Here is a 144,179-nt window from a genome sequence, read left to right on the forward strand (position 1 = left end):
ATATTTGTATTCTTGTATGCATTACATTGCTGCCACATGATTGGCTAATAACTGAATGAATGAATATGCAGGTGTACAGGTGTTGCTGGATGGTGTGTGTGTGTGTGTGTGTGTTTGTGTGTGTGTGTGTGTGTGTGTAGTAAGTAATAAAACACATAGCATGAAATATTAAGCGTTTAAACCTGCTAGAAGACATTTTATGTGTGTGTTATTTTGAGTGTGTATACTTAGTATGTTTGTGAGCTTGTGTGCAGCCATTAACATGGCATAAAGCATCACAAACTATAAAAGGAAAGGTTAGAATTTATTGTCAAGAGGAGTGATTAGACACACCACTGTTTGAGCATGTTAAAGTGGAATGACATAAATGGTGAACATAAGAAAGCTTATAACAAATTTTCATTTTAAGGCTGCACATGAAGACAAAAATATATTTAAAATATATATATATATTTTTAAATATATATATATATATATAAAAAAGACCATGCAGTGTGTTAGCTAGTCAACTCACCTGCTAAAGATGCAGATAAAGAAAAAAGCTCCCCTTCACTTCATTTCGTTTTGATCTCTAAAATAAGCAAGATGGGCTACTTCCTGCTACTTTCTATTACAGTTGTTGTCACACTAAAATGTAATGACGCCAATTTGAAATACGTAACACATAACTACAGTAATCTGTGTCTGATTGTTTACAGGCCATTACAGGCCTGATCACAGCTGTAGCATCATAATTATATCATAACAACAATAATACTGGACTTTATGTGGCTTAAAACCAAGAAGAAGATGGCCTTTATTTGTCACATACAGTATACAGTGCATTAGGGCAGTGGGGGCCGCCAGGGAGCACCCGGAGGGCCTCAACAATTTTGTGTGAAAAATAAATTCTCTCTCTCAGACAACCATACACACACACACACACACACACACACACAATCAATTCCTAATGTAATGTAATGTAAAGATGTAAGATGTAATTATTAATATTAAAAAAGGGGGGGGGGTATATTCAGAAGTCTGTATTTTTAATGTGTTTTAAAGACATCTTGCAAAAGGGGGGCCTCGGTCAAATGTTAATGCCATTTGGGGGGCCTTGCCCTGGAAAAGTTTGGGAACCCCCGCATTAGGGTACAGTGAAATTCTTTTCTTTGCACACACAAACATGAATTTTGAGAAAAACTTGAAATATCAAGGAATTTAATGTTTTTATGCATTCTAAGGTGAAACTCTGATTAACGCATATTTGGCTCAGTCAAATTTAGAATGGAAACTTTTGCATATACTGTACAGTGTACAGATCCAAAGCTCAATAGGAAGTGAAAGAAGTGAGGTGTCCTTGGTATTCTCTTGGCCTGCTAAAGATGCAGATGAAGAGAAACATTCCCCTTCACCCCACCTCATTTTGAAGTTTCAAAACCACAGCAGGATACCCAGCAAATAAGGGGATCAAATTCTGTTTGATGCCATGTCTTCTTTCTACAGTGCAATGCCCGATTGTGCATTGTGTGAGGGAGCTGAGGCATCCCCAGTGCCAGCTACAGAAATATAATATCACAACGTACATGAGATCAAGAACAAGTGAAGTGATTCTTTGCAAGTTTGCAATGAAATTTTCTGAAAGATGATAATGATAATAATGATGAAAGATGATGATTGGCCACAGCATGGCCAACAACCGATAAAAGTGTATGTAACAATACCTTAAATATATGAAATAATATATGACATTTATTGTTACATACATCTGTATACTGTATACTACTCTTTAATAAATAAAAAAAAAGCTGTTCCAAATATTAATTTTTTTCTTAAGTATGGTAGCAATTGCATTAAAAGATCCAGCAACAGTAAAGCTGATCAAAATATCACATATTGTACTGTGAATGACAAGTAGCAAGCAAACACACACACACACACACACACACACACACACACACACACACACACACCAAATTATGGTCTTTTTTTACAGATTATTGAATGTTAATCTTTAAACATTTAATCAACACACCATCTCTCTAGATCACATCACAATGCCATGTTTGTGTCTCACAATAAATCCTAATAACAGGTATGAACTTGGATTTTCTTTGTACATTTTCTGTATCTTATATATGTATATGTCTTAATTTTTTTTTTTTTTTTAGTTTATAAAATTCAGAAGTTTCACAGACATCACAGGTCAAATGTCTGATATGAGTTACAAGAGCAGTGTCCCACTTTTCCCGCTGCTACAGACCTATGTATGAGAAAATCTCTAGACTAGCACACAGCCTGAGGCGACAAGATTCTGTCCAGGATCTAGCCTCTAAATTCATTTATTCTGGTTAAAGTATTGGAATTGCTGTTCATTTTTTTTAAATTCTTGTGTTCTGTCCTAGTTTTAGGTTATTAAGGAACCAGATTATACCAGATATTGTGGGAGGTAGTAATGACTGTGCACACGAAAAGTAACATGATAGCTCTAGGGAGCAGAATGGAGGAAATGTTTATTCCACATTGCATCAGAGTAGAAACTTGTAGAAATAATAAACAATGGCCCATAAATTAGCTACAATAATTGCAACTGAAAATGGAAGCAGGAGGGTACTTACTAAAAAGGAGAAATAGTTATTCAGTGGTGACATTATAAGTGACCTTCCTCTTCCATTTCTCTGTAACTCTCATTGCTAACAAACTACATCTTCAATAGTTCTTGACAATTAGGCTGAGTCAGCTTTTAGATGGCAAACTATTGGATAGATTCCATGGAGAAAAGCCAAAATTATTTTAAGTAAAATTATTATGGTAATAGTCATAAAAAATTATAGGATTATTAAAGGAACACTTAAATCTTGCAGTTTGTAGTCTGCTGTTTCAATTATGGCCTGGGAGTGTTCTGTTAATAATGTTTTCTAGATGAAGGATAGATTAAACACATGTGCACACACACACACACACACACACACACACACACACACACGCACAATGATGTGGTAGTTGTTATATTAGACAGTAGGGTGTGCTATTTTGTAACTCTAGGATTTAAAAAAAAAAATCAATCCCCTCTTCCTTTTACTTACCTAGGCTAAAGGTCCTTCATCTTGTAGTTCTGTCCAAACTACAGTCGAATCTGCTTGTAGGCAACTAATTAAGTAAGCCCTTAAACTATCCCTTAAATAAGTAACATGGGTATTTCCTGCTGGTCACAGATGTTGAGAAAATAAAATGTAATGGCACCAGTTTGTAATACTTAACATCTACAACTACAGTCAGTAATCTGTTTCTAAAGTTTGGAGTTAGGAGTTTATTCACTTTTACAGCATTACAGGTCTGGTCCTAGCTAAACCATCATAATGTGAAGAATATTATTGATTTTTTTATGGGTTAAACCCTATAGATATAAATTAAAATACCAAATTTTCTGAAATAAATATTTATATTTTCACACTTCCCATAATAACTTAGACATGCAAATTTAGTGTAATGCTAATGTGTCACCATCCTACACTGCAAAATATTAAATATAAGCAAAGTAAATATACATTGGATATACAGTATCTCACAAAAGTGAGTACACCCCTCACATTTGTGTAAATATTTGATTATATCTTTTCATGTGACAACACTGAAGAAATAACACTTTGATACAATGTAAAGTAGTGATTGTACAGCTTGTATAACAGTGTACATTTGCTGTCCCCTCAAAATAACTCAACACACAGCCATTAATGTCTAAACCACTGGCAACAAAAGTGAGTACACCCCTGAGTGAAAATGTCCAAATTGGGCCCAAAGTGTCGATATTTTGTGTGGCCACCATTATTTTCCAGCATCATGCTCTGCTTCAGTATGTCACAGTACATGTTGGCATTCATCCCTCAATGAACTGTAGCTCCCCAGTGCCGACAGCACTCATGCAGCCCCAGACCATGACACTCCCACCACCATGCCTGACTGTAGGCAAGACACACTTGTCTTTGTACTCCTCACCTGGTTGCCGCCACACACGCTTGACACCATCTGAACCAAATAAGTTTATCTTGGTCTCATCAGACCACAGGACATGGTTCCAGTAATCCATGTCCTTAGTCTGCTTGTCTTCAGCATCCTGTTTGCGGGCTTTCTTGTGCATCAGCTTTAGAAGAGGCTTCCTTCTGGGACGATAGCCATGCAGACCAATCTGATGCAGTGTGCGGCGTATGGTCTGAGCACTGACAGGCTGACCCCCCACCCCTTCAACCTCTGCAGCAATGCTGGCAGCACTCATACGTCTATTTCCCAAAGACAACCTGTGGATATGACGCTGAGCACAGGCACTCAACTTCTTTGGTCAACCATGGTGAGGCCTGTTCTGAGTGGAACCTGTCCTGTTAAACCGCTGTATGGTCTTGGCCACCGTGCTGACGCTCAGTGTCAGGGTCTTGGCAATCTTCTTATAGCCTAGGCCATCTTTATGTAGAGCAACAATTCTTTTTTTCAGATCCTCAGAGTTTTCTTTGCCATGAGGTGCCATGTTGAACTTCCAGTGACCACTATGAGGGAGTGTGAGAGCGATGACACCAAATTTAACACACCTGCTCCCCATTCACACCTGAGACCTTGTAACACTAACAAGTCACATGACAATGGAGAGGGAAAATGGCTAATTGGGCCCAATTTGGACATTTTCACTTAGGGGTGTCCTCACTTTTGTTGCCAGCGGTTTAGACATTAATGGCTGTGTGTTGAGTTATTTTGAGGGGACAGCAAATTTACACTGTTACGCAAGCTATACACTCACTACTTTACATTGTAGCAAAGTGTAATTTCTTCAGTGTTGTCACATGAAAAGTTATAATCAAATATTTACAAAAATGTGAAGGGTGTACTCACTTTTGTGAGATACTATAGGTATACCACTAAGATAAAAAATAAATAAATAAATAATAATAAACAAATATATTATCAAGCATATTTCCAGATATGCTTTTTACTCATTTAAAGCTTGAAATTGTCTTAATTTTGCTCATTTCAAGGGCTTGTCTGGAACGAAGCACAATTATCTGCCAATAGAACAGTTTTAATAGGCATATTGGTCTTATATTTGTTATTTAATGAAAATTTTTCCAAAATATCTTCACTTGCTAAGATATACTCTTTTGTTATGTAATCATGTCAACTGTACATGAATGAGACCCAACCATGGATAATCTGCGAACAATACATTCTGTCTCTGACTATTAGAATATTCCATATTTTTTTTAATTTGCTTTAAACTTTGTCACATTTGTCAGCATCCAAGTTCTGCAGAGTTATTCTATGACAGCCACTAGCCAAATTATATTATTAAGTGATCAACTGTCACATATAATATCACTCTGCCATCCCAAAATATTTAAATGCCTGCCCCTTTGATCTGAAACCTACAGTGCCTCTGAGGTGCACTTTAGTGATTAGAGCCAGCACTTGGGTATGTAGGGCCCTGTGCAAGCTCTTGAGAACTGGGGCCCACCAACATAATTTTAACCCAAACCAGCAAAATCTGTTCTGACACAAAAACATCTGAATAATTAATGAAAATGTAAGAAACACTTTAGTTTTCTATTTTATTAATATCAGTTTCAAAATAATTATGCATAAATCATTTAACAATTAGTTTATACATATTAGGGGAAATTAGAGCACAACAATTGAAGAATTAGTGTACTGTATATTGTGGTGATTTTCAATTAACGATAATACATGCACACTTATACAGTAGTTATCTTTTATCTGTTTATTTTGGGAGTTGACAATTTATTAAGTAATAGGTATCTCTAATACATCCAATACAGCTCGTAATTTAATCTATTATACATGTGGATTATTTCAGTGAGCTTTAAAGTTACAAATAAAATAATTTTATAATATAATAATATATTATTTAGAGAGAAGAAGCAAGCGATATTTCACAAACTGTTCATGTCTAGCTGACAATATAGTTACAGCTTTTTAGAAGACACCAAGCAAATATGAGTGTTGCATTTAGGTCTTATTATGAACTGAGGATTTGTTTTCCAAGTTGAATGCTCTTAAAAGTGTAACTAAGTGCTAATGTGAGCTGCAGCTTAACTTTACACGACAATAGTGAGCTTGAATGCAGCAAGATAAATACCCAGTTAGCAAACAGATACATTTCCATCTTAGCCAACATTTGATTAGCTCAAGAAATGCTTAACTTGCGTGTAAAACTGCAAGCCATCCATCATATTGTCAGTTTCATGCATGATTGAAGTCTAAAGTTCACAGAAATCTACTGCATCCAAATCACACACATGCACGCACACACACACACACACACACACCGCACTTCCAATTATGGTGTTACCTTTGTCTAAAATAATAATCAACAGTCATGATTAATGTAATGGTGCTAATGAAACAAACATAGGAAAAGCAAACATTGTTTCTTCACATTTTCAAGTAAACCTTGTTATAAATGCAGCAGTCTTCAAATCAGATATCCGACTTCATCATGATTTTCAGTGACTTTTTTTTTGTGTGCGGGCATCAGTTCTCTTTATAAAAATGATGCGTGTTGTTGCTCTGTTTTGGCCAGTAGTGCTTACAGAACAAAGGAAGCTTGCCTGTAATACACATATCTACATTTATGTAAGACAAAATATGTTTACTTAACTGGTATTGTGTATTTAATTAGCTATGTATGTGATTAAGCTAATATTGTTTTAACCAGGAAAATTAACCTCAGCTTCCACAAAATAAAATCCAATTAAATAAAAAACTAGATGGAATTGGTGAAAGCTCTACTTTTCTCAATCGTCTTTTCTGTGCCAGTACAATAATACAGTCAGTAAAATGTCCTATGATATACAAAATGTGGGCATAATAATAAAAATTCCACCAATAATGCCAGAGTATTTGAAAGATGCCGGCTGGAGGCTTGAAATCAATGAGCATGTCAGAAGAATGGCCATGTGCAGAGTCATTAGTGATAATGAAGAAAGATTATACTTAGAACCGTATTTTAATTTTTTAAATATATATTTTTTAATTCTTTATTTTTCTGGAAAACTATCAAATCTAAAGACATAAGCTATCAAATCTAAATACCTAGTTCTAGCATTTTAAAGTCTGATTATCCCCAAAAGTGAAAAAGGAGAAAAATGCATTTAAAGATTTTATTCCAATTCCACTAAAAAACATCACCTACCTCTAAATTTATAACCTAATCCATGACCAAAGTGCTGAACACAGTAAGGAAAGTAAAACAGAAAACAGAATAAAAACAAATAATAACAGACAACAGTAAAAATTAGTTTAAAATGCCTGGGAGAAGAGATATGTTTTAAGACTCTTTTTAAAAGTGGTAATGGAAGGTGCAAGGCGGATGTCCAGTGGCAACTGATTCCATGGACGAGGGGCAGCAACTGAAAAAGATCTATCCCCCTTTGTTTTTAACCAGGAACGAGGGACATGCAAAAGACACCTATCAGAAGATCTTAGAAGTCTGTTCGATAAATGTGGTGTAAGAAGAGCCTTGAGATAGGAAGGAGCTTGATCATTAAGAGTTTTAAAAACAAACATCAGAATCTTAAACTGAATCCTAAAATGGACTGGGAGCCAATGGAGCGATGCTAAAATTGGGGTGACACGATCAAATTTCTTTGCCCTAGTCAACAGCCTTGCATTCTGAATCATCTGGAGACGACCAAGAGATGACTGAGGAAGACCCAAGTATAATGAATTACAATAATCTAAGTGCGAAGTGATAAAAGCATAAATAACCTTCTCCAGATCTTGGAAAGATAAAAATGTTTTAAGTTTAGAAATAATCCGTAGTTGATAAAAACTATTTTTAATGACCAAATTTATTTGCTTTGTTAAGCATAATTCTGAGTCCAGAATGATACCAAGGTTCCTAACCTGGGAAGAAATTGAGGGGAAATGGTTACGAAGCTCATTAATGAGAGGGGGCCAAAAACAATTATTTCGGTTTTGTCTTCATTAAGTTGGAGGGAATTATTTCTTAACCATTTTTTTATGTCGTCCAGACAGTCCAACAATGGCTGAATGGAGTCAACAGCTTTCAATGGTATGTACAACTGGGTATCATAAGCATATAAATCAAATGTGACCTAATAATATTCCCCAATGGACACATATATAAGTTAAAAAGAAGTGGGCCAAGCATGGAGCCTTGAGGTACACCACTAATAATAGGAGCAGAAGATGAGGAGAAATTACCCAATGCTACCGAAAAGGACCTGTCCTTAAGATATGAGCTGAACCATTCTGGGTGGTAACCTTGATACCAAACAGATCCTCTAAGCACCAAAGAAGTATGTTATGATCTACAGTATCAAAGGCAGTAAGATCTAGTAGCACCAACACAGTATTTTTTATAGCATCCACTGCCAGTAAAATATCATTGGACACTTTTAGCAAAGCAGACTCTGTGTTATGATAAGCAGTGAAATCAAATTGTAAAGGTTCCAATAGCATAGCTAAATTTAAAAACAGGAGCAGGAGTATTGGCAACTCGAATTGATAATTGAATTTATCATGGTGAATAAAATCTTAGGTCTATGACAGTGTGTAATAATTAAATCAGAGAAATACCTAGACCTAGCTGACTTTGCTGCATTCTGAAACTTAAACAAACAATCTTTAAAAATCTGAAAGGACACAGTTAAATGATCATGCTTCCATCTCCGCTCTGCTTTACGACAAGCCTGTCTGAGAGAAGGAGTATTATCATCCAGCCAGTAATAAGATTTATGCTTTGGTTGATTCAGCTTAAAAGAAGCAATGGAATCTAAAATATCAGAGCAAAATGTGTAAAATAAGGCAATCAAATCATCAACAAGACTCTGCAGCACGCAAGATAGATTTTTCAACAGCATTACCTAGATAACTTTCACTAAACTGAGAGGCAGTGAGTTAATTAATAAAACGTGAGTTATAGCCTGAAGGCCTTGTCACAACGACAGAGCTGGCAGCAGGGACATTAAAAACAAAGGACTTGTGATCAGAGAAGGAATCATTTTCAATATTAACATTATCAGCAGCGATTCCATATGACAATATAAGGTCTAGAGTATGACCAAGGACATGTGTTGTCTGATTTAAATGTCGAATAAGACCAAAGGAATCCAAGATATTACAAAATTCAGTAACCAAAGGTCGACCAGGGCAGCAAACATGCACCTTAAAATCACCCAATAATAACATACGATCATACAATGGAACAATAGAAGTTAAAAAAAAAAAAAAGACAAAAATCACTTAAAAAAGCGTTGTACAGGTTAGGTGGCCTATAGATTAAAGCACAGAATAGCATGGAAGAGGTCACTCTAACACAACACACTGTACCTCAATGAAAAATGAATGAGAAATGAAACTTTGATTGTACTGTAAATGTCAGACACACCAGTCTCTGTCTCATAACCTGAAGTAAAATTCATAATTCGACGTATCCATTTCATTGCGGCATTTAAACACAAGTCTCATCGCTGTCGTTTCACTCAATTAATCTCTGTTCATGCTTACATCAGTGGGGAAATAAATACTGATTAATTCAGTCAGTTCTGTTGATTAAACTTCTTGTGTATCAAGTCATTTCAAAATTTAAAAGGTTGTCCAGTGTTTTCTGTACAGACTGTGTAAGCGTTCTTCTCTGTTTATATTATTTGATGCCGCAGTAGCATCCCAGTCATTTTGACAGCTGGTATCTAATTACAAACTGAATTTCTTAGGCTTAGTTTCTCTGGCATAAAATGGCACAAAACTTGATCAAACTGTGAGAAAGCACACTTGGACATCTTTAGGCAGGCTGATTCTGGTACTTAAACAAGCTTATTTCCCAAAGTGATTTTTGCAGGCAGCAAGCCAAGGCAAGGTTAGATATTAACTTAACTAAAATAATTTACATGTAATTTTGGTAAGATCTAGTTATGTTTTCTTAGTGTCAAACTATATTATTTAGGGGAAAAATACCAACAGTTATATGTTAAATAAATAGTTTCTCACATAATTTCTGAAATTGTGTGAAGACACTACACCAAGTAAATACCTCTGTATACAGAAAACAAATACTGCTAAGTTTAACTGTCTCAGTTTACCTGATGTCCCAATATGCCTTAATTACATATTGTTGATCCCAAAGAAGTGTTTAGCTTTTTTCTTTCAAATGAATGTGACTTTTATAACTCATTGTTTTTCACTTTAAATTGCACCTAGGTGTGAAAGAGTGTTTGAATGTGTGTGCATGTTGCCCGGTGATGGTCTGGCATCCCAGACAGAGTGTATTCTCTCCTCACGCCCAGCTTTCCATCCTGACCCTGACCAGGATAAAGCACTTACTGAAGATGAATGAATAATGAAATTAAATACCTCACACAATAAGTCACATACAGCCCCCTCTGACAGTATTGGAAAGGCAAAGCCACTTATTTTGTTTTTGCTATACACTGAAGACATTTGAGTTTGAGATGAAAAGATGGATCAGAAATTCAGCTTTAATTTCCTGATATTTACAACTAGATATGTTAAACAACTTAGAACACGGCAACTTTGGTGGTGGACCACTCAATTATTTAGGTGAGCAAAAGTACTGGAACCTACAGTCTTAAAGTAAACGAAAATAAATAACACAGTTGCTTCCATATCATTTGCTTGCAATAACTACATCAAGCCAGTGACCCACTGACATCATCAAATTGTTGCATTTTTCCTCTTTTGTGATGCTTTCCCAGGCTTTTACCACAGCTTCTTTCAGTTGGTGTTTGTTTTGGGGGTTTCTCTCTTCAATCTCGTCTTCAGGAGGTGACATGGGTTAATGCTCAATTGGGTTAAGGTCTAGAGATTGACTTGGCCAGTCTAAAACCTTCCACTTTTTGTTCCCCCCAGGATAAAGTCCTTTGTTGTGTTTGCAGTGGGTTTTGTGTCAATGTATAGCAAAAACAAAAGAACTGGGCTTGCAGTTCCAATAATTTCAGAGAGGACTGTATGTGATGCAGCCAACAAAGTGTTCAGTCAGTGCAACTTTTATACCTACATCTCATTTGGACAGAGGATTAGTTTTTAGGTTGAAGATGATACTAAACACTGTGAGACCAAGGGTGACTGGGGGAACAAAAATAGCACTAGAGAAAGAAACATTTAATGGAACATTAACCTGTCAACACCAATTAAAATGCGAGAAGATGATATTAACCAATATATATTTTTTTCCTTTCTGCTTCCCGACACGGTTGTTCTCATGACACGCCCATTACCGGAGGTACAGCTGTAGATACCTAATGCAGCACTGAGAAGGAAACTCAGTTATAAAAGAAGGCAGTGGTGCTCAGTTGCTCTGTTTGATTTCGATAATGCTATCGTATTATGGGTTCATGTTTTGTAGCCTATAGTTATGTTATACACCTATGGGCAATCGTAGAGAACACACTATTGGCGCAGATGAGAATAAAAATTGTTTCCACCTTTTTAATTCCTCCAGCGGCCATTAGGTAGGTTATTTACTTCTATATTTGCTGGTGCTCTTTTGCACAGCACTGACAGTAACAGTCTCTTTACTGTTATTCTCTCTTCTTCATTTATCCTCTGCCTTCTCCGCTTTTCGTCACACTTTCCCCTCACACGCAGAGAGAGAGAGAGAGAGAGAGAGAGAGAGAGAGAGAGACCGCGCGCGCAGCACGCAGTTGGTGGACTCATTGCGGAGGGCAGAGCGCGAGAGAGCGTTATCTCCGTGACACGGAATTAATAGCGTTTTCTAGCTTTACGAAGGTGTGTGCGCGCGTGCACCCTGTGTGTGTGTGTGTGTGCGCGTGTTTCTGGAAATCTGAGGTTTTTGTTGCTGTTATTTTGTATACATAGCGTAATTTCTCCAGCTGAAAGCACGAGCTGAGAGGAATGATGTTCAAAGGCGCTCTCCATGCGGGTTCCGTCCCATACGTGCAGCGGAATACCAAGCAATAACGCATTCTCAGAAATTGATGGAGGAAGAAAAAAACACCCCACACGTTTAGCTGGTACGTATTTTAAACTTGGTTTGATTATTGGTATTCATTATTTAATGTCGGGATAGAATAATGCATGCGCACCATCTTGTCAGTCATGCATTACATATACTGTAGGCTGCTTTTATCAGCCATGCTTAAGTCAATAATCATGCCATGGGCTACTAATCAGGACTTTCCTGTTAACAAACCTGATTAATACTAATACGATCCATACGATATATTGAACTGAATCACTTGGTATTTGTGTCCTTTTGGACAGATGAATACAAGTTCCAGTGTCCACCTTTAGTGCTAATCAATGTTTCCTGAGCATCCTTTAGAAAAGTACAAGGACCAGCATCTCACATTCACACTACATAATGATCAGGGCTGAAGGAACACCTACACAGCTGGACACACATGGACGTTCATAATCAACATAATTCCGCCTCGAAAGAGTTAATTCAGTATTGAGATTTTAAGACACTAATGCCTGCTGTTTGTTATGTTCTCATTATGAACGCATGCATGAAGGAGTGAATTAAAAAGTGTTGTGGAAGCAGGATGCTGATGCTGCATGTGGGTTCAGTGTGGTCATCTGGGTGTTGAACTCCAAATGCCGCCCAATGTGCCCACGTGCACTCTCACTCTCAGCTCGGGTCACAAACCAATAGGGGATGAGAATGCTCGTCACCTCGGAAACTTTTGGATCCTCCATGGATCTGATTGATCAGTGGAGTCGTACTATCATACCTGGGCTCTAATGATCCCTAGCAGCACTGCTAGGATCAGTGGAACTGAGGGATGAGAAAAATAGAAAAAGAGAATAGCCTCAGGAGATATCGCCTACTGTAGGGAGAGCCCGGTGAGGTAAAGAGGAAAGGCATGAAAAGGAGTAAAGAATCACGAAAGGAATAAAGAAAGGAAGGGACAAAAAAAAACAAAACATTTATGCAACCAAGTTTAAAATGTCATATAGGTAATATATGGCAGTACTGATGCTATTAAAATAGTGCACAAGGCACTTTTTGAGATACTGTGGATATCATCAGCATTTTTATGATGCTAACCAAGCCCACTGTTTCATGCAGTAATAACAAGCTGATAAGTGACACTAAAATCAAAATTTGCTTTGAAATATCTTAATTTTCACTTTTTAGATGTTAAATTGAAATACTAAAAGCATAGTTTTTGTAGGTTTGCTGCAATACGGTGCTACTGTTTTTCTGGACATCTAGCAAACATAAATAGTGTGATATCTATCCCTTATTGTGAAAATGGCATTTTGTCCACATCTGTGTGATGCCCATCATATGATATACAACACATAATGGCTGTGGTTGAGTTACTGTTGCTGACCGGTGTGGTTTGCGACCCTTCTTGAAGATGGCCCTGACCCTTGGTTTGCCTAATCTGCTTTAAATCTTCATGCAGAGAAATCAATATTGCTATCACTTTCTTGATGTGTCTGAACTCACCTGACAGAGAGATAGAGGGAGGCCAAAAAGAAGAAAGTGAGCGAAATAGAGAAATAAGGAGAGAAAGAGAGGGTCTTAACAAAAGGGAGGTGCAACAAGGTGAGTGAGATGGAGATATAGAAAATGAAGGAGGACAAAAAGAGAGAGAGAAAGAGAGATCAGATGATGGAAACATGAGTGAAAAGAGATATAGAAAGTGATAGAGAGATAAAGACAGATAGAGATAAAGAGCAGGGATAGATGGTGTTGAAATGTTGAGTTCTATACACATATCTTCTCCCATCATGCAATTTTCAGAAGGGACCAGTTTCCTCATATTCATGTTTATTTATAGTTGCATCTGGAATGCTTGGCTTATCTCATTTTGTAGCTAACAAGTACAGCCAAATTAGAGGTGAGAACATTGGGAAAGAGCAGTATGCAGAATTCTGTTTAAACATGCCAGAACAGTGCTGAACTCTCATCTTCGGAGACTGTTAAATCCTCCGTATCTCATCTCTGCTGCTATATTAGAATGAACATGAGAGCTATATTTATACTTATAATAAAATGTTTGATTATGTGAATTTATGACTTATTAAACTAGATGTCAATTTCATTTTCTCTCAGCACTCATTTTACTCATGTTCTCTCTTTGAATTTTTTTTATTTATTGATTGATTAATTTATTTACATTCTGCTCAAATTTATATATATATATATATATATATATATATATATATATATATATATATATATATATATATATATATATATATATAAATACAGTAGGGACCAAAAGTTTGAGACCACATTGAAAATCTGATATTAAAAAAATATATACTTAAAATTGGAAATAAACAGAAGGTTTTAGAATTGTGAAGCAAAGAACGTAAATGTTCAATATCTTGAGTATTTAATATTCAAGCTTCTACATTATTTCTAGGTCCACTACTAAGAACTATTGATATTTCATATGATAATAACAATTAAGGCCAAATTGTATACAGTTAATATTTACAATTCATTGGCAAAATCAAAGATAGGTCAAGTTATAGCTGTTTGCAAAATCATCTCTCTCTCTCTCTCTCTCTCTCTCTCTCTCTCTGTGTGTGTAATTCCCTTGGTGATGGTTGGAGCTTAAGGGACAAGGCCTGTTTGATGGACTGGGGGAAATAGGGCAGAGTGATGATGGGCTTGTGGAATGGCTCACTGGCCGCTGCCTCCCCTCTCTGTAAGTGCACTTACTCCCCTGGCCCTGCCACTTATCCTCAGGATTCACCCTTACATTTTATCTACACTAATAAGGGCCCCCTGGAATTTCGATCACTCTCCACTCCGCTTTTCTTTCCCTAAGCGTTTGTTAGGTGCTATATATTATATAAAACATATAATCTGATAAGGGGGTTGTATTACACCAGGAATGCATTTTGAATACATACTTACTTTTATATGAAACTCTTGTCATAAACTACTTGTTTTTGGGTGCACTGTGAAGAGATAGATTTACAATGGAGTGCATATTGATTGTCCATTTTATCTGAGGCTCTTGGCAAAGCCAATGCAATCTGTTGTGGCTTTAGACTTTTATCTCAGTTAAGGGTGTAAATAAATAGTCATTTTATAATTTTGCCAGTCAGATGATTATCTGAAAGTCTTTTCAAATCTTTTGTACCTGCTGAGTGTGTATCATGGCATTAAACTGAGATTTGATTAAGGAGACATGTTTCCTATTCTTATTAAGTCATTTGTTTATTTACATTTGCAAAATGTGTGCATGCTTTTTTTGCCCTTTCAAATCCACATGCCTTATACAAAAATAATGCAATTTATGGGTTCGCGAGCCCCAGCGCATTAACCAGTCAGGGGGTCCAAATTACTGTTTTGCCTTGCATTAAACAATTGAATAATTTTTACACATCCATTACAACATAATATGAGATGATTAAGTAATACATTTTTCCCTATTGCTTCCCGACACAGTTATTCTCATGACACACCCATTACCGGAGGGTGCAGCTATACCTAATGCAGTATTGAGAAAGAAACTCCATTAAATGAATGCCAGTGATGCTCAGGTTTCCATTTGGTAATGCTGCCGTATTGTGGGATAATGTTGTATGTTTTGTGTGCTTGCATTGTACACCTTTCCTGAGATTTGATTAAGGGCACATGATTCGTACTTTCATTAAGGCATATCAATTGCAAAATGAATAAAAAATTGAGAGTGGTGCTTTGTGTGCTAGCGTGCACGCCTTACATATAATAAATGAAAATGAAATCAGAAAAAAGGCAAATATCCTTCTGCTACAGAGTTTGATCAGTGAAAAAGACAAATATCCTACAATGAATACTCCCATGGTAAAAATATGCAAAAAAAAAAAAAATCAGTGAATATGTTATTTATTAATATTTTGGAATTTAAAGTATGTGCATTGGAACTGGTTATGCTAAATTCTGTGTGTGTGTGTGTGTGTGTGTGTGTGTGTGTGCTACCTTGCAATGGAATTGCATCCCATACAGAATGTATTCCTGCCTCGCGCCCAGTGTTCAGGATAGGCTTCAGATTGACTGTGAACCACACTAGTATAAAGCGCTTACTGAAGATGAATGAATGCAGGCAGTTCATTAACACTGTTCTGCTAAAAGATTACAAACATGCCCATTCTCACTTTACTGCTTGAGCTACACCACCTTTGACTGATAGACTGGAATTGACAACATTATAGGACACTACTATATATATATATTTTTCTGTGATATACATACTACATCGTTCTGATTATGTTTTCCTATTCTTGCTTGATGTACCCTCCAGTCTGGAGATGCCATGGTCAACGCACATCATGATAGACGAGCAATTACTTAAACGATTTCAGTGCTGCCTCGCTGCATTACACAACAACGTGGCTGACACGAACACAAAAATCCATTCTGAGCACAATATTTCCACTACACACTGTGTAATGGGCTTTTCTTGTACACTTCTAACCATTAAATACCAAGCAATTTATGTACACCTTTTTTTTTTTTTTTTTTAAATTTTGAGGCAAATGAGTTCATATGATATATGAGAGCATTTACACAGACCAATCTGACAAGCCATATATTTCAGCATACAGCATTAAATTGAAGTTGTAAACTGCAAAATATGGAATAGATTCTTGTATCTTTCATCTTTGCCTGATGCCTATAGGTTTGAGTGAATGTTGTAGATAAGCTTTTCTGTTTCTGGCCAGTAATACTCATCCAGAAGCATCTGCTCTATTAACTGCAAAATCAAATGACAAGCATATAAATTCCAGCATCAGATGTTGGCTGAGCTTGAACACATCTTTGTATGATAATGCTTCACTGATATAATGTAGCACATTTATGCTTCAGTGTATTTTAAAAATGAGATGGTGCAGGCAATATACATACCACTTATTATGGCAAATGATTGTTTAATTTTTTTTCTTCATTAGATAAGTGACTGTTGGCCAAGTATGTGCCACAAGTCCTCTGATTTACTCCGGCAAGGTTCATTAGATAAGACTGTTACAGAGGTGAAGCCAGACCGCCTGATTATGTTTGGAAGTGCAATATTGAGCATATCGTTCTGCTTCTCAATGTCCAATAATAGCACACTGTTCGTATGAAGACATGAGAGATTGGTTGTAATTACAGTGCACAGTTTGTGACTTTTTACTCATAAACATTCAGAATGGAACTCTCTAGTTTGCCTTCCTGACAGGTCATTATCAACACTGTCCTTGTTTCAAAATTCACTCTTAGAATTAGGGCTAAAACATTTATCACAAATGAGAAAAATCGGTAACACTTTCTATGAAGCCCATGCTTATAATGAATTATAGTCCCATTTATAACTATTTATAAGCGAGTATTACTGCTCTATAAACACATTTATAAAGAAACATAAAGATCTATACTTTGTTATAATAACAGTTATAGCTATATTTATATTATTGTTATAATTACTTATAAGTGATACACTTGCTTTTTCAGTGCCCATACTCATAATGCATTATACACCAATTTATAAGTATTAATTAGTCCATCTTATGATTCCATTAATGTATTCATAAAAATGCAGCCTGCATTTTTATGCAGCCTGATTAGTAATACAGATCTATTTCTATGTCCAATTAGTGAATTATTTTATATTATTGTGTTGCCTTATAAATACTTATTGTGAGTTATACTACAATTACTAACCTTTATAAATGCATCATTGATGGCTTTAAGTAAAGTGAAAGCATATGATGCAGTTTCCATAATGCAAATGTTAAGAAATCATGAACATGAACTTATTACACAAATAGAACATTTATCCAAATAGTACAAAATTCAAAGCATGAAACTCTTAGCTGCAAAATATGCAATTTCACAAATAAATTTTTTTAACCTTTACTCATTTAACCTTCACTGAAATCAGCACCAGAGCCCTGTTAGCACTGTCACATATGTAATAAAGGCTGTTTCCACCATGGACGTGGGATTGGATTTTATGAGGCAAAAATAACTATTTACAACAAATATGAAAGTGCAAAATATAAACTAGTACATGTTAAACATGAACAAAAGTGCAAAAAAACTGAGTAATAAAAAAAAAAAGAGTCAAGGTCTAGTGCGCATCATTGAGTTTGGCTGTCCTTGACAGCATCCCAACTCAGTGAAACAAAGATGGTCCAATATAGTACACAGGAACACATCACAAGACCTGCATTTCTAAATAGTCTTGCTGTACTTCTTCCTTTGAAGGCAGTACACAGTGTTTTATCCCAGCTGAGGCTTTGTCTCTCTTAGCAGAGGTTGAGGTGTTTACAATTGTCAGTGGATAGCATGGCCTCTTCTCTGCCACCTGTGACACATCACTGACAGCTGCAGCTACACTGGCTCAGACACACTAAACTTATGGCTTCATCACTCCCAAAACCACAATTCTAGACCTTGTGGCTACCATTCTTTCATCGATGGCCAAGTTTTGGTGAGGCTGGTAGTATACCCTGCATGTCAATAAGAGCTGCTTCCTGGTGGGTTTCACATAAAAGAGCCAATCATAGCCAGTGGTGCCTTTTAGCCGGTCATTCTGCATCCATCTTTGATATTGCGCTTGAGGAATCGGAATATTGGTTCAAATCTGTAGAATGCCAGGGCAGAGGTTGGGAATGGATAATGATGTAGGTTATTCTTTCTCCACAAATCTCAAACTCTTGATGGCTTTATTAGGCCACAATAAACGACTAGGCCCTGGAATTTGCATATCTTCAGGCTAGTTACAAGACTCCACAGTGTCTACATACCCTTCTCCTTTTACTCTGCATACAGGTTTGTGTTGTTGCACAGACTGTGGCTTTACCAAAAAAAAAAAAAGTAGAACAGCTCTAGAGAAATGTGCTGCTGCTGGATATCAAGCTGTACCCCAGGACTGTGGGCAGGAGAAAAGTGATATTGTATGGGAGGCACATCATCCTCATTAATATTGTGCCACCTGTCCTGTTCAGGTTGTGTTGTAGGTGCAGGAGAACTGGCCTCCAAATGGCTCAAATGAGTGACACATGAGTGACCCCTTTTCTGTGACTTCTCTGGGGGGGTGGATGGAGCTGTCAGTTTTGCAGTGGAAACTTCCATGTGGGTGTTGGGGGAGAAGGACTCAGAAGGAGTGTGAGGAGGATCAGGAGCATTTTCTTCTTCGCTGTAACAAAATAATCATGAATACAAAGTTCAATAAGTATGCAAAATCACCTATAGTAAATGCTAAATTGGCTTTTATATTTATATAATAACAATAATAATACTATATTTCTAGTTAGTTATCAAAGAACCCATGCTGGTGCATTTGCTGTTGTTTATTGTTATAAAAAATGCAGTGCCATGCTACATGTGGAAAAATTACTGCCATGGTGCATGTGGAAAAATATAGTTTCATTCTACATGCAAAAATGAATTCACATACTACCTGCAAAAAAGACATTTCCACACTACAAGCAACAAATAAAAATAGAAAGCAACATAATTTACGTACGCTTCAAGAACCGTGTCCACTCCATGCTGGAATGCGCCTTGACTCAATCCACACTGTCTTCCTCCAAAAAACGCTCCAATTCCTCACAGAGTCATGGGGCAGTCACACTAGGCTTTAGCGCGCAAACGCATCCGAAAACGGCAGACCGGAACGCAAGCTTGCTACGTGATGAAAGTTCAAATTCGGTGAACTCTGACCTGCATAATCGTATCACGTGAAGATGTGTGGCCAATAGATGATCGCGATATCACTGCGTGACCTTTTTAGTAAAAAAAAAAAAAAAATGGAAGCACTAATTTCAGCAGTATTGCGATAACTTAGCTTTGAAAGATAATAAAAACAACTTAAAAAGAGAGTCTGCCTGGTTTTGACGGATGATGTCATATCCTGTTCCTGCCCGTATTTGCAGCGGTGGGTGACAAAAATACGCATGCTTATCCTAGTGTGAGCGGCTATCATGACACTGCACACACAATGTTACTACTGAACAATAATTTTTTAATAAGATAATGAAAAAACACATTAAAGCAACAAATCATATTAATGAACTGAAACGAGCTGCTCCCGAGGTTTTTGACATGATCACTCCATGGAATGAGTGTGTGGAGAAGCTCTCCTCATTTACTGATAGATGTCCTGCTGCAATCAGCAGTGCCATCAAAGAGACAATCTCCCAGATGAAAATTGATGGAGAATTTTGGCCAACAGCCAGCACCTTCTGAGACACAGAGTGTTAGCCACTTGTTCTTAATGTTCATCTCAGGCATTTCTTGATGTCAGGAATTTGTTTGTTTGTATTTGTATTATAAGTATTTGTTTGACTAGAAAGTTTGACTTGTTAAACGCTCCTCAGCCATATGTATGGAAATGCATCTTCCGATTTGACATTGTACTTCAAAAAATTAATGTTACAATGTTTTGCTAGTAAGTAACATTATTTATTTTTTCATTACATTATTAAAACCATTATTGTTCAGTAGTTACATTTACATAAAGATGTGCATAATAAGCACATCTTCACGATTTCTTAACATTTACATTATGGAAACTGCATCCTATGCTTTCACTTTACTTAAAGCCATCAATGATGCATTTTTAAAGGTTAGTAATTGTATTATAACATAATGTAATAGTATGTATTATAATATAACACAATAAGTACTTATAAGGCAGAACAACACAACTATCAACAACAATATAAAATAATTCACTTATTGGACATAGAAATAAATCTGTATTACTAGTAAGTCATTATAACTACACTATATTAACATTATAAAAATGCAGGCTGCATTTTTATGAATACATTAATGGAACCATAAGACTGACTAATTAATACTTATAAATTGGTGTATAATGCATTATGAGCATGGGCATTGAAAAAGCAAGTGTATCATTTATGATTAATTATACCAATAATATAAATATAGCTATAACTGTTATTATAACGAAGTATAGGTCTTTGTGTGTCTTTATAAATGTGTTTATAAAGCAGTAATACCTGCTTATAAATAATTATCAATGGGGCTATAATTCATTATAAGCACTGGCTTCATAGAAAGTGTCACCGATACTGTATTTCTATTGTTGAATTTCAGATGAAGAAAAGATGGAAGAAAAAGTGTCACAGGTAGCCGTTGTTCTGACAAAGTGTATGAACCAATTAGGATGAGCAAGCCTGTCTGCAGTTCATACTGTCAGAATAAGCTATCCTTGCCAAAATCACAGGGACTCACCATACTCTACCAAATTACTAATCAGTAAATTTCGTATCAACAACATGTGGCTATGTTTACATGCAAAGATTGTTTCCAATCTGAATGAATTCTTTCCGATTGCAGATTCTGAATGAAATATTTACATGTATGCTACAATGGAAACTCTATAGACAATTTCAGTCTGTATACATGTTTAATGTAGTCCAGTAGGCTTATTCTGCTTTCTAATCACCCTGCTTGTGTTTTATAATGAGTTTTAAATTATTTGCTTATCTGCAAAACATCATCTAAGTCTGATTATTAAACATTCCTTGAGAGTGTGTTTGTGACTGCATTAAAGTTCACATATGAAAAAAAAACATTTCAGATTTGCCCAACATTCCAGAAAAAAAGAATGCTCTAGTTGTTAAAAAATAATACAAAGTACACATATTATCATTTGCTGTATTGCTAACATTAAAAGCCGTTATTTGGGACTGACTGCACAAGAAATACAAGATTTTATTAAACCCCCCCCCCCCCCCCTTTTTTTTTTTTTTTACTGTGTGCTGCATCCATAACATCCATTACATAAGTTCTGCATCCTCACTGAATGTCTGGTAAATATTCAACACTGAGCCAACTTTATTGAGGTCAGTTTGCACCCTGCATCTGCCTCAAAATATTAGTTTGATGCCCCCAGATGCCATCAGGTTCATCCAAACTAACAATTCTTTTACACCGATCAGCCATAACATTAAAACCACCTACCTAATATTGTGTAGGTTCTCCTTGTGTTGCCAAAACAGCTCTGACCCATCAAGGCATGGATTCCACAAGCCCTCTGAAGGTGTGCTGTGGTATTTGGCACCGAGACGTTAGCCGCAGATCAGACTGTTTGTCCAGCATCCAGCACATCCCACAGATGCTCGATCTGATAGAAATCTGGGAAATTTTGAGGCAAAGGCAACACCTTGAACTCATTGTCATCTTTCTCAAACAATTCATAAACAATTTTTGCAGTGTGGCATGATGTATTATCCTGCTGAAAGAGACCACTGCCTTTAGGGAATACCATCGCCTAGGAGTGTACTTGGGCTGCAACAATGTTATGGTAGATGGTTTGTGTCAAAGTAACATCCACATGAATGTCAGGGCCCAAAGTTTCCTAGCATCACACAGCCTCTGCCGGCTTGCCTTTTTCCCATAGTGCATCCTGGGGCCATCTTTTCCCCAGGTAAACGATACACACGCATCTAGCCATCCACATGATGCAAAAGAAAATGTGATTCATCAGACCAGGAAACCGTTTTCCATTTCTTTATGGTCCAGTTCTGATGCTCACATGCCTATTGTAGGCTCTTTCTGCGGTTGACAGGGGTCAACATGGGCACGCTGACTGGTCTGCAGCTACTCAGGCCCATACGCAGCAAGCTGCTATGTACTGTGTGCCAGCATGAACTTTTCAGCAATTTGTGCTATAGTAGCTCTTCTGTGGGATCAGACCAGACGGGCTAACCTTCACTACCCACACGCATCAGTGAGCCTTGGGCACTCATGAACCTGTCACCAATCCACCGGTTGTCTTTCCTTGGACCACTTTTGATAGGTACTAACCACTGCATACCGGGAACACCCCACAAGATCTGCTGTTTTGGATTTTTACTCCAACTGTGGTGCATACATAAAATTTTTATTTTTACTAGGTGGATTGTTGAGTGATTATTAGGCTAAATATGTAAATGTAGTTAGCAACAGCAGTTGAACGACTCTGCTAATTCACTTTGCCCTCACTGTTGAGAAAGTACTCCAGTATGAGAGTTAATCCAGTGGAAAAATATGTCTCCAAACCTTAAGACACCAGCCAAATCCTCCCAGAGACAATTACATCAGGAGCTCACAAGGTCTGCAAAGTGTATGCCAAACTATCCACTGACAGCAGATCATGCCTGCTCTTCATCTTTATTCATGAGGTTAGGAGGCACAGCTAGTTGAAGACAAGAGAGGCCTTTGTTTGAATCAGAGCCAAAGAACAGAGTGTGTGCACATGTAGTTATGTGTAAGATGTGACAATTTTAAACACAATGGAACTATTCATCTCATGTCAAGGAAAGGTGTGCTTGTCTGAAAGACTGAATGGAATCAAAAGGTTTAATGTTTTCTCCAGATTATAACACCAGAAATGTGGTCATTATTGGCAAGCAATAACAATGTTCTGTGCCCTTCCTAGTCAGTCTTTATGCTTTAAAAAGACCCAAAAATCTGTGATGCATTCCTAAGGTTGTATGATGTCTTTATTATATCAGCTGTTGGTGCTGTTATAACTCCTCATCCAAAATCAAGTGATGCATCCTGATCTTTTCTTACACTGTAATCACTTTACTGAGCCTAGAAAAGAATATACAGTGGTGCAGAACATCTTTTATCTAGTTAGCCTAGCAAAAATGATTTAATACAAAGATACATACGTCATTTGAGTGAAAGCTCTGCAATATTGCTATGCAACATATACTTGTGCCCAAAATTATAGAAGGTGCATACATTGCATTTTGGACAACAATTTGGACACATTGAATTTTTATTTTTTATTTTTTAATTTTTGCGTGACACTGAGTTGCATATTAATGACATACAGTGTTAACAGCATAGCTAATATAATTTCATATGAATGCCCTTGATAAAAAATAAGCACAAATAAAAGCATAAATAGATTTATTTAGGCTCATATTTCTTTTTTATTTCAGAGTCACTGTAACCAATCACATATATACTGTAATTACAGTTAATATTGGTTGATATTAGTTAGTATTAGTGTATACTGTATATAGTTAATATAGTTATATGCTGTAGTTAATATTGGTGTGTTTTCTGATTTGTTGTTGTGTTTTTCTATTTTGGTGTTGTGTTCTCTGATTTGCTATTACATTTTCAGTTTGTTGATGTGTTTTGCATTCATGGGCCACCGTAATTCCAATGCTAAAGTTGCTCTAAACATAATTCTACCATACAACATTTAGCAATCTAGGGCATGGTGGCCATAATAATGTGTTTATTTATTGAGAGCTTATTATCGAGAGCATTTTTAGCAGCTGTCTTCCGTACGGCAGGATTTGCGATTCCGGCTCAATCTCAGGCTTGGCATGCTTCCAGTCTTTCTTAATGCCTAACATACTTCAGCAGGCTTCCTGGAAGGTCTCTGAGAAAAAAAAAATAGGGTGAAAAGGATACTATAATTAGCATATATTTGTGTACATCTCTGAGAGCCAGTGGAAAAGTGTCTGTATAGAGGCTGACAGTTCCTATTTATATGTGAGGGAAAATAGTTTTTGAGGTTAATGAGTTATTATAGCAATGAGGCAAGCTGATGTTTAATCTTTTTTCAGCTTAACAAGCTGCACATAGTTTAAATTGAGCTGAACTGTACTGGATATGTTTTCTATGAACCAAAGGTTAAATGGTTCCGCTGGAGCATTTTAAAGAACACTTATGAGTAGTTCACAATACAAATGCCATAATTACACATCACTTTCTGAGTCCATCTACTTACACGCTAAAACCTTTTAAATATTTAAAGCACTTATTCAGTGAAAAGAGAGGCTTGTTGATTATTTATCTTGTTGATATTTTTTGTTCCCCATGCCTCCTGGAATAAGCTCCAGGTTCCCGTAACCTAGTAAGGATAAGTGATACAGAAAATGGATGGATGAATGGATGCTTTTAGCCACATTTATTTCTAGATTGAAGGTGATTACTGCAACAAAAGTGTAATCATTAATGTGTCTGTAACCCAAAGTTTAAAAAAAAAAAGCCTGTCACATTTGGCCCAAAATGTCTCATTTTCATTATTTCTTTAATTACTTTTCCCACAGATTATACATCTTGATTTAAGAGGGAAAACTATACCATTCACAAGCAATTGGATGAGATTCATATTTGCCCTTGGCAACTGAAGATGACGTTACTATGGAAATGGATAGTGCTGCTATCAGTCACTGACTGCCTTGCAGGTAAAATGTCTCATGCGTCATTTTATTCCAAACCTCCATTTCTTCTCTTGTTTTCCATATTCATTTTAGATTCAGTGTTCATGTTGTGTCATGTAAGTCTGTTTACTGTAATTGTAGAGAAATCTGAAATACAATCTAAACCTGTCTACTCGTGTTTGAAGATAAACAGGTTCTGTTTGAAGATACATTGAATGGGATTAAGATGTAGTGGTGCCATGACTCAATTTACCTCTACAGTGGAATATGGTTTCAGAAAATATTCTCTTCAGGTATATGTAGCTTTCAGATAAAGCTCTCAAGAACATTCTGAATGAAATGGGGTGGCTAACACGAGTTATCGTGACTTGTCGCATATGTATGGAGTTTTACTGACTTATTTGAGAATTATGCCATAACAAAGCCACATACCCAGGACACATGCATGCTTGCTACCTAAGCTAGAGCACTTAACACTAGTGCAAGATGGGGAGCTTTCTGAATGATCCATTGTTTTTTTATTTTTTATTTTAAGCATTCCCCTTCAGATAATTATTCAGAGGCCTTTTACATTCAGGCTCGCAGGTTTTCACTGGATCTTGAGTCCTATCAATGGTTATGTGCTTGTCAGAGATGATTATCTGGAACCTTTGGATGGAACTGTGTCCATATCTCCTCAGAAAGCACTATCTCTGTACTACCCTCTGCACTCCTGGGACTTCCAGTGAATTTCATTTTCTCTCTTTTATTTATTTATTTTGTATTTTTTGCATCTGAGCTTAATGCTTTAAAGCAAAGGTCAAATTTAATGTGAATTGAATTAAATTTTTATGGTAACCGAGTGCAAACCCCTTCAAACAATACCTGTTCACTTTAGTAGGAAAAAAAATAAGAAAGTGTCAGAAAATTAAATCACTTCAGCCAGGTAGTGCAGAGGCAGACATGACTCACAGATGGGGCTTGACAAGTCTGATGAAAGAAGAGATTTCAGTAACAAAATCCTGTCAGTGCATGTCATGCCTCTGAGCTCTGCTGAAGATGATCTGTGTAGCACTACTTGACATACTAAGCAACTCTTACAGACTTTACATTTATAGTACACAGAATAACTCTTAATTGAAGGACTTTCAACTTAAAATTTGCTAAAGACTATTAACTAACCTTTTCTTTCATTCAGAGCAATCATTTTAGCCGGGCAACATGGTACTGTAATGGAAGGATCTGTCACCTCACAGCTCACAATTCCATCCTGAGTTTGAGTTATCCTAGTTTTTCATTTTCTTCCCTTTGTCTGCGTGAATTTCTTTTAAATTCCTAATTTTGGTGGATTGACTATGCTAAATTGCCCCTTAGGTGTAAATGAGTGTGTGCATAGTCTGGACTGGAGTCCCTTCTCCTGCCCAGTGTTCCCTATGATCTAAATCCATGAATGAATGAATAATTTCACTTTACTTCTCCTTACGCAAGTCCACTATTGAACTGAATTGTAAAGATTTTCATTTGTCTGTAATTTAACTGATAAATTTACAAAACAGCTCAGGTCTTAATGTAGCTGTGTGTTCCTGGGCAGGGATACTGCAGAACTGAGACAAACACATGTGAAGAATAAATCAGTATGGATAAACCACTTTAGGGAAGGTCATTTGTCCAGTGACCCATGTAGTTACTGCTTAATTAAAGAGCCATAATTTACCTAACTAAATAGGCAAAGAGATTTACGCAGGTTTATTTATTTTTATTGTTTGCTTCCAGTTAGGTCAATACCCTTCTGGCACATCTGATATTACATGAAGTTGTTTCTTTAACAACAGCTCTTGCTCTTGTTAATTCTTTGTATTGCGCTATGATTCTTCCCAACTTTTAAGTCATTTCTGGCTTCTGAAAACTGGGACTATATGCACTAAACTATTATCTACAGTGAGAAGAAATAAGTATTCGGACACTTTTTCTTTTTGTTTTTTAATATGCTTCCAGTGCATGTAGCAACTTCACATAATGTCTTTGGACTTTGTACGCATAAATATGAACAAAAAGGTATTTGTTCATGAGCATAAAAATATGTTTAAAATACAAAATTGATAGAAAAAAGTATTCAGACACCAAAATTAGTACTTTATTGCAAAAGCTGTTTGATGCAATTACAGCTTGGAGATGTCCACAGTAAGAAGTAATAAGCTTTTTGCAGCATTATGGTTTAAATTCTGACCCATTTCTCTTGACAAATTGTCTTCAATTCACTAATCTTTCATGAGTCCCTCTGACAAGCTGCAATTTCAAAATCATCCATACATTTTCAAGTCAGGAGACTGGCTAGGCCATGAAAGGCCCTCTTGAATTATTTTGGGTCTATGTTTTGAGTCGTTGTCATGGTGATACATCCATCTTCTCCCCAGATTCAGTTTATTGGTTAATGAGAATAAATTCTCCTCTAATAGGTCCCACTACTTCCCTCAATTTTTGGTTCGTTTGATGATGTGTAATGCCTTGGTACCGTTGACAGAAAATCAGCTTTATATAATGATGCTAAATTGATCTGAATTTGCCAAAGATTTCTATTTTCGACCAGAGTAGTTTGTTCTATCTGACCAGAGTATATTGTTCCAACAGAGTTCTGATTTGTATAAATGCTTTTAGATACATATGTCTGTGCTTCTTTTTTAGCAGCAGAGTTTTGCGTGGGCTGTAGGGATGGAGATGATTGTGGTGCAGTTCATTGTTTATTGTTCTGTGCGTAACTGTTGTTCCTGCTGCTTTCAGGTCAACCTGCAACTCTTTTTAAGTGACTGCTGTAAATTAGTTGCATGATTAGTTGTGTCTCCCTGAACTTTCCATTTGCATATTATCCAACCAATTATAATGAAAGAGATGTTTAAGGACTTTGCTATGGCTCTGTAGCTTTTTTTATTTGAGTGTCATTTAATGTTTTCCCTGGAGAACTTCAGGGAGCTCCTTCACCTTCATCATTATTGCTACTTGCTATGTGAAAGATTCCCAACCAACTACATTATGTCTGTAAATTTGAAGTGGATATATGCATTGTAGGTATATTGAATAACAAAACCAAAGTGTCTGAATACTTATTTCCCCTCACTGTATATAGGTGGAGTAAAAAGCCTCTAACTCAAGTAGATTCAAACTATACAGAACTGCCAGGGAGGTGTGCTGAATGGAGTTTTGAATGAACTGTTTAATAGTAAATTGTAACTTTCTCTATATATAAAAATAATGTATACATAATTTGTGTTATGGACAGATGCCTTTTAGTACTGTATATACTGTACAGTAATCAAAATAACTGTTATTTCTTCCTTAATCAGAGAATAGAGGAATTAATGTATATCCCAATTATAGTAAGTGTGTGCACAACAGCTTTGACTGTATATTTTACAGTAATTTACCGGCAACAGGGTTGCCAATAAAGTACTGTAAAAATTGTGAACATGTTTAGAGTAAAGTACCTTAATATCTTACATAGTATTAAACAAAACATAATCCAATACATTTGCTCATTTCACTGATACTTTTAAAGAAATGTGACATACAATGCAGGATACAACTGTGCTGAAGGTTAAGGGTCTTACTCAAGGATACAACCATGGCAGCTTGGCAGTGCTGGGATTTGAACAGACAACCTTCTGCGCTATAACTCAAAGCCACTGAACCACCATAACTAGCTTAACTAACTTGCACTGAGTCAATGCAATCATTTAGTGAATTAAGTGGTAGAAGTTGTTGACTCAATGTAACTTATTTAAGCTCAAACCTCAGCACCACCAAACTGCCATGGCTGGGTCTGTGATCAAGACCCTTAACCTCAGTTGTATTCTGCATTGTATGTCATGTTTCTTTAAAAGCATCAGCCTAATGAGCAAATGTACTGGATTTTGTATTTTGTACTATGTAAGATATTACAGTATTTCACTATAAATATGTTTACCGATGTTTATTGTAAATCTTTTTCTAGTACTTTTCTGGCAACCCTGAGACACCTCTGTATCACCACACACAAAATAATTTACAGTATTAGTAGTAAAGTCATACTATTAAGGTTGGCGAGTTAGAATTTGATCTCAGCAGAGTTACATAAAAAATGTAGCATAAAACTTACATAAAACTCTTTCAAATATTAAGCAGAGTTTTTGAGGTAAAGCTATCACTGATGCTCTGATTTTTTCTTCTCTTCTCACCAGCTTATGCAGAAGATGCACTGTTTCATGGTCCGAGGTGGAGAACAGAGCCCAGTGACCTGATTCTCCCTATCTACTCTCCAAAGCAGGAGGCTATCCTAGCATGTGAGGCCTCAGGCATTCCTCTTCCACAGTACAGGTAATAGTTTTCTCTAGCACACTGTGCACTGCTTCTGTGATCCTGTCACACTGATGGTATTGGCAAATTGGCAACGCTTTCCATGGGGGGGGGATTGAATGGGAGACTAATAGTGCTGATTGCTATTGATTTTGGAGAGGAAGAGGCAGTTTGTTTGTCTCAACAGAAATACAGTAACCCACTGTATGGACAAGTGCTCATGGCCCAAATTTTGCAAACTCTTCTATGCTGCACTGGATGTCAAGGTCATCATCATCAACCTTGTACACTAAATGGCTGAACCTTGGTACTACACAGGTTACTTAAACCCAGAAACACCCTTAGAGCTAGAGACTTGTTATTTTCCTGGCATGTGCAAACCTCTGCAGGAGCTTCAGATACTAGCAAGCAACAAGCTTGATTTACTAGCATTTCCATGAGAGTAATACTGTACACACTTACATTGCAGTAGGACAGAAAAAAAATGCTTTGGAAACAGAAAGGAATGTAAATGACTAATTTGTGCTCAAGATTTCCAAGATACTGTCCCGCTTAGTCTCTGGACTGATATCTGGACTGAAAATAGCAGCCGGGACTGGCTGCATGGCAGATTGTGTTTCCGAGCTTGGGTCAGCATCATGCAAATCCTCAAGTAAGTGCTTGGGGGATGGGCACAGGAAAGGGACAATAACCTTGCAAGTGATATTTTGTTAAATAGACATATTTGTCTTTATTCATTGGAGAACACAATGCTAGGTCAACAGCAGGGGGTATCATTATATTCGTTGTGTGAGATGAGGAGTGTTAGGAGCTAATCAGTTACACACCCAGCACCACATGAAACAAAGGAAAACAAGTGCAAAAGCTGTCTGCTACTCTTCAAACAGACAGAATTATTTAGATTATGCACTTTAATTAGAAATCCTTTGATTTATTCATGAACTTCTTGTAAACACGGCGACTGAATAGGATGCAGTTGCTTCTGCAAATTCAGCAAAAGGAAGAGACTTTTGCAGACTCAGGAACAAACCTGGTCATGTTGCGCCATAGTCTGCAATGTGAACAATGTTAGCTATTGCATGTACTAAAATTCTAAGATTCTATGGGATAGCAGGCACACTTGCTTTCCCTATCTGCAACATGGTTAAATTGCCTATTGCTGTGTTAGCTTCTCCGCATGTATATAATGGGCATCCAGTGATCTACTGTAATTACTTAGTCCTAATAGAGTGCTAAAACCCAGAAATTAGTTAGCATTTTTGCACTTCCGGTTCCATCGTATCAAAGTCAATGGATTTTTTTGAATGGGTTTTTGGTTAAATGCTTGAAATAAGGTCTGTGGTTAATACAAGCTCACGATATTTTCACGTTTTATTCTGCTACATAAAATACATCAGTAATACATCACTTGTGATTTTGTAAAGCTTTTACATGTCTTGAAAAAGACAGTTGCTAACAAGTGGCTAAATTGAACTACAGAATTTGTCGGGGACATTAAACGTCATAACGCCGAACAGAGAAAGTCATCTGCTACAGCTGTGTTTATATGTGTTCCCTCTATTTTTTTCTTGCTGAGCAAAACTATTTCTATTTGGCAGACATTTCTGCCATTTGAACAGAAATGTCCCTTGAGCTGAACAGAATGTGGCTGCTCTTCCCTGCCTGGTTAGCATTAGCCAGCTAACCTGGGAAGACAATTCTCAGCAGCATTGAGAATTGTGATTGTCAGAGGTGTTGAACAATTAACATGACTTGCTACGCTGACAGCTAATGTAGCTAACTAGCATTATTTGTTGATAGGACTGAATTTGGGTGGCAGCAGGACTGTTTCTGTTTTGGTGTGCATTCCTGTTTGGGCTTTCAAAAAAAAGAAAGAAAGAAAAACACAATGCTGTTATGAGGGTCAAGTGTACCTGTGCCTGGTCTGAACTGGACTGCAATTATATGCCAATTACTGTACTCTAATTAACTAACATTTTTGTGTCACCATTCTGCATGGATTTTATTTTATTTTTACTGAGTGGGAGCATCATAAGAAGTGTGCGAACAGATTAGGTGGAACAGCTACTCTCAAAGGTATATTACATGTAGTAATAAATGTATGACATTTTAACATAGTTTTTTCCCCCTGACATACATGTATGTTTACAGCATTGAGTGGTGTTATAATTGACCCTCAAACTTTTATGCAATGTTGTGCCATTTTGCTCATACAGTGCAGTAGCTTGGGACTCCTTGTTTCAGTGAAATTGTACACTTGGGGGAATGCTGGCTTAGTGTTTAGCACGTTTTCCTCACACCTCCAGGGTTGGAGGTTTGATTCCCACCACCGCCATAGGTGCGTGGATTATGTATGTTCTCCCCGTGCTTCAGGGGTTTCCTTTGGGTACTCTGGTTTCCTCACTCAGTCCAAAGACATGCGCTGTAGGCTGATTTGTCATTTCCAAATTGTCTGTAGTGTCTGAGTGTGGGTGTGTGATTGTGCCCTGTGATGGATTGGCATCCTACCCAAGGTGTCCCCTGCCTTGTGCCCCGAGGATAGGCTCCAGTCTCCCCATGACTCTGTGTAGGATACGTGGTACAGAAAATGGATGGATGGTTGGATGGATGAAATTGTACAGCACTCACTGACGATATGGATAAATATAGATATGTATGATGATCTCTGTATAAAAGTATAATGTCTATAATTTAAATAATTGTTATAAATTAACTAAAAAAAGCAGGAAATGTTACACTAGTGTCAGCTCTTTCCTACTGTAAACCTTGCGGTCTTTAAGTCATGATTCATTTCAGAGTGGAGGGAAAGAGCAAAGGTGAATGTGTCAAGACATGGATTACTCTGAAGTCGGCAATGTAAGTGTTTGATTTAAACGAACGAGTCATACACCTGCATTACCATCCCGGCTCTGACAAAGACACTTCATTCAGCACATACCCAGATGCTCAAATCTAACATCTGGAGTTCTTATAAAGTCTTCTGCAATTAGGTACTGATCGGTTTTTACAAGATCTGCTGTTCTGAACGCCAAAACATCATTCATCTACGTTGAAACTGAACAGCGTGCATCCAACAGGTGAAGTCATCATCAGTCTTGCTAATGTGTGGCAGTATTGATGGAACAGAGGGGGAGCTAATGTTGAGTCAAGGAAATCTCTGATCCAACAGCAGCTAGGGAAAAAATAGAAGAAGAAGCTTATGTGACTTTTCCTTTTAGAGGTTTGAAGCCTTCTCCTATTCCAGTGAAGCTGGCATCAACTCAGAGAATAGCACCATGCCAAAAGGGTTTTTTCCCCCCTCTGTCTCACTTTTCTGCAGAGCTGCGAACATAGTGTTGAGTCAGAGTGGAGCTTTTTGGCGTGACTCACAAATCTAGAAAGACTCTAGAAACTCAATAAACTTGGAACTTAGAGCTGGCTTTGAGACAAAATTGTGATGTATGAGGCCTTCATATAGCACTTTTGGGCAAATTGAATGCATGTTTGTTCAGCATGTTGTAGACATAATTTGAAAAGGATTTGATGTTGCCTGCAGCAGCTGTACATTGGCACCGTAACTGATTCTTAATTGATTATGAGTTGAAAACTGTTCATTTGATCCATTCATGAACAATGAATGGAGGTCTTGCAGGCAGATGGTGTTAGATGGAGATTCTTGGGCTGTAAGGTGAATACTGTGCTTTATGCAGCTTTGAAGGTCAGCCAGAGTTCATTGTGACTAACCCAGGTGCTGCAGAGTCCCTTATCCTCACAATCCTCCTGAGTCAAAGAGGTTTAAAACAGGAGAGCCTTCATGACTGGGCTGCATGGGGCAATAAGCTAATAAAAGCATGAAGATAATAGGAGATGTTTACAAGATAAAATAGAAAAGCATTTTACGGCAACATAATTAAGCTTGTTCTGTTTATGTTTATATTTTATGTTTTATGTTGACTTCAGAGTGTTAACTTCGCCTATTAATTAATATACAATTCCAGCTGTATAGTTAGTCTTAGAACCAGAGAAATTGCATCTGGACCTTTTGTAACTTGAAAGCAGGTTTATGGATAAGTAAATCATTAGAAAGTGGGCTGATCACTCAGTTGTTAAAAATTCAGAAATAACACACAAAGAGTCAGAGGTGTGCTTGTGCCAGTGCTCGTTAGCAGTGCTCTGTCCTTTTTGTTTCCTGCATTTGGTGCTTTCTGGTTTATGTTTGTCTTTAGTTCCTGCCACCAAACATTTTAGTTAAAAGATAATTCTACTTGTATTATACAGCATGTCGGTATTATCTGTGGGATTTATTTATTTATGTATTTATTTATTAATTATAACAGGTTTTGGACGTTGAAATAATGCTGTATGAATATAACAACAGTGATAATGATGATGATCAGCAATGGGCAGTATTTCTGATACACATATCTGAAATACAAACTACTATAGTGTATATATTTCATAAACAGATTCTCATGTGAAAAAAAAAATAGACATAAAAAGACACACCCCAGAGCTGCTCTATAGCTAAATTTTTCCCCCTAACTCCCTATTAAAGACTTATCAAGGCCAGCACCTTCTGAACAGTTCCTGAGCAGCACAACTATGCCTCTAAATCATTGAGGAAGAGATAGCGATGAGAGATATGAGAGATCTGACTCCAGCAGATAGCAAAAACCCACTGTACGGTCCTTCTTTATTTTCCTTTACTAGATGTTTATTGTGCTTAAAAGATTTCAGTTGATCAGATCAGTTCAGATGATCAGTTTTAGCTGCTGTGATCTGGTCATATTAAACACTTTCCTCTGACTCTTCATGGTTTAGTGAAGACCACAGTGTGGTATCTAAAAGATATCTAGACTTAATGTTGGCTACCATCCACCAGGACACTATTATTACCTTAATTAAGGTACCCGAGTGATCTTGTGTGTCCCTTAAATATATTGTTAAATGTTTTCAAACATTTGGCAATTAATGGAGATTCAGTATATTTGGGGTGTTTAGTATTATTGTTTGATATATTTATGCCCATCCATGGTGATGATTGTAATGATGATAATGATGATGATGATGATGATGATGATGATGATGATGGTGATGATGATTGGATGGATTACAATGAGTGTCTCATAATTGTATATCAAAATTATTTGGAAGAGGTTATATCAGCCCGCTCTCGGCACACGTCTCATTACCTGAAGATAAACCAGTGTCTTGTTGGCTCTATCCTCCTGTTATGCAGCATGGAATTTGGCCCATTGGAAAATAAATTTGTCACGGTTTGGATAGGCGCTTTTGTAAGTAAATTACTTGTTCGTCACTTTTGGACATACCAGGCACTCTATTGCCAAATCTCTATCATCTGTGCTCTTTGAGATCGACTAGTGAAATGAATCAGTGAATGCTTGAATGTGTCAAAGAATGAATAGATAAACAAAGCAATGATTGGTCATTTATAAGGGTTAACTATTAAACATTGAAGCATTTAATGTGTGCGTGTGTGTGTATGCTAGGGGTTGCATGAATACAAATGTTTACTATCCATCCATCTATTTTCTGTACAACTTATCCTACACAGGGTCATGACACCCTGGATGGGGTGCCAACCCATTGCAGGGCACAATCGCACACACAGCAACACACCCATTCACACACTATGGACAATTTAGAGATGCCAGTCGGCCTACAATGCATGTCTTTGGACTAGGGGAGGAAACCGGAGTACCCGGAGGAAGCCCCCAAAGCACGAGGATAGCATGCAAACTCCATGCACACAGGGAGGAGGTGGGAATCGAACCCCCAACAAAGGAGGTGCGAGGCAAACATGCTAACAACTAAGCCCCCCAAATTTTTAGTAGTTGACCAGTAATTCAAAAAGGTCGGCTAGTTTTATGATATCAGTATTTTTAGGAAGCAGTTCTACATGTTACAATTTACATTTTCAGCTTCAGTGATGTTTAGGCAACCCTATTAATACTGAAAGTAAATAAATCGATGCAATAAAAGTGCAAAATAATAAATCTGTGAATTATATTAAACTGTTTGGTGATGTACCAGTTCTCAAAATGCGTTCATGTAGATGGGTTGCAGGCTCAGCTGAAAAATCACTGATTAACTGAGCTCATAGCATGGAAACTCCTTATAGCTTAATGATGATAAAATCCTAGCTTAATGATGGATGGAGGATGTGATGTCTACAGTAGCATCTGGGAGCTTTTAATGCCACGTTTAACTCCAGCCTCAGTAACGTCGGAAAATGAGCCCTGATCGGCCTCTTTGAGCTACCACGAGCCGCTGATCTGACTCTAAACTAGCTGAGTGGGCTCTCGCGTGGTCTTTTGCACACCTCTCCACTTCATGCAAAGTGATATCAAAGTGTTAATGATCAAAGAGAATTTTTTTTAATTCCCCAGTGCTGTGACTGCAGAACTGACTTCATGTAGTCCGAAATATTTTCAAACTAACAATGAAAGTTTTTAGTGCTTGTGTGTGTGTGTGTGTGTGTGTGTGTGTGTGTGTGTGTGTGTGTGTGTGCGTGCGTGTATGTTGCAGTGTGGTGCACATGCTCACACTTTAGTGTGCACATTTTTCCTGGTAAAGCTTTTTCAGCCTGCAGAGAAGTCCCAGCCATCCTATCATTTCAATCTGCTTCCTGTCCTCGTCGATTACTTTCAGTGAGCTTTCACTGAACCCTCACCACTCACACACTCACAGAGAACTGCTGCACTTAAGAGAAACGAGCTATTTTCTATTTATATACTAACAGGCAACAGACTATAAAACAGAGTATATAATATTCCACTAGTCATGGTTAAGTGTGCTCATGTCTAGGCCTGAGGCTGAGCACGTTATTACAAAACATTATTTTATTAATGTAGAATAATAAAAAAATATATTTTCTTTCTATTTAAGCATTAAAGAACTTTTTTTTCCGGCATCTGACCTACATGAGGACAATTCTGCAAAATTGTGTAGCTTTGTCTCTATAAGGAGAATGAAAACCACATTCCATGTTTGGCCATTCAGGTGCATTATTAAAAGCAAATGCAAACATCAGTCGAAAACGGATTCCACAGCATGCACTGTGGAAAAATGAAATAATAAGATGAGCTTCAGGATGAGACACAGAGACAGCATTGCTTTTGTTGTCTGTCAGAGCCATCCAGGGACAGTCATAACTGCTTTGTATAATAAAGAAGCTCTGCTTCTGCTTCCTTGCTCATTAGATTTCTATAGCAAAAGAACAATATTGATTTTTCCTCCTTTCATTTATTTTTTTTCCTGCAATCAGCATGTCATACATTCTCAACAGCCCAAGACTAAAATCCAATCTTGTCATTTCTTGTTCTAAAGAAATTAGTTATTAGCACTCAGGATTCTTTTGAGTGAAGTACATTTGTTGTGGTTTAGCATTATCTTTGGCGTACTTGAGGATTTCTCTTCAGTATTTGAGAATTTTTAATGGCCATGACCCATGCATCTAAAGCCATTGATTATTGTCAACTATTATTGAGCTCTGTATAATTACTCAGTTTACCTTCTGGACAAGCAGTGTTTAAAGGAATACCTAATGCCAGAATGGAAGGCCCTCGTCAGTCACTAGAGATTTTCTGACAGCATGGTGCTGCTATCTACAGAGGAACTACATTCACAGCTTCAATCAGGAATTTTTTTTGTTATGCCCACAGCCTGATGCCTGTCAAAATCAATGTCAGTTCGTATCAAATTATTATCCTCTAGACACTGCATGAATTCCAGTGTTTTATTTTCATCTGTGTGATGTTTCTGTAAACGTGTCTGGAGTTCTCAGTAATCTCAAAATCAGTATGTGATTGATCAATTCCAGATAATCATAACTACTTTCATAATTCCTACAATTTCTCAGGTGAAGTAAGTGGTATGTCTTGATCCTTCAACACCCTCTTGAACCTTATTATTTTTTTATCATATTTTTCATGTTAGTTTTAAGGTCTTTTTCTCACCTATAGCACTCAAGCCTCAGATTTGAACAGGTTTCCACAGTACTTTATTAGCAAACCAGACTATTCTAGCATCATATTGGGCAATCTTGTAGGATCGGCAAATGTAGTGTACCCGAAAATCCATGCCCCTGGGTTTTTAGCCAACAGAGCTTGTGCAGCGTTCCTTGCAAGTGTAGCCTTGTGTAGCTTTGCGTGTTTTTTTGACACAGCATGTTCCTATACTCTCTGGAAAGTATTCCTTATCTGGTGGAACATTCTTTGAGGTTTTTCCTTCCAGGATGAAAGAATTATTCACTCATCCTTCAGTGTATTCTAGTCCCAAATAATGTTGCATGGCTAGGCTTTGCTATTGTAGCCCAAAAATCTTTCAGACAGTAGCACTAAGCCACTATCACTATGTAAAACAAGTCAGTTGATATTGGCATATACAGTATGTTTTGATTTCATGCTTAAAGTTTAAACACATAAGGAATAATTAATCAATGTAATAAATGGCGAAGAGGTGTGTTAGATTTCCATGTATCCCAGGAATCTCAGATTATGCCTGTCAGATCTTCCGTCATGCCTTCCAGCCTGTTCTACAGTTACTTCTATTAACTTTTAGTTCTGTGCGGCTATGAGCTAGAAAGTGTGATTTGCCTCAGAGTGTTTCGATTTGGGGAGCCTAAGTGAACACACACGGATGGACACATGCATGCTCAAATAGACATCTGAGTTTATTCATGCAAACTAAGAGTATTTATACACATTGATAAGAAGAAGTGCGTGGACGGTTTCTACTGGTCCAGGTGTCAGACAGATTTAAACATAACACACAGCACATAGTCATAATACAAAATAAGTCCTGTGTCATGTTGACATGGAAATACATAATAATATCATCAAGGATAGCAGTTCATCAGCTTATTTAAAGAGGTAATTAAATGAAAACAAGATAATTAAATGATTACATTCATCATAGGTATTTGATAGCAGTTCATAATATAAGAGAGTACATGATATAAGAGAATTTCCTTTCAAGGTGTGATTCAACTTGTCATGTTACAGAGAAACCACAAAAAGTCTCTGTCCTGAAGACTCACCTGTGGCAGACAAAATTGAAAGGAACACATTTATCTCTAACTGTTCCAATGCACTGACACCGGAGACTCATTCCATAAATGTTAAATAAACTTCTCCTTCCAGAAAGATTCACCATGTAAGTGATTATTAATTTTTATTTGTTAAATAACAGCATGTTTATTATTTGTCTAGTATTGTTAAATTGTTTGAATCTGTGATTTGAATTACAACCAACACTACTATCAAACCAACAATGTTGTGGTATAACAACATTTAAAATATTGAAAACTAATGGAGGCTGAGATGGAAGCAAGTGCAGGTATGGCAGTTTAATCAACAACACGTCCAAAGGATAAGGCAGAAGACAATAATCATGAGCAGGCAGAGGTCAGGCGATCAGGCAAACAGCACAAACAGGGCAAGGCAGATGAAGAGATGAAGTCGTAAACGTGAGCAAAGTCAAAACTCCAGAATAAACAGACACGAAATCAAGGCTTGATAAACAACAGAGATAAATGGCAACTGAGTGTATACTTTGCAAAGAGTGAATGCATAGGAAGTCCTTTTAAACTGTGGTTGTGATAGTGCTGTGAATTAGTGTTCTGGCAATTGCGGTCCCTGGCGGCCATGTTTGTAGGCCGCAGTGCAGGATGGGAAATGTAGTCACTGATTTGCTGTGATATGACGGAACACCCCCACCCCAGGGTGCTAAAATGCACCAAAATGCACTCTCTCCCCCGGTGGTCCTGGCCCTCGGGGCAAAATGTTCACACAGCCCCTCAGGTTCCAATGCAGGCATTGTCCAACAAGTAGAAGGTTCCTCAAGGAGCTTAGGCGCAGACATGAGGCTGGGGCTGGTTCGCCGGGGTCATTAGGCGAGACACAGGTTTGGGAAGTTGTATCGTCAGCTTTAGATTGGGGGCTTGACATGGTGGGCCATCTCGTCGGCCTTTCTTGAGTGTGGAGCGACTTCCTCAGTGGATCACGGAGGTGGAGCGATGTCCTCAGGGGCATAGGAAAGTGGAGCGACGTGGAGTGTTAGATCCCTGGCGTAGCGGCATCCAAGGCAGAGTAGGGAAGCAAAGCCAAGCTCATGGCTGCAATGGGAGGTGGAGAAACTTGGTTGGCCGTGTCGTCAGACTCAGGCGCGAGGAGAGCTTGGTTGGCCGCGTCGTCAGACTCAGGCGCGAGGAGAGCTTGGTTGGCCGTGTTGTCAGACTCAGGCGCGAGGAGAGCTTGGTTGGCCGTGTCGTCAGTCTCAGGCGCCAGGAGAGCTTGGTTGGCTGTGTCGTCAGTCTCAGGCGAGAGGAGAGCTTGGTTGGCTGTGTAGTCAGTCTCAGGCGCGAGGAGAGCTGGGTTGGCTGTGTCATCAGACTCAGGCGTGAGGAGAGCTTGGTTGGCCATGTCGTCAGACAGGCGCGAGGAGAGCTTGGTTGGCCGGACATCCCTATATAAGCTGCCGTGAACATCTCCTTGCTCTCCTGCTGCTTCCATGTTAGGGCAATGTATTCTGTCATATAATGGAGGCTGAGACAGAAGCAAGTGCAGGTATGGCAGTTTAATCAAAAAACAACACGTCCAAAGGATAAAGCAGAAGACAATAATCATGAGCAGGCAGAGGTCAGGCGATCAGGCAAACAGGGCAAGGCAAAGAGATGAATCATAAACATAAAGTCAAAACTCCAGAATAAACAGACACGAAATCAAGGGTTGGTAAACAACAGAGACAGATGGCAACTGAGTGTATACTTCACAAAGAGTGAATGCATAGGAAGTCCTTTTAAACTGTGGTTGTGATAGTGCTGTGAATTGGAAACAGGTGTGCGTGATTAGAATGAAGGCGAGTGTTCTGGGAATTGCGGTCCATTGCGGCCATGATTGTAGGCCGGAGTGCAGGATGGGAAATGTAGTCACTGGTTTGCTGTGATATGACACTTGCCAACTAGTGCAGGCGTTTTTCAAATAAAAAAATATATGTCTACTAACAAATAACTGTAATGTGAGTTGTTCAAATACATTTATTACCATTAAATGAGTGACTTTATATATATATATATATATATATATATATATATATATATATATATATATATATATAATTTGAAATCCTTTAATCAAGTTACTCAGTAAATACTACAAATTAATTAGTAGTTACATGAAACCTGAATCCTGGAGGCCCTATGAACGTTTATTTCAATTTTAAAAGTTGAAAACAGAGCATGCCATCAAGGTCTTTTGGATCTTCAAATATTCTGTTATATGTTTCAGTATTCAGCCTTGCATTGAAATAAGCAGTTGGATAAACCAAGCTAGTCTTTACCATTCAGATTCTAAAACCATTGGTGCATTACTTATAATGGTCATTGGTATGCTTTCTTTACCACTTTCTAATGTTTTTGTAACACCTATTATGGAGTGGTACACAACAAACTCCATGTTATGTACATAAGCTTTGATTCATGCAAAGCTCTGGTAGCATAATGAAGGTGAGCTGATCAGATCGATGTGTTTGATTAATGCTCATGAGTGCAATTCTCCCGAGATGTGAGAGCTGATTGTGTTTGCATTTCCGCAGATGGTCTCTGAATGGGACACTCATTGATCTCGACGGTGACGAAAGGCGTCATGTGTCTGGAGGGAACCTGATTATCAACACACTGGATCGAGACCAAGATGCAGGCGTTTACCAGTGCTCTGCTGCCAATGCCCGAGGAATTATCCTGAGTCACAGAGCCACCGTACAGTTTGCATGTAAGTTCAGTGGATCTAATTCTGCAATTCTAAGCTCTTCACTTGACTCAGCATCCTTTTGACAAAGGGTTTTTCGTTTAAAAAGGATTTACTTTCCACTATTCCAGGGGATAATATACATTTCCCTTTGTTCTTGCAAGCTCTTGCAAAGGAATAGCATTTGCAAACATATAAGCCAAATGTGATTATAGCTTTGTATACACTACTTAGTAGTCCAAAAATACTGATGTTCAAGTGCCCTGAAAGTGTGCATGACATGGGTCAATACAGCACACATTTAGATTTATAGCATTTAGGAGACACCCTTACAGAGCAACTTTTAGTGCTTCTTAGTCTCCATCAAAAACATATCCTCATGCTCGCTTACTAGGTCAGGGACTAAGAATACCATCAAGCTAAAGTGTTAATTCAAGTGCTTGGTGAAGACTCTTTTGTCTTCACTTAAAGACAGCTAATGACTCAGCAGTTCATACAGCCACAGGAAGCTTATTCCACCAAGTGGTTGCAAGGACAGAGAAGAGTTTTGATGCATGTCTTCCTTGTATCTTGCGGGAGGGTGGGTCCAGTTGAGCAGTGCTAGTGTTTCGAAGGGAATGTGGTGCAGTGTGATAAATGCTTTAATGTAGGTGAGCACTGATTTCTTTTTTTGCTTTGTATGCAAGCATCAATGTTTTAACTCTGATACGGGGAGCTACAAGAAACACAAACACCTGCCAAGAGTGAGTTGTAGCCATCCAGTCTCGAGATGACAAAGAACTGAATAAGTATGTGTGGCCCCTGTGTACATAAGAGGCCAGATCCTCTGGATGTTGTGAAGGAGAAACCTGTATGACTGGGTCAGGTTAGCGATATGAGGCAGTGGTTGGCCCAGAAATACCCCAAGGCAAGAAAGATAGTTTGTCTCGAATTATCCTAAGGACAAAATAAGTTATGACCTTGTTGAAGGTCAAACATTTGTCTCAATATTTTAAACTCACAAAAAATATCAGATAGAACCTTAGAGTGCCATCTTTTTGATTTATAAAACTTAATAGATAATTGCATTTTTCAGTATTTGTTATTCTTCACCAACAGAAGTGCAAATATCCATTCTTGTTTACTAAATCGATGACAACACTTTTTTTTTTTTTTTTTAACTGTAAACACATTCAGTAGTTTGATTCAGTTACAACTGTTGGTCATACAGTATATGACAGTCCAATTTCTTTAAAGACATTTCAATTTCATCCAAGTATATTCCAAACAACTAAAATGCTACATTGCTTTGATTTCCCAGATTCATAAATTTTTGCTTTAGTATCTGGTTAAATCAAAAACCATTTTCTCATAATTTAATTAATTTATGAGCAATCTGATGTTCACATAGTATTTGATTCTTTTAAGCATCTGTATACTCATCAGATATTCCTTCTTCCACACAATGTGAAAATATTCAAATTCAAAATAAACTCCTGTTTGTCACACACACAACCATACACAGCACGATGTGTAGTGAAATGCCTTTTACATCTGTCCGTGACATAAGTAAGAATTATTGACCACGGGCCATTGAATTATTAGAAAATAATGTACACCCTGAGATGGTAATGCCGTTACACCTTGGGTGTGCATTATTTTCTAATAATTCAACGGACTGGAGTCAATCATTCCGCTTATACCACAGTTACAACACCTCAAGACATTGTTCAGATGTTTTATTTCAAGACATTTGTCAGGTATTTGTCCTTAAAATGTTCTTGTGTGTGGAACAAATTTATTACACATCCCAACTCAAGCCTTTATTGCTAATTCCAAAATGAAATATTAGAGCTAGTAATGGAGGCTTGAGCCAATGATATGCAGAGAGTTCACAAATGTTGTTTTTTTCGTTTCATGTCGATAATATAAAAATCGAATAAACAAATAAATATCAATTTGCCTACTTGTTCACAGGGTTTTTAGTTTTTTATTATTGCAGAAAATACAATGAATAAGTAAATAAATATTGATATTTGTTCACTGGCTTTTCTGTCCCATTACTGCAATCACACGTGCTCTCTTGCACCCTCTTTCATTTTTCTTGCTTTTTCTCTCTCTCTAATAACTGCATGTCAATGGCTCAAGCCTCCGCTTCGCTTCGTGGCCACATTACCACCTCTGATGTGCATTATTTTTCTAGTAATTCAACAGCCTGTTGTCAGTCATTCCTTTCATATTTCTGGAAAAATATTTCTGTCATTGTGTTTGTTGTTAGCACTGTGTGCTGTGGTGGACAGTAGGTTAACTTTTCTGTTATTTCAGTTAAATTGACGAAGTGATTTGGAACTGTACTGTGGTCAAGACCTGACTGGAACTACTTTACTGGAACTACTGAAAAATAATTGCACACCTCAGAATGTCTGTCAGCCAATCAGAATCGAGAATTTAACAGTGCTGTGGTATAATATAGAATCGACCAGAATTTACTTGTATAAAGTTATAAAAAGAAAAGTATTTTTTTAAAGGATGAAAAATATAAGGATATTAAGATGTTTGGCAGCAACAGTGTGACTATAATTGGGATAAAGTGCAAAAATGTGCAATTATTTGTGCAATATAATGCTGTGCAACATTAAGCTGAGGTATTTGTATTGAAATTGCCCACATATATGATAAATATGTCTAAATGCAGGGCAATACAGGATGAAATGGTTACTGAAGATGAATGAATAGAAGATTTTTTTTTAAAGGAATGTAGGAGGTGTGGGTGTTGTGTAAACAAGTCCAGGCTCTAGTCCTTAGTGTTGTCTTGGTTGAGGGCCCGAATGGCCTGTGGGAAGACGCTCCTCCTCTTTGTGTTGAATACCCTGAAAGGAACAGAAGCGGTTCCCTGTCGGCAACAGAGAGACACATCGTATTCCCTTCACACATTGCATTCCCTCAAATAAGATAGTTAGCTAGGTAAAGTGTTGGAAGTCAGCCAGCTATCAAGAGAGCAAGAATTGAATGGACAGAGATAATTCTGTGGTAAGAGATGACATTAACTCATTAAATGTTGTATAGATCCCCCTCACACCAGAATAAGCTGAACTAGACTGCCTCCACAGTAGGTCTGGCTGATCCAATTACAATCCAATCACAACCCCTACTGTGTGCGTTTAAATTTACTTTAATGCGGTTAAATGCTATCTGATCATGATTGGATCACCGAAAATGCATGTTAATGCACGGTGTAAATGAAGCATTTTACCCGATTCTGTGTTTGTGGATATGTGCTTGTTTGCATTTATTTGAACAAGGAGTTTTTGTGGCTACCCCTTGCTCATCTCTCGACGCTCTTCAGATTTGTAAGGCAGCAAATGAGATTTCTCAACTGAACAAAGTGAAATTGAACTGGATGTCAGATGCAACCAGCTGACAGTAGCAGAGAAGTGTTTGATTGGATACAGACTCCATCGCTGATTCTCATTATTCATGGAGTTTCCATCTTTAAGCAAGTCTTCGAACACTATACTATAGACTCATGTTGCTGTGCGTCAAGGATGGTGTTTCCTATACTGTAGGCATGGCAAAATGTAGATGGATATGCAAAGGTGATGACTATACATTGCATATTTTTTTAGATACATTTTGCCTTATATACAGTGGGTTCTAAAAGTCTGAGACTACACTGAAAGTCTGGGATTTTTTTTCCTATTTTAAATTGGAAAAATTAATAGAACATTTTAGAATTCTGAAAAATTTAAAACAAGGAAAGGAAATGTTCACCTTAAACATTCAATATATGTGCACTATTTCTTTGTCACTATTTAAATGTAAGCAAATGTATTATTTTGACCATGTTAACTCCTGTTACTGTTAAAGGTCAGATTTTCCTTGAGTCTTATCCCTTTCAATGAAGCATGTGCTCAGATGACACTCTGATGGATTTGATCCATCATGAATCATCAGGTTTTACGGAAGTTTGAAAAGTATTTTTAGCAGTTTTTTCTGTTAGTCCTAAGAGTGCTTGTAACATTAAAATTTCCTTTGTTAAAAAAATATATTTTATATGATACATCCATCCATCCATTTATTTTCTGTACTGCTTATCCCACAGGGTCGTGGGGAACCTGGAGCCTATCCCAGGGGCATGGGGTATAAGATACGTTTATGATGAATTAAAAACTTTTATAGAAGTTATTTAATTGATAAAGGATTTGATAATAAAGGTTAAGCTGATTTATAGCTAACAGGTGGTCATGAATCATGGCTGCACAGGCATGTTTCTGTTACATTTATAGTATATATCATCCATGATGATAGTATTAAGCTGTATCTTTAAAAGTTTAACTTAACTGCACAGGCTAAGATTCTGCCATTTTTATGATTCTTTTAAGCGCAGCCTTAAAACTCCTACTTAATAACTTTCCGTTTTTTTTAAAACCTGAAACTTGCTTTGAACCATATATATCAGTTTTTATTTTAGCTGAATATTAGCTTACCATGTTTATTAGAAACACCTTGTTTATTAGGAACACCTGCAGAAGTATCTAATTTTCATGCACAACAATCTCTAGAATTTACACAGAATTGTGTGAAAAGAAGAAAAAAGAAAGAGCAGCAGTTCTGAGGCCGGAAACGCTTTGCTGATGAAACAGGTCAGAGGAGAATGGTTAGATTATGTCACCACTCCACGCCGTCTGACGTTCCCTCCAGAATTTCACGTATCAACATACAGTTGGTCTTTGTTATGGTACCGTATACACTTTTGGGTGTTTTTATTTTAAATTTTTACGAACACTTCAAGTGCGGTTAATTATTTGTCATGCTGTACGTACAAATAGATGACTGCTTGAAGCTGTGGGCTGCGTCCCAAATTGCGTACTTACATACTATATAGTAGCTGAGATACATGTATTTCTCCTACTATATACATGTATTTCTCCTACTATATAGTAAGTACACGGTTTGGGACGCAGCCGTGCTCTCTTGTTTGCCGTAAAACGGTTGAGCACTGCCGTGTGTGATCGTGTCCTGTCGCAAAATGTGGTGAAAACCCTCACACGACGTTAATAGTGTGATTAAAGTGTGTACATGTCTGTAATACACCTCGATAATCAGACTAATACAGGAGTACTCCACACGTCTTAATTCCATTTGTGTTTACTTCAAGTGTGACTTTAATCAGATTAAGGTCATCAATAATCGCTGTTTACATGCTAGTTTCTTAATCAGAGTATCGTCTTAATCGGGTTCATATCGGATTATTGTTGTCCATGTAAACGTACTGATTGTGAAATGCCAGAGAGCGCTCAGAAAGAAAGTTGAACAAATACTGACCACATCCAGGGTTTTTAGGACCACTTACAAGGAGGCTAAATGTTGTGAACCTGCATATGGATTTGAAAGTGAGATTGACTTAAATGGAATTAAATGGAGTTAACAGCCCATGTACAGTCATTCTGGCTTTTAGGGAGTACAGGGACTCAAACACACAAAAAGTACCATAAGGACTGAAACAGTTGTTGGCTACCGTGAATATCATACTAATCTTGAGTGGAGTGAGAGCGGGGTTTCTCCAAAAGGAATCTCAGTTGTAGCTCGCAGCATGCATCCCTTCTCATCCCCACCATCTCATTACCATCGTGGGCCCACTGTTTAACAAAGTTTAATCCTGAGCCACTTGTGTGCTCATGGATACGTAAGGGACACAGACCACCACACACACACTCAAAGCAAAACATGACACAGGGAAGAGTAGGAGGACACTGACATGGCAGCTTTGTGGAATATTTTGTGTTAGGTAAGATGTTTTTCCTTATGTTGTGCTGTTAATGTTAGTTTATTGTAAGAAGGCCGACTGTATGAAACATAGCTTTGTTTTTGAAGTGCTTAGGGTAAATGTGCTTTGTAGTTAACTGAGGTGACCGCACAGTAGGCCCACGGTTCTGTTTTGAAAACCTGATAGAACATGCAATCCATAAATGTTTCCGTTTTTACTGAGAATACTTACTGCTATAAACGAATTACGTCACTGTACCAGTGTACCAATGTGGCCTACTTTTCAGCACTGAATATTGATGGCTATGTTAGTATCTAGAAGCACTTTTATGTGTCTATAAGGTTGGGGCCTTTCGCATGCGTCCTGACTTCCCAGATCACTACCCTCTTAATGTTCTGGGAATGTAGATTAAGATAAATTAAGCACTGCTCACAACATGTTAAACCTTGAGTTGGATGGGCAACAGCCACAGAAGACTACATCATTTTCAACTCCTTGTTTCCAAGAACAGGAATATGATGGTATAGTGGGCACAAGCGATTCAAAACAGGACAGTTGAAGATTGGAAAAAGAGCAGGTGACATTTCCCTGTCTGATTGCTGATTTGAACATTAACTGAAGCTCTTGACCTGTTTCTGCATGATTTTATGCATTGCACTGCTGCCACATGATTGGCTGATTGGATAATTGCATGTATTAGCAGATGTACAGACATTCCTAATTAAATGGACAAGGGGCATATGGTATCTTTATCAATTGTTTGGAACTGAATAGTTTTTAATGCAGGGCTCTTCAAAAAGTCTAAGTTAAATTCAGCTACAACAGTATATGCACTACCAGCATGAAAATGGGTGTACCCATAACGACACACTGAATAGACTGCCCCATCTCCTATCTCTACTGAACAGATTCTATTGCATACATGCAAACAAGATGGCCTTTTTCAGTGAGTTCACCTTTTGGTTCGACAATAACACAATGGGAATGAGTGGTGACATGTATCTATTTGAATTCACTGGCATGACACCAGTGGTATCACGTGATTACACACATTTTTCCCCAGGTATACGAATATTCAGAATAGAATATAGTATAATATTCAGAAAGGATAAGCGGTATAGAAGATGGATGGATGGCTGGATGGATGGACTGATGCAACTTCATAAAATAACTGTTTTAGTAATGCTTCACCTGACCTTCAAGGGTTAAAGAGATAAGAATCAACCTTCTCTGGCCTTATTCCTTTTGAATAGTAAGGTTCCTCTGCCCTCTGCACATCATTCTGCCTTGTTATTGATTAGATCTCTGGCCAAAGAGAGCATCTTACTCTCCCCTTAGGCTCCCACTATCCTCATGGGTAGTATAATGAATCTCACTTCTGGGGATTGGTTAAAAGGAGCTGCTTGACATTTATTTCCTTTATTGATCACTGGTTAGTTGAAGAGGGAGTGGCAACTATAATAGGGCACTATTTCTGCCAGATTCAATTACCTTCTGATAATGTGAGTATTTTCATAGTGATTTATTTAATATACAAATGAATCACCAGTCATTCCAAGGTGCCTGATATTTATTTTATTAAAAGGTTTGCTATAGCACTTTAGTGATTTTGTGCTTAGCAAGCAGTTTTGCTTGAGGTTCATTAGTGACTTTGAATCCACATTACTTCTTAAATGGCTAATAAGGTTGGCTAATGGCTTAAATCAAAATGTCGAACTTGCTGGTTTCAACTTCAACCTCGTAGCTTTATATGAAATAAATATAAGACACAGAGAGAATCCCACAGCCCCAGCTTCCAACACCTGGGCTAAATTGTTTGACCTTCATGTCTGGACTGATATTAATGTTCTTCATTACAGAGCACCTGGACATGTACAGGCGCTATAGAACTGCCTGGCTTCTTCTCAGATCTATGAGCCAAGCCATACAGATTCGAACCCAAGAGCTCGTTAATCATCCTTAGAGCCTCACTATCTCAAACTCTGAACCTTTCACACTGTTATTGTGAGCTGACCAAGTCCTTTTTACACCTCCTCCTCTGTTGCAGTCTAGGACATCTCTTTCTTTCAGCAGGGACTCTCATTAGGTGAAGCTCTATCCACCACCCCCACTGAATCCTGTTTTCTTCACCACTTCATCCCTTGTGCAGTTTGTCTTATCGGTCACACTGACAATTTTTTTTTTGTTTGGCTTGCTGAGCTTGAGGCCCAGCTGTTTGTTTGAATCCTTACAAGCTTATTGGTCTTGTAACACATATGAGGATTTTTAATCAGGCCAGGTGGGGAATAGCTGCCTGTAGTTTTTTTTTCCTCTTTGTGTTAATTTGATGTGCATGAATGGTGCAGAAACACGTTGACACTGGGGATGATGTTTTTAATTTTAAAGATTAGGGCTTGTTTGATAATAATGCTGATATGTCATCACCAATGACAGCTGCCATCGTGCTCTTTGCATTTGCTGTCTCCAGCCTCACTCTGTTTTATCCATCCCTCAGTCACATTCTCCCTCAGGAGCTAATACCCCAGTCCATGTGGTGTTTTGACACACTTGCAATATGCTGAAATCCATTTCACATCACAAAAACAGCAATCAGCATCTGGATATATATTTATCAAATAGTTAACTTGTCCAACAGGTCCAAACTGACCAATAGTATCACAGGCATCACTGTTGTTTAGTATAGTATAATAGGTTAGGATTGAAACTCGACGGGGCATGCTGTCATGTGAAGCGTCTGCCGTAGAATGTGAATGAGTCCCTGTAAATGAGTTATTACTATAGAAGTGATAACATATAATAATGAGTACATCATTATAAACAATTATTATTCATTTGAATTATAGCCGATTCAAGAATTCAACAGCAATGCGAACTATGACTTACAACATGCCAGTTGATATAACAGCTTGCTCTGTTTCAGGGATGTGAGAAAACAGCAGAGGTCATAATCATTACTTACTGTACAGTATATCTGCAAATATCAGTAGATATCTCAAGATCAAGGCAATTCATGGTATTTTAGTATATAGAAGTTTGATTAGAGTAGCAGTAGACATTGGCTGTATTGTGCAGGATATAAGGTACAATTATTTTCCTATTCAAAACACAAAACAGTACCTTACTATCTGTTTTATGTTATATGTAATGCTGTGTGTAATATTATATCTATGTATTATTTCATAGATCTAGATAACTTCAAAACCCAGCCAAGAAATGCTGTGAATGTGAGGGAAGGTCAAGGTGTTGTTCTGTTATGTGGAACCCCGATGCATTCTGGAGGTAAGAGTGATTATTGACATATATTCACACTTTTGCAAAATTGTAATTGCTTGGACATGTATGTTCTATCATATAACTCATATTACAGAAAGCCTATTATAGACTATAGATATGACTGCTGTTTGCTAATGCGTCATTACAAGTGTGGATTGTCTCCTGGGAAGAATATGTGAAGATTAGGGAAGTGAAAACTCTTGGATGTGGCAGAGGTGCCAAAATAATGGATAGAGACTGAAATCTCAGCTCAAAACAAGACAAAAGAAAAGCGAATAACCATTATTTTGCATCTTGATGTGTTAACTGCGCTTCATCACGGCTTAGGTCTGAGTCACAGCTGTTCTACTTTACATGTTCAGCATCTTATTGGCCAGCTGATGGAACTTAAAAACTGGGACTGTTATTCAGACATCAGTAATTAGAGAGGAGTTTTAATAGCCTAAATGGAAATGACAGATCAGCGGTGTGAAACATTCATTTCAATTTGAGATTGCAGCAATTATGGGAACAGATGAGACTTCAGAATTTAGAAGACATGGGACTTGTTTCATCGGACAGCAATTAGGATTTGTAGAGATAATTAGTCTGTGATTAATCATGTGCTTAGTTGAAGGACAAAAAATCCAGGATGTACCACAATATAATGAAATGGATTGGTCATGTTTTAACCATTTCAAAAGCTCACAGTAGTATAATCATGTCAAAGGACAAAATAGATAGAGTAGTGCTTGGTGTCACTTATTGTGTTATCACTTTGCAATGCATATTAGAGCATGTCTGTATATATATTTTTCAGAGCATTTGCACTGGCAAGCTGTAGACCTCCTATAGATTTCTGAAAACCAAGCTCTCACTCTCTTCACATATCTATTCTCCATTTATTGCTTCATTTAAATCCCTTTCTTTTCAATTATACTCAAATCTGTTGGTAAATGGAAATACACTCTTTGATTTGGAGCCTCAACCCAATCAGAAAATAATATATTTCTCAGCAGAACACATTCTCTGCTCCATGCAAGCAATCGATATGTTTGTCATTTACATTTTTAGCCTGTAGAATGGTTTAAATGTATCATATAAAAATTGAAAAGGAGAATTAAATGCAATACTGACAGCATTTTAAGCAACTAATTAATCTCTAGAAATCCATATAGACAGTTATAACATAAGAGCTAATAAGGTACTTGATAGTATTCAGAGTTTTCAGTTTTCAGACACGCTATTATATCAAGGGGCATGTTCTAAATCATAGTTCAATGTCAATACTAAAAACATAAAAAATTCTCCTAGATGTCTATTTTCATGCTGATGCATTTGTGCATTTTTTGTGGTCGTTAATTGATGAACCATGTGGGTAGAATGGTGCAAAAAATTTGTAATTATAGCTCGAGTGTCCAGCTGAGGAGGAGGATGATGACAACAATGGCGATGCTCCGTGCCACTCTTGAGAGTTCTTCTCGAACAAATAGTCATACGAGACTACCCAAATCTCAAATATTAATTAAGAACTAATATACTGACTAAGAAGGAAAGTAATTTCCACTACAAAGTAGGGATGTCACGATAACAAAAATCTAGTAAATGGTAAATGGTGCACTTATATAGCGCTTTTATCCAAAGTGCTTTATACTGTGTCTCATTCACCCATTCACCCATTCACACACACACCAGTGGTAGCAGAGCTGCCATGCAAGGCGCTAACTTGCCATCGGGAGCACCTTGGGGTTCAGTGTCTTACCCAAGGACACTTCGGCATGTGGAGTCATGTGGGCCGTGAATCGAACCGCCAACTTACGATTAGTGGACGACCCGCTCTACCACCTGAGCCACAGCTGCCCCCAGTAGTCAGTACCAATACCACCAAACGTACACGATACTCGATACCATGGTGTGGTTTAAAAAAAAAAAAGAAATATGTATATTTTTTTTTAAATAAATTAAAAACTCCTGGAGGATATCCTCCTCTGGCTGATACTGGCAAAAAGGGGGGGGGGGTATTTTAGTTATCAAACACTGTCTGACAATGACTAATAACAAGTACTAAGGTGCACTCCTAAACGTGCACACACACACAAACACCCCCCCCCCATACTCTGAATGCAAACATTGGTTTAAATTCACTGATATAGTGGCAGACCAAAAAGATTTATTAAAAGCATGAACATGTGAATAATTATTAGTGACATGAGGCTACATTTAGCTGACAGGATACGGGCTGAATGGAGATGCATGGTGGCCCATTAAGAGGTAGTTTATAACACTTCAATGCGTTAGCGTCGTTAACAAATAACTGGCTATCGCTAATATTACATAGAGCATAACGTTAGCTGGTTTCACGGCTACAATGCCAGCTGCCTCAAACAAACATAATATAGGACCGTCTTTCAGGTGCTTCACCAAATTCCAGGTGTTTCCTTGCTTTGTTTGAAATGAACGATAGCATCGGTTGCACACCGGCAACGATGCTACCTTTCCTCTCGACGAGTCGGGGTGGAGCTAAACTTGTTAAGCTAAGCTAATCTTCTGTAGTGTTTCCCGTGTGCTTGTAGGCGTTCTTCTTCTTCTTCACCTATTGTGGACCGACTAAAACACTAAAACACACGTATTTGCTGCCCACTTCAGTTCCGGAAGAATTGCAACCTCGGTACCTTTATTACAACCGGTACATTACGTTACTGCAGAAAAACAAGTACCGTCACGTTATAAGAATGTTGATACCGAATATAGGTTTTTGTGACATCCCTACTACAAAGTACAAACACTATACAGAGAACCGCATAAAGAACGCTCTCCAAAATTCGCCACACTGAAGTCTACTTCCACGTCAGGGAATTGTTGACCAAAAGCTCACTAGCCAAAGAGTGCAAATCACTGTTAAGCCAGCCCACATTTATGCCAGAGATTTGTGCCGGAATGGCGAATGTAAACTTGCAGAGCGTAAACGAAAAGATTGAAGACGTAAACAAAAACTCTGGTGAACTCTCAGAGTTCACTGTTTTCACTGTTTTTCTTCCTTCTCATTGTATATTTTTGTTAATTTCTTGAAAAGTTATGTTCAAAACTTTTAGCACAAATTGAATTACGATTCATACAAAAAAGGGTGTGACATTCAAAACTTGGTGATGCAGTAGAATTTGTGGACCCATTTTGGTTAAAAAAGCATATAAATCCATCTGAAAACATTATAAATCCACCAACTCTACATACACCAACATATATAAGACTGTAAAATATTTTTTATGCTTTTAAGGATGGCATGAAACAGATCATCTAAACAAAGCTGTTTATGAAAGCACGGGGTTTTCATTCTATTTTAATTATATGTAGTGATTAAAACATAATAATAACAAACTCATTTCCAACTCATTATAAACAACTTGTGTGGGTTTGTAATGTGAAGCGATGTAATTAGTATGTACTGTCATAAACTTTGTTTACTTGATCATTTTTTAAAATTTTTTTTAACATTTATCATGTGTTGGAATTCAACTATTGTATATAGTCCATGTTTTAAATTAACTGCATAATATAGCATAAATTCTGCATTGTATAGCATTTATAACTGGAAACAATGAAAGAGGCAAATTTTGTTCTATGCCTGTGACCAACGTGTGAACACTATCATTCTGTCGATACTCCCCATGGATCATCTGCATATTTTCTTTTATCGTTCAATCCCTGTATTAGCCTGATATCTGTACATTTTGAATTTTGGACTGTTGCCATGCAAAATTACAGCATGTACAATTGAATCCGAATCTCCACATTTCTCATACTCCTACTAAAATATTGACATAAAATGTGGTGATAGTGTCATATAATGAGGACCGGATGGAAGCAAATGCAGGTATGACAGATTAATGATACCAAATCCAAAAGTCCAGGCAATAGTCGAAGTACATAAACAGGCAAGGGTTATGCGATAGGCAAACAGTCCCAAACAGGCAAGGCAGAGAATCAAGGTCGAGGGAATAAACAAAGTCAAAACCGGAATACACAAACACAGTATCAAAGCTTGGTAACAGCAAAGACAAAATGCAACTGCATGTATACTTGTATGTGTGTGAGAGTCTCTTAAGCAGAAATTGAGATTGTAATTGGGAACAGGTGTGTCTGATTAGTTTTCAAGAGAAGGTGTGGTGACAGATGTAGCTTTGGAAGTTGTAGTCATCGGCCATGTTTGTAGTTCGTGGTGCATTCTGGGAAATGGAGTTGCTGGTTTGCGTGACATGACAAACAGAAAAAAAACAAAAACAAAATTTGTTCACTATATAAGTCCCGTCAGTCAGATGGTTATTGATGCTATTCAAAATCTGATATAAAAACGTATTTGATTTGATATTGCTTTATCCGGTTTAACCACAGAGCTTTATAATATATTCACACAAAACCAACCACCTGCACTAAAGGTCACAAAGATATCAAAATATTCAGTCTGCAGATCTTATGTTTTTACACACTAAAAATAGAGCCTTTGCTGTCCATTCAAAACACGTCCGTTCCTGCCTACTTATGCATTTATTTAAATATGTTTGTCAGAAAGATCTTCTCAAGTCTTTGTGATGTAAAGCACTTTTCAGTGAAGATAATCACAGCAGTGGCTATTTTTGCCCTCTCTTCACAAGCCCTCTTCTGTCAGTAATCAGAATAATCCCTTTTTAGGTCAAATTCTGGAGTTAACGACAGGAAAAGCGCACACCTTGATGCATCTACTACTCATGTCTTCCACCAAAAAAACTAAATTTCCAGCTTTTGGATTTGATTTTCATTTTTCCTCTCCTCGCTTTTCCTGTGGATGACACAGATGCACTAATACACCATGACAGTTCTCTCTATCCTTCCCACCTCTGCCTTTTTTCAGAGATGATAGAAGGTGAGTCAGCCAGGCGTGAACAAGGCCAAGCAAACCAAGGCCAGTGTCCTAAGAATGGCAGTGAGGCACTTTTAATCTAGTTTGTTTCGCTCCCTTTGTCCTGTCCCCTTCTGAAGAGCTGGTCTGTTTACTGAGTCCTGCCTGCCCAAGGCAAAAGGGGAAGCATGGATATTGTGTGGGTGTCTCCAACACAAAGATAACAATGGCCTGTCTAAAGGTGTCAGTCGTTTAATATTCAAGTTGTGCTCACTACTCTGCAATTATTACACACTTTTTTGGGGTGCTCTATAATAGAATGGCCCCATCATGTGACCTTAACCCAGTCATTCTGCTCTGGGAAAAGTTGTAATAAAATGTCCAACCAACTCCAAGAAGCACAACAGAGCAGTTCTGAGAAATGTTAGGGAAAACTTTTTTCCCATTATAGCTTTTAATGTAGATTTATAGATTAATTGTGTTAATCTTTTAAAAACTCAATAGACCTATGTATGTCCAAGCTTTTAAAAGCTGGTGAATGATAGAGTTGTAAAATATGCAATTGGTAAATACCCAATATGTTTCTGTGCCTATCTATTTCTTTTATATGTAGAAATATACACACAGAACTTCATCGTATATACAAAATGTTCTACACAAAGTAGTTGTTTGTTGTTGTTGTTCTGGACCTGAACAGACTAGCAGGTTAAGACCTAATTGTTTACACTTGTGTCTTTTTTCCAGAACTTAGCTTTGCCTGGGTCTTCAATGAGTACCCGAACTTTGTCCAGCAAGACAGCAGGCTCTTTGTGTCCCAGGAGACTGGAAACCTGTATATCGCAAAGGTGGAACCAACCGATGTAGGCAACTACACGTGTGTCGTCAACAACAGCATCACCAAGGATAAAGTGCTCAGTTCACCCACTCCTCTGGTGCTGAGAACTGATGGTAAGATCTGTCTACATACCAGACAATATTTGATGGCTGGCTTTGAATGGGATACAATCTGAGATTTAAAGGAAGATGCCTTTTCAAGAAAGGTCGTTTTTTAAAAAGGTTGCTTGAAAGATGCTTTTTTTCTAAATGCCAGGCCTTTGAAGGCTGAACTGTTGCCTTGTTAGGAAGCTAACATGTAGCCTTGACAATGTCACACAGAGGCCACATTTCCATTTGAGATGGATACTGGTTTACTGAGTGAATGCTTGAAATCTTTTATAGACCTCATGGCTGTTTTTTGTGTTTTATTTTTTCCGGCACACACTGTGCTGGCACTTTGTGATTGTCCTTTTGTTGTTATTTTGCTTGTATACAGGAATATAAAGAGCATATGCCATAAATCATTGATGAATGACAGAGTTTGTATGTGCTTGTGTGTTGTTTGCCTATCACAGGTGCAATGGGAGAATACGAGCCCAAAATAGAAGTTCATTTCCCAGACACTGTGCCTGCTGCAAAAGGATCGTCTGTAAAACTAGAGTGCTTCGCCCTGGGGAAGTGAGTTGTGTGTGTGTGTTTTATCTACTAGTAATGTTAATCTGGAGCTCACATCCATGTCTGGATAGCATGTACTATTATTCCTTTTTGATACACTGCTCCAGGAGCTTTGAAATTCAAGATAATTCCTTTAAGTCCTTTCTTAATGCGATTAGCCATCTGCAATGAGGAATTTATTTATTTATTTATTTATTTATTTATTTATTTATTTATTTATACAGGAGGCTTCTCGTGTTAATGGCTGCTTTTCAGAGAGCACTAACTAAAATGATTTACCTCTTAAATAATTCAGAAAACAAGCCGGATGCGTCTTCTCCAAAGCTGTGAAGAAAGGGGCTCATTTAGTGCAATAAAAAGCACATTTTCAAAGAACAGGGGATTACAGTCTTTGAGAGAAGAAGTAGCAATATCGCAATAGTCACAAGTGTTAAACAGATATGTTCAAACCTGAATCTCCAAAAGCAGCCACAATCTTCATGAGGAATGTAAGCATGTGAACCACTTGAGATAGGTTCCTGTGAACACTTTAATTCTAGCCAAATTTGTTCTTTCTCTCCCTCATAGCCCGGTTCCTAAAATCAGCTGGAGAAGAACCAGTGATGTGCCATTCCCAAGTAAGGTCAAACTAAGTAACTCCAATGCTATTCTGGAGATTCCCAGATTCCAGCAGGAGGACACAGGCACGTATGAGTGTGTGGCAGAGAACAGTCGAGGAAAGAATGCAGCAAGAGGCCGCCTCTCTTTTCATGGTAAAGGAATTTACAGATGTGGCCTTTAAGAATGTGCGTTTTTTTATGGGATTTCACGCGATTTGTCATGTGTGATCAAGCACCACCCTGCAGGCATGCTTCTTAGAATTTAAAAAATTTAATTTAATAATTGTTGTAACTTGTGTATAAAGGTTTTATTTGTACTAATACCTTTGTTATGTTTTGTGTTAGGGTAAACCAGGACTACTCAAGCTGTGGTACTTTGTTTAATCCAGATAGGAAGCATTTCTCCCCTGGAGTAATTTGGTATTTTTGTTCAAGGTTTTGTTAAGCCCAAAGACAAAAAAGGAAAATTAGGCAAAAACTTTACTTTTGGATTTTTAGTCACTTCTTCCCTACTCATGCACAATGGCATGTTTTGACAAGCTTCCACTTTCATTATGATGAATAGGTCTGAATGAGATGAGTGTTACCCCCACAATGTCATCTGGGTTATAACTTCGAGCAAGGTCATGTCATAACAAGTCTGTCAAATGACTCTTGTACTCACGAGGAGCTATGATGTTGCATGACACATATGATGATGCAGTGGTAATGATGCTGTGATGCATTAGGACATCAATGGCATGTCCTTCTAAATCTTTAGATTTAGCATTAGCAACAAGCGAGAACTACAACCTATGGAAATACACAGTAAAAAGTGACACCATCTTTAACCATTCTTAATAACATCTAATAACTTATTTTAGTCTAATTGCTTACGTTACACCAACTAATAACCTTTATTAATCTAAGTGCATACCATACACCAACAAAATGTGTAATTCTGACATGTATTTTGTCTACTCCTTCAAAAGTTGTACTGTGCTTATAGCAAGAAATCATGAGGGAATTTTGGTGCTTATTCCGGTTTTTCAAAATAGGAGATTATTTTTGAAACGCAATTATACCCCAGCATTAATTGAACTCACAGTTGGTACACAGGCACTGCAGGGTGTCTGCCAGGCACCCGGATAATAAGGCTGTGGAACGAGGTCAGAGGATTTATTTGTGTGCTGAAAGGACAGAGCGTGCCTTTGGTCTGATAGAATTGTCATTCTGTCTGGAGAGAGGGGGCGTTTCATTTCAATAGCCCAATTCATAGCCATTATGCTTCTGTGAAATGAGCAGCCATTGTTGGATTTTATTTATTTCGACTCCAATCCCACACTGCTGGAAAATATCCATTCGGAAGTGAAAACTCCGTAGCATTGTAGAGGGAGGAAAGAGACCACTTAGGGGAAGTCCTTGTTTTCTTATGAAGGGGCTTTTACGCAGATACTGTATTTCTCACAGTAAGGCATGAGACTGCAGTAAAAAGTCATAGTTTTGAAGAAAATAATGAAAATAATTATTTCTTCGAAAATAATGACAGAGGGAATAAAAGGCTTATAATTGTGAGGGAATATTTGGAACTGAATTCATATGATTCATTGCAAGGTCAAAATTAATTAGCGGTCTCCAGTGTAAGAAAATAAAACACAAACTCAGTATATTATATACAGTGCCCTCCACTAATATTGGCACCCTTGGTAAATATGAGCAAAGAAGGCTGTGAAAAGGTGTCTTTATTGTTTAACCTTTTGTTCTTTTGTTAAAAAAAAAATTCACAAGAATATTCTGCTCTCATGGATATCAAACAATTGCAAACACAACACAGGTTTATCAAATAAAAAATTTGTTAAATATAGGTGTGTAACAATTATTGGCAACCCTATAAATTTATATGAGAAAAATATATTTGAAGTAAGGTCAGGTAAGGTATACTTTATTGTCCCAAAGGGAAATTTGTCTTGGGCTCAAGAAGAAGCAGCCACTGCATCACATAAATCATAACACAACTCACAACAATTAACACAAATGCATAAACACTATCATAAATTTGTCTTGGGCTCAGAAAAAGCCACTGCGTCACATAAATCACAACACAACTTACATCATTTAACACATACACATAATCACAAGCATAAAACCCTAAAAAGCCTTACACTATAGTCAGGTCTCTTACTTAGTGCTGTTTAATATCTTAATTGCAGATGGAATAAATTAAATCTTACTCTGGTTCAGTCTACAGCTTGGCATTCTTAACCTCCTGCCTGATCATAAGATTTTGAACTCAAGGTTCAGAATGTGTGTTGTATCTTTTAGAATCTTGTATGCCTCCCTTGTCATTTAATTTTCTTACAAGGTCTGGAGAGAGTTGTTCTTTTTTCCTTTTGTTTTCTTTTTTCTTCATGTCTGTTCAAATAAGACGTTTAAGCTTAGACTTTAACTGTACTGGCAGGTTACCGTACCATACATGTGTTTTATATCGAATTACATTCTATAGAACAGCTTGAAAAAACAAAAACATGATCTTACTACTGACACCATAAAGTCTATGCCTTCTCAAAAAGTACATCCTCTGTTGTAAACTGGAACACAGGCTTTCAACATGAACATTCCATGTAAGTGAACATTCAATATAAACACCAATATAATATGATATAGTTTGGTCTTTATATAATAAGCTAGGAATAGCAGTATCATCACTAAATTTTACAATATAGTTTAGGTGATTTTGATCACACAACCATTTGTATACAATTTGAAGAGAACTGGGGAGCTCACACACCCTTGGGGGGGGGGGGGGGGGCTCCTGTACTAATAGGTTGAATATCGGAAATTGCCTTATTAAGCTTGACCTGTTTGAATCTGTTGGTTAGAAAAAAAAAACAAAACATTTTATAATAAAAGGATTGACATCCATCTCTATCAACTTAACTAATAATAAATATGGCTGCAAAGTGTTAAAAGTTGAACTAAAATCAATAAAAAGTTGGCGTGCATATGCCTTAGTGTCCTCCAAATGTTTAAGAGCTAAGTGGATGATAATTCCCACTGCATCATCTGGACTCCGTCGCTATCTATAGGCAAACTGCCAAGGGTCTAACTTGGGGGTTACCTCATTTTTCAGTAAAGTCACAACATATTTCTCAAAGCATTTCATTATGATTGATGTTAACGCCACAGGTCTATAATCATTGTTTTAAGCTGAGTGTGGCTTCTTTGGGACTGGGGTAAGTACAGATGTTTTCCATAGTGCAGGGACTCTATGTGAGTCCAATGAACACCGAAAGAGTGGACACCAGACTGGGGTGAGTTCTTCAGCACAAGTTTTTAAAAGGTGCGCAGAAATCCCGTCTGGTCCTTTGAACTTCTTGGTACTGCCGGAACAGCGATTGCACTTTGCACTATCTACTGCCAATCTAGTGCCCATATCATCCTTCAGTGAGTCTATAATGAAGTTACATTTATCAGAAAAAGTCTGGGTTACGCATGTAACCCTGTTCCCTGAGAAGGGAATGAGACATTGCGTTAGCTGAACTCTGCGGGGAGCACCCTTGCGTATCTGAAGCTTGTGTAAAATCATGCCTAATTTATAGGCCTGCTGTGATCAGTTGATGTGGCAGTTAAGTGCGTCACGTAATATATAAATGACACCTGTAAACCGTGCCGGCCGCCTCTATTATCTGAAGCAAAGACGCAATTCACAAGCATGCCCCAGTATAACAAAACTAGGCAACATCTCATTCCCTTCTCAGGGAACAGGGTTACATGCCTAGACGTTCCCTTTCAAAGGGAACTTCACATTATGTTAGCCGAACGCTGTGGGAATGAGAATACCCACTCCGTCATACTGAGGGTACAGCCTGTTCAAAAAGATCCAAGCCCGAGGGTCACTGCAAGACACTCGAGCCTGGGCAGGAAATGTAAATCCAGGCTGTAAAATCGAATGAATGTGTGTGGCGTAAACCACCCTGCAAGAGCACAAATCCTGTAAGGATACCCCTTTGGACAAAGCTTTCAAGGAGGTGACCCCCCTAGTGGAATGAGCCCTTATGCCCAGAGGCAGAGCAAGACCACATGCCTCATAAGCATTAGAGATTGCTTCCACTATCCAATTAGAGATGCACTGTTTCAACACAGCAAAACCACCTCTGCTGTCACCGCCAGAGCCGACCAGCAGCTGCTCTGACTTATGCCACTGGCCGGAGCAGTGTATGTTAGTACAGAGAACCCTTAGTAGACACAGTCGGTACAATTTCTCTTGTTCCGGTATAAGGAGCAGAGGAGGGCAGAAAGCCTGCAACACCACTGGCTGGGCAATAGATGTAGGTATTTTAGGAATATAATCTGGCCAAGGATACAGGGAGGCCTTGGCTAATCCATGGGTAAAGTCAAGGCAGGAAGGGGCAACAGAGAGCTTGTAGATCTCCTACTCACTTGAGAGATGTCCGGGCCAGCAGAAGAGCTTCCTTTAGAGTCAGAAGCTTCTCAGAGACTGACTCTAAGGGCTCAAATGTGGCACCTGACAGACCTTCCACAGAAAGGTCCCAGGAAGGTATGCATGGTCTGCAGATGTGCCTCAGCCGCCTGACACCACACATATCCCTCGACGTTAGAGGATGTTGCCTCACAGAGTCTCCATCAATAGGGGCATGGCTGGCCGAAATGGCGGCCACATAGAGCCTGATTGTAGGAGGAGCCAACCCCGCTGAGAAACGTCCTTGTAAGAACTCCAGGTCTGTAGCTATTGCGCAGTTCACTTGGTCTAGCTGATGTTCCTCACATCACGAGACAACAAGTTGCCACTTGAGCGCATACAATTTTGGCGTGGATGCCATTCTAGCATTCTACATGGTCTCTACAACCTCAGTTGTGAGACCAGAATCTATGAGCTGGTGCTTCTCAGGGGCCAGACTCACACTTTCCATAGTTCTGGCTGAGGGTGATAAATCAGCCCTCCGGCTTGAGACAGTAGATCCCTGCAGATGAGAATCTCCGAAGGAGTGCCGTCTAGCAGGGATATTGTCTCTGAGAACCATATTTGAGCTGGTTAATAAGGTGCTACTAGCAGCAGACGTAGACCATCTTGGCGAACTCTCGCTAGAATTTGTGGAAGCAGACCAATCAGGGGAAAAGCATATAGATGTGACCTCGGCCACATATGCACCATGGCGTCCAGCCCTAATGGTGTGGGAGGAGTGAGGACGAATCACAGCGGGCAGTGTGTTGTCTCCTTGGAGGCGAACACATCCACTCCCGCTTGGCCAAACCTCTGCCATATGGACTCCACCACTTGTGGATGGAGCCACCAATCCCTGGGCCTCAGCCCCGGCCTCAACAGGACATCTGCCCCCACATTCCGGTTACCCACAATGTACATTGCACTCACTGACAAAACTTTCCCTCTGCCCAGAAAAGAACTAGTTGCGCCTGCCTGAACAGTGGGCGCGAACATAATCCTCCCTGGTGGTTGATATATGAGTCCACCGCTATGTTGTCTGTAAACACATGGTGATCTCTACATTGAGGAAGAAAGAATTTCAGTACTAGAAATATGGCCGCATTTCTAGGCTATTTATATGCCATTCCAGATGAGGGCTGCTCCAGAGACTGCGCCCCAGCCCATGAGGGAGTTGTCTGTCAATACCGTCTTGTGATAAGGGACACCCATAGAGTGTGACCCAAGGCTAGAAACCGGGGACACTTCCAAATTCTCACAGCATGTAGGAATCGCCCCGTGACACTGATTACTCTCAGAGGTTTCATCTTCGGATGAAACCCCCAACTTCTCAGCCACCACTGAAACGGTCTCCTGTGCAATAGGCCCAATGGTATGACACTGGCTGCTGCTGACATTGGCTGCTTGCTGCCCCTTGGAGGGGATGCCAAGATCCAGCTTTATCTTACTCAGTGTTAATAGGATTGACCTTATGCATGTTGGGGAGAGAAATACCCTCATTGTAGTAGAATACTTATAACCTCTAGAAAAGTTGTCCACTGCACTGGAGAAAGCATACTTTTCTGAGGTTGAACCTGAGCCCCAAGCTCTTTATGTGGGCGAGAACAACATCTCGATGTTGAACTGCCAGTTCCCTTGATCGTGCTGGAATTAACCAGTCGTCCAGGTAGTTTAGTACACAGATCCCCTGGAGTCACAATGGAGCCAGACTGACATCCATGCACTTTGTGAAGGTGTGAGGGGATAAAGCTAGCCTGAAGGGAAGAACCCGATCTTGGTATGCATTGCCTCCAACGCAAACCCCAGGAACTTCCTGTGACTGGGCGATATTTCAATGCGGAAATATGCACCTTTTAGATCTTTCATCACAAAACAGTCCTCAAACTGAATCTGTGGAACGATAAGTTTGGGCATCAGCATCTTGAATCTGTATGTCCGAAGAGTACAGTTCAGATGAGCAGATCTAAAACTAGCCACATACTCCTCTCTTTTTTATTTTTATTAAGAAAATAGCAGAAGCATTGAAAATGCCCATTTCCACCAGATGTTATTTGTGTCTCAGGGCCAGAAAGTCTCCAAAACTATCATCCGAAATCACCTACATCACTACAAGTTATTTGGAAGGGTTTCCAGAAAAAAGTCTCTACTTTCATCCAAAAACAAACTCAAGCATGTTCAGATTGTCAGGCACTACTGGAACTTCAAATGGTATCGGGTTCTATGGTCAGATGAAACCAAAAAAGAGCTTTTTGGCAATAAACACCAGAGGTGGTTTTGGCGCACACAGAGAGGTAGCCATATGGAAAAGTACCTCATGCCCACGGTTAAATATGGTGGTGACTTTTTAAGTTTTGGGGCTGTTTTACTGCCAGACCTGGACATTTTGTTAGGATACATGGCATCATGGGCTCTATCAAATATCAACAGATATTAAATGAAAACCTGACTTCCTCTGCCAGAAAGCTTAAAAGGAGCCGTGGTTGGATCTTCCAGCAGGACAATGATCCAAAACATACAACAATACCAACACAAAAATGGTTTACTGACCACAAAGTCAAGGTCCTGCCATGACCATCCCAGTCCCCTGACCTGAACCCCATAGAAAACCTGTGTGGTGAACTGAAGAGGAGAGTCCACCAGCGTGGACCTCAAAATTTGAAGGATCTGGATAGAATCTGTATGGAGGAATGGTCTCAGATCCCATTGTATTCTCCAATCTCGTCAGGCATTATAGGAGAAGACTCAGAGCTGTTATCTTGGCAAAAGTTAGCACAAAGTATGAACTAAAAGGGTGCCAATAATTGTTGCACACCTATATTTAACAAAGATTTTTTTTTTTGATAAACCAGTGTTTTGTTTGCAATTGTTTGATATACATGAGAGCAGAGTATTTTTGTGAATTTCTTTAACAAAAGATCAAAAGGTTAAACAATAAAGACAATTTTTCACAGCCTTCTATACTCATATTTACCAAGGGTGCCAATATTAGTGGAGGGCACAGTATATATATGTACATATGTATATTGTCAGAGACTCATTCATTGTCCACCAACCTGCATTTGTCTCTTTATAGCCAAACCTCACTGGCTGCAGACCATGACAGCCACAGCCTTGTCCATAGAGGAGAACTTATTCTGGGAGTGCAAAGCCAATGGGAAACCCAAACCCTCATACAACTGGCTGAAGAATGGAGAAACGCTTATGTCTGAGGTACAGTGGAACTGCCAGGGAAAAGCAAAATGTAAGCTTAATTCTCAACCTTTTCAAGGTCGGATAATTGAGAAGAAAAAATGACAGCAGTGAGAAATCAATTAAACAAAATGGGATAAATGATTTAGGAGAAACAAAATGGGAAATAGCTATTAGGAAACCATATGCCTAGCGATCATTTAGATTATCTAGGCTACATTCTTAATAACTCATGCATTTATTTATACAACCCCAGTTCCAAAAAAGTTGCAAAATGCAATGATTAAACAAAAGCAATGATTTGGAAAAATAAGGAAAAATTAGGTAATTTTAAATTTGATGGTCAGAACATGTCTCAAAAAAGTTGGGACGGGAGCAACAAAAGGCTGGAAAAGTAAGTGTTACTAAAAAGAAACAGCTGATGGAACATTTTGCAACTAATTGGGTTAATTGGCAACAGGTCAGTAACAGGCAGAGTCTCTCAGAAGTAAGGTTGGAATCTCGATGGAAGCATATGTTGATCTAAAACCTGTATATACCTTTCAGCATTGATGGTGCCTTTCCAGATGTGCAAGCTGCCCACTCCATAGGCACTAATGCACCCCATACCATCAGAGATGCAGGCTTTTGAACGGAGCACCGATAAAAAGCCGGATGGTCCCTCTCCTCTTTAGGCCTCTTTAGTTTAGAAGACACTGCGTACATGGTTTCCAAAAAGAATTTCAAATTTTCATTCATCTGACCACAGAACAGTTTTTCACTTTACCTCAGTCCATTTTAAATGAGCTTTGTCCAGAGAAGACAGCAACATTTCTGGATCATGTTCACATATGGCTTCTTTGTATGATAGAGCTTTAACCAGCATTTATGGATGGCACGGCGAACTATGTTCACAGACAGTGAGTTCTGGAGGTGTTTCTGGGCCCATACAGTGATTTCCATTACAGAATCAGGCCTGTTTTTAATGCAGTGCCGCCTGAGGGCCCGAAGATCACGGGCATTCAATATTGATTTTCACCCTTGTCCCTTGCGCACAGCGATTTCTTCAGATCTTTTGATGATATTATGTACTGTAGATGATGAGATATTCATAGTCTTCGCAATTTGATGTTGAGGAACATTATTCTGAAATGTAGACAAAGTTATGTAGACAAAGTTATTTGCAGATTGGTGAACCTCTACCCATCTTTACTTCTGAAAGACTCTGCCTCTCTAAGATACTCTTTTATACACAATCATGTTACTGACCTGTTGCCAGTTAACCTCCAGTTGTTTATTTTTAGTAACAGTTACTTTTCCACACCTTTATTGCCCCGTCCCAACTCTTTTGAGACGTGTTGCTGACATCAAATTCAAAATTACTTTAATGTTCTATTGTGAATAACAGACAGGTTTATGAGATTTGCAAATCATTGTATTCTGTCTTTATTTACATTTAACACAGTGTCCCAATTTTTTTTTGGAATTGGGGTTGTATATACTTATAATTCATTAGTGCACACATCAATTCTTTCATTTATTCAAGGATCCAAAGCCTATCCCAGAAACACTGGGGGTGAGGAGGGAATACACTCTGGATGGACAGCACATACATTTACACACTCATTCACACCCAGGGGAAATTTAGAGTAGTCAATCCACATAGCAGCATGTTTTGGGAGAACAGAGGAAAAAGAAGAACCCAGAGGAAACCCCTGCAGACATGGTGAGAACATGCAGAACACTACACAGATAGTAAATCGAATTCAGGTTTGAATTGGAGACCATGGAGCTGTGAGGGCAGTGTTACCCACTGCCCCACCACCCCACTGCCCTGCACACATGATTTTATTTTTAACATATATTTGCCTGTCGAATTCAAAGGAAATAAATGTGATGTATGTATGTAATGTATGTGTATGTAATACATACTACTGTAAACAAACAACCTTCTATCAGTGGTGCATGTTATATAAAATCCAGTCCGAATCCAGAGGCCCTCATGCACTATAAATGTTTTCTTGTTTTCTTGTTTTGTTTTGGTCCCATCTAATGAGATTCATCATGTTGTGAAGTAGGCAACAAAACAACAGTAGCCACACTGAATGTGGTCTGTATTTGGACTGGGAATGACCTCTCTATTTATCCTCTCTTGTTCTCTGTCTCTCTCTCTCTTTTTCATGCTTGTATTGTGCTGAGCCCTGGTTTTAAGAATGCTTAATAGGCTTAAAGCTCAGCCATGCCATTAGCCTCAGCTGTAGCTCGATACTTTTTCGACCAATCCCTCTCACTTTTCTGACCGATCGCTCACAATAAGATGAATTGCTTATAAGTGTGGCACAGCTATTGTCAACACTGCTTTTCTGTCCTCCAAAGCTGAGGGTCAGCCTTTTTTTGTCCCCCAGGCCCCCCAGTCCACCTTAAATCCAACATGGCTCTATCCCTCAACTCAGCCTTAGGCTATAGTCCAAAGATCTATACAAAATTTGAGTGGAACTATAATTGTATATATATTCTCTAGTGATGGGTGATACTGCTGATTTTCTTTTGCAGTCAGCAGCAATTACTACCAAGGCGAGCATCCAGTATTCATAAAAAAAACTTCTTTTTTTTTTTTTTTTCCCCCAATACAATAGAGAAATCTCATACATACTATTCTTCAGTAGTGTAGAGAAATGAAAAAAATTATAGTATGGACCTGTTGACATACATGTACTCTTTTGTCTGTATGTGTCCCCACAGGGCCGGGTGCTCATAGAGAATGGTGCTCTCACCATCTCCTCATTGACCCTTTCTGATGGAGGGATGTATCAGTGTGTGGCAGAGAACAAACACGGCATCATTTATGCCAGTGCCGAACTAGTGGTGCTAGGTAAGTTTCACTCTGCTGAAAGAAATTAGCCTGAATCTCACTTTTAATTTATTTTTTTTTTTAAATCTTGTGCCATTAACTAAATTACAAACCATATTTTGGTATTATTACCAGTTATTATCATCTGCTGATGAATCAAGTTCACTTGGTCATGATGAGAACAAAAATATCCAACGATTTTATTTGGCTTTTCATTCAGTTATGTCTTACTGCCACATACAGTATTTAAGTAATATCAGTGACATGCAAGATCCCTGACTTTTTTAAAGGTTATATCGTTAGCTTCCACCTTCACAATTTCAAATATTGTTCCCATCCAGACTAACCTTGTAACGGGCTAACATGCTGATGGAGAAACCAAGAAAGAATTCAGAGTTTCAGAATGTTAATTTACAAGCCCACTTCACTACCTAAGTCTCACCATTTTTATCTCCTGTTATTTTATCTCCTGTTTCAGTGTTTAAACCTCTAAATTTCACCAAAATCATAGCATCATGCCACAAACTGACATCCTAGTCATCAGTGGCGCTATCCATCTGAGTGCTTCCTTTCCAACATCACATTTTTCCTCATATTGATTTGGACTCTTTGACCAGCTGTAGTCTTTACTTTCTGGAGTTCGTGTGTGTAAATCATGGTATATCGATCAGCGCTTTGTCCTATGCAACTGAATCCTACATGGCATGTTATGATGACTGATACAAGACAGCTAGGTCATAGCTCAAGTACAAAAAGATGCAGAACAAGCATCTGTAAGTCAATAGCTTCATTTATCTTAAATCTCAGAATTCCTAAAAGGTGGGAAGCCTGGTTTTGCTCAAGGCTGCAGGCATTACGTGTTTTCTGCTGCCTGAATTCTAACTTTCTTGTGCAGCATCACCACCCAGTTTTTCCGAGAGCCCCCTGAGGAGTGTGTTGAAAGTTCGTGCTGGCAGTGAGGTGACTTTGGATTGCAGACCACAAGCTTCACCCAAAGCCATCAGCTTGTGGAAGAGAGGGAACGAGATGATCCAGAAAAATGAAAGGTACACTAAAAAAGATAAAAGTGAGGCTTCCAAATAAGAGAGGAAGCAAAAACACATGACTCTATCATCTGGAGATTGCCAGTTTGTATCCCAAAGATGCCACAGCCATCTGTGGCCAGGAGTTAAGGGAGCATAATTGGCTGTGTTCTCTTGCTGGGAGAGATGGCATACTCACTTCCCACTGTTAATCACAGCGGCACTAGCCAATTGTGTGAGCTCGTGTATGTGGAAGAAGGCAGGTAGCACTTTCTTCCTTTCACTTTCTTATCACACTTTTAAAAGATGTGGTTGGTTCGCTTCACATGTCTCAGAGGAAGGGATTTTGCCTTATTTTTTGATCATTTGTTTCACAATGTCTGGTATATACATATAACTTTTATGCGTATAAACAGCTAATAAACAGGAAAAGGGTTAGGTTGAATATGCAATATATATATGCACAGTAGCACATATACAATATGAAAGTGAATTTACTGGCCAACCATTGTCAATTCTTTCAGATTCTCTGTCTTTCCCAATGGAACACTAAAGATTGTCAATGTGACTAAGCAAGACGGGGGCATTTACACATGCATTGCCAGAAACCAGTTTGGCAGTGCAAGCACGGCAGGCCGCCTGCTGATCACGGGTGAGTTGCTCCCAAATGTCGCGCTTTTCACAATAGTTACAGACTTTTTAAGTTTACAATTTGAGGTATCAAAGAGTTTCTGTTGGTGACTTTGTTAATCTCCTGGTGACAGTTACTGATTATTCATTATTTATGCATGGGTGGTGTCCTTTCTTGCTTTTCAAGTGGCATGTTTAGAGGGATGTGAGGCTGCCTGTTTTCCATTAAGATCCACTTAATGAGAAAGTCTCCTTGGTAACTGTAAAAGTATGAAAGCTGCTGATAAGGGATGGCTTATATTACTGATATTTCAGATAATGAAAAGAAACAGCTTCCATCCACATCTGTCTACCTACAGACTATGTAGTAATTCATATCCTGCTTATCAAATTTTCGCAGAATTATCTACTTTTGGCCATCTAGCTTTTTCTCTGTTCTATTTTTTTGTTTTGGTATTTTTTCGTTTTTCCCCTCTAATCATCTTTACACAAAATTCCCCTTAATCCATGTAGCTTTTAGCCAAAAAAGGGAAGCTTATAGTGAGCATTTTACTGCCTAATTGCTGAGCACACATGGAGATGAGTCTTTTTTTGGTAATAAATCGATAAGTTAACATATATAATAAATGAGTAATACATAAGTTATAAATAGACTGGCTAAGCTATGGTGTTTTGATCATTTACAGCATTCTCTTTACAGTTTTCTCTTTAAAAAGGACAAAATTTTGCATAGCTAAAAAAAAACAACAACAGCTAAAAGTGTGATTACAGAATTATAATTTAGAAGCAGCTGTGTTGTGGGCAGTACAGTACAGTGGTTTGGGTTACAGTTTGTACAGAGTTTTGCATGTTCTTCAGGCAGATAGACTAGCTATTCTAAATTTCCCCTAGGTGTGAATGAGTATGTGTCCTGTCAGGGTGTATTCTCACGTTGTGTCCAGCATTCCTGGGATAGGCTCTGTATTCACTAAGGTCCTAACAGGATAAAGGTTCTTCTATTTTATCTGTTTTTTTTATTTTATTTTAAATACAGGCTTATTCATGTCTTTTATTTAATGGTGTATGCACAAATGTTATTGCTGAGCTAAAAGATGTTTTTATAGGTGAGTATGTGCTGATTTAGATTTGCAGTTTGTCCATAACTAAGTTTTTCTTGCTTGCTAGCTACATTTGTCTTGTAGCTCCAGGGCAAAATTAAAGAATGAAACTTCGGACCACTATACACGTCTCGGCTGATTGACTACTAAGGGCGTGAATTTAATTTTTGGTTGAACTGTTCGTATAGAGCACTCTCATATTCATGGAAAGGCTCACTAATGTTCCAATCCCTGACTGTTTTCTTCCTATATGCATCCCTAATAGTACTATAATTGTGCTGTTAATGTCATTTTGATTAGTGTGCTTATTAACCTCTAATCTGCTATTTCCTCATTAAACTGCATGGTGGATCAAGTGTTTCCTTTCTTTTTTCTTCATTTCCTCCATTAAGTTGAATATGCAGTTAATTGCTGGTTTTGTTGTTAAACAAAAAAAAGTCACAACCTGTGTGTGTGTGTGTGAGAGAGAGAGACAGATAGATAGATAGATAGATAGATAGATAGATTGGTTGATTTCCTTTGCTCATTAAGTAGGGTGTATGGTAATTTGGGTGGTGCAGTAGGAAGCGTTGCTGCGTCAAATCTCCAGGGTCCCAGGTTCAGTCCTGAGCTCAGATTACTACCTGTGTGGATTTTCACATGTTCTCAAAAGGTTTCAAACACCTTTCTTTTGTTTCTCTCATTATTATTATAACCGACAAAACAAAAAGAGTACACAATCATTTTAAAAAATCTGAATCTTAGTATGTAGTAAAGTCTTATTAACTAACAAGGTTGCAGATTTATGAGGTGTCCGAAAAGTCACGAACCAATGAGAGTAAAACTACATATACTTAATTTAGTATTTATTATTTACAGTGTATGCTCTACATGTTCACTCTTACACTGTAAGTGTAAGCATTTTCTCAGTTGCTGAAACTTGTTTCTTTTTGCTGGGTTTTGCTTAATATATCGGATCGATATATTTGCTCAACATATTCCCACAGGTTCCTGAAAGTTAAACATAGAGATAAAATAGTGCTTGAATTAATTAAAAATTATATGTTGTGTTGAAGGATCAAGATCTCTACGTTTTCCAAGTAGATCTAGATTTTCCAGTAAGATTTTTTTGGAATGCCCTATTACTCCTTTTACTAAAATGTTTGCCCTCTGAATACTGGTACCAGCACAAATCTTAATGCATGTTATTTAGTCTGATGTGCAGAGCCCCTATATTGTCATGTATATTAATATAAAACATAATAATTTGTCACAGTGTATATGCCTATATGAAAATAACATTACATTGTATGAAGCTGATCAGATGGCTGTGTTGTGCTGTACAGAGCCAAGCAGGATCACACAAGGACCCAGCAGCATGGAGATTATGGTGGGCGAGAGCATCGTGCTGCCCTGCCAGGTAACTGTGGATCCGGCACTGGACGTGAGCTTCTCCTGGGCCTTTAATGGCCAGCTTATCGACTTCGAGCACGACTCAGAGCACTTTGAGAGAGTTGGCGGAGTGAGTAAAAACCAACACTGTTTCCTGGCAGATAGTACTGTGTTATTCTGCCCAGTATCATGAGAATCATTTTTGCCAAATGTATTGCTTTGTTTGAAATTCCTGAAATATCACATTATATAATGTGCATGGAAATTAATTATCTTTAAACTTCTAAGTAACTAAGTTTAACTTTGGTAGTTATACAGGGCTGTCCAATCTTATCCGCAAAATGGACTGTGTGGGTGCAGGTTTTCTGATTCCACCTGTATAATCAGTTAATCTTGGCTTTAAGTGGAGTATCAGATGTGGCTTCTGCTTGGTTGGAATGAAAACCTGCACCCCTATGGCCCTTTCTAGATAAGATTGGATACCCTTGATGAAATATTTAACACACTTATGCTAGCACAGGTAACAGTGAATAATAGTTTGGACTAATTAGTGTGCTCTCATTTGTATACAGTGTACACCACCTATTAAGAATTATTGTATTGGATTTTAATGGTATTTTTACTTAACATTGACACATTTGGATATTGCATCTGGCAGCTTACTGTATATTGTATTACATCGTTGGTTGCAAAGTGCTCTCATTATTCCTATCATTGAAAATGAACATTACAGATGGTTTTACTCTACTTGTTCTGGGTCACTCAATTAATGACCTACATTGACTATAAATTAACTGCCATGATTGGGAACAGTCATTGTGTTACAATTTTCAAAAAAGGAAAGGGGCCATATCAATGCCTTTTTTCCCCACTTTCTCTTCTGCCTAACTTCTAATTTTTGCCCCTCGAGGGAATGGGATGAGGATATCATCAGACTTTGCTGTAATTGAATTTACATACCTATTTATGTATTTCTGAGTCCTGAAATAATTTCACAATGAATTGCTGGCATGAAACAACGGCAGTCATGATTTGAAATTCTGCCTTAAATTACCTGATAAGACACAAAGATTTTTATTTAACATGTTCTGTTTTCAACAAAGCACTTTTTTTTTTTGCAAATTGTTTAAAAAGGCCAAAAAAAAAAAAAAAACACGGGATGGGATTGATTATGTGTTTAGTTACACATTTCCTTTCCATTATGGCAATAGAATGTAAAAGAAATTATGTTAGGTTTCTTATTCATATGATAAGATCATCTGATCAGTTGCAGATGTCAGCTACTTACAACGACATTGCTTGTAATGAGATGCAGTTTTTGTGACTTGGCCTGCCTCATGCTTTTTCAGATTACCACTTCTCATCTCCGCTGCTTTGGCTACATACATTACCCTAATTAAATACTGCCTGCTCGCTGTCCGACTGGCAAAGCTGAAATTTTAACCTGTCACTCCTCATTGCCAGCTTCCTGGCATCCTCCAAGATGGAGGCATTTTTGTTTGGGACTGGAGCTTATCACAGATGGGGAAACCTGTTAACGACACTGCATGGAGCTGATGTGTGTGCTGAGACAGGGGTGTACTATCATAAGCAGAGGAAATTGTGTCTTACTTGTGTGTTGGTAACCCAGATTACCTTTGAGTGAACCATCTCTCCACACACTTCATTATTTTATTTATTTATTTATTTTAGCTGAAAGCGCCGAGCTGCATTTTGACAGGGACTTTAGGACATGAAAATGTATTGGTTTCTTTCTTTTCAGCTGTTGATTTTTGATTTTTATTTTATTTTTTTGTTCTTTGTTTGTTTATTTCTTATTTGATCACTATGATCAGACATTGAAAGAAAGCTACCATTGTGTTAAAATGCAAATACGCTGTATATGGGTGTTTTTGCTGTCTGCTTCATTTCATTTAATTGTTACTTTTGCACATGGCTGACCTCCTCAGAATTGCTGTTTTGTAGCTGATGTAGTCATGGAGCACAAAACAGCCACAGCCAGGCATTCGATATGGTCAAATTAAATTACTCTGTACTAGACTAAAGCACAGCAGAGTCGATTTTGATTTTTCTGCGCTGTGAAATCTGCAGGCCTATGTCATATCAATCTCTGATAAAAGATCATTATAGATACCCATGCAGCCTACCATTTCACATGAGATATTTATTCCCTATGATGTTCATGTGCGTTGTGGATAATTTTGAACAAGGTGAGCCCTTGTTATGTGCGTCTTGTCGCCTTTCCCTCCCTGCCTATATAAATATGGAATAATTAGTGTATTGCCCATTAGCCAGAGCATGTTTGTTTTAGTGGGCTCTCATGCATCTCACAGAGTTGGATAGGAAATATAACCTGAAGGCTGTAGTCACTGAGCAGTCTGTTCTGTCTCACAGAAACACCAGTCATGTCCCTGACCTCTTTTGATTTATAGCAGTATAAACTGTATAATGTATAATAATTGAAAATATTAATTGAAGATGTTAGTATTATAAACTATATTTATGACAATTCCCTTACATGTTCGGGGATCCTCCTAAGCAAATGGGACTCATGTATTTTATTTAACCTTGTTACTTGCAGGCTAAAAATACTTAAATCAGTTGTAACACATTTTGGTTTGAGTTAAATTACCAAATAATTATTTAAATTACAGACTTCATACGTTATGTGAGTTTCCCCATATCATGCCGTACATTTTCACCGAAACCAAAATGACGCTCATGTTAAAACTATAGTGGCACAATTGTAATATCGCTCAAAACATTCGATGTTAACCAATTATGTATTTAAAGCTTTGGATGGCTATGAAAATATTAAGTAATTAAAAAGGATCACTGCATACCCATTTATACACATTCTGAGAAGCGCACACAGAACAAACACACATTTAAACATGTTTTGTAATTGACTGATAGTGCAGAGCTCATAAAGGCATTATTCTTTTTATAGTGTTATATTTATCCAGTTACATCATAGTAACCATGATTACTATGGTGTGGTATGGTCTGCATTGATTTCGATTCATTTTTAAGCAGGCGAATATTAGTGTATGCATCTCTGCAATGCCACCTTTTACTGCTATTAACAGTCTGAGAGCCTCTGAAACAAGATGTTGTACAATTATAACAGGTGTTACAATTATAATGCATGCCGCACACATGAGCTCTCATAATCTTGCACAATGAAGATGCTTACACAAATTGAAAACGATTCTAACAGTTAAGGTTGAGTGAACAAATTTCAGTTTTTGAACATATAAATAAAAATAATTAGAAAACAATTAGAAAAGTCCTTCCAGTTTTTTTTTTTAATGTAGGCAGCAGAAAATAGAATTTGTATATTTTACATCTATCTGTATCTATGTCTATCTCTCTCTCTCTCTCTCTCTCTCTCTCTCTCTCTCTCTATATATATATATATATATATATATATATATATATATATATTACGCCTGTGTCTGCAAATCAAATGATCCTCAGCCCACAACCTTAACACATGACTTCAAATCAAGCGCCTACTGTATTTCCGGTCAAAATCACCTGATTACTAATGACACTCACATCTTTGCAGTCACAGTACTACTTGTGAATATACCATTGTAAAACATTGTGCCAGTGTGGCAATCACACTCGGATCCACACCAAAACAACCGGCCCGATTGCAAACGAACTCTGGAGCAGTTCACTTGTGGTGAGAAAGCAATCCGACCCAATGGACCAACAAACCAACCTGTATAGCAATGCATGATGGGAACTGCATTATGTAAAAATGTGTTTGTTTTGTTAATGTCTTGCAACATGAATCGCGGTTTAATTTGGACCAATGATGAGGTAAAATACCTCAATGAAATTTGGTCTGACAAACATATTTCTGAACAACTCTCAAAAACACATACAAACACAGAGGTTTACGAGGTGTTTAGCGAGTGTCTCATGGAGATGGGCTTTAATCACTCCATGAAACATCAATTCCTACATTAAGCTCGCAGAGCTGCAGTCTATCCATCTTGATAGATGACTGCTTTGCATAACCCCAGAACATAAACAGGCACACTCTGCCCAATGAGAGGACAGTTTACTCACATGTGACTTGCATAAACACATTTTAGTATGCTTTGACATGTTGCCTTGTGAAAGTGAACCAAGTCAAGGAGAAAATGCAACATTGTAACAAATTAAAATCCTGCTTCAGAACAAAGCACATATCTACAGGTCTGAAAACACCCTAAGTCTGTTATTGGTCTGTTGTGATTCTGTTTTGACCTCAGCCTGCTCCACATTTGTAGATTTAGTCTTATTATGTTTATGCCTGTTTACCAATCCCTGAACAGTTGCCTGACTAATGTATTTCAGAATTGACTTAGCTTATTGGCTTGTTTGCGATGTTGGTTTTAAGAAACACTTGCATCCATCTGTATACTTCATGACAGTCAGCGAAGGGAAGGAGGGTAGACATCACAGCAGACACAGATGGATTAGAGCCTAACATTTAAGGGCTATTCTTTCTTTGCTGAAGTCAAAGACTGACTCACTGACACCCACAATGTTCACAAAATTGTTAGCAGATGCCAATATTTGTTGCCCTTATTCTACTCTTACTCATATTTGCCTGTTTGTGTCTGACCATGTCTCTGTCAAAGTGAATAACTGCCACATCAAATTCCTAGGAAAAAAATGCTAGGCACTGATAATGAATACATATTTACCCATAATGCTATGTGCTAGACAGCAGCTAAGAATGCACACTAAGAAACAATTTGAAGCAATGCCTTTGAAGAAATTCCTTTGATTTGTTGTCTAATACTTAAAGAACCATGCCAATAAGTAGTGATGAACAGTCTTGCTAAAGAGTGGGAGGGATTGATTTGTTTTCACTTTAACAACGGATTTTCATGATTTCTGCTGTTCTATTGTGCTTTATTGAACACAGAAGTTTGCGGGGGACCTCATGATTCGAAATATTCAGCTTAACCATGCTGGGAAGTATGTCTGCATTATTGATACAGATGTGGAGAGCTTGTCTGTGGATGCAGTCCTGGTTGTGGAAGGTAACGTATTCAGCTGTTAAATGTATTATATGCTTTATGAATTGTTATTTTTAAAGCTAGCTAGCAAGTTACTAAAAGTTAATGTATGAAGATTTGGAAACTTTAAAGCAATGTTTAGAGGACTACATGAAACCTACATAAGCCATAACTGGCAACCAATGTAACCCTAAAATTTTTTAAATACTTATTTCAATATGTAACACCTCTAATGCAGACTGGTCTTGTCCGTTTTTATGTAACATTGGCATAACACCTGAGTCAGTCATTCAGTGTCTCTTAAGCCACTTTTCCTCTGTAAGTCAAGCTCGACTTGACTTGGCTTGCTTTACTTTTCTGAGCTTGCGTTTCCACTGCAGTTTAGTGGCGCCTCAACGGTGGTGCCATCGTCCACTCGCCTTCACGCAGGAATAATATTGTAGCCCTGTACAAATACACACTCAGGCCATATTCCAAATGGAATCTTATTGAATCTTATCTTATTGAAATCTTATTGCTAATTCGATGCGCTGTCCTGTAAAGAAAATGTGTCCACAGTTTGAAGGATAAGCTGACCAAGCATTCATCTGCTATGCTTCATCTGCTAGGCCTACTTTAACTTAATTTATTTTGCATATACAATGCCCAAAACATAAATTATGGCACATCTCCTATGCACCCCAAAAAGTGATTATGGACTTATGCAGCATTTAAATATTGATATAATGTCCATGTTACTACAATACATTACGTTAATAAATGCACATATTTCATGAGCACAGTTTAATGCACAGTTTAATGAGTTTAACATAAATTTGCCTTTATTTAAATATTACTTTTTGTTTAACTTATAAAGATTTTACTTAAGTGGATGTTCTCACCTTAATTTAAATATGTTTGATTTTAAAATATATATATATATATATATATATTTCATTAGTTTTTTCAGTGTGCATCTGTCTGAGTAGGAAATAAGTCTGTAGTTATCTGATGCATAGATACAGATGCTCAATTTTGGTATAATCTTTCTCTACATGCATGTACCTCTAAATATCACCATTAATCATTATCTGTAAGTGTCTGTAATAGTGTTAAGAATGTTAAGTTAAAAGAGGGCTTTCTTTACTTGAGCTATAGAAAATGTTATTATTGTGTCATTCAACTGTCATAGTATGTATGCTAGGTAAAGGGGGGCTTTATAAAAAGTGTTAGTCAGGCTAAAGTGTTGCTTTTCTATTAAGAATATGTGAACGCTTTAGAAATTAAATATACAATATACAAATAAATAATGAATAATAATTATCAATGAATATTATTTATGAGTAATAAGTACTCATGATTTGAAGTAGCTGTGACCTGATAGTATTTCATCCTGAACTGACATAACAATATGTCATAATTTACATTCTAGTTGATCCCATTTGGAACTGTCATTACAAACAGCATCAAATGCTTGGCATGCACAAATAATTAAATGGGCCATTATTGCAAAAAAAAAAAATACGCAGATGAATATTAAATTGCTGTAATGTGACGTTAGATGTTTATACACAAACTGTCATTTAAAACAAATGGGACAAACTTTCAAATAAATGGTATACAATACAAATAGTAATGATTAGCATATGACATAACTGTCATTACATTAAATGATATGACACTTATTATAACCTATACTGGCAGTGGAGACATAATACAGTTATATTACAGGACTGTTGTCATGACACAAACATGACATCAGTCATGACACATTTGATGACGTAGGGTTCGAATTACCAAAATGTCATGAACAGAATTATGATGCTTACTTTATAAATGTAAGCACCAGAGAAAATACACAACCTCTGTCATTATAGTGTAATGATTATCACTGTCAAAACATTCACTATGCAACAATGTTATATAGCAGGTTTTCATTTTAAAGTTCAGGAGACACTGAAAAGCATCATGCTCTCATGACACACTTTCCTTACATCAGCAAAGAATTATGTCATATGACTCAGGTTTTATGTCTACATTATATTTTATTATATATTTTATTGTATATACTGTATGTTCATGTAGGTTTATGTCACTTGTCATGAAATGTTTATTTAGGTGTCATATAGCCATATAAACACCAGGCTAAGCCTCTTAAAGTATCAGCTTTTATTATTCAGTTGCTCCTCATAACATTTTTTTGCAGTAACTAATGAGCATTATTTAGCAACTACAATGAAACTAACAGGAAATGTATTGTATGTCATTATAAGAGTCAGGAATATAACTGGTGGAGCCTGGGAATTTAAGGGGTCAAGTGAATAGTTACTGAACATACTGACAATATTTCTGACAATTGAATCTGTTCACCGTGTTATACTCAGCTGTTGAAGAAACCCAGCCATGCCATGCTGCACATTACAGAAAGTCTTTATATAATAAGACAGTGCTAAATGCATCAGCAGAGATGATTATACTGTGTACATCTCCAATGCTATATTCTAGTGACTCAAATTGGTATACCTGTGAACAACACATTGTCCCAGGTGTTTACAAATGGAGCTGTTTGTCATAGACTGTCTTTAATTGTCTCATTTACACATCAGCTGAGTGGTATGAGCCAGTCCCAGAATGAGTAACACGTGGGGAAAAATAAAAGTATTTAAATGGCAAATGGCAGTTTGAGGTGAAAATGGCCATTATCCGAGACTGTACATCGAAAAAAAGCATTTCATACACAAGCCTCCCACACAAGGCCAAATTTACATTCACAGGAATGTACATTCTTCTCGCATACATTCTTCCCTCCAGTTGTTTGTACAGGCTTCAGGCTAGGATCAGCTTTGCGAGCACATTACATTCAATTGATTGGAGCATTTATAGAAGCTGATCCAACCTCCTCCTCACACTCAGCTGCTGTGTTTGTCAGGTCCACCCGGTCCCCCAGACAGCGTGATGGTGGAGGAGATTACAGATAGCACAGCACAGCTCTCATGGAGCCCTGGCAGAGACAATGGGAGCCCAATCACTGGCTATGTCATCCAGGCCAGAACACCCTTCACTGTGGGCTGGCAAGCTGTGGACACAGGTATTATATATCCTCTCCATGAAAGGCATAGAGAGCTTTTGATATGAAGGTATGACCCAGTTACAGTAGATGTTTCTTAATAACAGTATAATTGAAAAAAAATACTGATTCCCTGAAATGAAAATTCTCGTCCAAATCTGAAACCAAACTTCAGGGCACTCCAAAATGAGTGGGTTTTAAAATTGCATTAAAAAGCCTTAACATTTGATTGAGAACCAATAAGGTAATAAAAACAACTCACTTTATTATTAAGTCTTTTCAATAAGATATACTGTATATACATTCACCAGCCACTTTATTACAAACATACATGTACACCTGATCATTCATGTAGTTATTCAATCATGTGGCAGCCCAATGCATAAAATCATTCAGATACTTGGTTGCTGTTGCCAGATCACATGGAATTTTCACAATGCTGTGTCCGGTGTCACCCAGAAGAGGATTGGTTCCATTTTGGTTTCCATTCCTCTCAAGATTTCCTCCTCATAGTGTCTCAGGGAGTTTTTCCTTGCCACCATCGCCTCTGGCCTGCTTATAAATGAAAAATCTATATCCGAAATGTATATATTTCTGTAAAGCTACTTTGTGATATATTCATTCATATATTCATTAAAAGTGCTCTACAAATAACATTTTATTTAATTGTATTGAAACAAAAAACATCCAGTGAGATGTAGTTCTGCTGGTGGAGACACTTTGTTGATGAGAGAGGTCAGACGAAAATGGTTAGAATAGTTTGAGATGAGAGGAAGGCTACAGTAACTCAAATAAGCAGTCTTTACAACCATGGTAAGCAGAAAAGCATCTCAAATCTTGAGGCAGGTGGCCGAAGACCACATCGGGTTCCACTCCTTTCAGCCAGGAACAAGTATCTAAGGCTACAGTAGGCAGAGTTTCACCCAAATGGGACAGCTGAAAACTGGGAAAATGTCATGTTTTTTTTTTTTCTTCCCCCAGTTAGTTTCATTGCGTTACTGCCACATGAATGGCTGATTTGGTAATTGCATGAGTGTCCAGATATTCCTAATTAAGTGGCTGGTGAGTGTGTAGGACTGCGTAGGTCTTGAGTAAGATTTTTTTAGGTCATCATTAACAAGCAAACATAAGTCTGTGCCTTGAACAAATTGGTTATGAGTCCAAGGTAAGATCAAATACTCTAAAAATCCATTAAAAAATCATTAAAAACTTTTGATAAAATTGAATAAAATCCAAAAGAGTGGCCTGTTAAATTCAGATTTTTGCAATGCACAGATAGTTTGGATTTTATTCAGTTTTGCAGTATGAGTATTTGAACATCTTAAAAAAATATATTTTTCCCATTTTTACTCTTTTTGCTGAAAATGTGCAATTTCATTGGCCAACATTTCAGTCCCAAATCATCCCTAATTAAACCAGGCATGCAGGCACTCCATGCAGCTGACTCCATAATTACAATTCAAAAATTCTTAAAACCAGTACGCAATGCAAAATTGAATGTACAAGATGCAAGGAAGAAATGTGCATTGCGAAAATGGCTTGCCATTGACTAAACTATTATTGTGGGAAGTTGTTATGTAATGATTATAAATTGCCTTGTATAAGTCTGTATTTGCTCAGTTCCGGAGGTGATCAATGGCAACACACTGACTGCTACAGTGGTGGATCTGAATGCCTGGGTAGAATACGAGTTCAGAGTGTTGGCCAGCAACAGTGTGGGAATGGGAGAACCAAGCCCTCCCTCTTCCAAAACCAGGACTGAAGATGCAAGTGAGTGTTCCGTACACACTTACATTCACACACAAATATTCATACACATCATAAGGGGAAATCTGGGATTGGGCGTATCTAGAAGAAAAAAAAGAGAGATTGGCACAAAGAAATACAAATAGATAGATAGATAGATAGATAGATAGATAGATAGATAGATAAATAGATAGATAGATTTAAGATAATACTTTATTTAAAAGTTATATATGTTAGTGTAAGTAGCAGGAGATACAAATACAATACAAACCATTTAAAGATAGTAAAACATTTGCATCTTAAGCTGAACTGAACTCAAAAGAACTGAACTCAATTTAAATGTATTGGACCTTGATTTGTGTAATTATAAGTTTTAGACAAAATGATCTAAAATATATGTGAAGGTGTTCTAGAAGCACCTGCTTTTAGTTTTCTTAGTGACTGATTCAGATTATTACAGTTATTTTTTGTGTAGTTCATGTCTCCAAAATTGCCAGATTTTACCTGAGTAGCTGTGTCCAAGATTGGTCTTTTCCAATAGAATTTAGTTCAATGTCTTTAAAACAACCACTTGTATTTAAGCCATGAAAAAATTGAAGGATAGAAAACGAGGACTGAAGAAGCAGATTGCGTTCCACCATCAGGGCAATTATTAAGAAGTTCCAGTCAACTGGAAATTATATGAATCAATCTGGAAGAGTATGTGTGTCTGTATTGTCTCAACACAGTGTGAAAAAATCTCAGGTCAGGTGAGTGCCCTGACCTGAAACCCATAGAAAACCTGTGGGGTGAACTGAAGAGGAGAGTCCACCAGTGTGGACCTCGAAATTTGAAGGATCTGGAGAGATTCTGTATGGAGGAACGGTCTCAGATCCCTCGCCATGTATTATCCAACCTCATCAGGCATTATAGGAGAAGACTCAGAGCTGTTATCTTGGCAAAGGGAGGTAGCACAAAGTATTCACTAAAAGGATGCCAACAATTGTTGCACACCTATATTTAATAAAGATACAGTATCTCACAAAAGTGAGTACACCCATCACATTTTTGTAAATATTTGATTATATCTTCTCATGTGACAACACTGAAGAAATGACACTTTGCTACAATGTAAAGTAGTGAGTGTACAGCTTGTGTAACAGTGTAAATTTGCTGTCCCCTCAAAATAACTCAACACACAGCCATTAATGTCTAAACCGCTGGCAACAAAAGTGAGTACACCCCTAAGTGAAAATGTCCAAATTGGGCCCAATTAGCCATTGTCCCTCCCTGGTGTCATGTGACTTGGTATTGTTACAAGGTCTCAGGTGTGAATGGGGAGCAGGTGTGTTAAATTTGGTGTCATCGCTGTCACACTCCCTCATACTGGTCACTGGAAGTTCAACATGGCAGCTCATGGCAAAGAACTCTCTGAGGATCTGAAAAAAAGAATTGTTGCTCTACATAAAGATGGCCTAGGCTATAAGAAGATTGCCAAGACCCTGACACTGAGCTGCAGCACGGTGGCCAAGACCATACAGCGGTTTAACAGGACAGGTTCCACTCAGAACAGGCCTCGCCATGGTCGAGCAAAGAAGTTGAGTGCACGTGCTCAGCGTCATATCCAGAGGTTGTCTTTGGGAAATAGATGTACGAGTGCTGCCAGCATTGCTGCAGAGGTTGAAGGAGTGGGGGGTCAGCCTGTCAGGGCTCAGACCATATGCCACACACTGCATCAAATTGGTCTGCATGGCTGTCGTCCCAGAAGGAAGCCTCTTCTAAAGATGATGCACAAGAAAGCCCGCAAACACGATGCTGAAGACAAGCAGACTAAGGACATGGATTACTGGAACCAGGTCCTGTGGTCTGATGAGACCAAGATAAACTTATTTGGTTCAGATGGTGTCAAGCGTGTGTGGCGTCAACCAGATGAGGAGTACAAAGACAAGTGTGTCTTGCCTACAGTCAAGCATGGTGGTGGGAGTGTCATGGTCTGGGGCTGCATGAGTGCTTCCGGCACTGGGGAGCTACAGTTCATTGATGGAACCATGAATGCCAACATGTACTGTGACATACTGAAGCAGAGCATGATCTCCTCCCTTCGGAGACTGGGCCGCAGGGCAGTATTCCAGCATGATAACGACCCCAAACACACCTCCAAGACGACCACTGCCTTGCTAAAGAAGCTGAGGGTGAAGGTGATGGACTAAACCCTATTGAGCATGAGTGGGGCATCCTCAAACGGAAAGTAGAGGAGCACAAGGTCTCTTACATTGTAGCAAAGTCTCATTTCTTCAGTGTATTCACATGAATAGATACAATCAAATATTTACAAAAATGTGAGGGGTGTACTCACTTTTGTGAGATACTGCAGATATTTTTTATATTCCTGTGTTTTGTTTATAATTGTTTGATATCAGTGAGAGCAGAGTATTTTTTGTGATTTTTTTTTAACAAAAGATCAAAAGGTTAAACAATAAAGACAATTTTTCACAGCCTTCTTTGCTCATATTTACCAAGAGTACCAATATTAGTGGTGGGCACTGTACTGTTGCATGAATAGTGCTCATCATAATTAATCACATTCATTGCTGCAAATTTTTAAATTAACAATATGGCATCCAACCTCATTATTTGTCAGCATATAAAGGAGCACTCGATCCAGCACATCCTGTAGGATGGGTTCATTATGGGTCTTTAAAGGTTTATTGAATAAGGGAATAATCAAGGTCATGAAATTGTACTTTGTGCACACAATGAAGGCGATTTGATCTTGCTTTTAATGAGCTATTTTGAGTAGTTAAGTAGTTGAATAAAATTATGTCCACAGTTTAAACAGCTCAAACAAAAGTGTAGTTTATAGTTTAATCCATATAAAACTTGGTCGTCAAAATGTTTCAAATTAAGACCCTCTCTGGTCATGTATATAATAATACCAATGAATGGCATTCCATCGTTTCATTTGACTGTATTTACAGTCCAAAAAATGAACTTCATCATTATATACTGTGGTTCCACCAAACTGTCAGACAGTGGTACTGGATTTAATACTGCTCCTCACTCAAGCCAATATTAGACAAGAGAAAACCAAGGTCAGAATCCTGCATAACTAAAACACACCGGTTTGCAAATCCTACACAATAGTCAGAGTAGCACTTAAGTCCACATGAAAAACTGAGGTCTGAATACCAGTATTCACAAGTTTCAGTATTAACACCAAACTATGTGAGTGCAGCTTTGAAGATATGGCCCTTACTGAATAAACTCATATTCAATAGAAAAGGAGGAAACAGATATATGAGAAAGGAAAGACTATCACTTAATGTCATTAAATATCTAGAATTTTTTGCTAAATCTCATGTCCACATTGTCCTCTTGTGATCTCAAAAGAAAGCACCATTCTCACTCACTTTTGTACACACACACACACACACACACACACAGAGAGAGAGAGAGAGAGAGAGAGAGAGACTGCAAGCATCTCATTTCCTCCAGATTTCCAAACATATAATGAGTGTCACTACCAGTCAGCCTTAATACACTTACAGATAACAAACTCACTTAGTGTGTTCCACTTTCCATTCCCAGAAGTAAAACTTTCTTCATGTAAAAGGAAAGATTTGACAATTCAATCTTGCTGCAATCATTCTGAGTGTCAGAACTATTGGCCCAGAGTGATGGCTCAGATTGTTCGACTGGCTTTAACCCTCACCTTCTGTCTACTACAATTATAAAATTGAAAAACCCATAATATATTTTATCATCAACTCAATTTGAGTAATATTTATGGAAATACAAATACCAATATATAAATATTGTTGGAAATAGAAATAAAAAACCCCTTGCAAATGCTTGCAGATCCTGAGTATGATTAGAGATGGAGTGTCACGATTTCAAGGCAGAGACAGATGAAAGTGTAGATTTACTTCAATTAATAGCACAACCAACACAAAACAAGAACTATGAATCGGCAGCAAAAGACTAAAGCAAATACTAAATATATACCAAAGACCTTAAACACAGCAACATAGAAAAACGCAAAGAAAGACAAACATAAGACTAGGAGTACATTGCAAACTGTGGCTTTATACACATGAGTGCTCGTATACATTCTTTGGAGGATGTTATGGGAACTAAAACCACTGTGTCACATTTACAAAGACCAATTACTATACTTTCATCTTCTTACTCTCAGGTCAAATGACCTGAACATAACATCTGTATTATAAATGTGATTTGTTTCATGTCTATTAAAAACTAATTGAGCTTAATGAGCACTTAATGTTTTATGTTAGACAAATCATGTTAAGCATCATATTTAGACGTAAGCAAAACATATAGTTTAAATGTATGACATTTATACATAGAGGATATGAAATTTCACGTAACACAGCTGTGCACAGCTGAATAATAATTTTTACAAGGAAATGAAATAATCAATTATTAATCTCAGGTCATATATTCTATCAGTGTTTAGATCTTACATGTCAGATGAGTTAAGTCAATGAATTACACTATAATGAGATTTGCCCAAAGGACTTCCTATGTTATTTATTTATTTACTTATTTATTTTGCCCTGCAGTTCCTGATACAGCTCCCACTGATGTAGGAGGAGGGGGAGGCACCAAGTCAGAATTAGTGATAACATGGGAGGTAAGTCGTTTATCAGATTTTACCGTCTCCCTCCCGCAATGGCTAGTCTTGGGTTTTTTGCTTAATTGTGTGGAATTGAATGGAGCCATTTTATGAGCTCTGCTACGCACGAAACACTTCTCTCTCTGGACAGGTTTTTTGGTTTCATTTCCTCCACTCCAAATGGGATTCAACTAAAGGGCCAGAAGGTTCCTTTGACGTTTTCGTCTCCCATAAATGGTTCTCAGTGTGCTGCTGAAATCCCGATACAGAGGGAAGGAGCACTGGGAATGTAAAAGTCCTCTATTTCATTACCAAAGGACATCAGGGAAAGCTGCAATAATGCTTTGTCTAAGGGCAGCGTCTAAAGAGTCCTGTAACACAGGTCTAATTGAATGCATAAAATGTTAATGTGTAAAACATTTAAAGCCCAATTAAAATCATGTTGATGTAGGAAACTGTTGGTGCAGTAAGTTCAGCAAGGTAAGGCTATATGGCACAGTGGACAGTTATTTCTCTGCAGGAATATTCATATTTAACTTATGTTTCTTGCTAAAAACCCCAAGATGTCGACACATTTTACTGACGATATTAAATCTTATTCTCCCCATTTTTTTTATAGTTGGAGAATATAATGACTGTTCTGAGTGCCATTGCAATGAATTCCACAGTTTTGTTTTTACCAATTCTCACAGTGACAAGACATATAGTGCAACTTCACCAGATTTACAACTTCAGAATAAGGCAGGAATGTTTGTTTCAGCTTTGTTTGATGTGGTGTAGGATTTTAAAAACTACTGGGGGAGAAACAGCGGTGTTACAGCAGTACATGTTATAACTGACTCATGTTCTTCTGAAGTGTGGGGCGGCCGGCGTGTTGCTCTCGATGTGTTTTAATATCACTACAGTCTTATGTTCCACCCCCAGCCAGTCCCAGAGGAGCTACAGAATGGAGAAGGCTTTGGTTACATCATCGCCTTCCGACCAATGGGCACAGTCACCTGGACCCGGGCAGTGATATCCTCACCCATTGTGGCACGATATGTTTTCCGCAATGACACAATACCACCTTTCTCGCCCTTTGACGTCAAAGTGGGTGCTTTTAATAACCGTGGGGAAGGACCCTTCAGCTCCATTGTCAATGTGTTCTCAGCAGAGGAAGGTTAGCGTAATCCTATGTACACACTGTCATTCATTTATGAAGATTACCATGCATCCGGCTTATTTTGAGTATGTATTTGTAGTAACTGATCGTAACTTGATGTGTTGTAATCTTGAAGACATTTTATTATGCACATCTTCAAAACTATATCACAAGTCTTGTCTCCTCGAGTTACTACTTCTAGACACAGCACTGGTGCCTACACTCCCAAACTCAACCACCCTCCACTCTGTGCCTCACACACAGGCATGACCTTGAATAGTAATGATGAACTAAGTTGATTTAGACAGCTCTTCCCCACACATACACTCCTGCAGCAAGGGCGTCAACCCGATATTAGTTATTACGGCAATAGATTACGGCAAATCCTGCCCGACATTTACGGGCCTGTCTGTGAGCTACAGTGTTAATTGAATTTGCTCAGCAGATTGTCTTCCTCCCTGCCAGTCACAGATCCCATTAAAATGAAGTGGGGGTTCTCTCAGGTGTGTCTAGGGGGTTTATTCTCAGGCGTTAATACAATTCTGCATGTGAAGTTACAGAATAAGAGAACAAAAACCTTTCTGGTCTTTCCACTATATTTGCAGTGCCGAGCATAGCACCTGAGAGAGTTGTGGCTAGAAGCCTCTCGGCCTCCGACATCGAAGTCAGCTGGGAAGCAGTACAGTCGAGTCCTGAGAGAGTGCTCGGCTATGAGGTACAGTGCTTCTGATATGAATCTTTAATAGTCGGTCTAGCTTGGTAGGTTTAGCCCTTCGCTTTTTAGTCAAAATAACCTATTTTCCTTTTTTGTACTTTTAGTGGAACAATTAGAAAAATTATTTCACCATCTTTAAATGTTCTTCTAGATTAAATTTATTGTCTTTGTAAATATGAACAAAAGTGGACTGGTGTAAAGTGTTGTAGATACTGTGAATCCGGAAAGAATTCACAGCACTTCACTGTTTTCCACATTTTGTTATGGTACAGCCTTATTCCAAAATGGATTAAATTCATTATTTTCCTTAAATTTCTACAAGCAATACCCCATAATGACAACATGAATGAAGTTTGTTTGAAATCTTTGCAAAGTTATTAAAAATAAAAAACAAAAAAAGCACATGTACATAAGTATTCACAGCCTTTGCCATGACACTCAAAATTGAGCTTAGGTGCATCCTGTTTCCACTGATCATCCTTGAGATGTTTCTACAACTTGAGTGGAGTCCACCTGTGGTAAATTCAGTTGATTGGACATGATTTGGAAAGGCACACACCTGTCTATATAAGGTCCCACAGTTAACAATGCATGTCAGAGCACAAACCCAGCCATGAAGTCCAAGGAATTGTCTGTAGACCTCCGAGACAGGATTGTATCGAGGCACAGATCTGGGGAAGGGTACAGAAACATTTCTGCAGCATTGAAGGTCCCAATGAGCACAGTGGCCTCCATCATCCGTAAATGGAAGAAGTTTGGAACCAGCAGGACTCTTCCTAGAGCTGGCCGCCCGGCCAAACTGAGCGATCGGGGGAGAAGGGCCTCAGTCGGGGAGGTGACCAAAAACCCGATGGTCACTCTGACAGACCTCCAGCGTGTATCTGTGGAGAGAGGAGAACCTTCCAGAAGAACAACCATCTCTGCAGCACTCCACCAATCAGGCCTGTATGGTAGAGTGGCCATACGGAAGCCACAGCCCGCCTGGAGTTTGCCAAAAGGCACCTGAAGGACTCTCAGACCAACACCAAGACAAATATTGAACTCTTTGGCCTGAATGGCAAGCGTCATGTCTGCAGGAAACCAGGCACCAGTCATCACCTGGCCAATACCATCCCTACAGTGAAGCATGGTGGTATCAGCATCATGCTGTGGGGATGTTTTTCAGCGGCAGGAACTGGGAGACTAGTCAGGATTGAGGAAAAGATGAATGCAGCAATGTACGGAGACATCCTTGATGAAAACCTGCTCCAGAGCGCTCTGGACCTCAGACTGGGGCGAAGGTTCATCTTCCAACAGGACAGTGACCCTAAGCACACAGCCAAGATAACAAAGGAGTGGCTACAGGACAACTCTGTGAATGTCCTTGAGTGACCCAGCCAGAGCCCAGACTTGAACCCGAATGAACATCTCTGGAGAGATCTGAAAATGGCTGTGCACCGACATTCCCCATCCAACCTGATGGAGCTTGAGAGGTCCTGCAAAGAAGAATGGGTGAAACTGCCCAAAAATAGGTGTGCCAAGCTTGTAGCATCATACTCAAAAAGACTTGTAATTGGTAATTGGTAATTGGTGCCAAAGGTGCTTCAGCAAAGTATTGAGCAAAGGCTGTGAATACTTATGTACATGTGCTTTTTTTATTTTTTATTTTTAATAAATTTGCAAAGATTTCAAACAAACTTCTTTCACATTGTCATTATGGGGTATTGTTTGTAGAATTTTGAGGAAAATAATGAATTGAATCCATTTTGGAATAAGGCTGTAACATAACAAAATGTGGAAAAAGTGAAGCGCTGTGAATCCTTTTCGGATGCACTGTATGTTTGACCATGTGCTGTGCTGTGCTGTGTGTGTGTGTGTGTGTGTGTGTGTGTGTGTGTGGTGTCCTGCAATGGACTGGTATCCTGTTAAAAGTGTTATCCTGCCTTGTGGCAAGTGTTCCCAGGATACATACTGGATATAAACCACAACCCTGACCAGGATAAAGTGATTACTAAATAAAGCCAGTTTTACACTGTATGAGCTTTGGCTCAATTTTGCTATCACAGACAAGAATTGTGCATCGTAAAAAAAGAATTCTTGCTTGTGAGTTGAGATTGGTGGTCTTAGAATGCATAATGTGATGGGCTCACTGGTGGCCAATTTAGTGCTGTTGCAACCAAAGATCACAAAGACAACAAATTTCTAGCAGTGTCATCAGTTGTTTAACTAAAATCTGAATGTGAATGCTGCTACAACGCTCATATAAAAGCCACCAATAGGATGAGGATGGCCCAGGATGATGCGAAATTCGAGAGACAGCTATGATATGAAAATATGAACAAAACATGTTAACAGACAGAAAAATATCCTCAAGCTTGGTGCAAAGAATGTCTCTGTTTATGCAACCCCATTTTCTACATGAACCTGGATTGGCTGATTGATGATGGATGCAGAACATGGTAATGCTCTTTAAGCGCAGGTCTATTGTTAGAGGATATTCCTCATATAATCTGTTATAGAATTTAGCCAAGATTTGTTTACAATGTGACAAACAATAATAGCCTAAAAGACTGCTGAAATCAAACAGTGCAAAGCCAGCTTAAGAATGAATGAATGAATGCATGGTATAACAAAAAAAGAGAGAGAAGGCATGGGTCAATTAGATAGCCATTGCTTAGTAGTGTAGCATTACATGAGGGTCAACCAATTAGTTCATCATCTATACTATGACTTGAACTCTCCTATATATGCTGGAAGTACTAATTATTGAATGTCCTAAATTATTATAGACAGTTCATATCAGCATCCAACAAGATTTCATTGAACCAGCTCTAATGCAATAATATAGCGCTCTCAGACATTTAACACACACACACACACACACACACACACACACACACACACACACACACACACACACTCAGGTAACAAGCTTATCAAATGACTTACTGCAATGTTCAGTCACTTGTGATTTTTTGCACATTATGGAAACATGTAATGAAGGAAATCCTTTGCAAGCTGTACTAGTTGAATGAAATCTTTGATCTCAGCAAAGGAAAATTGAGGTGCTGCTACTGTTACTGAGAGGGATACATACTGTATATACATCATACATAACTACGTGCACTGAGTAAACCCCATGAGAATGAAAATTGTCTATGCATCCTAGGGTAAAGATAAAGACCTTATTGTATCTGCATATAGTATTTCAAAGTGGTTTGATATTTTGTTGGACTTAAACATTTGACAATTTCATTTAAATGTTTTCAGTGTTCGAGTTTTGCTGTCTTGGCACTCTGCAAATATCATGTTTTGTAAGGAGCCAGTTTAACCAACTCAATAGTGAATGCAGGCAGTCTGGCTAAAAGGTGTCTAAAACCTCGGTAGCTAAGTATGAGTACCTCACACATTTAATCTCAGGCTTTGATTTTTTTTTAATCTCTACATGCAATAGCAAATTAGTCATAAACCTAATTAGTTCTCCAAGATGTATCTGCACTGTTTAATCATCAAAACAGAGAAGAGCACTTACATAATCTGAACACATGGACAAGTTATAAAAATGTTTAAATAATGGAATCTCAAAAATGTAGCCAGGAGAACATAACAGTGTGAATAAATCATCAATTATTTCCCTACTGATGTTAGCTTGAACAGGGATCAGTCAAGTGAAGAGATGATGATGAGGCTTGTGTTTAAATACCGCGAGTGACTTTTACGTCAAGTGATGAGACAGACACTGATGTGGATATTGCTGATAATTATAGTGAGAATTCATTTCATGTTACAAGTCTTAAAATTTGGCAGTATTGTTGTTTTTCCATATGTCAGTTAGATTACAAATATAGCGGTGGGCGGCACATTTGTTTCTGTAGCCTGTTTGTTCAGGATAATATTAACTCAAGTGAAGATCATCCCATCATCGATCATTTAGAGTCGACAACGGATGTTTTCCTTGTCCGTTATAATTTGTATACAGTGTGTCCCCAAATACTATATAACATTCTGATATAGAAAATGATTTGCCCTTATGAATAGTTGTCAGGCTATCACACATATAGGATGATTGCTCAGTCAGTACATCCACATGTAATGTTAATGGTTCCTCAATGAGCAGTCCTTGGTAAGCTGTAGCAGCAGTGATTTCTAAAGGTGTCTGAATTTGTCTCCTGATATCATTCTTTGGAGTTATGATCCTTTCTTTATTCTGTCTTCTCTTCTGCTATCCTTTATTAGTTACAGTCCCAAACATCTAATGTACTGTTAAAGAACACTCAGCTTTCTAATCTATCGATCATAACTTCCTGGCAAGCATGTAGGGAGAAAAAAAAAAACAACATTATAATTAACTCCATTTTTTATACAAGAATTGCGGTCACGTCACACATTGCTGTCATATAATGTTCCAAAAGATCCTCAGTGAATAAAAAAAGGTAAGCTAATTTAGGAAGGAAGTCCTCTGGGCAAATCTCATTATAGTGTAATTATTCATTGACTTAACTCATCTGACATGTAAGATCTAAACACTGATAGAATATATGACCTGGGATTAATAATTGATTATTTCATTTCCTTGTAAAAATTATTATTCAGCTGTGCACAGCTAAGTGTTAAGCGAAATTTCATATCCTCTAGAAAATCAATGAAACACCCTTTCACCAGGAATCCACATTCCCTGCAGCTATCAATATACTGTAATGTGTTCACCCAGCAGCGTACTGTAGGAAGGATGTCAATGAGAATTCAATTGATTATTGATTCTGATGTGATGGCTTAATATAATTAGAATGATGCCATGTGAGCTTAGTGACCAGGTATTGATCCACTTCAGTGAAATATAATAAGCAGCATTCCCTTAACATCCGTTTCGACCAGTAACCGATTATAGATCTCAGTAGAATGGCATACAGTAAATCAGATCGGAGTCATGGATCAATATCTTTATTGGCAGTGTCTTAATTTAAAAGTTTTATTTAGAACTCATTCAAACGTTTGTTTGTTTTTTTCAGCTGCATTAACATATATTGAAAAAGAAACATTTCTCTAAGCTTCCTTCACACATGGAAAGTAATTTCATTCTCAATTTACCATGAACCATTTGTATCACTTGTCTCTTGATTGTATTCAATCTCATCTGTGATCTCATCTTTTATCTGTGCTCTTTCTCTTGTATCCAGGTGGTGTACTGGGAAGACAACACTAAGCCGGAAACTGTAGGTAAAGTGAGAATCAGCAACAACTCCACTGCGGTCAATGTTAGCGGTCTTCAGGGCAACACGCTATACTATTTAGGTGTGTGTGCCTTCAATACTGCAGGAAGCAGCCCTCAGTCTCTGCCTGTTAATGCTACCACTAAGAAACCACGTGAGTATCCTACTAGGGTTACTTAGACTTTGGTTACGAGAACTGCTATCTCTGCAAGCCCGCCTTAATAGTGACAGTAAGAGTATAGTTATGAAATAGCAGAGACTAAAAGAATCACAATTTGCTTCTGTGTTGCTATATTTCATTCATTCCTTCAGCTCCTGGGCAGCCACCGCAAAACGTGGAGTGGACTCTGATAGGCTCGCAGCTCACACTGCAGTGGGACCCAGTCATAGCTCTGGATACTGAGTCTGAGGTCATTGGATATGTGGTAGGTGTCAGGATAATGGATACATTTTATGAAATGATAAAAACAAATATCAATATAACTATCACAGCTATTTTAAAGTTCAATAACCAACATGACATTGTATTAGCAACTAGAAGAGCGACAAAGCCTTAAAAATAAATATCCAGACCTGTTCAGTGATATTTATTCATTTTGGGAGTAACTATGTACCATGAGCAGCTCATCTGAACCTATATAAATGTTTACTCAGTAGCTAAAGCACACCCAAAACCAAATACCGTCTTAATTCAGGCTACAGTATCCCTGCAGACACAGTGTTCTTACTTAACATAAGGCACATTTCGACACTGTGTTTGTGACATCTGCTAGCCTGGGGCTAATTTATTAAATGACTCTGTTGAGAAGCAAATCACTCACAATTTCTACAGTCTTGTTTGTGACGTCTGTAGCTAGACGTGGGTGGAATTTTCCCCTGCAAATAAGATGACACTTGTTTGTGTGTAAGGAAACTTGAAGATGTGAAAATTAAAGGGTGTCATCGTTTCAAATATTTGCAAACATCTCTCGTCTTCAGAATTTCTCTGAATACAGCCACACTTCAGATGCCAAACTTACAGTATGACACACTTCCTGTGTGTGTGTGCATAATGTTGGTTATGGGTACTGTCCAAAAACTGCATGTGATAGAGGAGACCAAACTGGAGGGCAGGAATTGGCCATGACCATGTCAACACTGATGATCCTTTGTGGCTGTTGTGCGATTAAGGAGAATGAGCTAGCTAGTAGCAGTGAACTACAGTGAGTAGTAGATCAGAATTCAGAACTTAGCCTGAGTATAGAAGATGAAAGGCAACATTGTTTGGCACCAGCAAAGCCACTATTTTCTTTTGGAGAGAGCGATGGTTTCACTTAAAAGCAATGCAACCTCTAGGTACCTTGCGACATCAATCAAATTCAACTTTAAGCCTGTTTACAGCTGACCTTTCAAAGCTCGATCAGTGCGATAATCTGCTGTGTGTGATGTGTGGCCAGTAGCTTTGCTCCAAGATGTCAGTGACACACTGACACATTGTCCTAAAGGTGTTGTCATTTTTGTCTTGCATTGTGATACATTTTTGTAAAACTGCATCCAAATAAACTGTCTTATGGATGGTGCATCTTGATGCCATAGCATCTCTCCAGTCTTGAAGTGGGCAAAGTGGTTATGATCTGTAGCAAGCCATAGGCTTGCTGTGTAAACAAAGATTTTACACTGTGTTGTATATTTTGTGTTCTTTATAATGTATACATTATTACTGAAGGTATTCACTGGACTTTCCTTGTAGTTCAAAGATCATAATTATATCAATATGCACTTATCGCACTTTCAAATTAATTATGTTGCATTTATTTACATATTAAGTAGAAACCATTCATATAAAGCAAAGTAAATCATTGGTCATTAACTGGCAGACCACATTGTATTGCAGAGGACTTACAAAACTGTCAGAGAGCCAATTAATGTAAAAAAAGCTGGCCATATTTCTGTGACTCTAAACATGAACCAGCTTGGCTTCTGTAACAGATCTTCTGTTATGGTTTGTCCAGTCACCTGCATTTTATGTGATTTATTTAGCTGAAGGCAGCTCATCAGACCAGAGATAAAGTCCAATGCTAGAAACATTACCTCAGCAAGAGCAGAGTTTTCACAGACTTTCATAGCATTTTATGTCACATAGCCTTTCTGGTCTGATTATCAAACTAAGGACATGTTTTTGTTTTTTTTTTATTGTTGTTCTTTTTTTTTTAAAAAAAAAAAAACAAAACAAAACAAATCACAGAGAAACAGTGAAACAGTGTTTAAAGACAACTGGACAGAGAAGTATACCTTAATTCTCTCCTCATCAAATTCAAAACAGAGATATTTTATCTTTTCAGAGTCCATGGCCCTAGTCAAAAGTGGTAACATGAAGTACGACTATGAAACCAGATATAACCATTTCAAAATGTCTTAATTTTAGCCATAAATAATAATTAATGGTTACGCATTAAAATGCAACTGTTGTCACAATTCAGTCCTGTTAGTTGCTTATCCAGATCATTATAGGCAATGAATTTATATTGCTAGACCTGTATACATTTTAAATACCTGTGAGGTATTTGATAGTACACTTTGGACAATTGTGTGTGTGTGTGTGTGTGTGTGTGTGTGTCAGAGGACCATCTAGAATCTAGTGGGTTTTTTTTTTTTTTGTCATTATTCACATTTCAAACTGCCACATGTGGGTTCTCATATGGTTCATTCATTCACAAGTGTCCAGTCTGATTTCTTAATGCCACCTCATGCTGCATAATTTAATAATAATTCTTTCCTGTTGTTTGTATTTGTGACATTTCAGTTCAGTAAGTGCTGTTTTTTCACTGCCTACAGGTAATATACAGGCGCCACCACAATAATGAAATATACACAATCACCACCAACAAAACCACAGTGGAGCTGACGCTCTCTCCCCATGATAACTACGTCATTCAGATTAAGAGCCTGAGCAAGGGTGGCCTTGGAGAAGGAAGTGAACCCATCCATATTCACCAACATAGTAAGTCCTGTTTTCTTTTTCCCCATTCTGACTCCCTTCATAGGCTTCTGATGGCTATTCAATCATCCAAGGAGCACAGAAATTATAAGTCACTTTGCTCTCCATCCATGGATAATAGACTTTTCCCTCCTTTTTGTACCTCACTGGAGCTCTCGACCTTTTTAGGAATTCACATTCCGACCACCATCAATCTCTGTCAGCTCCATATTGTTCATTGTTGACAGCCTAGCAAAGCGGCATGTGAAACAGCAGAGCGGTTTCATCCTCCTTTGATCAAATTAAAAACATGTTGTTTTTTCTGTACCTCCTTCTTCACTGAGGCTTTTCATCACTAAGTACTTTGCTATTGAAAGCTATTAATAATGAAGAACTAGAGAGCATTCTCTTCTCAGGTGTATTATCTTCTTTTTAATTTGGCACAAAAAATGTCCTTTAATTGCTGTGATTTATTGTGTTTTATCCTCTATATAATTTGATCTATTTTTATTATATTTTAGGTATGGGAGCACAAGGGTCTGGTATAGGAAGACTAGACACCCTCACACTCTCTCAGCTCCTCATAACTGCACTGGTGGCCCTTAACGCCTTCTGAAGGTTTTTCCCTTGTGAACAGTATCTCCACCTGACACCAATCTCTTTCACTCGCTTTCTCTTTCTGTCTCTTTCTCTCTCACACACACACAGATACACACACTTCATGCTCTTAACCCATGCCTTGTTATTGCCACCCATCTCTGTCTGGCTTAATAGGATTGCCCCATATATGCATGTCACTGACACTGCAGGATATTGGAATGTCAAACAAATAATGAAAGGATTTGTCAATATGGAAACGTCAGAATAACGCAGAAAAATGATCACCACTGCTAGAATGACGATGTAATTGTTGTGCATGATCATACAGGAGATGACCGATTTGAGTTGGATGGCACAAAATACTTTACATTCTCTTTCTCTCTATTTTTTTTGGCTTCTTTTATGTTAACCTCCTCCACATTTTGGTTCTTGAAAGCAATCAATGCCTTAAGGCCATTTACATACCAAAGTAAACAACAAAATAGATCTGAGAGTGTTGTTTCAACCTCTAATCTAATACACAGTTTTCAGGCATCAGGGTCATCTGTGGTTATATTCTACTAAGAATAATTCGATTGTTCTCTTGAAAATGTAAATGTATCTGGCTACATTCTGATGAGATTTTGTTTTGTTCAAGGCAGAAATTACATGTATTGTTATATATATATATATATATATATATATATATATATATATATATATATATATATATATATACATACACACACACACACACGCACACATAAAACTTGGTCACAGTCTTAATGTAAAAACTCTCAGTAGGCTCTCCTTCTTAGTGCTCCTTCTTAGTTAATCTGTAGCAAGAACCACAGCTGTAACTGAGTGACGCTCTTAAAAGAAGCCCTGTAGAAAACATTGATGATAGATGTCACCTTAAACTTTAGATCTGTTTTGCGTTCTCCTTTCTATGTTACTATTTGTGTGATGGAGCCATGGATCTTTGGGAAGCCAGGTTAGAAAGCAGTCCTATTATCTTTTAATGATCCTTCTTTTTATCCAACATCCCACACATTCCCATTACTCCATTGTGGAATGTTATTAACGCTCTAAGAGATATGTCAGTTATTGAGCAAGAGAAACTGCTCCTCTGGCTCTTTGATGGGATATAGTATTTTGTTCTTTTCCTCATGCTTGTTAAATAATAGATGGCTCATGCATTAGGCATTCTGCAGAGTTAAGGCCAGAATATGCGATATACTTGTTAAGTGGCAATGTAGGCTTCACAAGCAATTTCCTCTCCAGCTTTATATGTGTTTTCCAACCTGGGACTCAAAAGTGGGTTAATGAAATTGGCATCCTATTGGTTCAGTCCTGTATGAGAGCATTGAATAAACCTAGTGCCTTGAAGAATGCCAACCTATTGAATTTCCTGCAAGAAGGGACAGATCCACAAATTCTTTAGTCCTATATTTGGTAAATCAGCTTGCAGCAAAGTTCAAGACTAAGTGGCAAGGCGTGGTTTGGTGTGAATTGGATTGATTAAACATTTTATAGCTCTGAAGGCATTTTTGGTGGATGTCAGGGAGGTAAAAGCCATACAAAGGCCGAGACTGAGCAAAAAGCCTACACCGAGATTTGCCACATATTCTGAGGTCATCTGAGGGTGAAAGCACATGTCCATGTCCAAAAGAGTATACTGATTTTATAATCATGGTACTCTGGGGGTAATACAGATGAATCCTCTGCCAAAATAAGAAACAGTTAGTGCAAAATGTATGGGTGTAATGGGTGTTTGTTTGTTTTTTATTACAGTCCTTATGATAGTTCTGTAAGGATGTTTTTACTAAAACAGTATTTGTTAATATTGAGTGGTTCATCAATAATTTAAGAATTTGTAGGCTTATATGGACATCAGCACAGTGGTGTAGCAGGTACACTGTAAAAATTATATCTTAACAAGTGCAAATATCTTGAATACGGGCAAATTTATCTAATAGTGCAACAATAGTAATTATCTAATTATGAGATTATTAAAAATGAAATAAAAGATTAAATAGGTTGTATTTTGAGCTTTACATTTTCTTATTCTATTGGCAGATCATTTTGTCTTTCTAGAAATAAATACTTAAAATTAGAAAGAAAAAAAAGAACAAAAGAACAAGCTAATCTGAAGCTTGAAATTAGTAAAATATGGTTGTAAATAGGTTTAATAATCTTAGAGTTGGTTAATTATAATCTTAGCAAAGAAAATGCTAAATACATTTGACCATATTCAAGATATTTTCACTTGCTAAAATGTTATTTTTTGGAATGCAGTGTTGCTGACTCACAACTCAAGGGTCCCTGGTTCAATTATCAGTTTGAGTTGCTGTCTGTGTCGAGTTCTTTATATGCTCCCCATCTTTGCATGGTTAATTTTTCAGGATCTCCATTTTCCTCCCACTTCCCAAAATATGTCATTAGGTGAACTGGTAGATAAATTTGTAATGGTAAATTGCCCCCTAGGAGAGAATAAGTATGGAAATATGTAGGTGTGGTGTTCTGCAACAGGTTGGTGTCCCATCCAAGGTGTATTCCAACCTCGCACCTAGTGTTCCCGGGATAGGCTCTGGATTCACCGTAAGCTTGACCCGATTGAAAGAGTTACTGAAAATGAATATATATATATATATATATATATATATATATATATATATATATATATGTATAAGGTCAAAATTATACATACAGGGTCAAAAATATACATACAGCACACCTAATATTTAGTTGAATGTCCCTTATCAAGTTTCACCTCGAGCAGACACTTTTGGTAGCCATCAACCAGCTTCTGGCAGAATTCTGTTTGGATATTTGACCACTCTTCTTGGCAGGATTGGTAAAGTTAAATGACATTTGTTAGTTTCCTTTTCTTGACTCGACTTTTAAGCATAGTCGCAAATTTTTGATAGGGTTGAGATCAGGACTTTGGGAAGGCCATTCCAAAAGCTTAATGTTAGCCTGCTTTATCCATTCCACAACCAGCTTTGATGTTTGTTTGGGGGTCATTGTCCTGTTGAAACACCCAATTGTGTCCAAGTCCATCCGAACTGTCACCCTCAGCAGCAGGTGACAGTTTGCGTCTTCTTCCAGACCTTGGCAAAGTGGCTACACTTCCCAATAACTTGTACTTATGTGCAATTGTTTGAACTGATGATCTTGGAATCTGCAATTGTTTAGAAATGGCTCCAAGAGACATTCCTGTCTTAAATCTGTGTAAATCCACCATCCTCGTTTTCAGATCTGCACTGTAATCCTTGGACTTTCCCATAGTACTGTGTGTTGGTCAATCCAATGAGTTCTGTCAAACAAACCCTTTTTATGTTGCCACAGAGAAGCTGCCAGCTGTAGTCAATCATGATCACTAACAGGAAATTAAGAGTCCTTGGTCTTGGCAAATTAAAGGACATTTTGGAACTTTCAGCACCAGTGAATTAGTAATCTAAGCAGTGAATTAATAATCTAAGTGTTTTTTTAATGTATATTTTTGACCCTGGATGTATAATTTTGGTCCTGTGTTAATTACAGAAAATTCAAAATGAATTAAATTGAACCAAATTCTTTTTTATATATTAAAGATGTATGTTGTACAATCATTCTGCCCCAGAAAAGAACAGTTCAAAGAAATTATAGAAAGTACACTATTGCCATGACATTCATGTTCATGGTGAGTATATGTAAACTTCCTACTGCAACTACATATATATATATCACACATTCATATAAATTTCTCACTAGGTTCTCAGTTTAGAGAAATGGAGTATAGAGGTAATGACAATTACTGATGTCCCTGATAAAAATATCATCGTGTTGAATGTGTGGTAATCAGTACATGTCTAGACCGTAGCTGATGATCTTGAAAATGGTCCAATCAGTCGTATTCATTTGGTTTGAGAGGCATGTTGGCTATTTTTCAGGTGACCTTTCTAGTGTAATGGTGAGGGATCAGCTGACCAGCTGTAAGAACCGTGCCTTGGCCAGACGCTTTTGTGCCTGCTTCATTGCACTCGCGTATGCTCTGTCTTAAAATCCTGAGTAAGCACAACAATGTGAACCAAGGTGATGAGGAACCTTGGCTTTACTCAACAAGAGCAGGCGTGGCACGACCCATAGTGGTCCATCAAAAACAAATCCAATCTGGAGAACCTATCTGCTCCCTTTCATGAAGGTCCAGGCCTCCGTGATTAGGCTACACTGGGCCACTCAATGAGATATTGATTTTTCTGCTCTGCTACTGAGGCTGTCACAATGCAGACTGTTTGATTGACTGATGCCAGCTTTCCTGCCTCCCCTCTCACACCGAGGATTTGCAATGTCCTTGCATTCTTCCTGCTCCACTGATGCTTAGATACTATAACTCAGAAACAGAAACAAAGGAGGTCCTTGAGAATGAATGGTAGAATAGTTTGTTTCTTTATTTCATTTCTTATTTATTTTCAATCTTTGTTCCTTTTGTATCTTTATTTCCAATAGGAAATAATTTTACAGTAATGTTATGAATGATACCCTTGTATCATTGTTGTTTTTTTTTTTCTATTATGTACTGATGAACTGAAGGGATTTCCTCCTTTTTTTTCTTGGTGTAATTACTATTTAGAATTCTGTGTAAAGGAACATACTTTTAATACAGTATTTGCGTCTAGACACATCAATTCACAAAGAAATGTTGCTGTAATTTATATATATATATATATATATATATATATATATATATATATATATATATATATATATATATATATATATGGAATAATTTTATGGCCCTAAGTAAATTACAAATTTGTCTGTTCTATTTAAAATTAGAATGTTTGTGATCAGTATTTTTTAAACACTACTACATTTATTAATAACCTTGACCAGTAATTTTTCCCCCTCCAAAATGTAACAGTATATTTTTTTAATGTAGTCCATAATGATAATCTAGTTTGTTTGTTTTTTAATAACAGTTGGCCATGGAATTTAATACTGATGTATTGATTCATAATCTCTATGAGATGACCCACCTTTAATATTGATATTTTCACATTGAAAAGTAACTGTTTTGCCTTGTATACCTAAACTGTGCATGTGGGAAAATTGTTTGGTGCATATGTATTGAATTTTATAAACCTGTAACTTAATAAAAATATTAAAAGACAAATGTATATGAGTCATGTCTTATTATGTCTTGGATTAAAAAATAAGAATGTGCAAAGTTGTGTGGCATGATTCATATTCTGAGTCAATGAAAATTGCTGCTAGACCACAATCTGACCCTTTCAGTGAGTGTGAATCTATAGTCTGCTCTGTGCGTCAAGAGAAGGCATACAGTACAGAAATAGCTAATTGCTTCCTAGTCCTAATCCAATGTGAGCTTTTGTAGTCTGATAAGGCTTTCAGAAGCTGAACACAAAGGATTCACACATAAATGATCTGGCAGACTTTTTTATTCCATGAGATCTAAGAAGATTACAGTTTGCCATGACTGCTTGTAGAACAAAGTATTTATTTTTCCAATGTCAAAGGGTATTACGCCACTTTTAATACTTCTTATCAAGCGATATTAGGGTGCTAATAGGCATGGTGATAATTTAATTACCAGAATACACTTAGTGAGGAGAAGAAAAAAAGGTAATAACTTTGTTGTTTTGGTTTCCTCCTAGTCATTTATTTATTTCAATAACCCTTGTATAAGGTTTTATGTTTGTTTGTTTGTTTGTTTTAAATATGCAGTTCTGAAATCATGTCATTAAAATCTAGCGTTCATAATTTATTTTACTAGTCATTTAACTGGGACAAAAGATACAACAAACATACAATAAGTAATGGATACTTATATTTACTAATTCCACATAGTGCAGGTGGTGACGAAAGCTGCTATTGTGAAAAGGGGTTTGGTTGAAATTAATACATTAATAAAAGATGTAGTTTGGTGTCCTGCTGCAAAGTTCAATCATATCACCACTTGGTTTTTAAAGAGGATACAAAGTGTGTGCAGTGCACTTGGATTTTAACATTTTCATACAGACATATGAATATATTTCACATTCATATTAATATTTTAAACAGCTGACTGCTGTGTTTTTTGTATTTGTAACATACATTTAATACCAATATTGTAGTGTTAGAGTCACAAATGCTGAAGGATGGAAAGGAAAATATAAATTTTCCAAATAAATAAATAAATAAATAAATAAAATCTAGTGTGTTTCACCTGTGCCTTTTCTCTATTTTGAAATAGTGTCCGTTTTTCTATATATTTTTTCCATTTTACACCTGAAAAGCTCTAAATGTCCTTTTTCACTGTTGAGGTGTGCCAGAAGGGTGACATGAAATGAAAATCTGAAAGAAAAAAATGTAAGGAAAAAAATCAGGATCTAGTTGCTGATGTTTTATAAAACGAGAGAGCCTGCACACCAAGGCAAGGAAATACCTTTTTTTTATAGCTTTTTGACTACACCTTTGTGTCAAAAGGGTCTTGGCAGGTCATAACATAAACACAACTGTGGAATAAAGTGGTGTTAAAACCTCCAACATAGTATCAACATATTCAAAAGGTCACATCCCCCTGGTGAGCAGCTAAATCCACGTCATTTCAGAATCTTTTGTGTTTGAGCACAAAAATAGCAACTACGTTTAAACAGAGATAAAAGGTAGAATTATTTGAGTATGAGTCTGTAAACCTCATGTAATGTGACCCACTGCAAAAATAACATACAGTATTAGCAAGTGAACATATCTCAGATGCAAGCAGATCTATGCCCCCCCCCCAATACCTATATCTGACAAAACAGAAGACAGTGCAAATGACTTTTAATAATACTTTTAATAATTTGCCTATATTGAAGATATTTTCACTTGCTAACATATTGTTACAGTGCATTAAGCATGAAGTTCTGAAGTATGGCTATTAAATGATTAGGTGTGTAGTACTTCTTAAACATGGAACTAATAACATTATCAAATGCATAGTATTACACAGAGTATATGATACTGCTCTTAGTCTTGTAGTTGTACAGTTAATGTAATCAGAAGATGACTGATGTAAGGAAAATTTCCTGTTGCCTCCCTGCTTTTTAAATCATTGGAGCTTAGACTGGGTGTTTACACAATTCATTCATTTATCTTTAGAGACTGCTTTATCCTGGTTAGCATCCAAGATGGAAACAGAACCATGCAAGGAGGTACAAACAAAAACAATAATCACAGTAGTGGCAAAATTGGTCCAACCTCCTGCAGAATTGGGTGTGATTTTTATTTATTTATTTATTTAGAGGTGGTCCTGTATTGTTTCCTGTTTTTTTTTTTTTTTTAATAGTATGACTCCCTGTTTTCCTAGTTCATTTTTAGGTGGTATTAATCTAGTTTGTGTGTGGTATTATGTATTTGCCTCAGATGACCTTGTTCTAACCTTTGCCCTGCTCTTTACATAGTAAATAGTGTTCACATTTCCATCCACTCCTTCTATGTCTGCCCCAGTATAATCAGTAGCATTGAAGAGCAGTGAGTTTGTGAGGAGTGAGGACTACTAAGAACCTTTGTGACTCTTTCTGATTCACTAAACTTCTAATCTCCTAATGGCAGTGATATCAGGTCAGTGTTAGGGGGTGGGTCTGGGTCATGCTTACTGGCAAGCTGAATGGTGAGTATATAGAAATGGATCTGGGTGCTTTCCTAATTAAGTATAAATGTGAGGCTTTTCAAGAAGATGCATCAGCTCCATGTGTATGCCAGTTGGAGATTGTAGTTGTAAACAACCCACAGGAAGTCATTGTTTTCATAACTGAAACACATTCACATTTACTCTATACACCAACATTGATCATGCTGTAGCTGTATGTTTTCTTTACAACTGGAGACAATGTTGCATTCTTATCTCTTAGCATGGCACTCATAGCAGTCAGCATTTCTATTTCTATTTATTTTTATTTTCAACCCTCCAAACATCTTATATGTGGTATATACAGTTGAGAAGTTAAGAGAAGTAGAGAGAAGTTTTAGCCATCATAAGCAACCAAAACACGTGTCATAATCATCATCATCAGCAGCAGCAGCAGCAGCAGCAACATAAATTTTTAGAGTAATTCCATGATTGCCATTTGTATCCCACTGATATTACATTACAAATATGTATGTAAGGTAAATGTAAACGACATGGGTCAAGTGTGTTTCACAACAACATTTCAGATACAAAAAAAATCCTTCAAAACTAAAAAATTTTACTAAAACCTACAACACTTTGCACTACCTATAGCATTTTGCTTGTACCAGTCTTCTGTAAGTGCAGTTTACCATGAAATATAAACATTAATGTACTTCAAAAACATTATTATCTTTCTGCACTAATGAGTGAATCCATTTAGCATCTCATGCTTGAATCATCCCTTTCCATGACTCATCCATTATAGGTTATGGAAAAGGTATTTGTTGCCTGTTACCTTAAGACATTCACCATTATTAAATAATTAGAATATTCCAAAAAGTCAACAGGAAGTCATCATGTAAATCATCTAAATTCCGTGAAGATTGTGAGAAATAAAATTAAGTTCTCTTATACTGTACATTTTATACTCTTTTTTGGTGATATATTGTGATATAGGGATATGAGGACACTTTGAATGTATAACCATTGTTACACAAATTATACACGTAAAGTAAATTATTACTTTCAAAATAATAATTTAAGTAACTCAAGTTCTTAATTTCCTCATTCCATTAGCATACAGTGGGGTCCAATCTGAGAGCATCTAGTGCAGGGGTGCAAACGTACGGCCAGCAGGCCGTAACTTGCCTGCCTGATGATTCCATGTGGCCCATAGGCCAAGTAACGGAAATATAATGCAGTAATGTAATGGAATTATAAAGAATTATCCACACACAGATGCAGTTGCTTATATATCCACTAGAGGACCTCTTCATGGCGTCCTTAGGCTATACATGCATACTGTTGCTAATTAGGGCCCGAGCACCGCTGGTGTGAGCCCTATTGGATCTGCTCCGTTTTTCTTCTTCTTCTTCTTTTTCTTCTTTTTCTTCTTCTACTTCTTCCGTTCTCAAATGAATCGCATTTTAGAGGGCCTAAACATAAGTGAAAACTCATGAAACTTTGCAGATGTGTCAGAACCAGTGAAAATTTACATCTGATAGGGTCTGCAGAATTGAGTGTGGCAAAATGGCTCGATAGCACCACCTACAAAATTTCAACGATGTGCGCCTCATGCTACGTTTCACCTACATGTACGGAATTCGGTAAAGATGTGTATCATGCCAAAACGTACAAAAACTTCTCTTGAACCCATGCCCTAAACTCAACGTGAAGTCAGCCATTTTGATTTTTCTCTTAAATTTTTGCTCTGTTTTTTGCAATTTCCAGGCCTCGTACTTTAACAAACTTCTCCTAGAGATTTCACCAGATCGGCATCATATTTGGTCAGTCTCATCTAAAGGCATTGATGATGCTAAATTGAGAAGCTTTTGAGTTTTCGCTGCACGACGTGGGCGTTGTGGTCTCACAAATTTTGATGTTTCGCCATGAAAAAGGAAGTTGTTATAACTCAAACATAGAATGTTCAATCTGCTCCAAACTTCACATGTTTTGTACAAAACCTGGCCTGAGGCTATATACATGCCAATATTCAGTTATAGTCATAGCGCCACCTACTGCCAACAGGAAGTGACATGATTTACACTAACTCAGACACTCAATGTTCAATCTGCACCAAACGTAACATGTTTTATACAAAATCTGGCCTGAAGCTATATACATGCCAATATTCAGTTATAGTCATAACGCCACCTGCTGCCAACGTGGACTGGCATGTTTTACACTAACTCAGACATTATGTTCTATCTTCACCAAACTTCACATATTTGATACGAATCCTGCCCTGAAGCCATCTACATACCAATATTCATTCATCATTATACCGCCACCTGCTGGCAATAGGAAGTGACATGTTAAACACTAATGTATTCCTAGTAACATATAAAAATATGCCAGCAAATTCTAAACATGCTAGCAACATGCAAGAAACATGTTAGAACATGCTAGCAACACTTAGCTAAGTGCTAAAGCATGCTATTAATGCTATTAAACAGGATGTTTTTATAACTCAAGCATACAATGTTCAATCTGCACCAAACTTCACATGTTTTATTCTAATTCTGGCCTGAAGACCTCTACATGCCAATATTCAGTTATAGTCATAGCGCCACCTGCTGCCAACATGGACTGGCATGTTTTACACTAACTTAGACATTATGTTCTATCTTCACCAAACTTCACATATTTGATACGAATCCTGCCCTGAAGCCATCTACATACCAATATTCATTCATCATTATACCGCCACCTGCTGGCAATAGGAAGTGACATGTTAAATGCTAATGTATTCCTAGCATCATATAAAAATATGCCGGCAAATTCTAAACATGCTAGCAACATGCAAGAAACATGTTAGAACATGCTAGCAACACTTAGCTAAGTGCTAAAGCATGCTATTAATGCTATTAAACAGGATGTTTTTTTTTTATAACTCAAGCATACAATGTTCAATCTGCACCAAACTTCATGTTTTATACTAATTCTGACCTGAAGACATCTACATGCCAATATTCAGTTATAATCATAGCACCACCTGCTGGCAACAGGAAAATTTAATTTTTTACATCATGATACACTCCTAACAACATATAAATGATAAAAAGTGCTAAAATAAAATGTAACAGAGTGCCCCTGGCAGAGCAGACCCAACGTGCAGCTGTGCAAAGGCCCTATGTCCCCCTGTGGCAGGGGGACTGACCTCTCGTTATTTTATTTTTTCATGCATTCGTGTGATTTTAAGGGCCTAAACATACCCGAAAACTCACGAAACTTGGCAGACGCGTCAGAACCAGTGAAAATTTAATAGGTACACAGGGCATGGGCATGGGCATGGTCAATGAGCTCCATAGTGCCCTCGAATGCAGGCAATGGTCGGGATGAAGTTGCTCCGATGTGCACGGGATTTATCATAGTCAATGCTCTCATCAAGTGCGACAAATTTCACATGGTTGTATCTTACTATGCCCAACAGGAAGTCGGCCATTTTGGATGAAATGTCGGATTTTCAAAGATTTCCGTGGTGTTTTGAGAGACTTAAGATCGCTGAAAATCCATGAAACTTTACATATGCATTTGTCTTATGAAATAAATTGATGGGACGTTGCATTTTATCTTAGTTGTGCCTCATCGGTTCCATAGTGCTCCCTACGGTGTCAAATGCACATTTGACACCTTTGGAATGCTCAAAAATTCAGGATATTTGGCACACTTATTAAAGCATGGGAAAATTTATACGTTTATTTGGCCATTTAACTTAGGTGTGGCAAAATGGCTCGATAGCGCCACCTACAAAATTTCACTGACGTGCACCTCGCGCTATGTTTCACCTACATGTACGACATTTGATACACATGTGTAAGATGAAAATATGTACAAAAAAGTATCCTAGATAAGTATCCTTCATGTTATGTGTTAGCCTAATCCTGCCTATTATGGCTGTTATATGAAAATTTAAAAAAGTAGTTAACATGGACAGTATCACAAAATTTGCTTACATATAAATAGGGACCTAGAAATAGTGCAGATATTAATATTCTATATTAATTCTAATATACTATATTAAATATTCAAGATACTGAACATTTACTTTCTTAGTTTTAAATATTTCAAAATTCTAAAATTTTGTTTATTTCCAATTTTATTAAGAAAAAAAAAATTAATCCAGATTTTTAATGTGGTCTCAGGTGTTTGGTACTCACTGCAGTATACTGCTACGTAACTACATTTAGTGTATTTGCTAATCCTACTTTGTTGCATTGAATCATGTTACTTTTTAAAGAGCACAATTCAGCCCAGAAACATTGCAAAAATTGGGATTGTTGTCTAAGATGGTTTAACATATTTTTGATTGGTTAAATGCATGCTTTCTTAGACACAATTTTGAAAAATAAATAAATAAATTTAATATTTAAGAGTTAGAATGCCTCTCAATGATCGTCAAACTTTACTCCGTTGTTGGATTATATAAGAAAATTTGAGGGATCACCAGAGATGCTTTCTTCCCAGTTCCCTTCCCCAATAATGGGCAGGTGTTTCATGCCTGCCTTGTTGCACTAATCAACAGGATACAATGTCCGTGTCAGTGGATTTTGTGTTTGCTAGTGTGATGCTTTGACAGGATCGTCTATAGGTTATAGAGATCACCATTGATGCTGGTGGATTTTGTGTTTGCTCATCCTGCCAAAGACTGCGACCAGCAAACACAAAATCCACCAGCACAAACATTGTTCCTTGTCATTTAAGTCATTAAGTGAAAATGAATGAAAAATATTAAGTGAAGATTATTTCAAATACAAGTATTTTAAAACACTTTTTTTTTTACTTCTCAAGGATTGGATTTTTCATTTTTTTTTTTTTTAAACTGAGTCCTGGTTTAGTGTTGGTGATTCATATCCTCTAATGGAACTTTTACCTGTGCACTGTGAATTTTTAGTTCCCCCACTCCACCTTCCTGGATTAAGTGATTAGTTTAATCAGGTGATATATATATATATATATATATATATATATATATATATATATATATATATATGTATGTATGTATATATGTGTGTGTGTGTGTGTGTGTGTGTAAATGTTAAGAATCAACTGGGAATTGGGACGTGTGTCTATATTGTCTCAACGCACTGTGAAGAGGATGGCTGAGGTGGCCAAACTTTCTAAAGTTTCCAAACTACAATCTGAAGTCACCTACATCACCACAAGTTGTTTGGAAGGGCTTCAAGAAAAAAAGCCTCTACTCTCATCCAAAAACATACTCAAGCGTCTTCAGTTTGCCAGACACTACTGGAACTTCAAATGGGATCGAGTTCTATGGCCCAAATGAAACCAAAGTAGAGCTTTTTGGCAGTAAACACCAGAGGTGGTTTTGGCACACAGAGAGGTAACGATATGGAAAAGTACCTCATGTCCACGGTTAAATATGGTGGTGGCTCTTTAATGTTTTGGAGCTGTTTTTCTGCCAGAGGACCTGGACATTTTGTTAGGATACATGGCATAATGGACTTCATGATGTTCATCCCAGTCCCCTGACTTGAAACCCATAGAAAACATATGGGGTGAACTGAAAAGGAGAGTCAACCAGAGTAGACCTCGAAATTTGAAGGATCTGGAGAGATTTTGTATGGAGAAATGGTCTCAGATCCCTCGCCATGTATTCTCCAACCTCATCAGGCATTATAGGAGAAGACTCTGAGCTGTTATCTTAGCAAAGGGAGGTAGCACAAAGTATTGACTAAAAGGGTGTCAATAATTGTGCACACCTACATTTAACAATAATTAATTAATTTTTTTTGCTAAACCTGTGTTGTGTTTGTAGTTGTTTGATATCCACGAGAGCAGAGTATTTGTGTGTTTTTTTTTTTATTACCAAAAGATCACAGCCTTCACAGCCTTTTTCACAGCCTTCTTTGTTCATATTTACCAAGTGTGGCAATATTAGTAGAGGGCACTGTATCTATATATCTATATCTATCTATCTATCTATATATATATATATATATGAAACATTTTGGAAGACATTTCGCTAAAAACTGTACATTTCCCTTATGTATGGAGACTTATGGACCTGTATGTCATGTTGTATCCACTAAAATATACTCTTGTTTTGAGTTAAAGCTTTTAAAACTGGATTTCAGTAACCCTCTTGTGCACAGACCTCCTACAACAAACATTAATTGTCTTAAAGATTTTTCATATTTTAAACTGTAATTAAATATACTACTGATTATTAGTTTGTAGCTAATTTATTATTCATGTTTATTGTCTTACTGAACCTATGGTCAGGGACTTTACTCATCTTCTCAACTCTTTTAATCATGTTCAGTCTATAAATGAATCTACTCAGCAGGGTCAAAGATTGAGCTTATTTTTTCATTTGGATCTTCTGTCAAAAAATTAAATAAAAATAATGATATTGAACATGTAACGTTTTTTTTTTTTTTTTTTTGCTTTTTAAAATATATATATATATATATATATATATAATATGCCTATTATGTTTGATATGTCATTACCCAGTAAACGTATTCATCCTAGAATTCTTGCATGTCCTGCATCAGCCTTTAAATTCCCTCAGTGGTCATCACTTTTCAGAAGCTTATCTAAATAGTCCTTAGACAAGCACTATTGTAGCTGTAGCTCACCTGTTGAATGCACAGGAATTAGTCCTCCTTTTTCATTCTACCTTTTTCATTAATCTTGTTCTATAATCCTTTACTCTGTTGCTCCCTTTAAAATCAAACAAACCAGGTTCAAGTCCCAGTCATGGCTGAATGACAGCAAAAGCGTAGGTAAGCAGATTGTAAATGGGGGAGGTGTGTGGGTGTGTGTGGGTGTGTGGGGGGGGCAAACTGCAAATATGAAATTTTAAAGACCTTGCTGACTACTTTCCAGAAAACTGTTAAATCTGGCAGGGAAATTTATTTCTCAGATACTATAGACAAATATGGACTTAGACCTGAAGCTTATTTAATACAATTAGCTCAGTACTCAAAATACAAGTTTGTCAGGGCCTTGATGTGTTCTCTAAAACATGAGAAAAATTGAGAACATCTAGCTGCATTTGTACTTTCTGCTTATGGTCTTTCAACTGATCCAGAGTGCTTTGCAGATTTTAATCAGTTCCAACCTTTTTCCCTTTCTTGTTTAAAAGATGATATTCCCCACATGAAGCCCACCATATCGCCACAGGGTGTTATCGCTTTTCATCTCCTAAAAGAGATAATAACAGTCCCAAGTGTCTTGTTCATGATAAACACCTGCGTAATGTCTGGCACTGTTCCTGCTACTTTTTTTACAATGTAGTAGAGCCCTTACATTAAAAAAAAAAAAAAATCATCAACAACAACAAAAAAAACTAATCCACAGATTCTCAATTTTCTTCTGATGTTAAAGTTCACTTTACTTTCTAAAGTCTTGGCAAAAGTAGTTATCTCTCAACTGTGGTCAAATTTGAAGAGACATGAGATTTTTCAAACTTTCCTGTCTGGTTTCAAAGCTTTTCATAGCACAGAGACAGCCTTGTTCAAGGTGACTAATGATTTGCTACTCTTAAGACATTTACATTTATTCTGGATGGATAACCTGCATGGATAACAAATCTGACCTGGATGGATAACAAAGACCTGGATGGATAACAAATCTGATATTATTCTCTATGGCTCATCCAAGCCTACTAATATTTAGCTTAGGAGTACTGGCAATAGCTTCGAAGTACTGGCACAATATGTTAGACTGTGGGTGAAGATATTTGGAACTTTGTTCAACTGCAACCTCAGATTTGAGCAGCAAATCAACTGTCATGTAGTACACAAGAGTAGGTTTTATCCACTCGATGCAATTTCTTAAGTCAAATAATTTCTTTGTTCTCAAGACTTGGAAAATAAAATCCCTTTTTTTATTGCATTCATTTGGATTATTGTAATTTGCTGTATTTTTCCATTAGTACATTTACGGCATTTGGCAGATGCTCTTATCCAGAGCGACTTATGTTTATTTAAATTATATACCTGAGCTGCTGAAGTTTACGGGCCTTACTCAAGGGCCCAACAGCGGCAGTTTTGGTGGTGCTGGGGTTTGAACTCTCAACCTTTTGAGCAGTAGCCCAATACCTTAACCACTGAGCTACCACTGCCACAGATTAAGGCTTCTGGAAAAATTGCTCTCAATGGAAAATTCAGAAGAACGATTATTCAACGGCACCAAGTAAAAAGACCCTGGTTTTGACATCCTTGTGCTGGCTGCATAACAAGATCCAGTTTAAGCTTTTAACAGTCTAGCTCCGCCCTCTAAATCTTTGAGTTACTGTGCCATTACTCTGCTCGTAGGTCTCTGAGGTCTCGGCTGTGCCAAGGTTATGGAACTGCTTCCCATCAGGTGTGCTTCCTCCATCACAGTATTTAAGTCAAGTGTATAATCATACTTTTACAGAGTAGCTTTTTATTTTGTGGCTGTTATACAGTACATTCTGTACAGGACTTTGGTCAATTCTCCTCATTTTACATGTGTTTCACTTACTGATTTACTTACTGACTTCAACCACTGTTACCATCGGCTTGAACATAAAGAATAAAACTTGACCTAGGCTTGAGATGTCTTATAAACAAACAACCCACAATTCTGCATTATTGATTTCTTTGTCTTCTTACAGAACCTGAATGACAGTTATTCGATCATGTTGCCAATCTTAGTCCTCACTTTTGGTGCATGTCTATGAACGTGATTATATTTTCCTGTAGCAAACATTCAGCATGCATTATAATGCATAATTTGGACTTACATAATTTCCACTGACACTGATACAGTGTATTATGGCAAATGTGGACTTAAATAAATTTCCCTCACACTGACAAACATCCCAACAGGTATAAACTGTATTTCTATATGTTAATGTCTAGCTTATACTGTAACAAGAGATGAGACCAGAATTGAAGCTAATAACATCTTCCCTGAGTATGGAACATTAGCTTCAAAGTGGAATGCAGTTTCACAGTGGAAGGTCAGAGAGGATCCGTTGCATGTCACATTCATTCTACAAAAGCAGCAGGCGTCCACAGAGGCACCACAATATTGTAATTCTTGGGAAATAACAAGGCTTTCAGTCTTCATCTGAACCAATTGCTGCTTGTGGCATGGAAAAAAACAACAACATTTTGCGGCACTTAGACAAGGGCTCATGCCGACCGCTTTGTATTTCCTGTCCTTAGCAATGACATGCTAATCCGTAACTCAATAAAATAGTCCAAGGACGTTTCTGCAGTGAGTAAGCGTTTCAGCGTGAGGTATTGGTCCGCATCTCTTATTGGCGTCCAGGCATGATTTGGAATATCTTTATTATCAACTCATTAGGCGGCCTCATTTGGTGAAGTTTCTGCCTGTCACCCTAGCAGGTGCCATGTGAAACATTATGCAAGCTGAAGTGGAGTGTCAGAATTTTAATGCTTTGGTTAATCTGTTGGCAAATACCCGGCCTGCTTTATGTGTTTGTCCTTGGTGAGGAATCTGGGTTAAGACCTTACTGTAGTCCTGACAGCCATCTGTAGACTCTGTCGTTTAGTATTCCATGCAAGACCTGCAAGAGTTTAAGCAATCTTGCCAACAATGTGCCCAGGGATTCACAAAACTTCATGTCTCTTCTGCTACACACTGACCTCTGCCTCTGAGTGGGTGGTGATATGCGCACATGTTCAACAAGCAATGATGTGGCATGTTTTATGCAACTCTCCTCATGCTGACTTTCACCCTAATATGCAGCCACATTTGGAGAAATTGCAAGATACATGAAAACAGTGCTGACTCCTGGTATGAAAGTTTAGTGGAGGGTTGAAATGTTGTGACATGCTCTATTTTTGTTAGTGCAAAGTTTAGCAAGCGGTGATATGATCCCTGTAGTTGTCTGGCTTAGTCAATAAATGCTTTTTGTATTTTGCATACCACAGATTAACACAGATACCACATTTCATTCACATTTCCATCTAAGAGATAAACATGATTTTTTAAGTAATACCCTATTACCAAATAAACAGGACATTCGAACAATTTACATTCATGGTTCATTTCACCATTTGCAAGGCCATTGCTCCACAGACAACACATTTCTTGAGTAATTTGTGATAAACAAGACATGAAAAAGAACCAAGGACATTGCTTCTTGGAAAAGGTTGAGGGGGTGCCAACATTCTCTGAGCCTGTGACCTCAGATATCCATTCAATGAAAGAAAATGTTGTCCACTGAGGACAGAGGGAGTGTTGATATCAATCAAATTTATTTTGACTATAACAAGTTGCCCAGTGCAATCATCTCATATTTAACACTTATTTAGTCATTCCCAGACACAATTTCCACATCTGCATCAGTGTCTATTATAATGCTGATAACATCATATAATACTTTAGTAGTGTTTCAGTCATTCAAAGTATTAGCATTTTATGTCATGTGTTCCATTAGGGTGGATAGTTTCTTTAGAAAATATGATCACAATATATGAGGATGCTAAAAATTGTAACTGCAATGGATAATTAATGGTTTGATCACTAAGTATAACATTTCAAAAGGATGATACTTGATGAATAATTCTGCTGACAATGTAATAGGCTAATAGCGTCATAACAAATTGTAATGTTATGAGAAATGCCGAGCCATTCTAGATTCAATTAAAAAATAATGGCTGAACCATCAGGGACATGTACTTGTACACTATTAACAATGAGATTTTTCACCTAGAAATAATAACTTTTTTAAATGTGTTAATAGCATTAATGATCCATGCAGATGAGGATTTAGGTAGAGAATTCGAAATATGGTTTGGTGTGAGCAAAGCAAGGTACTATGGAAATAATACTGTTTAAAGATGAATACAGTACATAACAGAAAAGGGCTTAAATATGATTAAGGTAAATCATTTCCCACAATTTTGCCAACTTTTGCATATTATCATTAATATTATTTTTCATTTATTAATTCATCTTCAGTAACCGTTTATTCTGGTCTGGTTTGTGGTTGATCAAGAACCTATAGTGGGAACTCTGGGAGCAAGGAGGGACACCTCCTCCTGGATGGGACATCAATCCTTTACAGAGCTCACCAGTCCATGTAGGGGCACTTTCGAGTCAGCAGTCCACATACTGGTATGTTTTTAGGAGGGGAGAGACCAGAGAACCTGGGAGAACATGCAAAATTCTACTACTGCTATGACACTATCAAATAGTTAGACATGGTGAAATTCTTATGTGCTATTTTCTGTGTATTATTGTCATCTACATAATTTGTATTATTTTTATATTTTTTTTTCAGTCCCAAAATGCAAAAAAAAAAAAAAACCTTTTGCCCAGTTGGTATTTTGCTCACTGCTTTTCCAATGTTTTGTTTGTGAGCTAGTTATGTTTGAACACATTCCAAAGTACAAATTGAGATTTGTGGGAATGATAATTGTTAACATTATCATCAAAATACATGCAAGCATGCAAACACATCAGGTTCAGTGTTTCTCACAGATTAAAGGTTTACTGTCATGTTGTAGTATGTTGATTGTCATGTCAGTGTTCTTAACAGAGCATCAACTATTTTAAGAAAATGTCCCAATGCTAGAAGGTATAGACTTCATTCTAACAAAACTTCATGTTAGTCATTTTCTAGCGTTGATACAGCATACTCTCAATAGCTGAGGGACGGTGTGGATTTACATAATGTACTGCAGACATATATTAACTTTAACACACAGGAATAGCTGCAAGCTGGATTTCAGTTATTGTGTAATGAAACAAAGAGTAAGTTGTATATGATTCAGTTACCAAAGTTTAAAAAAGAGTCGGTCCATCTGGAGAAACTATTTTGAGAACTAGCAACAAGGGATGTATTTTAATACTTTATGGCATTTCAGTAAGTCTTATTGATTAATATATTCTCCTCCATTTACTATGTTAGCCTGTATAGCACTTATGATGGGTAATTCAGAAGATGAAAAATCAGATGGGTGTCCATGGCCATGACTGAGGCCAGGAATTAATTTTTTGGATGAAACCAATATTCAATAATCAAATTAAAGATGTGCATGATTTACTACACAGGCCAAGGCTCCAGTAAATTTGTGGCATCTTAATTTGTAATATCCTGGCATGAACATGTGCATCGGGCCAACCACACATTTCCATCTAACCCCAAAATCCTGCCAATAATACTACAATACAATGTATAATGTAATGACAGAATAACACCATTAGGATATAGTGCTCTTTTCTTTATTGCTTTTTGACTAAATGCAAATATTGAAGAATGCAGCTGTTTTACACTTTCTTCCAAATGAACCTTTCAAGTATTTTACTATTGTTATATATGGCTATAATAAAGCATCCTTCAGAAACATCTTTACATTTGTCTTGATAGGTTACTGAATTAATTTGCTCCTGTGCTATAATTACCCGACCCACCATTGTGCACTTTTAGAAGTGAATCGCAGTGAAATCATAATACCTGCCAACAAAGTACATATTTTGTTTTCTTGCTAAAATACCAGTTGGACCATTTGACTGTAGTTTCTGCAGAGCCGATTAAGCCAAAAAGTCAAAATGGATTAGGAGCTAGAGTGGTTTGCCTGAAGTGGGTTTCAACAACCACATCATTTGCTTGTATTTTAAACATCCTAAAATTTAGACCATCATATTCATAAAGGTGCCCCTGAACCTGGGTCAAAGTTTGATATAAAATATCAGTGCAAGAACCACTTAAAACACTATGCTCACTATTCTATATACATGTGTTAATGGGGTTAAATATTAATGAAACTTATGCTGTGGACAGATGCAGTTGTAGTTGAATTTAGCCTGTGTTGATTCAAATGTGCACTCCAGATGAATCAATCTGGCCAGAAAATATAATTAATTAATTAAATTAATTAGATCCAATATGTAGCTCTTTCTGTTCAGTCTCCTCTGTTCAGTCTCCTTCTCTCACATCACTCTGTTGCTGTATTACCTCCACTGGCTTCCTGTAGCTGCCTGGATCAGATGTAAAACACTGATGCTTGGGAGCAAAGCAAAAAATTTGCCCTCTCCAACTTACCTAAAAAGACATCAAACTCTGCACTGCACTCCCATCAAACCACAAGCACATTTAGATTTGACGCGCTATCCCTTAAGACACAAAATAGGCATTCATCAAGACTCTTGATGAATGGCACACAGGTCATAGAATGAACTTCCCTTGGCTCTATATAAGAGCATCTGCTAAATGCTATAAACTTAAAAAATGTAATTTCGCTGTCCAATATGTATAGAAGCCTTGTATATCAGCATATATGACTGTTTTTATAGGAATTGTGGTGGGGTTTTTTTTTTTTTTGCTTTTTTTTTTGCTTTTTTTTAGTAAACATATTCACATGCTGTAGGCTATACAAGGGACCAGTTACATTGTGCCACATGAATGTTAATGAGTATGAATCCAGTGGAAACTAGGAGGTCACACTGAGACAATGCTCAGTGCCTTCAAAAAATATATACAGTATCTCACAAAAGTGAGTATACCCCTCACATTTTTGTAAACATTTGATTATAACTTTTAATGTGACAACACTGAAGAAATAACACTTTGCTACAATGTAAAGTAGTGAGTGTACAGCTTGTATAACAGTGTAAATCTGCTGTCCCCTCAAAATAACTCAACACACAGCCATTAATGTCTAAACCGCTGGCAACAGAAGTGAATACACCCCTAAGTGAAAATGTCCAAATTGGGCCCAAAGTGTCAATATTTTGTGTGGCCACCATTATTTTCCAGCACTGCCTTAACCCTCTTGGGCATGGAGTTCACCAGAGCTTCACAGGTTGCCACTGGAGTCCTCTTCCACTCCTCCATAATGACATCACGTAGCTGGTGAATGTTAGAGACCTTGTGCTCCTCCACCTTCCATTTGAGGATGCCCCACAGATGCTCAATAGGGTTTAGGTCTGGAGACATGCTTGGTCAGTCCATCACCTTCACCTTCAGCTTCTTTAGCAAGGCAGTGGTTGTCTTGGAGGTGTGTTTGGGGTCATTATCATGCTGGAATACTGCCCTACGGCCCAGTCTCTGCTTCAGTATGTCACAGTACATGTTGGCATTCATGGTTCCCTCAATGAACTGTAGCTCCTCAGTGCTGGCAGCACTCATGCGGCCCCAGACCATGACACTACCACCACCATGCTTGACTGTAGGCAAGACACACTTGTCTTTGTACTCCTCACCTGGTTGCCGCCACACACGCTTGACACCATCTGAACCAAATAAGTTTTATCTTGGTCTCATCAGACCACAGGACATGATTCCAGTAATCCATGTCCTTAGTCTGCTTGTCTTCAGCATCCTGTTTGCAGGCTTTCTTGTGCATCATCTTTAGAAGAGGCTTCCTTCTGGGACGACAGCCATGCAGACCAATTTGATGCAGTGTGTGGCGTATGGTCTGAGCCCTGACAGGCTGACCCCCCCCACCCCTTCAACCTCTGCAGCAATGCTGGCAGCACTCGTACGTCTATTTCCCAAAGACAACCTCTGGATATGACGCTGAGCACAGGCACTCAACTTCTTTGGTCGACCATGGCAAGGCCTGTTCTGAGTGGAACCTGTCCTGTTAAACCGCTGTATGGTCTTGGCCACCGTGCTGACGCTCAGTGTCAGGGTCTTGGCAATCTTCTTATAGCCTAGGCCATCTTTATGTAGTGCAACAATTCTTTTTTTCAGATCCTCAGAGCGTTCTTTGCCATGAGGTGCCATGTTGAACTTCCAGTGACCAGTATGAGGGAGTGTGAGAGCGATGACAGCAAATTTAACACACCTGCTCCCCATTCACACCTGAGACCTTGTAACACTACCAAGTCACATGACACCGGGGAGGGAAAATTGGGCCGAATTTGTACATTTTCACTTAGGGGTGTACTCACTTTTGTTGCCAGCGGTTTAGACATTAATGGCTGTGTATTGAGTTATTTTGAGGGGACAGCAAATTTACACTGTTACACAAGCTGTACAATCACTACTTTACATTGTAGCAAAGTGTCATTTCTTCAGTGTTGTCACATGAGAAGATATAATCAAATATTTACAAAAATGTGAGGGGGTGTACTCACTTTTGTGAGATACTGTATATGTACAAACATTAGAGCTGAGCACTCTGTGGTTGTCAACATTTTTCAGCCTGAGGGAAAGACATACCTAGCATTAAACTTTGGATCTGACAATCATGTATTCTATAGACAAACCTGTAAATTCATTCAGAAAATATTGATATTCCTTAAAATTTTATATTGTCACTGCTTTTTGAACCTTGAGTTAACACAAATTGCCGATAACTGTTAAAATAAATTCTTTATCTGTAATTTTATTTCATCATTTAAAATAATGGTGGCTTAGTGGTTAGCACATTCACCTCACACCTCCAGGTTTGGGGGTTCAATTCCTGCCACTGCCCTGTGTCTGCGGAGTTTGATTGTTCTCCCTGTGCTGCAGGGGTTTCCTCCGGGTACTCTGGTTTCAGGCTGATGTCCAAAGTGTCCGTAGTGTATGAGTGCGTGTGTGAATATGTGTGTGATCATTCCCTGTGCATCCTGAATAGGGTGTACCCTGCTTTGTGCCCGATGATCCCTAGGATGGGCTCCAGGTTGCCTGCGATCCTGTAGGATAAGCAGTATAGAAAATGGGTTCATGAGATCATTTAAAAAAAATATGTGAGGGCACTGTGGCTTAGTGGCTAGCATGTTTGCCTCGCACCTCCAGGGTTGGGGGTTTGAATCCTACCTCCGCTCTGTGTGCACAGACTTTGCATGTTCTCCCTGTGTTGTGGGGGTTTCTTCTATGACTTACGGTTTCCTCCCCCAGTTCAAAGACATGTGTTGTAGGCTGATTGGCATTTCCAAATTGTCCATAGTGTGTTACTGTCTGTCAGTGTGTTAGCACCCCATCCAGGGTGTCCCCTGCCTTGTGCCATGAGTACCCTGGGATAGGCTCCAGGCTCCCCACAACCATATGTAGGATAAGTGGTACAGAAAATGGATGAACAGATGGAAAACAATGTTAAAAAATAGATTGTCCATGAAGGTGTGTAACATTGTTTTAAACCAAGTGATGACTTATTTTTTTAAAATAAATCTTAAATGCATTGAGAAATATAGTATAGAGGTACATTGCAGTACTACAGTAACTCGATTTATGTTACCTGAAGAAAAAACAAGCCATGTAAGGCTGACCTTGCAAATGCTTTGTACCCATTTGTGGACAATCACGCACATGTGGACTTTTTTGGACTGCTCAAAATTAGCTTTGTCATTCATGTCTCAGAGGCTGAGATAGCACTTTATTCCTCGTCCGGGTGTAATACAAAAATTCAAATTTTAAATTGGGTTCTATTTTATTGTACAACCCCAGTTCCAAAAAAAAATGGGACGCCGTATAATATGTAAATAAAAACAAAATGCAATGATTTGCAAACCTCATAAACCCATATGTTGTTCAAAATAGAACATAGAAAACATATTAAATGTTTAAACTGAGTAAATGTACCATTTTAAGAAAAAAATAAGGTAATTTTGAATTTCATGACCGCAACACATCTCGAAAAAGTTGGGGTGGGGGCAACAAAAGGCTGGACAAATAAGTGTTACTAAAAAAAGAGCTGGAGGTTAATTGGCAACAGGTCAGTAACATGATTGGGTATAAAAAGAGTATCTTAGAGAGGCAGAGTCTCTCAGAAGTAAAGATGGGCAGAGGTTCACCAATCTCGAAAAACTTTGTCTACAATTTGTGGAACAATTTCAGAATAATGTTCCTCAATGCAAAATTGTGAAGACTGAGAATATCTCATCATCTCCAGTACATAATATCATCAAAAGATTCAGAGAATCTGGAAAAATCTCTGTGTGCAAGGGACAAGGGTGAAAATCAATATTGCATGCGCATGATCTTCAGTCCTTCAGGGTGCACTGCATTAAAAACAGGCATTCTGTAATGGAAATCAATGCATGTGCTCATATACACTTCCAGGACTCAGGGTCTATGAACAAAATTCGGCGTGCCATCCAGTTATCCGCCATGCTGGTTAAAGCTCTATCATGCAAAGAAGAAGCCATGTGTGAACATGATCCAGAAATGCCACCATCTTCTCTGGACAAAGCTCATTTAAAATGGACTGGAGCAAAATGGAAAACAGCTCTGTGGTCAGACGAATCGAAATTTTAAATTCTTTTTGGAAACTATGGACACCACGTCCTCTAAGCTAAAGAGGCCTAAAGAGGAGAGGGACCTTCTGGCTTTTTATCAGCGCTCAGTTCAAAAGCCTGCATCTCTGATGGTATGGTGGTGCATTAGTGAATATGGAATGGGCAGCTTGCACATCTGGAAAGGCACCATCAATGCTGAAAAGTATATACAGGTTTTAGAGCAACATATGCTTCCATCCCATCTTTACTTCTGAGAGACTCTGCCTCTCTAAGATACTCTTTTTATACCCAGTCATGTAACTTACCTGTTGCCAATTAACCCAATTAGTTGCAAAATGTTCCTCCAGCTGTTTCTTTTTAGTAACACTTAAATTTCCAGCCTTTTGTTGCCCCGTCCCAGCTTTATGAGACATGTTGCGGCCATGAAATTCAAAATTACCATATTTTTTATTAAAATGGTACAGTTACTCAGTTTAAACATTTGATATGTTCATATTGATATGTCACAATCAATATTACATGTTTTGCATTTGCAGGAGTTGTATTGCAAAGTTTGCCATAGTCAAGTTGGTCAGTAACATTATGCTAAAAAGATTTGTTTTTCTTTTTTATTTGACATAATGTTTTTTTTTGTTTGTTTTTTGTTTTGTTTTTTAAACTAGGTAGTGGGCCTCAGTGGGGAAAGGTTTGAATACATATTAGCAGAGTTAACTACCACTATTTACATTCTCACATTTATGCAGATAATAAATGATTTACTCAATTTGTACTCTTTTGTCCTCACCACATAAGTAGTGTTTGTGTAGTAGTGCTTGTGTTTTCCCTTTGTTTTTAGATTTTGCATGTTTGTTTTTGATAATTATATACATGCGTATACAAGAAATTTCAAAAGAATTATAAACTAATAATTGATAAAATGCCAATAAGGATATATAAATAATTCATATAAATAAATAAAAATAAGGACAAGTAAATAAGCAAGGATACATTTTTTTAAAAGCATTACTGTAAAATAATATAACATAAATAAAATTGCAGTAATTTTACAATTAAGACATCTTCATCTGGTGATGCAGAGAGAAATCAAGGAGGACAATCAAGAGTCTAGTCACCCAAACCACAGTCTGTACTCTCTACTGCATTCAGGAAAATGCTACGCAACATGAGAAACAACACAGAGCATTCCAGGAGGAGCTACATTCCGCAAATTATTAAGGCTCTGGATAAAACCTCCGATCAGTCATAATTTCTTTTACCTCCATTTTATATAAACACACTCATATATCCATCTGCATCTACCAGGACCTGGAATGTTCTATCATATCATTCAATCCAACAGCACACACATCACACACACCAAATCAGGACGTTCACGTACATATGTACTGTATATTAGATGCACTTGCGTATTACATTGTGTATTCTGTACAAATATATTTATCATTATTGTTAGTGCATTGTATTGTCCTGCAGTGCTGTGCACTTTATGTCTTACATGTCCCACTGTGCCTTATGTGTTTTTGCGCTTTGTGGTTTGCACAGCTTGGGAACTTGCAATTAAGAATTCCACTGCAAGATTTATGTACTGTCTATCTCTTATTATGTGACAAATAAAAACTAGAACTAATTATCTGTTTTTAAATATAAGATTTTTGCTGTATTATTATAAATATATTAATTGCTGGAATGATGATTAATAACTTTAGATTATTTGCATTATTATTTGAAAATTGTGCATTTACCAAATTCTCTTTTTTTGATTAAGTACTGTAATAACTGCTGACTGGCATTTGTCCTTTTCATTATTATTATTATTATTAAGGGTGCAGGAAAAATTAGCTTTTCCTTTTGTTAGTTTGAGCTCAAACGGGGGAAATGTGCAAACTTAATATTTCACCAGCTGATCAACTATTCATCCACCTATGAGTTGAACTTCATGTATCTTATTAAGTCTGGCTAAGATATTAATCCTGTGGCAACCGGTAATAATATTGTGACGTTAAGCACAAATTATGAGCACAGTAACAAGATCAGACATCTTAAGAAAATAAGTCATAAATATAGACAAGAGACACTTGCTATTAAAATCAGACGAGACTTTATTAAACTACTCTAATACACATAAATGAAACTAACATGTAATCACACACACATGCACAAATACAAAACAGGGAGTGAAAATAGCTTTAACAGAGAAGTTTTAAGACGGTATGTTGTTCTTAGACCTTGACCTGAACAAACCATCAATAATTAATTTAATTTTCACTTCGTTTTAGAAGGGCTCTATTAAATACACCATCTTTGACTGAGACCTGGAGGTGCTGCAACACTGTCATTGTCTGCAGTGACCCACAAGCAAGACTACTACTGCATAGGCCTTGCCCACCAATGCCACGGTGGCCTTACATGGTGACTTGGATGGCAAAGCCGGCCCCCTTAAATTACCTGCCGTCGATGGAGAGAGGTAGCTCGTAAGCGCCTCCTCCACCTTCAGCATAGCTAAATAGCCATGCCATTCATTCCCCACAATGGCCGAATAAGCCAACATCGTGGGGTTATAAATACGGCTTATGCATGGTTTTCCCCCAGAAGCCTGATATTTTGTCATGCACTTCTGGAAGAAAGGGGAGTTTCTGCAGTGTGAGGGATTCACTTTCACTGGGGATAAAAAAGCTCATCCAGCCTTAGTAATCACTTCAAGCAGCTCTTTATATGCTGCTCTCAGTTTTTAGCACACCCTTCTGGCTCCTTGGAGTCGTAAAGGAATTATTATTATTATTATTATTATTATTATTATTATTGTGTGTGTGTGTGTGTGTGTGTGTGTGTGTGTGTGTTTTATCCTATTGGCTTTCCATAGCGGAAGGAGGAGTCGCAAAGCGAGCTCCAAAATCCAGCGGAGAGCCGAACCCGGACGACAGAGCAAGAGATAGAGCAGCGCTCGTCTCCAGCTCATCTTCCAGATCCATAAGAGATCCCCCGGACCTGAGATGACTAGCTGCCTCGACAGCGGCCGGCCCAGATCCGCGAGGCTCTGAAACCCAACTTGCTTCGGCTTCCGAGAAGAGTGCGAGTCGTGAGCCGAGCTGCTTAATGTTGGCATTACCATGCGCAGCCTCTAGAGGCTGCCATCACATGCTACACCCCTAGACACTTCACCCAGAAAGTGTGCACTACTCCCCGTGAGGAAAAGTGAGCAAGCCGTCACACACTTCCTGAATTCTCTCACTCATATTTTTCTCTCTCGCTCATTCCTTTTTTTCTCTTCTCTTTTTTTTAAAGGGATAGAAAAGTTCTGAGATTTTGAGAAAAGATAGCGAGGAAATGAAGCGTCTTTTTGTTTCTTTACACAAACAACTGAAATGCAGTCTTTCGCTGAAGATAATAAAGGCTGATGGCGTGGTTCACAGGTGCCATATTTATATCACGCGACGCGTTTAATTGCCACGTCACCTGATCATGGCAGGCCTATAAATACGCATGATTTTACACAAGCTTCAGATGCTGGTCGCGTGCGAGAGGCGCTCCCCATAATGTTATGCTAAATGCAACGTTGAAGTTCCCTTTGAAAGGGAACAGTTTGCTCTGTCCCATCCAGTAGAGAGCTTCGGTGTTTTCCTACCAGTCCAGCTTGCTGTTAATGTGCACTCCCAGGAACTTGTATGAGTCCACCATCTCTATTTTCTCCCCCTGGATGGTTATAGATGTTGGGGGCTTTCTGTTTCGATGGAAGTTCACTATCAGTTCTTTGGTCTTGCCGATGTTGAGCTGAAGAAGCTCTCCACTACGCCTCTGTACTCCTCCTCTTTATCTTCCCTGATGCAGTCCACGATGGAGGAGTCATCAGAGAATCTCTGGAGGTGGCATGTTCCAGAGTTGTAGCTAAAGTCAGAGGTGTATATGGTAAATAGAAAGGTGAAAGCACAGTTCCTTGAGGTGCGGCGGTGTTGCACATCACCACATCTTACAGGCCACGCTGCAGTCAAACGTACTGTGTTCTGCTGGTGAGATGATCCAGATGATGAAGTCCATGATCCCGGCCAACATGTTGTGTTCTACCCGCATGTCCCAAAGCTTTTCTGCAAGCGGGAGGGGGGATGGTGTTAAATGCACTAGAAAAATCGAAAAACATGATTCTCAGTGTGCTTCCTGGCTTCTCCAGGTATGAGTAAGCCCTATGCAGTAGGTAGATGATCGCGTCGTCCACAGTGATTTGGGTCTGGTATGCAAACTGCAGTGGATCAAGGGAGTCACTTACAATTAGCTTCAGGTGCCTCAGGACCAGTCTCTCAAAAGTCTTCATGACATGTGAGGTTAGCACCACAGGTCTGTAATCATTTGAGGTACTGGGATGACCTTTCTTGGACACCGGAACAATGCAGGAGATCTTCCACTTTTGGGGCACCTTTTTCAGCCTTAGGGAAAGATTGAAGAGGTGTTGAAACACACCTGCAAGCTGTGTGGCACACGCCTTGAGCAGCCTGGGGTTGATGTTGTCTGGGCCCATAGATTTGTTAATTCAGAGCTTGGATAGCTCCCGCCTCACCTGGCTTGATGTTATTAATGGGCTGGTGGAGGGGGAGGGGGTCGTTGGGGTGCCTGTGTCTGTGATTCCTGTATTGTCCTCATCATCAGGAGTGTGTGAATGTCCATTTTAGCTCTCAGGGGTAGGGGCTGAGTCAAAACTGTTGAAAAAACGGTTTAGCTCATTTGCATGTTCCAGGCTGCCCTCCATGGATGGTCTGCAATTTTTAAGCCCAGTAATCCTGTTCATGCCCTCCCATAGAGCCCTGCGCAGGACTGATTTCTTAATCCCGCTCCCACCCAATCACGCTGAATTTCTGACCATTACCGCCCGTTCCCGCAACGTGTGTGTTCCACTCCTGCCCGCAACCGCAATGTTTGTATCCACTCCCGCCCACACCCGCAAACATTCTTTTACAGCTTGTAGGTGTTGTGAAAATTTCACAAACGTTAGGGCTGTGCTAAACGTTCAGAATAACAGACATAAAACATTGTGTTTAATTAAACTGACCATAAGTAAAAAGCACAAGTAAAGCACCACACAGGACAAACACATTGGGCCAATTTTTTATTAGCCTTATAAAACGCTTGTCCCCCTTCACGTTGGCATACAGCTTCTCCAATATTTTATTCTCTCTTGTTTTGCAATTTACATACTGCATGAAGTTTGTAATGGTTTTAGAGAGGGGGACATGGTTGAAGTACCTGTTAATTATCATGAGTGCGCTCGGGTGTTGCGTCTGAAGTTTTGCAGTGGTGGAGTGGATGACATCACAGGCACATGCCGCTACTGCCGATGGTGGGATGTACACAGTCACAATAATGGCATGAGAAAACTCCCTGGGCAAATAGTATGGTCTCAGTCCCACAGCCAGTAGCTCTAGATCTGGAGTACACATGCTCTCCTTCACTGTTATATGTCCAGCATTGCACCATTTTGAGTTAAGAAAAAAAAAGCTATACCTCCTCCCTTCTTCTTACCGCTCTGTTTTCCTCTGTCTGCGCACACTAGTAAGAAGCCAGCTAGCTCGACCAAATAATCAGGAATGTTCCCTGTTAGCCATGTCTCTGTGAAGCACAACAAACTGGCCTCCCTGTACTCATGCTGGCTACACGTCAGTGCTGCAATCTCATCTGACTTGTTGGCCAGCGATCTTACATTCCCCATAACAAATGATGGAAGGCAAGGTTTGAGTCTCCTTTTTCTCTCCTGCTTCTCCCTAACCTTCGCACCCGCTCTCGCCCCTCCCCTGTGCTTCCATAGCTCCGCTGGTATGTCCGCCGGAAAAGCCGCCGCTCTAGTCTGATACATCAGGAGCTGCTCCCTTGAATAAACAGGCATTGTCTGAGTAATCTTGGTGGGTCCAAAAATACGGCAAGAAACACATTTAAAATGATAAATTCGGGCACACATAAAGACAATAAGGTGAAATAAAAGTCTGGTGTAAATCCAGAACGTTAGAAAGTCAGAAAGAGGTGAAAAAGGAAGTTAAAGTTAAAAAGCTGCAGGAGCTGCTGTGACCAGCTGCTGCTCGCGTCGGCGCCTAGCAGAGGCCGACGGATATCATCAGATATCATCAGATATCAACAGATATCCAATCCTCATGGTCATCACAATCCATATCTTACATTAAGACTCCACCCATTACAGTAGTCACCATTTTGAAATGTACACTATTCAGATTTTTTTTGCTACTCCTTGTTCAAATTTTGCCCAATTCTTACCAAAATTGGCTCAGATGATCAGTGGACAGAGCCGCACAAAAACAACTGAACAGAATTGTGCTATTCATATTTGGTCAAAAGTTATGATCCAGTATCTTTTAACATTCTAACTAATGCTTTTGTATGCTCATTCTCACCTTGGAAGCTCACCTCAGCATCAAAACAAATGTGTGTTCTCTGTGTGGCACACTGTGATAAATGAAATGCTTCAATTTTAAAGCTTATCCTTTTCTTCAGGGTCACAGGGAATCCCGGAGCCTATCCCAGGGAGCATTGGCACAAGGTGGGGTACACCCTGGACAGGGTGCCAATCCATCACAGGGCACAATCACATACACATTCACACACCTATTCTTACACTATGGACACTTTGGACATGCCAATCAGCCTACCATGCATGTCTTTGGACTGGGGGGAGGAAACCGGAGTGCCCGGAGGAAACCCCCGCAGCACGGGGAGGACGTGCAAACTCCGCACATACATGGCCACGGTTTGGAATTGAACCCCCGATAATGGAGGTGTGAGGTGAACGTGCTAACCACTAAGCCACCGTGTGCCTTGAAAAGAGTGTATATTTTCAAAAAATTAATTCAATTCACAAAGTAAAACATCAAATAATGTGTTAATAATGTGTTTTCAGTATAGTACAGGGTGAATTGAATTTTTAAATGACTCGTTTTGCATTTTCCATACTTCCATACGGTCCCAACTTTTTTGGAATTGGGGTTGTGTAACCCATTATGTTGTATGTAATAGAAGCCCTAAGTATATTTGGACTGTACATTATTTCCTTGCATAAAGCAGCATATGCTAATCATATATGAATTATATACCCAAGTTGTCTGTAAACAAGCTAATAAATTAGTATGTCTAAACTCCAATTATGAGAATTACTTTGGGCCAACACAGTCTCACATGTTATGTTTATGTTCACAGACTCCAGAATTAAATTGCCAGAACTACTAATTGAAAAGCCATTTAACATGAAGGAGAGGAGCTGTAGCAGCTCGGGTGGAAAAGAATGGTGCAAAGTGTGACCAACAAGGTTGACGTATGTTAATATATACTTTAGCTTCTTTCTAATTATCCTGCATGAAGGCTTGGAGTGGGTGAAACATCCATTATAATTATGTTTGTGTATTTACAACAAAATAATGCAGTGAAACGTTCTTTCCATTCAAGCGGTGGTTATTGAATTATGGAGGAATGTTTTGGCTCCAGCATTTCAAGTATTGTTTCAACCATTTTTGCCAGTAATCATGTTACTGACCTGTTGCCAATTAACCTAATTAGTTGCAAAATGTTCCTCCAGCTGTTTCTTTTCAGTAACACTTACTTTTCCAGCCTTTTGTTGCCCCCATCCCAACTTTTTTGAGATGTGTTGCGACCATCATATTCAAAATTACCTTATTTATTTCTTAAAATGGTACATTTATTCAGTTTAACATTTGATATGTTTACTATGTTCTACTGTGAATAACATATGGGTTTTTGGGATTTGCAAATCATTGCATTCTGTTTTTATTTACATTTATTTACGCAGTGTCCCAACTTTTTTTGAATCCGGGTTGTAGATGTCCAGTAGAAAATACCATTCCAGCATAGTGGCATATAATTTATTAGGCTCAATTACAAGGCGCATTACTGGCAGACCCTGGTTTTGTAATTAGCATCTGAAAGATAATTGGCCATACAAAGAAATCTTTACACTCTGCAGTGGTGCAGAAATGACAGGTCAATTCTAATACTGTGCTTGTTTGCTTATTAGTGTTTCCATTTTAGCAGTGATATTGCATTTGTATTGATGCAGTCTGTGCATTCATTCATTTATTTATTTATGTGTTTATCTATTTAGACCAGATGCCAAGTTTAATTTACAAAGTAGGAAGAATTTTTATTCCAAAACAAAGTGATGTAATACCTTATAACAAAAAAATGAAGAAGAAAAAATACACTAAATCTTTTTTAAAAAAAAAACAAAAAAACTATGTGCTATTTGATTTGCATTTCTTTGCAGTTTCTCATCCTCGTTATTGCATTTGCACAATGAACCGTAATGAAACCATGGAGCCATTGCAGAACTGTTATATGCAGTGTCTGCTTGTAATGTGATGGCTCTCTGTATTATGAGAAATCCCAAACAAGCGCACTCCTAGTTTTAATCAAGCAATATCATTCTCACATGTAAAATACAGAGGAGACTGAGGGCATACAAATCTGCCATGATCCACTGCCTTATGGTGTGAATGCACTGTGACTCAGAACAGAAAGTTGCCCAGAGCTGAGCACAGAGCTGTAACATGCTCATTAGAGCCTAATTAATCCACTCCAGTCTGTGGCATATACAGCTGCTGATGAAGAGTAACATGTACAGCCTTTCATGCATTTCTTTTTTCCCCTGCATTTTCCGCATGGCTTGTGAGGAATCAGGCAGAGATATTATTAGTTATAGACACAGATACATGTGCCAAGGTCAAATACTGTATATGTCATATTTTTTATCATTACATATACAGTACTGTGAAAATGTTTTAGGCCCCCTATTTTTTTTTAGTACAAACTATGTTATAGATTTTTTATTTTATGACTTCTAAATTATTGAGTCAGTACAAAAAAACATTTTAGATTTCCAAACATTAGTTTTCCAGCACAAAATTAAATGCTTCTATGTCATTAAAGAAAGCAGCATATTATGTAAGAAACCACTTTTCAGACAAAAACACAATGAAGGCTGATGGGTTTCGCTGCAAAAATAAGAAGCACGTGTGACAGTCAAAGTTTCCAGAAGAACCGTGGCTGGTTCTGCAAGATGCTCAATAAAACTTACAGCTAATTTTCTTATAATACTGCACAAATTGTACCGGAGACAACTATTTCTAGTTTTTTTTTTTGTTTTTTTTTTGTCGCACCAAATATTGACTTTATTTCATTTACTACTGCTTACTGCTCTTTATGGTACTTTTATTTTAATGTAGAAATATTTAATTTAATAATTTTTGAAGGCATCTTTGCTCTACGGCATTTCTTTGCATCTACCTAAAACTTTTGCTCAGTACTGTTCGTATCTCAAAAGCACCTGCACTTTCAATTGGGTAAAATATTAAACAGTATTTAATTACAATATTAGAATTTGTCCCAAAATTTACCTATGAGAACATCATTCGCTGAATCAGTCTGATCATTCGTAATTTTTAAGCTATAGTATCTCTTACCACTCACAAAAATCTTCAGTGTTCAATTAGCCCCTAAAACTCATGGATTGTTATTCAGTTAATCATCTTCAAGCTTATTATTTAGTAACTACTATGAATTATTCAGAAACATAAACCAATATGTACAGTACGGTTCAAAATTCTTAGTCACCCTAAGATGCTTAAGAAAACGTACCAGCTGATTTTCTTATAAAATTGCAGAAAAGTGCACTTGAGACTACTGATGCATTTTTAAAAAGCAAAGAGTTGTCATGCCAAATATGTGGCAATATATGTTTACTTTATTACAGTTTACTGCTCTTTGGCGTATACATTAGTAGAATTTTTTTTATTTCATTATCTTTGAATGCAACTTTGTTTTACTGCACACACACCCACACACCCACACACACACACACATTTTCGCACACACATTTTCACACACATTCACAGTACTGCAGGTCTGGACACACTCACACACTCACTCACAGTACTGTAAGTCTGGACACACTCATTTAGTGTTTAATGCAACATTATTGGAGTAACATAAACTCTCGTTATTAGGCTGTGTTCCGACAAGCATTTACTCAGACACTGGAGGTATAGAAACAGTGGTATTAACAATACATGTGCTACCAATGAAGTACCATCTATCCATCCATCTTCTATACCGCTTATCCTTCCTTCAGGGTCACGGGGAACCTGGAGCCTATCCCAGGAAGCATGGGGCACAAGGCGGGGTACACCCTGGACAGGGTGCCATTCCACCAATGAAGTACTTCTGGTCATAAACTAAGTGGTAACTTTCTGGATTAACAGTTTTTCTGAGTTATAAAGTAGCTTTCATTGTTTGGTCACTGCAGACCAGATTGTAATATTTCTAGATGTTTTTTCCACTAAGACACAAAATTTATTCCTAGCCTGGAGCAGGTATAATTTTTTTTAGACATTTCTCTGATAATCACTTTAAACATTAGACAGCTCATCACAGTGGTGCGTCTGGTCCATCGTATTCACAGTGAGCAGTCGTTTAGATGGGAGAAGGCTGTTACGGATCAAAGCACCTTCTCCAAACACTTCAAGGATGATATCCTTATAAGTACATATAAATATACAGAGAGGAGCAACACCCCTGGCAGTTAGAGACATTTTTAAGCTAAGGCTTCCTTTTTCCCCCCTTTTTTAAAATTTGTATACGCATTTCTGGTGTGTTATTATTTTAAAAGTGCAGACTATATAATTCAATTGTTTTAAAGTTTTGTTGTCAAAAAACTTTTGTAATATTTCCTCATTGCTAAACTTTATTTAGCAGTAAGATACGGCAAAATTGTAGCCTAAAGCATACATAAATTAGCATAAATTATCAAGTTAACTAGCCAGTAGTAGTGTCGTGTAAATATATAGCTGCTGGCAGTTTTATTTTTTAAATTTAGGCTCTTAGCAACCATGCTTGTTACAAGACCTGTTGCTGTGCCAAGTTTGTTTTACTCCATTATAAGTTCATTTTGAAACAGTTGAGCAGTACAGGTGTTACGAAACTGGAGGTGAGGCAGAAGCAGGTGCAGATCAGCATCTTTATTTACAAACAACAGTTAAAGTACAGAAAATGCGGTCGATACTGGACAAGGTCATCAAGGGTAAACATAAGCTAAAGTCGAGGCATAGAACGAGAGCAGGACACGAAAATAAGACCGCTTAGCATGCGTAACGCATTCACCACTACATTCAGGTATACGTATAATACTGCACGAAGTACACAGTAACACGAGGGCTTTAAATAGCAAACATAATCAAGCTGGAACACAGACAGCTGGGGCAAATAAAGACACACCACAACCAATGCTTGAACAGAAGGAGAGCCAAAACCAAAACAAAGGCACGTGTCCGTATACAAGAGTTCAGTCTCGTGCATCCGCAGTGCCATCTGCTGGCGAGAGCGTAACAACAGGAGGTAATTATGAGATAACTATGAGATATTTTAGCATTTACAGTAGCAATGATGACTTAAAATATTTCCTACCATTTTAAGCTAACACTGCCATTTTATTTTATACTTACAGCTTCTATTTTTGTGTAGGTGCATGCTTATATTTGTAGTATAACACAGATGCACTGCTAATATGGTTATGGTTATGGTTTTTTTATATTCTCACCCAAGTGCTATGTTCTTAATTGATAAATTGCGGAACTGCTAACTAAACATAATTAATGAAATAATTTTAGCTATAATAAAAGCAACAAAAAAACTAAACAAAACAACAACACATTTTGTGACTAGTAGAATGCAAATCATACAGTTGATACATCATCCCAAATAGTCTATCATACAATGACCAGAATCAATAGAATGTGTAACAAAAGTAAGTAACTAGCAATATCATTGCTAAATATATTACCATCAAGGAGATGAAGAATAACCCTTATGAACATTATGCCCTAGGGGCTTATATGTGAAGAAACACTCACAAAGGCCATTTGTTATGCCAGTCAGACGGTTATTTGTACCAATATAATAGCAACATAAAATCTGTAAGTGAATTGTAATCATATATCATTATGAAAATGTCACTGTACTGAGTTAGCAGCAGTTTTTAAAAGGAATAAAAGAAGCTGATGTGATGTATCAATTTTCACCCAACACCTGAACAATTACTCCCATCTACAGCATATTACGTCTGGTCCACATGAGCAAAATTAGAGTATAAGTAAGGCTGCTACTCTCATATAATTTGTTCTGTGCATTAGGTTTATGAGAAATAACCATTACACTGTGATAAAGTAAATGTGAAATAGGTATACCAGTGCCATTTTATTACACTGTTAAAACTGATGATGTCATAATAAAGCAGCTACAAATCAAAGGAACTATCATTTATATACTGTACCTTTTTTTAAAAAAAATTTTGATAAACTATAAGTGTAATCCTCACCAGGTTCCCTAACCATTTAATTTAATACCTGCATTGCAGTGTTATATGACATTTAATGTTAATCTCTTTGTGCAGTCATAGACAGATAATTATTTTTTTTAAAGTGGAACTAGACTGCATGATAATATGTTGAATTTTTTATATGTCTACTCTGCATTATCTTTCTTCTTAATTTCCAAAATTGGAGCCTTGTGCTGAATCTATCCTCTGGGATTTGGCGGTGGTTTGTTGACGTTCGTGTTGTCACTGGATGTACCTCAACAGGCCTGCACTGGTGGATTCATCCCATGTGGCACGTGTTTGATTGCAGCCTATGATGAGAGACGGCTCAGGAACAGCAGTGGAGCTTTCTCCCCAAGCTGACAGTCTGAATTAGGCAAGTCTGGTGCCTGTGAGCCCAGAGTGAGTGCAGGACACATATACACATGCATATGCCATGTACGCACACTTTAGAGCCACTTCTTAAGCTCCCAATCTTGTCTCAACTACTCTCAGTGGCACACACGCTGCATAATGGTGTGATTGAGAAGTTTCATAGCATGGTCTAATTACCAGCTTTGTGCACACACATCATGTATGGACTCAAAGAAAACAAGGCACTCTTCACTCTGGACCCCTGGACCATTACCTTGTGTCTGTAATGTCACCACTGCCATTCTTAAAAACAATTCAATTCAATTTTATTTGTATAGCACTTTTAACAATGGACATTGTCTCAAAGCAGCTTTACAGAAACATATAAACACAGGATATACATTTTAAGTGTGTGAATTTATCCGTATTGAGCAAGCCGGTGGTGATGGTGGCAAGGAAAAACCCATCTCCCTAAGATGAAATGAGGAAGAAACCTTGAGAGGAACCAGACTCAGAAGGAAACCCATCCTCATCTGGGTAACAATGGATAGTATGAAAGTAAAAGAAAGTTCATTATAGTTTTAAATGAAGTCTGTTTGTTGAACTAGTCCACTGTTCACCAAAGGAGACCTGAGTGCAAAACTGCATCTGGTAATTGCTGTCCAAGCGGTACCATCCTACGCAATCTGCAGGCTGTAGCCTCCAGTTGAAGAGAGCTCCATCCAGAGGTAGGGTATCAGGATGGATCAGGCAGGTCTTCCCCCTGCTGTAATCTTCACTATTCGAGGTACAACAAATAGCCTGCACCTTTTGATCTAAGTAGGCATGGCAGATCATAGAAGACCAAAAGTTCACTTAGGTACTGTGGCACAAGACCATTTAGTGCTTTATGGGTCAGTAATAGTATTTTATAATAAATGTGACAATTTACTGGGAGCCAATGCAGTGTGGAAAAGATCGGGGTAATGTGGTCATACTTTCCGATTCTAGTTAGGACCCTTGCAGCTGCATTCTGGACTAACTGGAGTTTGTTTATGCACCTACTGGAACATCCAGACAGTGAGGCGTTAAAATAATCTAGCCTAGAGGTGACGAAAGTATGAACTAATATTTCTGCATCATGTAGTGACATTATATTTCTTATCTTAGAAATATTTCTGAGATGAAAGAATCCTAGTAATCTTATCCTATCTATCCTAGTAATATTATCTACATGAGTATCAAATAAAAGACTGGTGTCAATAATAACACCAAAGTCTTTCACTGCTGCACATGATGAAACGGAAAGGCCATTCAGAGTTATAATGTAATCAGAGAGCTTACTTCTATCTACATGAGGTCCTAGTAAAACTTTTTCTGTCTTGTCAGAATTAAGTAAAGGGAAGTTAATAAGCATCCAATGTCTAATGCCCTTTATACATTCTTTAATTTTATGCGGTTGCTGTCTGTCATCTGGCTTTGCTGAAACATACAACTTTGTATCATCAGCATAACAGTGGAAGCTAATTCCATGTTTACGAATAATTTGACCCAGAAGTAGCATATACAAAGTAAAAAGCAGTGGGCCTAAAACAGAACCTTGTGGAACACCAAACTTTAGATCAGTATGTGTAGAGAAGTCACCATTTACATCTACAAACTGATAGTGATCGGTCAAATAAGACCTGAGCCAGGAGAGGGCTGTTCCCTTAATGGCAACGTTTTTTTAGTCTATCATGGAGAATAGTATGATCGATAGTATCAAAAGCTGCAAGTAACACAAGGTCAAGTAACACAAGCAAAGAGACACAACCCTGATCAGAGGACAATAGTAGGCCGTTTACTACTTTAACCATCACTGTCTCTGTACAATGATGAGGCCTAAATCCTGGCTGATACATTTCATGAATGTTATTCCTATGTAGGTATGAGCATTGCTGCTGTGCTACATCCTTTTCTAAGATCTTGGAGATAAAGGGAGATTTGATATTGGCCTATAGCTGGACAATTGACAGGGGTCGAGGTCAAGTTTTTTAATCAGGGGCTTGATAACTGCTAGTCCCCTTTCAAAGGGAACTCCACATTGCGTTTAGCATAAAACTATGGGAAGTGCCCCGCGTGCAACCAGCACCTGAAGCTTGTGTAAAATCATGCCTACTTATAGGCCTGCCATGATCAGGTGACGTGCAATTAAGCACGTCATGTGATATATGTATCGCACCTGTGAACTGCGCCATCAGCCTTATTATCTTCAGCAAGACTGCATGTCGGTCGTTTGTGTAAAAAAACAAAAAGACGCTTGATTTCTCTTCTATATTTTCTCAAAATCTCTGAACTTTTCTATCCCTTTTTTTAAAAAAAAAAAGAAAGAAAAGAGAAAGATAGAATGAGCGAGAGAGAATTCAGAAAGTGTGTTACGCCTTGTTCCTGTTTCATCACAGGGGGAGACGGACACGCTTTCTGTGAAGTGTTTAGGGATGGAGCATGCCACAGCAGCCCTCGAGAGGTCTGACTGTAAGCATTGTGAATGTTTTACGATTAGGCAGCTCCGCTCGCAACTCGCTCTCTTCTCAGCTGAAAGGAGATGGGTTTCAGAGCCTCATGGATCTGGGCCAGCTGCTGCCGAGGCAGCCATGGAACATTTGCCATTGCACCAAAAACCGAGAGCAGCTCTCAAGCATATAAAGTGCAGCTTGAGGCGATTACTAGGGCAGTGGAAAAGCTGAATATAGACTGGCCCGGGGAAGAGTAAGTGGCTCGTAGCAGGCTGGATGAGCGCTTCCTCTCCAGTGAAAATAAATCTCCCTCACACTGCAGAAAACTCCCCTTTTTTCCAGAAGTGCATGATGAGATATCAGCATCTGGGGAAAACCATACACTAGCCATGTTTATAACCCCTTGACGTCTGATTACTCAACCATCATAGGGAGTGAGCAGCACGGCTATTTAGCTATGTCGAAGGTGGAGGAGGCGCTTGCGAGCCACCTCTCTCCATCAACGGCAGGTAATTCAGGGGGCCAACATTGCCTTCCAAGCCATGTAAGGCCACCTCAGTGTTGGTGGGAAAAGCCTATGTGGCAGCGGGTCTTGCTTGTGGGTCACTGCATACAATGGCAGTGTTGCAGGCCTACCAAGCAGACCTGCTGAGTGAGCTTGATACTGGGGAGGGAACTGGGCCCGAGGCAGTGGCAGAGTTGCCCCGCGCCACAGATTTGTCTCTCTGGGTGACCAAACAAACGGCCCGTCATATCGGCCGGTAGCTTGGTTGTGGCGGAGAGGCACCTATGGCTCAACCTCTCAGGGATGGGGGACAAAGATAAGGTCTCCTTGCTGGATGCCCCTGTTAAACCTTTCGGCCTGTTTGGCGGAACGGTTAATGCCATCATCGACAGGTTTCGCAAGGCAAAAGAGCAAAAGGCAGCGTTCAGCCAGTTCCTTCCATGTCGTGTCCAGTTCGCCCGGGCATCCATGAGTGGATTCCGGGCCAGCGCTAGTGCGAGGGAGGCACAGAAGGCGAGTGTGGTGGCCCACCTCTCCCCGCGGAGAGCCAGGGGGACCGGGCGGCCACAGCTGCAGCCTGCTAACAGGCCTGATCTAAGAATGATCATAAAAGCAAAGCGGGCAAGGAAGGAACGATCTTGATGGGCCACAGAGGGATGTATCAGGGGACATGAGGTTGTTAGGGGAGATAACCCCCAGTGCTACTGTAGGGCCTCCCCTAGCCAAGGCCATCCCAAGTTTTCAGCCTTTTCTGGTCAGAGAGCTGTCACAGGGCATCAAAAATCTGATGCTTTCCCTCCAACAGAATGTGGAAAAGCTAACGCCACTAAGAAACCATCTGGCAGCATGGAAACTACTGCCAAATATGTCTCCATGGGTTCTGTCTACCATAGAAAGGGGTTACCGGGTCCAGTTCAGAGCTCGACCCCCCCGGTTCAGAGGTGTGCTCACCACAGTAGTCAGAACAGAGCAGAGCCCGACATTAGTGCAGGAGGTAAGATCCCTCTTGGACAAAGGGGCCATAGACATAGAACAGGTACCCCGTTCCCTGAGGGAGGGAGGTTTTTACAGCCGTTATTTCCTGGTCTGCAAAAAAGATGCACGACAGAGAAAAGATCACCTGAGCGTATTACTTCGCGAAGACATTGTGTGTGAACAGTCTCTATAAAGGAGTGGTGTGGGTGAAGGTGCAACTGGCAGCAGTTGTCTCCAATTAGAATTCAAGAGAAGGTGACATGACAGTGTGTAGCTTTGGGAGTCATAGTTGTCGGCCATGTTTGTAGTTCACGGTGCATTTTAGGAAATGGAGTCAAAAGTTTGCCATGACATGACAGTCAGCCTTGAATTTTTATGCAGGCAGCTACAGGAAGCCAGTGGAGGGAGATGAAGTGGGGTGTGACATTACTACTGATCCGAAGGGTACTTCAAAAAGAAGGTTAACGAGCCCTACAGTAAGCTTTATTTGAGTGAACCCACCATGACAAATCTATCCAGAACAGTTGATTAAAATTTCTGTGATAAAGGGTCATTCAATCTAAATATGTTCGCCTTAAGTGAAGCATGTTCACAGTGAACTTAAAAAAAAAGTCAATAGACTTATAAGGGGTGCTGATTTGGAGAAAAAAAAAAAAAAACACATCTGGAGAGTAAACCACTGTGGCCAAAAAATGAAGGCTCTGAATATGGTCTATTATCATATTATCAGGAAATTTTTTTTAAAAAATGCAAGAGTTTTATAACGTTGGATAAAATCTAGTTTATTAATTCAGCATTTATTGCATTATACCAGTACGCTTAGTATTTCAATAGAAATTGAAAATTTCTATTTCAGTTTAATACGTTGAACTGTTGGGGTTTCCAAAATAGGATTTAAATTAATGCAGTAGTAGTGAAAAGATTTACCAGCAAAATTCAAACAGTAGATAAAAATAATTCACAGATATTTTTGTTTTAGCTACATAATTTCCATAATTGAAGCCTAATTTCAGGCTTATTTTAGTTTCACTCTGTAGCCAACAGCAAGAAGGCTGAGCCTCCTGAAATGGGTGTGTGTCTACCACAGCTCGCACAGAGGAGCTGAGACTGTCATAGAGCATTGATTGTCCTTTAACTGATGCCATTATCGTACATAATTATCTTAAATAAAGGCTAGGTATATCAACATAATATTCAACATTGGATATTTCACCATTTATTGAACTGAAGGGGTACTGAGTTTGGACTCCTAGTGGGCTGCTTGTAAGACAACTGGAACACCTTCATCTTCTAACATTGCCCAGTGCTTTTAAATACATAGCCCACATACACAATGAAGCATTTTCAGTGGAAGATGAAAGTGAGGACACTGCAATGAAAATATTGGCTGCTTGCCTACAGACCCTTTAAATTTTAAGTTTAACTTCTTCCTAGCTGACAGTGGATTATAGGTACAGTGTTGTGAAAAAGTATTTGCACCATCCAGATTTCCTCTGTATTTGTGCTTGTTTTTGTGTGAATTACAAAAAAAATCTAAGATAAAACAAAGGCAATCTGTTATTTATTGAAGCAAAAAAGTTATCCAGTACCAGCTGGGCCTGTGTGAATATGTATTTGCCCCATAGTTATTAATTCCCCCAAATATATGAAACTGCATTCATTATGGGGTTCAGCTGGACTAGACACAACCAGGCCTGATTACTGCAGCCCTGTTCAATCAAATCAACACTTAAATAAAACTTTTGCAACAGCATGAAGTTGGTTAAAAGGTCTTACCCAGTAACACACCATGCCAAAGTTGAAAGAAATTCCAGAAATGATGAGGAAGGTGATGATTGAAGTACATCAGTCTGGGAAGGGTTAAAAAGCTATTTCAAAGGCTCTGGGATCTAAAGAACCACAGCGAGAGCCATTATCTCCAAATGGAAAAAGGCACACACTGGCAAAAATGGAAGAGTGGTGAGATAAAAACCATTGCTAACCCAGAAGAACATCAAGGATCATCTTAATTTTGCCAAAACACATCTTGATGATCCTCAAATGTTTGGGAGAATGTTCTTTGGATTGATGAATCGAAAGTGGAACTGTTTAGGGGAACATGTGTTTTAAGTTGTTTTTAATTTTAATATATTATTTATTAATGTATATTTTTATAAGTGCAGCGGTGCATAAGAATTGTTCATATTAAGATTAATTTAATTTCACTTAATTTTACATTTCACTTATTTGCAATGGTTTTTCTAAGACAACACACTTAACATCATGGTACTGCTGCTTGTCCATTGACCCATTGTGCAGTTAGTTGACAATCATTGATAGTAACCTGTCAGTCTCCTGTCTCTTGTCCTATCTGACATGATGACATTAGTGATTGTCCTTAACTAACTTACAAGTTTAAGAACATAAAAAATATATTAATTTAAAACAACAGCAACACTGTCTTTAACCATGGTAAGTTAACAAGGCAGATAACGCTAATTCACCACACTAATACTGAAATATTAGTGGATTTTATTATTTTTTTTAAACATCATTGATGTAACTATATATACATACTATATACCCATGTAGTATGTATATATAGTTTAAATCAATGCATGTATTGACTACTAATTACCAATAACAAGAATCGCAGTTCTGTCTCTCTAACTCTATGGATTCAAATTGCCTGCCAAGAACATCCTGGAACTATCTGAAGTCTACAGGAATCACGTGACAATCAAGGGTTTTGCACTTCCATTAATGCAACTCTCTCTCTCTCTCTCTCTCTCTCTCTCTCTCTCTCTCTCTCTCAACAGCTTTGGTTGCAGTTATTGCTGCTAAAGGTGGCATAACCAGATCTTAAGTTTAAAGGGGTAATTCGTTTTTCTCATGATAGGTGATAGGTGTTGGATCACTTTTTTGGCTTCAATAAAAAATAAATAAATAAATAAAAACTGTATTGTGTGTTCATTCCGGTTACCATTGTTTAATGTTGTAATTTGTTTGAAGATCTAAAACTATTTATTATGAGATGGGCGGCTGTGACTCAGGTGGTAGAGTGGGTTGTCCACTAATCGTAGGGTTGGCGGTTCGATTCCCGGCCCACATGACTCCACATGCCGAAGTGTCCTTGGGCAAGACACTGAACCCCAAGTTGCTCCCGATGGCAAGTTAGCGCCTTGCATGGCAGCTCTGCTACCATTGGTGTGTGAGTGTGTGTGTGGATGGGTGAATGAGCCACAGTGTAAAGGGTTTTTGGATAAAAGCACTATATAAGTGCAGACCATTTACACAAAAACAGAGGAAATCAGGATGGGAGCAAATACTTTTTCACAGCACTGTATATCTGAATTGTAATGTGAGCACAAGTTAAGTATACCTAAAGGTGACTCACTAACTTAAATGATGAAAGGTTAGCTAACTGTTAAATGATGATTAAGTTTAATAAATAAAGTCTTTGCCATTTTTGTTACAGGAAATAATGAAAAGCTTGAAACCAGTGGACAGTGAGGGGTGTTTATTCTTTGGGAACATAAATTGGTCTTAGTCAATTGAAATGTATATCATAGACTGGATCTATGATAACTCTAGCATCAATATGGTTAGGAATTTGGGTGTATTTCCCCCTGGTTTATGGTATGATACACCCAAGTATCTTAAACTGAAATTCTGTGAAACTTGTGGAGAAACCACAAGGCATATTTTGTATAGTACAACAGTTGATTTGCAAACAGACAAATCAACAACAACAAAAAAAAAATCTAAGCCTCTGTCAGTAGCAGAAGAATGGAATGGAGATGAATCCAGTAAATATAGGACTAAAGAAATATTAATAAACATTATCACTTGGGAAAATAATAAATGGATGAGAGAATACATAATTAAATCTAATTGATGTAAAGCTCTGATGTAAGTCTCAGTATCTATTGAGTCCCCTAATAAAGGGCATGCCCTTTCTGTCCAGGGCTTAAATCCCAGTTTAGTTCAAGTAATTCTACCACCAAGTAGATTAACTTTCACAGCGTATGTTGCCATAGTAACAAACATTGACTCACTATGAACTCAGCTGCCAGCTGTTGCAGTTTTTAGGTGTAATTAGATAACATTCTGTGCAAAAAGTAAAAAATATTAAACAAAACTGCACGTTATGTGCAAAGAGCGCCTTCCTCACTCATACAAATGTATTTCAGTGTGGATCATGCAAAAAGTAGGCCATAATCAATGCAAAATGTGTGCTGTACCACACCTATAGGTATAGGAGATAAGGGTAGGCTTAGGGTTAAGGAAACCAGAATGCATATAGCTTCCAAAGGTAAGATTACAGCAGATAACAATCCAAATACGCTTGAAAGCCTCATGTTTTTTGTGTGTTTTTTTAAAAACTATTTTTGCAATGTATTATACCTATAGTCTTAGGGGCTAGGGTAAGATCTATGGTTACAGAAACCGGAGCACAAACAGCTTCCAAACATAGGATTCTAGAAGATAACAATGCAAATGGTTTTGGAGGACATTTGTTTGTTTTTTTTTTGTCTAAACTACATTTATGATTTTTTTTGCATGTATTACACCTATAGGCTGCAGACAAGTAAACAAACTGACTTTGCTCGAATATCTCTAAAAATGTATTTGACAGTCCACTCACTTTTGAACTGGTGGTTCTTAGTGTCAGCGTTTTGCTTTGTTAATGTAGACAGTGATGTTTTGGTTTTTTTTGTGTGGTTTTTTTTTTCAGCAAGAGCACATAGGTTGCACGAGAGCTGCTTTCCTATTGGAGGAAATCCAGCCCATGGGCTACCAGTTGAATAGGTCTGATATACAGTTTCTAAACTTAAGATTCTAGTGGATGGCAATTCAAATACGTTTGGAAGCGAATCATACTGCAAATAGGTTATTTATTTATTTTATTTATTTATTTATTTATTTTATTTATGATTTTTTATGATACTCTCTGATTTATTGGACAATTGCAGTATAGTGTCTATTTAATGGGTTTGTTGCAGTTTAATATCTCTGTAGTTGGTTTGTTGCAGTGTACTCTACAGTATGTGTTATTGGTTTGTTGCAGTATAGTCTATGTGTTATTGGTCTTTTGCAGTATAACATCTGTTATTCGTTTGTTGCTGCAGTAGAGTCCATGTGTTATTGGTCTGCTGCAGGATAGTGTATGTTTTATTGTATTGTTGCAGTATAGCGTCTGTGTTATTGGTCTCTTGCAGTATAGTCTCTTTTATTGGTTTGTTGCAGTATAGTAAATGTGTTATTGGTCTGCTGCAGGATAGTGTCTGTTTTATTGTACTGTTGCAGCATAGTGTCTATGTTATTGGTCTCTTGCAGTATAGTCTCTGTGTTATTGATTTGTTCGGTATAGTTTCTGTTTGTGTAATTGTCTTGTTGCAGTATAGTCTCTGTGCTATTGGTCTGTTGCAGTGAATTCTCTCTAAGTGGGTTTGTGGCTAACACGGCCCCACTGAGAATATAGAATACCTCATACACACATACTTACCAATGCATTTGGGCAGTACAGACTTTGTCCAGTGTGACTGCCTAAGCACTTCCTGTAATTGTTGCCTGTACTGAAAGCCAGTATCATGTCACACACCCCTCTGAGGTCAAACTTCGACCGCAGCGCCTGTTCTATTTTCACCCTCTCCTTCATTCTCCTGTTCCAGGGCTCAAGATGCCATTACACCTCAGCAAATACTGCAAATCATCCCTGATGGTCAACAGCTGATGGTCAATGTCCCACCACAGCTTTCAAATGTCAAGAGGTGCTTATTTCTCTCTGTTAATTTCATTCCTCCCTTCACTTTATCTCTTTACTATAAATTCTGCATACCTGGTGCATTAGTCACAGTGAGGGTCCTTTTCTCTAGCATGCAAATAGGACTAAGCGCCTTGCTGATCCTGATGAAGGCTGCGATCCTGGTGATAGGTTGAAAACTCTGTGATTCCCTGCCGCACAGTCAGGGGGCTTTGGTGGTTTCCACTTGATTAAACTCC

At 38.1% G+C, this 144,179-nt stretch overlaps 1 protein-coding gene and 1 long non-coding RNA gene across 7 annotated transcripts in view; both read left to right on the plus strand.

Annotated features, from left to right (window-relative positions):
• Positions 1–11,040: 11,040 nt before the first annotated feature.
• On the plus strand, positions 11,041–97,387 carry cntn3b (contactin 3b). Of its 5 annotated transcripts, none has more exons than XM_053636001.1 (23): positions 11,041–11,474; positions 11,842–11,996; positions 25,018–25,155; positions 29,322–29,457; positions 41,032–41,207; positions 50,113–50,208; positions 55,799–56,002; positions 56,446–56,548; positions 57,113–57,297; positions 64,659–64,795; positions 67,496–67,625; positions 68,500–68,650; positions 69,151–69,278; positions 71,679–71,854; positions 76,655–76,772; positions 79,657–79,815; positions 81,415–81,564; positions 86,103–86,173; positions 87,080–87,314; positions 87,902–88,011; positions 93,168–93,354; positions 93,513–93,625; positions 96,015–96,757. In XM_053636001.1, the coding sequence occupies exons 3-23, from the start codon at positions 25,101–25,103 to the stop codon at positions 96,399–96,401; spliced, it is 3,207 nt and encodes a 1,068-aa protein (XP_053491976.1). In that variant the 5' UTR covers positions 11,041–11,474; positions 11,842–11,996; positions 25,018–25,100; the 3' UTR covers positions 96,402–96,757. The 5 variants fall into 5 exon arrangements, with proteins under 5 accessions (XP_053491976.1, XP_053491977.1, XP_053491975.1 ...); XM_053636002.1 differs by lacking the exon at positions 11,041–11,474 and adding an exon at positions 14,563–14,657 and having other exon boundaries at positions 11,625–11,996; XM_053636000.1 differs by lacking the exon at positions 11,041–11,474 and adding an exon at positions 11,625–11,751.
• A 44,835-nt stretch (positions 97,388–142,222) lies between these two features.
• Positions 142,223–144,179, plus strand: part of LOC128614828 (uncharacterized) — a 2,311-nt gene continuing 354 nt past the window's right edge. The window contains exons 1-4 of one of the 2 annotated variants that reach the window (XR_008387105.1): positions 142,223–142,488; positions 142,912–142,985; positions 143,849–143,947; positions 144,053–144,179. The exon at positions 144,053–144,179 is cut by the window's right edge and continues 354 nt beyond it. This is a non-coding gene — a long non-coding RNA (uncharacterized LOC128614828). The remainder of the gene's footprint in view (positions 142,489–142,911; positions 142,986–143,848; positions 143,948–144,052) is intronic. The other variant, XR_008387106.1, reaches the window with a different exon arrangement.

Source organism: Ictalurus furcatus, chromosome 11, assembly GCF_023375685.1.
Source record: "Ictalurus furcatus strain D&B chromosome 11, Billie_1.0, whole genome shotgun sequence".
Lineage (NCBI taxonomy): Eukaryota > Metazoa > Chordata > Actinopteri > Siluriformes > Ictaluridae > Ictalurus > Ictalurus furcatus.

Bases quoted from the DNA above. Each gene is read 5' to 3' on its own strand.
- cntn3b (XM_053636001.1), top strand. From the start codon at position 25,101: ATGACGTTACTATGGAAATGGATAGTGCTGCTATCAGTCACTGACTGC. The intron at 56,003-56,445 runs GTAAGATCTGTC...TGCCTATCACAG, and splicing joins TCTGGTGCTGAGAACTGATG to GTGCAATGGGAGAATACGAG. The intron at 56,549-57,112 runs GTGAGTTGTGTG...TCTCCCTCATAG, and splicing joins GAGTGCTTCGCCCTGGGGAA to CCCGGTTCCTAAAATCAGCT.